The sequence below is a fragment of the Aythya marila genome (assembly GCF_965140915.1).
Source record: "Aythya marila genome assembly, chromosome: 3".
NCBI lineage: Eukaryota > Metazoa > Chordata > Aves > Anseriformes > Anatidae > Aythya > Aythya marila.
The window spans coordinates 88,301,004-88,422,899 of NC_139044.1; the positions used below are offsets into that span (position 1 = coordinate 88,301,004).

At 41.6% G+C, this 121,896-nt stretch overlaps 2 protein-coding genes across 7 annotated transcripts; one reads left to right on the forward strand and one right to left on the reverse strand.

Moving 5' to 3' along the window:
• Window positions 1-16,445: 16,445 nt before the first annotated feature.
• B3GAT2 (beta-1,3-glucuronyltransferase 2) lies at window positions 16,446-38,074 on the forward strand. 3 transcript variants are annotated; one of them, XM_082756371.1, is made up of 4 exons: window positions 16,449-17,096; window positions 29,096-29,331; window positions 37,253-37,401; window positions 37,477-38,074. In XM_082756371.1, the coding sequence occupies exons 1-4, from the start codon at window positions 16,566-16,568 to the stop codon at window positions 37,518-37,520; spliced, it is 960 nt and encodes a 319-aa protein (XP_082612497.1). In that variant the 5' UTR covers window positions 16,449-16,565; the 3' UTR covers window positions 37,521-38,074. The 3 variants fall into 3 exon arrangements, with proteins under 3 accessions (XP_082612496.1, XP_082612497.1, XP_082612498.1); XM_082756372.1 differs by having other exon boundaries at window positions 16,459-17,096; window positions 29,096-29,240; XM_082756370.1 differs by lacking the exons at window positions 37,253-37,401; window positions 37,477-38,074 and adding an exon at window positions 36,499-37,239 and having other exon boundaries at window positions 16,446-17,096.
• Window positions 38,075-38,213: 139 nt separating this feature from the next.
• On the reverse strand, window positions 38,214-121,448 carry SMAP1 (small ArfGAP 1). 4 transcript variants are annotated; one of them, XM_082756366.1, is made up of 12 exons: window positions 121,087-121,448; window positions 104,184-104,317; window positions 103,398-103,483; window positions 100,012-100,087; window positions 85,757-85,831; window positions 81,791-81,871; window positions 60,058-60,142; window positions 51,848-51,975; window positions 43,509-43,583; window positions 42,383-42,551; window positions 41,449-41,777; window positions 38,214-39,066 (listed from the first exon to the last, which is right to left on the reverse strand). In XM_082756366.1, the coding sequence occupies exons 1-12, from the start codon at window positions 121,202-121,204 to the stop codon at window positions 38,932-38,934; spliced, it is 1,491 nt and encodes a 496-aa protein (XP_082612492.1). In that variant the 5' UTR covers window positions 121,205-121,448; the 3' UTR covers window positions 38,214-38,931. The 4 variants fall into 4 exon arrangements, with proteins under 4 accessions (XP_082612492.1, XP_082612493.1, XP_082612494.1 ...); XM_082756367.1 differs by lacking the exon at window positions 85,757-85,831 and having other exon boundaries at window positions 121,087-121,445; XM_082756368.1 differs by lacking the exon at window positions 43,509-43,583 and having other exon boundaries at window positions 121,087-121,444.
• Window positions 121,449-121,896: the final 448 nt, after the last annotated feature.

A 121,896-nucleotide genomic window follows, 5' to 3' on the forward strand; every position in this document is an offset into this window, starting at 1 on the left:
TTTGGTGCCTCGCTGTGCCCTGGGGGAGCCTTGGAGAGCTGCTTCATTTTCCGCTGCCTTTCTTCCTGCCGCGGTCTATTTTCCCGAAAATTTTTTTCTCTACTGCTGCTATGGGTTTTTGCGCTCTGAGCTTTCTTTCTAAGTCTTTCAAGGCTGCAATGGTTGAGTTTGTGTCAACCAAACCTAGACAAGAGAGAGTGACCAACACTTAGAGTCATCAATCTCCAGTTCATAACATTGTTGGTGGTAAAAAGAGGCTTTAAATCGACAGATCGTCAGAGCACTTGGCAGTGGGCTTTGGCTGGGTCCCCAGAGCGTGCTTGGGTGCCATCAAGCTGCACAGGCCAACATGGGCCATGGGAGCCCTGGTGCCTTGTGGTCACCTACTGTACACCCAGCCAGGCTGTCCCCTCAAAAGGCTGAATGCCTGTGGGCAAGGATGTGGTGGGGCACAGTGCAAGAGGATGCTGCCTTCCAGACAGGATGGGGACATGCAGGTCATCTCCCAAGGGAAGCACTGGAACTGCTGCTTGGTAAACTGAGAGAAAAGGTGAAAGTGGCTGGAGAAAGCTGAGCCCATCTTTTGGTTAATATCCTCGAGATTAGGGAACACTTCACATAAGAAGTGAGAAATGCAGGGTTAGAGCAGTACCAGCTGCCTTCTGAGGTGGGAGCATCAGGCTACACAAAATCCCTTTTTTCCCCTTTTCTAGCCCTGTGATTCCTGCTTTCTCTGCCATCCAGTGGCAGTGCTCCAGCCAGCATCTAGAAACCACACTTTCCTTCTCCTTTTTGTCTCCTGCATGACTTACACGTATCCTCGATGAGAGGACGCTCTTCTTGACGGTGACAAATGTGGGTTTCAGCCCTTCCAGCTGGGCTTGGGCTGGAGGTAATTGCTGAGCTACTCGGTCAAGGAGAAGCCAGGGCAAACGGAGCCTGGCAAACCTCGCAGTCAGCAGACGGGGAAGTTTCCCAAATTCAGATGTTTGCAGAGTCGTGCTGCAGCTGAGGGGGATGGTGTGGGGATGGCATCAAGTTATTAGAAAAGTTGGGCTTGGGAAAATCAAACCTCTCGTAAGCTCTGATATGCACAGTGGATGGTAAGAGGGGAAGAACCACTGGTGTGCTTTTCATCTGAATGTATGGCTGTCAAGCCACAGTATATAATTCTCCTTCGGTTAAGTCTAAGCTTGAGGAAATACACTTGAAAAAAATGTAAACAAGAAGTGGCAGAATTGAGACCTTAAACACCTACTCTGATAGCCTAAGAAAAAGCTTTTAATAGCAGGAAAAATAATCCTCTGACAGAAAATGAACTGTAGGGAAAAAAAAAAAAAAAAAGACAGAAGCTGATTATTTGCTGTGATTTGGGGGAAGCAGCAGAGGGTTTACCCTTAGGACCAGAATGGGATCCAGAAATCATAACTGAAAGCAATAAAGCAATAACCCTCAAACCTCCTCCCAAAATTGCACAGGTATTTTGCAGTCACTGAAGGCCTCTGGCATCCCCCTCTGGCCATGGGTGGCTGGGTGGCCTTCTTAACTACCAAATTTAAACTACTTAACTATAAATTGCTTTACAAACAGCGTCTGGCACCTTGTGTTTCAGTCAAAGTCACCAGTAATGTGTCCAGGTTTCCTGGAAATGCATTCAGAAAGACTCATATTGATTTAGACCTTCACACAGCTCCATTATTCCCTGCAAAAATCTCCAGGGGGTGAGGTTTGTTTTTTTCAGATGACAATCGTGCCAAGCAACCCCCCGGTACCAATCAGACAGGGCGCTTGACAAAACCAGTTTGGGGAAGACAGAGACTTTTCATTTGATGGGGGAAATAATGTAGGAGAATCCTATTACCCTGGGTGTTTAATTTGGTTTTCATCCTCCCAGTTTCACCTCCTCTCTCAGCGTTGCTGTGGTAGAGGCTGATACGAGTAACTGAGCCTGATACCATGCGTAGTAGAGCTGTGAATTATGTTGATCCCAGCCTTACATAAGCCCTGCACAGGTGTAGGAGTCTGTCTGCACCATTGGATCAGGGTGTTGTTAATGAATCCCTCATCACAAGCCCCTGCACAAGCTCCTGCAGGGCGCCTGGTGGTTACCTGCAAGAATGCCTGGGTGCTGAGCAGGGCTGGGAGCAGCTTCAGGGCAGGAGCCCTGCAGAGGAGAGGGCTCTTTGCCAGCCTCTGCTGGAGTCTGTCGATTAAAAAAGGGGGCTTGCCCAGGAGGGGGTTGCTTTTTATTTCTAAGACTGGTAGAAGTGATTCTGGTAAGGCGCAGCTACGCTGTAAATTTGGGGATAATAAAATTCTACTGTTCTTTTATGCTGTGCATTAAGCAGGAGCCTGAACAGTTTAATAATGAAACCTCGGGCAAACAGTGCTGGGGTATCACAAAGGGAAAAGGTTCCCCTGTGGCAGGTGTCCCTTTGGCAGGCATCACCAGCAGGCAGAGGCGAGAAGTGGGCACGCCAGCGCTCAGGCTGCAGACACTGTAGATCCAGAACAGAGTGAGCGTGTGATGAGCCAGGAGGCTGGAGCTAGATGTCATGCTAAACTCTGAGCTGAGAGAAGCAGGGGTGTGAGACTGTCACTGGTGGGCAAGGGAAAACACCAACAGGGCAGAGAAGAGCCATCCCTAATGACCATCTCTTTTTCTTGTTGACTGTTTCTTTTCTACTTCTGCCTCCAACAAGCCCCTCTTCAGCCCCCTGCAAAACTCTCTTTACATTGTTTTTCTCTGAATATTTTTTTCTTTTTCTGTGTCTGGGGAAGAGTTGCTCATCGAGGGGATGCAGATAAGGCAGATGAGTTCCCCAGGTTTCCAGACTGGACCTCACTGCTTACGTTGTAAGGGGGCAAAGGCTTAGGTAATCTTAATTCAGAGTAAACTTCTGCAAACAGCTCCTGTCAGAAAAGTAATATCATCCCCCCTATAATCACTGTTCCTGATGTGTTGTTTTTGGTTTTGTTTTGTTTTAATCTAGGAAACTGGACAACCATGGTCTTGTTGTTTGATCTTATTTAATATTTAACATGGTCTTTATATCCCTTCAGTGTCTGCTTCATGTTGTTGTTGTTGTTGTTGTTGTTTTCTCCCTGTTGCAATGTTAAGAAATCAGGCAAGCAAATTTTATTTCCAGAAAGCTATAAGCAGTTGAAGAAAAGGTTTTAATAATGAAAATGCCTGTTTTATTGCATTGCTGTCTATAGCAGCAATATCAAGAAGGTATAAAAAGCACACGGCTCCCTGTAGAGGAGAAAAGGTCTGTTTATCACCAAAAAAAGCCTGTTTAGCATTGAAGGAAGTATTTTAGTTTTCTGTAAGAGCTTGAAAACCCCTTGTGCTTCCTTTATTTTTCTACCTCAGTGCTATAGCCACTTATTGTCTCTGTTTGAAATTAGATTATGAATTCTTTGTGGCTGCAGCTACTCTGTAGTGCAACCAGTGCTACGAGCCCTTCATCCCTCTGCCTTCTGTGTGATTACCCATTCCCTGCGAAGAGGCAGTGCTCAAATAAGGACAAATGCATTTTATTTATGCTGTAGTCATATGAATTACACAAAATGAGTGTCTTACTGAAAGCTCTGGACAAACAGCGGCTGATGCTCTGACCCTGTTGAAGTCAGCGTTGAAGCTACCACCGGCTGCCAAACAGCAGAAATTTCATTTAGAAATTCTAACACCTCTCAATATCTAACCTGACACTGTAAACATGTGAATCTGCATCCACGAAGACAGACTGTGTAAAAGGAGCACATCCAGGATTTCAGGTGATGATTTGCACCTATCACAGAAAAACACTCCGACATAAGAAAGAGGAGCTGTATTAAATTAATAATAATAACAACAATAATAGTCTTGCATTAAAAAAAAAAAAAGTCTAGGCATAAATTCACGTCAGTCACAGAAGGCTGGAAGAACAAGAGGAAAGTGAAAAAAATAAGGGTGAGCATTGCAAAGTGGTGCATCGAAATAAAGATATTAACTAGCTTTCAGATGTATTTTTATCTTACGTTCTGCCTGCACAAGTTTCATTCATGCATGCTATAAATACTGTAGAGGTGAAGATGATGAGTTATGAGAGAGAGTAAGGACTAGAAAACCCAGCTCTTAAAATGATACATAATTTGACACTTACACCTTCAAAAGATTCTGAGAAAGAGAAATGATTCAGACTTTACAATAAACAGTAAGCTGTGAAGAACTGATCTTTTCATAGAACGACTTTGGTGGCTGTGACTCCGTCTCTACATTTTAATCTAGCTAGCAACTGCTAAAATAACCAATTTAATACTTATGTGGATCTCAGGGTGGAATTTGAAAACCCTGTGCTGTTTGATCTGTGAGGGTTTGTATATAGCACTACAGGTGAGGTTTTCTGAAAAGTCTACACAAATATACATAACATTTTAAGTAATTTAACAATATTTTAATTAAAAATATATATTTTTTCTATTTTAAAACATTTTAAATATTTTTTAAGTCTTTAAATGTACATATATATGACTGAGCTTCCATCAAGTTCCTTTTTTCTTTTATTCATCAAAAAATAAGTTAGTTTTGACTAGATAATTAATTTCAATATGAGTACAGGAGCAGAGGACAGATTATTTAAACAGGCGAGCTGTAATCATGTCAGCTGGCTTTGAATAAGTTTATTTAAGAGCATTTTAGGACTTAGCTTGAGCAATTTCTGAACGGTTAATGATCATTTCTGAAAAGTGTAAGTGGATGGGGAGTCCCAAAGGGCTGGAAAAATGCAAACAAAATCTATCTTAAGAGCAATACTAGGAAGAAATCTGTGGTACATACAAGATGGATGAGTTCGGCTTCAGTATTTGGAAATACTCTTACTAAAAAGCTACTTCATAAACAACAAACAATATTCTGTTTTGTTGAGAGCAGCTCACTTGATACCATTATAACAAAATTCTTTATCATGGTTAGAAACCAAGCACAAATGAGAGGAATGATAGAATTTATCCTGACCAAGCCACTACTTTTGAGCTTACATGAGCTGAAGGAAAATGATACAGAAAAAATGGTGAGGTGGATGTCCAACCAATAGGTACCTACTGATTGAGTTTATCCTTCAGTGGGCCCCTCCATTGAGATAATGCAAGAGGTGGGGCCCTGTAGAAGCTTGTCCTATTGTGCTTGCTTTTATTCTGCTGCAGAAAAGGATCCAGAAGATCACAGCGGAGCACGACTTAGAGTGGAAAACACAGCACTTTGCAAAACATTCAGATGCCCTTCTGGGATGCATCAACAGCTATAAAATATAGGAGGCATTTCTTTTACTCAGCTTGGCACTACTGACCTCAGCTAGAATATTGTGCCCAATTTTGGACTGGGTATTTTTAGAAGAATTTAACTCTCTGAATCATGCGGCTCAGAGGTGAGCAACACACCTGGTAAGAAATGTGGCTTCTTAGGAACAGCTGAAACAATCAAGCCTGTTTTTTTTTTTTCTAGGGAGAAAAGAGGGATGATAGTGTGAGTCTTCACAGGCACAGAATATGTACTATTCCTCAACAATCAGTAGGAAAATAAGTAAAATTGTTTGTTGAGAAGAAAGATAATTTAGATTAGATATAAGGGAAGAACTGAAAGGACAACTGAGCATAGGTTACCACAAGGGCTGCTGGCATTGTTCTCTACACTGAGCATTTTTAAGAGCAGCTGAGAATGGTATAAATCTACTTGATTTTGTCTCAAGAAAAAGAATAGACTAAATCAGGGCTGCTTGTTCAGCCAACCATCAGTAGATTGCTTGGACAATTTACCAAGCCAGAAGCCAGCTGTGACCTGGGTGAGCCATTTGGGGGTGGCAGCCTCTGCCCAGCTCACAGTTTCACAGAAGGCCCTCTCATATGGTGCATGCATCTTGGCTTCTCGGACTGGAGAAGGACCAGAGCCATTTGGGGAGGATGGTGGTTGGGAACAGGCTGCTGCCAGTGCAGTTTGTCTGCTCAGAGCTCATTCCCTGCTCAGGTCTGAGGATTACCTGGAAAAAAGGAGAGCCAAGAACACTTGGTGTGAAATACAAGGGTATCAGCAGCATACACCTGAGTCTGCAGCAGGAGGAGGTGACTGAGACGCTGTTCCTGGACTCAATATTTCCATGCTGAGACACCTGGCCACCCATAAGCTTTGGGTTTGGTGGTCCATAACTGGCCTACAGGATCATCCTACAGCTATTTCCCTTTAAAGATTCACCAATAAAGCTAGAAGTAGTTTGGGAAATATGCTGAACCTTGGCACTGATCCACCGTTTCAAAATGTGTGGAAATCATTAGATGAAATGACCTCTTGAGGTCATTTTCAGCCTCACACTGCAGAGGTATCTGTGAAATAGTGGAATAATTTCAGTCACCTTTGGAATATCAGCAGGACTAAAAATGGAAGAGCAAATAATAGTTAAAAAATGGTGTCAATTTGGTATCCATTACTGACATAGCAAGTTCATGAGGCTTTTCTATTTGTGCTACACCTAATAGAAAGTTAATGCAGGTTTGAAAGAGATGGTGTTAATTATGCCATTTGAGAATTATACAACCCCTCATCTGTAGTGAAAACTTCTGGCAAATAGCTAAACTATGTAAAATTGTATTATTTGAGAATTACACACAGAGTAATTTGGGAGGAAGGTTGTGACAGGTACAACTACCTGCCTTGTCTCCTCACAAAGGATGAGACACCTAATTCTTCTCAAATGCCAGAACTGGTCAAGGATTTCTGAAAGAATAATATTCCCTAAAACATTATTATAAATCTGAATCCCTAAAGTTCCTCCTGCCAGGGAAGAAAAGAAATGAAAGTTTCTGCATATGATATCTCACTGACATGTACTGAATTTCAAGCTGCAGGGCAAGCAATCTTCTGTGGAAAGGCCCAATTTTAATGCTTCAGGACTTCACAGCTGTGAAAGGCACATCCTTACACTAACATATAGGGCTGGTTTAAGGCACATTTTTGCTTGGGACCTGGTACTTGTGTTTATCAGAGAAATCCTCTGGAATAGCAATGCCTGGCACAGCCTCATCCACTGAAGGAGGGCACTGAGCTGGTTGAGACCCCACCACAAGCACTATCTGAAGTTGAATTCCTACCTTCAAGCCTCAGCAGAGCATGGCGGGGGTGGGGGGGAGCACCCCTGGTGCAGGGTGGTGCTTTCATCCAGCCCTAATTATTAAATTGCAGAATATGCTGCCACGTTTATTTATCCAGCCCTCACCCTTACAACGATAAGAAATCAAAGTGTTTGAACATGGTGAGTAGGAATGTAAGCTGTTTACATAATCACTGTTTGCATTCTGTTAGAGGTGACAAAATCGTCAAGAAAAAAAAATTGTCAGTGTTGATAAAGAGCATATCAGTAAACAGCAGATTAAGGAGGACACAGAGAGCCTTACAGCCCAATTATACATAATTTGCCATGGACATGGTTTGAGAAAGAAATGCACACAACGACTTAGAGAAAATTGCTTAGCTTGGCCACATCCTTATTAACAAAACAACAGTGCCTGAGGGCAAATTGCCCTTGAAAAATAACTCCTGGGAATAATAGCGTGTCCTCACCCATTGCCTTGCAATGAAGAAGAGACCTTTCCTCCCACTACGCACCCCCTCTAAGGCATGCCACAGCCTGAGCTTCTTCAAAATTTACCTGACCCCCATGCTTGCCCACAGCTGCTTAGACATGTCCCCAGTCCCTTGGAGAGACAGGGTCTGCTCCGATCTATTATGGGATTCCAACAGTTCATTTTGGGGGATCTATGCGGTGATTTACTTCTGCCTTACCACCAGGGTGCGGTGGATTTGGGTGGCTGCAATACCTCTCCCAACCCTGGTCTGCTCTTTAACCCAGTAAGCTTTCTTGTATCCTCCCCAAAGTCTCATTCCCACCCTGTCCTGCACTCATGCATTGGCTGCAAGCATGGAGGCAAATCAAATTGTCAGAAAAGTGGATGTATGAGCCTACCAGCAGCCTCAGCAAAATGTTTCTATGGCTGTATTTTATCCCATCATTCATGGAAAAGGTTCATTTTGTTCCACCACACCTTCAGCAATGGCCCCATAGGGCATTTTGTTGATCATATTTCAGAGTGACAGTCAGCTTACAGCAAGTTTTCAAAATCAGAGCGTATCGAGGAGGATAAGGATGGTGACTTGTTGTGCATTGTTCTCTTGTAATGAGAAAGGGATTTTAGAAAGCTTTTAAACTTCATTAAACTAACATGAATATTAAGAACAGACCGCCATAAAATATATCCTAAGACTGAAAGGTGCAATGTCTCTTCTTGTGGATTATCCCTTCCTAGAAAAATGAACTATGATCCATTGCCTAACAAATCTTAAACTTAATAGCAAGTAACAGTAACACAGAAAAGGACCTGTGATGAATAATGAACTGAACTCAACTGTTCAAAGTGTCATATGGAAGACATGGGTGGTAAATACAATCCTTCACGTGGCATTGTTAGAACCTTCGGCAGAGTAATAATTCTGGTATCAGACTCCACATTTTATTAAATAGATGAGTGTAATAAGACTTTGACTTATTTTTACACATCAGGTGGATGGAATATCGTCACTGGACATTTAGACAAATGTCTCCTGGCCTGAGATCAGTGTCTGGACTGCATGACCTTTTGTGCCCGGCATTTCCACAGCTTGATTCTTCCCAGCACGTACCTTGATTTTTAAGGCAATTCTCTTTGTACCGCATTCAAATTCCAGCTGCAAGCTCTTTGTTTTGTTGGCCATATGCTTTCAAGCACAGAGCAGTCTACTGTTCTTGACAAGCTGGAAGGCTCCAGGGACACCCTGCTGGAGCAACGCAAAGAAGAAATACTGGGAAGGTGAGAGAAGAGGGAGGGAGGGAGGGATGTGACATGACAGCTCTCTGGCTTGGTGGAAGTGTTACAAATACCACCAAAGTAGAGCCAGATCCTCAGTGTCTTTGAGCTCTGCTAATGATGGGTGAAGTTTGCAAACTCAGCACAAAGGTACTATGTAATGTATATTTACGGTATCATGGCCATAGCTAGGGTTTAATGAGAATTTCAGTGTGGGAGGAGATACCATGAACAGATGGAAAGGCAGCAGCAAGCCACAAGACATATTGGTGAGGCGTGCGGGCCAACTGGGCGCTGACCAAGCCCAGCTGTCCCTCTCTCTGGTCTAGTCTGTTCGGGAGAAAAAGAGGCAGAGCTTCAAGTAACACTCCCGGTGCATGAATTTCTGGTTAGTGTTGATGTAGTGCGACCCTTTTTCCAGTGCCTGTCTTGCCCGTGACAAAGATGCCATCTCCTTCTCACTAGTTCCACCATTCGCAGCCTGCACCAGGAGGCAGCCAACTCCTTTTTCCTTTCCTTGTCAGATCAGCATGGGCAAGCCCATCTCAAGGAGAAAAAAAAGTGAAGCTAGGGAGGAGACGCTAAAAGGTGCCTGCTGTCCCCTAGCCATGATGACTTCTCAGCTGTTCTGGGACTGTAAGGTTATCAGACAGAGGTCACACCTTTGTACGTGCTTTTTCCTGTTGCCAGCCTGATGTCTCATACAATTGTTACACAATTGTTGTATACAACACATAGAGGAGCATACGGTAGGGAGTTGTCTCCAGCTTGGCCAGTCAGCTCTACAATGTCCCTGGAGATCTGGGGAGGCAGGTATATGCTCTAGGACTTTGAAGGGATCTACCAGTCTCTAAACTGATAGACCCTACAGCACAGTAAAACACTCAACATCTCAGAGATGCACAATTTTTTGTTTATTTATTTATTTTTATCTCTACATAAAACAGAGCCAGGTTCAGCCAGTCACCTCCATATGACAACTAGTAAATATTATATCATGGAACCAAGTCCTCTGCCAAGACCAAGAAACTTTGCTGTCTGCTGGTTCACAACACAAGGTATCCCTCAGCTGCCTTGCAAGACAGCTTGCAAGCCTTGTCAGACAATACCCATTTTCTGTGGTGATTGCCAGCTGTCTCCGTGTGTGGTGTCAGATCAGATGTGGGTTTTTGGCCAGGGAGATAGAGGACAATAGATTCACACAAGGATGAATTGGTCTTCAGGTAGGGCTAAGTAACTTTCCTTTATTAATTAGTCAAATGATACAGCTTCATGAGTACCACTTCTGTCACTGGTATTAATTTCAGAGTGGCTTGGTTTGGTTTACCCTAAGCCTTTTCCTGATCAAATCATGCCGGACAGAAAACCACCACATTAACACTAAATTGAGTGCACTTGGAAAGAAGTTTGCTTGTATTTAGCTGTGCTGGTCTAAGTTAATGTCTGGTTGATTAAAATGATCTACTGTCAAAACCATAAAATTAAGATTCTTACCAAAATCTCACAAGATGTTGAAATTTTTTTCTTTATGAGCAATGACTGGTAGTAGCCTGGAGGTATCCTCTTTTGAGAGCATTTTAGAAAGCTGCCGTTTCCAACCCTACGAAAAGCTAGTATGCCAAAACTTTTGTTTGCTTGGTTTTTGTTTCATTTTGTGTTTTACCATATCATGGAGTCTATGAAGAGGTACAGCTTCTCCTTACAAGCGTGCCTCTTGTATGCTAGGACACTGGAGCTACAACAACATTACCTCATTAGTATAACATTACACTACAAACACAGAACAAAACTCTCAACGCTGCTAGTATCGGGACTAATGGTCGAGCAGCCTTTTCAACCATGCAGCTTTTAACTTGCTCTTTTTTTTTTGTTTGTTTGTTTCTACCTGGGGCCTGCTCAAAATAAAACAAACTGACCATGTACCAGGACTTAGGAGTAAGCTCGGTAACTTCTGAGTTAAGTTATGTAGATACAGGGGAGGGGCACCCAAATGGTGTAAGGATGATCCTTTTTCTATCTGAAAATGTAGATTTAAGAGAAGCAGGAAAGTGCAAAGGCTGAATCATAAGGCGAGAGCTCAAAGACACCAACATAAGAGACAGTTTTAATTCTGGCTTTTCCACTCTTTGAATTCTTAAATTTGCATTTCTGAAAATATTCTTGTAACGTGGTATTCTTCGCATGCAGTTGCCTAGGCTGAGAAGCAAGTAAGAGCTTTGCCTTCTGTGCAACCATATTACCCTGCAGGTTATTTCCAGGGATGGTGTTTTTGGCTTGACTTCACTGACCTCTGCCCCTTGAGCAGATGCCGTAGTTGTGAGGCATCATCTAGATGTGGCTCAGCACCAGCGATGTTTCAGAGGTGTTTTCAGAGGTGTCTGCTGGCAGATGTTTGGTGAGAGCATTGATTTCCATCCATACCTGCATCTGGAAGACCTCCCCTGAGCAGGCTATTTGCACGTCCATTTCTCACCTCTTCCAGCCTTCATCCCAAAGCCTTAGCACAAATAATTGATCCTTCTCACAGCTGAGGATTCAGCTTTGTTTCAACCTCATCCTTCCTAAAGCACTTATTTCCAAGTAAAACACTGCTCATTTTTGGGATGGCCTCCATCATGCCGTACAAAGCCACGTTCCCTCCGATGTCCCCTCACACCACATGGTACCTGCCTCACCCTGCTCTGTCCTCCTGGTGCACGTCAGCCCCCAAGGAGGCAGGCACGGCACCTTGCCTGTGCAGACTGCCTGTGACCACAGAGGTCCAAATGGGCATTTGCAGCTCTTCTTTCCAGGAATTTGGAGCCGGTTGCTATAGTGATAAACAAGTTGGCTTATTAGGGAGAGGAACAAAGCACTAGAGAAAATGATTTCAAAATGGCCTACGTGCATACATAAACATGCAATCTCATCCTTCATTATCAGCTCAGGCAGCTGGTTTCTCATTTTGGGAACAGCGCAGACCCCCTATGTGTTATTTTAGCAAGTCCAGCCTGGTCTCCACTGCCCGTCCCTTCTGACACACTCAAATCTCGTGTGTGAGTGTGGGGTCCTTTACTTCTAAGTTGGAGAACAAAATTTCTTGGTGGACAGTGTAGGGAAATGCGGTCTCTTAAAGAAAGTGTGAGGTGATCTAATAAGGCTGGAATAACTCTAAAGGACCAGATGAGGACAGAAGAAATGTCTTTGCTGCATCCTCTTCTGCTAACTTCTTTTTTTTTTTTTCGCCTCTTGCTGATGTCAAGATCCCTCTAAGCAGACAGGGAGAGGTGATCTGTGCCTGTCAGACAGCAAAACTTTACATTATCTGTAGGAAGTCTGGCTTAAGCTCTGGTCTTCCGGGCCTTTGCTGAAGTATAATAAACCTGATCTCATTTACATGCCCAGATAGTGCCAAGATCAGGCTCGCGCCCTTGAACGTACCGTAGACAGCGTACATTCATCTCCTGCGAGATGCGGCCCCAGTGCTCTTTTTTGGCTAATCGCACATTTTGATTGACTGAGTGGTGCCAAAAGGTGCAAGAAACCACACTGCGCATATTTAATTTAGATAGGCAGGCTGGCCTTACTGCCTGCTGTGATTTGAGTCAGCTCGTATCTGGCTTTGCCTATCACAGAAACTAAGCTGAGGAGCCACCTTTGCATGCCAGCGCTGATTACCCATTTTCAGTTATCACCAGTTGGTGCTGCTGAAAGGAAAACCTTAAAACATTCTGAAGAAATGAACTGTCCTTGGGCTTGATCTTTTCAATTACAAACATATGAAATAGGAACTCTTTCTCTACAGTGTTTTATCCACGAGTTAAAAATAATTGCACATTTTGATATGTTTATCCAACTGGTTTTGCTTCTGTTCCTGAAGGACCGTAATAGTTCCATCAGCCACAGAACCTACAAAACAATCAATTTTAATAGCTTTTTTTTTTTTTTTTCAAATGCTATCTATAACTCTGACTGTCTTTCCAATATCTGAAGAACAGTCTGTAATGCTGTAGTTAGCTTGAACAAATCCCAGCATTCAAAAACCACGGGGAAATTCAAATGTTTTGAGCAAGGAGAGGGTCTGAGCACATCCAGCTGGGAGGCTGGGGGGTCCTAGCAGAAGCTGTGGCTGAGCTGCCCAGTGGGAGGGTGACTCAGGGTGGTAAGAGAGAGTAAAACAAAAAGAAATGAATTGTTTTAGAGCCAGTAGAGCCGTACATGGAGATAGAAACTCTCATGTCATGCCTGTCTTTTTCTACGGATGTTGGAAAGACTCAAACCAATGAAAAAGAAAATAAACAGGGGCACACAATCACAGGCTAGCAATGCAATCAATCCCTTATGACTGTGTCCACCCTGCACAAGACAGAAGAATCTGAAATGTGCTCTAATTTGAAAGAAAGGAAGAAAAAACAGCTTCTGTGTGTTCCTGTAGAATAAAAATTCTTGTGTATGACCAGGTATATGGATACTTACACATACACGCTGCTTTCTAGCACTGTCAAGCATTCCTCTGCCAGAGCCAGGCACCCTCCGCTGGTAAGAACCATGCACAAAACTGGAGTTTTTGTTTTGTTTTGGTTTATTTGATTGTTTTTTGAAGACAAATGAAAAATTGTGTGACAAATCCTGACACATCTCTGACAAAAATCTTTGGAGAACGGGGGCAGCAATCAGCAATCTCATAATAGATGAGCCAAGCAATAAAGTACTGCAAACAAACAGCGCTGGACTAGATCCTAAAGAGAAACACCTGCCCACACACCATCATACAACCCGGAATATGCACTGTACTGCATACCGTGTGTGAAGCCATAGGAACAACCCGAGTCACACGGTGATTGGTACCATCCATCACAAGTTAGAAACTTGTCCTTTGTTTCCGAGTTGCACCTGAGGCCCCAAATCAAATGTGACAATTTTTATAATAGCCGGAGCTAAGGTGTTTTGCAGAAAAAAACTATGTTTGTGGATGTTTGTCCACACAAATGGAGTGGTTATTTGATTGGGTTCCTCCAGTGTCCAAAGGAAGAACATTTTTCTTTGCTCATCAAAAAGCAGCAGTTTAATAAATAGCAGTTGGCTTGTACACAGTGTCTTATTATCATTTACCTCCCCATCTAATGCAATCTACACCTAAAGCCAGCAGAGAATGATGTTGCTTTATTTGATATCACACCTGACGCGCTCGAATCGTGACCTCCGAGTCTGTTCTGTGGCACATGGAAACACCTTGCAGCAGCTCCGGAGTGAAAATACAGCTGTAGTAATTTGTTACCCAACAGCCGAGTATCTGGAATCATTATGCTACAGATCCCGTGCGCAGTTAGGAGCAGTAAATGCTATGTTAGCAAGCACACACAAACATGTAGTTACCAGCTTCCAGGGACGCAATTAAAGAGGCGGGATAACGCCACACAGTTCACCAGGGTATCTCCCTGGTGCTGGGTTAGTTTGTGCTCCTTCCTAAACCGCCGCAATTACACACAGCTATTCTTATTGCTACCTTTATCAAGGTTTTATAGCCACAAACTATTAGCCATCCTCTCCAGGCTAAGCTCTGAATACGGACTCAAAGTCCACCAAAGACTATTTTTGGCCGAAAAAAGGCTGCAGGCTCTGCGAAGAGCGCTAATTAAACACCTTCATTTGTAACCCTTAGTTTCCACGTTCTGCCCCAGCAGTTTTTTAGGGTGCTGATGCAGTAACACAGTGGCTGGAAGTTACGAGCCTTGAATTCCCTTTTCCAACAGACTCCCCGCTTCCAAAGGAGCACAAACAGCAGCTCGCTGGTATGTGGCTTTCACACATATGTTGCATTACTTGAATGAATCTCTCTGTAAGCAGGACCGTACTATAAATGAGAAAACAAGGGTATGTTCATTCACTGGGGAGAGATGTTATTTAGATTATTGTCCTCTAGATAAACTGCATCAGCACAAAATGGGCAACTGTAATTTCATGTCTGAGATGCGTTTGGTTGGGATATATCGAACTATTTGTGGCTGCTGCATTGTTCCATGTTATTTCATTAATCACATAACAAGCCTTCCACTTCCCGACTGAACATGCTAACTCCAATTACCTCTCAGCTACACAGATGTTTCCTCATTTAGATATTCAGTGCGTGGCCGTGTGTCACCCTCACTTTCCCGAGCATTTCAGCTTGTATTACATCACTTCGACGTCCTTCCTGTGGGCGAGCCCTCTGGGTTAATATGTCCTTTTGGGTAACAAATTGATCGCTACAGAGATATGAGTGATAGATGGACGCAGCATCTACATTATCTGCGCTGGTAATACACATGCAAATGTGAAGGATGCATATAAGGCAGAAATGAAAGGAGCAGTTTGAGACAAGGAGGCTGATGTGAAGACACTATCAATTTCTCTAGCCCACACCGTTCCCACTGATAAGTCAGTGCTTCGGCGATGAATCACCCTGCTTCTGATCTCAAATCGCCCAGAAGTTGGTGAGCCCACAGTTTGGTCTATAAAGGGGTAAATGTTTTAGTCAGGGAATCGAGGAGGGTTCCCCCGTTTGTAAATACTTGCTCTGTGCCCCCGTGTTTTTGTGCAAGACGAAGGCTGAAGCGTTCAGCTCCAGTTGCAAGCAGGTCTTCAAGCTGCGACAGCAGCGAGTGCTGCAAAATGCACGGGGAACTTCCTCGCTGAGGGATTATTCCCGGGGGCTTTAGATCATGCATTTCAGGCGTGCTACGGCACTCGGTGAATGCCTTTTATTCAAGCTAAGTGCAGAAAGGTGGGCTCTTAGCAAATTCCCGTACACGAGCGATTTACAGAGGGGCTCTCACGTCATTCCGAGCTCTTCGGAGATGAGGCAAAGGAAAAGACGGGGGAGAAAGGAGCGAAACGGGATTCAGAAAGGTGCCGGCAGCAGGTGCTGCCCCCTGCTCCCGGTACCCCCTCTCCGAGCGGCAAGGGCCCGGGGGTGCCGCCGAGAGGGCTCCGGGCCACGGCCGTCGGGGGGACCCGAGGGGGATCTGGAGCAGGAACCGGCGCCTTATGCACAACTCGGGGCTCCTGCCGAGCTCCGACCCGCTCTGCCCCTGGAAGGAGAAGGAGAAGGAGAAAGAGAGGGAGAAATAAAATGAATTAGGCGGGCCCAGCCCGCTGGAGGGGGAAACGCCGCCGGCGGGGGGCTCGGGGCCGTCGGGGGGCGGCGGCAGAAGTTGGCGGGGGGCTGCGAGGGGTCCGGGGGGAGCCGCAGCCCCCCGGGGGGAGCCCGGTGCCCCGCCTCGGAGCCCGGGGGGCGGCCGGCGGAGCGGAGCGGGGCGGAGCGGGGCGGGAGCCCCCCCGGAGCCGCCCGCGGGGACCCTCCCTCCGCTGCCTCCCCGCCGCCTCCCCGCCCCGTCAGAGCCGCCCGGGGAAGCGGCGGAGGAGCAGCCTCGCTCCCCGGAGCCCCCCGGAGCCGCGGCGATGCTGAGGGAGGAGGAGGAGGAGGAGGAAGGGCGCTGGTAGAGGGGCGGCGGCGGCGGGGCCGCGCTCCTGCCCCCGTCGGGGGGCACCGGGGGTCTTCGAGGGGCAGCGGGGGGAGACCGGGGGGCACCGGGGGAGCGCAGAGGGGGGACACCGGCGACCCCCCGAGCCCCTCGGGGCGCCGAGCGGTGGGTTTTGGGGGCGGCCATGCGCTGAGCGCCCCCGCTGCCGTCCATGGGGCGGCGCTGAGTGGGGGGCGGGGGGGGGGCTGCAGCATGAAGTCCCTGCTCTTCGGCCGCTTCCTCCTGCTGCTGCCCTGGGTGCTCGTGGTCATCATCGTGCTGGACATCGACAGCAGCCGCCCGCCGCTGCCCCCGCGGGCCGGAGCCGGGGCTGATGGCGGGGTGGGGGGGTCCGGTGTGGGTGTGCGCGGCCCCGAGGCGGCGCTGCCCACCATCTACGCCATCACGCCCACCTACAGCCGCCCGGTGCAGAAGGCCGAGCTGACCCGGCTGGCCAACACCCTCCGGCAGGTGTCGCGGCTCCACTGGATCCTGGTGGAGGACGCGGCGGCCCGCAGCGAGCTGGTGAGCCGCTTCGTGGCGGCGGCCGGGCTGCCTTGCACCCACCTGCACGTCCCCACGCCCCGGCGCTACAAGAGGCCGGGGCTGCCCCGGGCCACCGAGCAGCGCAACGCCGGCCTGGCCTGGCTGCGGCAGCGCCACCAGCACCTGCCCCCCCCGCAGCCCGGGGTGCTCTTCTTCGCCGACGACGACAACACCTACAGCCTGGAGCTCTTCCACGAGGTGCGTAGGGCTCCCCTCGGGCAGCGTCCCCCCCCTAAAAATCTCCTCCCTCCTTCCCCCAGCCCTCTGCCCCAACCCCGACGCCCCGCGCCGCCGCGGTTTTGGGGCACCCCGCCAACTTGCGGAGGGGTTTTCTGCTCCTCCCGGCAAGTTTCGGGTCCCCCAGGCTGTGCTCTCGCTGCCCGGAGCCAAAAAACTGCTCCAGGGCCAGGCACCGAGCTGCCCCGTCCATCCTCCGGGGCCGTCCCCTGCCGCCCCGACTTCCCTGAGCCCCCCGACCCTAAAAGCAGCCCCTACGAGCAGCAGCAGGCTGTCCCCGTAAGGACTAACCAGCCCTTCGGCAGGCTCTTTCATAAAGAGATGTGCTTTCAGCCCCCCGGTGAAGGGCTTTGCTCCTTCTCGGTGGGAACTGGCGAGGATCTGGGGGAGGTGATCCGGCTTTCTGTCTCATTTCCCCTGGCAGGAAGGAGGGATGCTTAATAATAATTAATGGATGTAAAGCAGCAGCAGGATGAGCACTCGCATCTCCCGTGACATTTGGGGAGGGTAACCTTGGCAGGATGGCGTGGGAAGGGGACGGGACAGGAGGCTGGCAGGCAGGTGGGGAAGGTGAAGGGCTCGGGACGGATCCTGACCCCTGCCTCTCACCGGCAGGCGGTGCGGTGTAGAGCAGCGTGCAGCCCCGATCTGCACTTCACAGGCATCGTGCTCCCTCAGATGTTTTCCTCTTGGTAGGCTAAGAGGATCGTGGCGCACAGAAATGTGAAGCACGGGAAATTCCCCAGAGCGGATTATTTTAGAAATGCTTATGTTGGCTTGTGTTTAGATTTGTAGCGGATCCGCTTCCACTGTCTGCGTGTCGACAGGTACGAAGTCCCGTTGAGCAGAGATGCCCTAGTTCCTTTCCCAGTTTGGCATTCGGCATCGAAACTGCTAATTGGGGGACCTCTGCCTGGGGGCTAAGCCCCTGCTGTGCTTGATTTCCTTAAGATCTCACAGCTGTGCTTGGGGTGTTATGAGGTGGAGTAATCCCATATACTGATCTTCAGTGGGATGGGAGTGCCCATCTCTGCTCGGAGATGTGAAACTAACCTCATTCTTTCTAAGGGACTCTGTGAATTGATTCAGAAAATGCACTTTCACACCACAAGTAGTGTGAGAGAAAATACCTGGAGGTGAATCTCTACTTTTTTTGGAGTGCAAGTGTTTAAGGCAAACTAAAGGAACAGTATTGCATGTCACCTGAGTGGCCCACAGCTATTGGGGTCTGTGTCAGATTTATTCTTTTATTATTCCCTGTACTGTTGTTCTAATTGTTGTGGATGATGAAATGAAAAGGTACAAGTGATCTCTCGGTCACAGAATGCATGAAGGCAAAGGAATAAATGTCTGAAGGGCTAACCTTAGAAATTACCTGTGCTCCCTCCTGCTGGCAGGAGCAGTAACCTCACACCTGCAGCTGCGCAGCCCCACGGCCTCTCTTTGACCAGGGTTCAGCCGCTGTGCAGGAGGTGTTTGTTATGAATCCTGCGAATGAATGAGCTCTCCTTGTGAGAGGTAGCAGCTGGAAAGCTCCAGTGCAGGAGCAGAGGAAGAGCTCCTGCTCCAGCTATCACTGTCTCCTGGCAGTGCCGACAGGCGGTGTGTAGGGCAGGTCTCTGGGATGCCCCTGACAGTAACTCCAGGAATGAATGTCTTGTCAGCCTGGCCAAGTTAACCAAAGTCTTCTGGCAGCATTTGCTGGCTGGATGTGCCTTTCTGACAAGTGGGAGGTTACATTTGGAGGGAGCTAGTAGCCTTGTTTTCAGTCTAGGCACTGATTGAAATTTTATTTCTTGTCTTTAAAAAAAAAAAAAAAAAAAAAAAAAGGATAAAAACAACTTCTCTGTGGTTACGGATTCTGGCTTGACAGCTCTGTAGTAAATCCTGCTCTCTCCTTCAGGGATTGATTGATTTATGGGGGTAAACTGTGCTTCTCTTCTCCAAGCACAAAAAGAGCAACTTCAGAACGTGTTGCATGCAGAAGGACTCCAGCAGTAACTCCGTCGTGGAAGTGGTGTAAAGAAGCCTGGGAGGGAGGTGTTTTCTGCATGCTCTTGGTTACCTTACCAGGTGGATTCTCCAGATGGGCAGTTGCCTAATCCCGAGGTCTGATTAACTGTAGTCTGCTTACCTGGGAGAGCAGTGTAAACGTGGAGCAAGGAGAGAGGATCTCTGACTGTTGGTCCCACCTGTGTTGGCTGGGTGGCCTCCAGCTGGGTTGGTGTCAGGTGTGTGTTTCACTCACAGGTCTCCTCGTTTATATATGTAGTCAGAAAGGGGCAGGGGATGTGCCAGCTGGCTGCTGGTCGGTGTCACCATCTGCAGTAAATCTGGTGCTTTTATAATGGTTTATTTTGTAGGACGTACAATGGCGTGTGTGTGTGTAGCTTAGTGTTTGACTGGCAAAAGTACTTCCTTGCTGTCAGGCTGGAGGGGGGGCTGAACATGTTTAGTTGCAGCTGGTATCTTTCCACTGCTACTGTATTCCCTGCTGGCTCAGCTCGGGCTAATCCTCATGAAAAGGCTTTGGGGAAAGGAGCAATTGGCTCAGGGGTTGTAAAATTACTTGAAGAGCTAAGTGTGGCTACGGTTATGATCAAGAAATATTTCCAGGAGTGGAGGTGTGGCTTCTTTAAGTTATCCCCAGCTCTTTTCACCTGAGGGTGTAATGGTGCTCAGGTGAAAAACCTTTTACTTCAGTGCTGCTGGGTCTGGTGTATTGTTTTGTCATTTATTCTTTTGGGATCCAGGCCTCAAAACTGATTTATTTTTTTTCCTGGCTCAGATATGGTGTTTGCCTGGAGGTGTCCAACTGCATCTCTCCATCAGAAAAGCAGACCACTTTCTGAAAATGTCTTTTATCAATTGAACCTCAGCCTGGGTTCTTAAAGCTTCTGAGGGGCCTGAAATCCCAAATTCAGTATCTGATAGGCTATACAGATGTTCCTACATGAGTCATCATAACTTCTATTTTTTACTGTAGGCTGTGCTTTTTGGAGTGACTCTGTTATGGTTTGTTGTCTTTGTGCTTCATCTTATTCCTGAATGCAAGTTATTGTAATATTGTGACTGATGCCTAGCAACTGCAGTTCTGTATTTTTAGACTTCCAGAAAGAAAATCTTAGATAAGGCTGGCATTCCACCTTCATAGAGGATTTTTTTTTTAAACGAGATCAACCTGAGCACTGGAAACTGAAGGCAGACATTGCTGAAATTCCACTTCCCTTCCCTCTTCACATCCTTCATGTGTTTGTGGGTCTCAGTTGTTTTCTCTGCCCGCATTTTGAGTAGTTGGCCAAAGGCCACCACTTGCTTGGCCCACAGACGGTTGTACATGCAAGTGAGATGAAGTTGGAGATCCATTCTGCTGTTGATTGTGTGGACTCTCCCCTGAAACCTTTGAGGATGAGGGCCATGCTGCTTCAGGAGTACAAAGAGCAGGAACAAAGGTCTTTAACATGCTAGAAGGTGAGCTTGCGCTATTCAGAAATGCATTGACTTTCAGAGGGTCCTAAGTTTTATCTGTCACCTTTGCTTGTATTTTGATCAGACATGTAACTGTGAAATTCAAGTGCTTATATCTAAAACCATTATCTCCCTCACTGCCACCCCTAGCCCTTTGGTCACTGGTGTCTAAGGTTTCATAGCAAGGTTTGCTGGGTGTCTCAAGTGTGCAAGCACACACCACTGTCTTGTCTGAGTGTGAGCTGAGGATTCACAGACTGAATCTCCTTAGAGGAATTTGCACTGTAAGGTGTGTTCTGAATGCAGACCTGCAGAACACAGTGCAAAGCATTAATCATGATTTCTAAGGGGAAAATAATCCTTTTATTTAGTGGCTTAGTTAGTCTGGTTGCTCACTGAGTTGGGGACCAGAATTCAAATTGCCACAGCTGTTGACTAAATGAGAATGCCCTGTCGGGCTAGAAGGGAAGGAGGTGGAGGAGAGAGATCTCCATCTCCTTTGCTTGAATCTGAGGTAGTCTTTATAGATAATTCAAGATTTGTGGAACCACAAAAAAAAAGATATGAATCTGATCAGTGAAGAGGACAGTCATCTGGGTCACTCTTCAAAGGAATAATTTAAACAAAATCAAAACAAAAATTCTCTAGTATTTTGGAAGTATGCTAATGCTTAGGTGGTGGCCTAAATTGCCCAGGCAGGATCATCCTCAAATCACCCAGATGGGAATGAAGATTCATGAAGAACAGAGGAAAAATAGTAAAGATCATGCCTTCGCTAATAGACACTGGTAATTTCCATAGTGGCACTGTGGAGCAGAGGATGAGCTGTGAGAGTGATTCACACTGAAAACATTTTCTCATGCCCCTGCCCTTCCCTCTCCCAGAGGATTTGTACAAAGTAGCAGGTATCCTACGTGCTGGGTAGCAGTTTGTGGCTTAAAATACCCATGTTAGTAAAATCAGAACAGAAATACTTGCAGGCATTGTGTGTTGTGTAGGCATCGGATGGCCAGTGGATGTGTCTGTCAGCCATGCACAGTTCTCCTTCCTTTCCAGAGAGCCCTCTGTGATGGTGTGGGGCTTTCTGTGATGTGTGATGAGGGCAGGACAGCCTCCATCCTGTTATGGGACTGAACGCAGCATGGTGTTTCCATGCTGATGCTGTTCTCATCGCTGTGCTATGCACCCCTTGCAAGGAACTCATGAACTCACCTACCTGTTACACACTGACTTGTCAAATGCATGTGTGATGCAGGCGTTGGCCCTTATCAAAGTTAATTTTATACATGTTTCAGGGTATTGTGTTCTTTGTCAAGGGCTTGAATTGGTTTGGGTTTGTTTACATGTAGGAGGTGGCAGTTTTAATTTGCTACTTTATCCATGGACTTAAATTAGCACCAAAAGCAGACCAACCCATTCACATTCCAGGGACTTCTGATCTGATGCAGTGATCAGAGAAACCTAACGGGAGCTTTTCCCCCCATTTGAATATTTTCTGGATTAATTGAGAAGTGACATTGATATCTGCTTTGTCAAAAGAAAAAATCTCAGGAAAATATTATGAAAGTGAAGACAAAATTTCTGCATCTCTGACTGTTCATGACTGTTATTCTCTATTAGCATAAGAAGGGCAAAGGGTTTTAAGTATTTTCTTAAAAATCTTTTTTTTCCAGTCATTCTTCCCATCCCCCCAAGAAGGCTTCATATTAGATGGGGTTTTTCTGGGAAAGAACAGTGGGAAATTGAACTCAGGCTTCAGTTTTCCCATGATCTCCTTTGTAACATAGTTTGAAAGCAACTCAGAGAAGACGCACGAGAAGAATTGAGTATTTACTCAATTTACTCCAAATTTAACAAGGGAAGGGTTAGTGTTCTTTTGAAAGCTTAATAAAGTATATTCAAGTTATGACAATTATGTAAAAGTAGACTTCCATGTATCTTTTAATGGATATATTTATGCAAATGACTTTAAAGTAGTGTAAATTAATCTGTTTCTCTCTAAAAACATGGAGATCTTTTGTCGCATCTCTTGGAACTGGTTGGAAAATCAGATTTTTGCCATAGCATTAAAAATAACACTCAGTAGCCTAGACAGAATTAAATATTAGCTGGCTGTCATTAGTTATTTCCTTCGTAATAAAAAAGATCTAAATATGAGTTAGCAGCACACTAAGTATCTTCCTGGTATATAAATGGTTTAAGAATACGTGACAGATTTTAAATGCACACTGACAATTCCCCTTGCACGTAGATGTGTAATACCTATGCTAAAAAGGTTGGATGAGAAAAGGCTGGTAGAGAAACAATGAAATAGCTTTTTTTGTCACTGTTTCCTCTCATTTTAAGCTATTTGAAGCAGATTTATCTAAGTGAAGGACTCTGGATTACCTTGTGCTAAGTACTGTCTATTTCTGTATTTTGACAACAGTCTTTTCCTTTTTACCTGTGAAACTAATGCCATTACTATCAAATTAATTATGAATGGTTGGAGGCTCTTTCGGGGGGTGCCTTGCAAGATGCAGGAACACAGCTGAATGGAATGACAGAAAGTAGGATAAGAAAAAGAATTAGTAAGTAGAAGAGCCAAAAGAAACATGAACAACAAATTTTTTGGAACTCTTCCCAAGTTGGCTCCTAACTGCTGTAGTTTAGTACTGTTTTTTCCCCTAGGGAAGCAGTACTGACATTTGTACCCATGGATTTAGAAGCATTAATCATTGTATCCAATACATAAAATGTTGCTTGAGAGAAGGGAAAATTAATCTATCATCTTTCCTATGTGGTGTGGATTGGGTAAAAATCAGCAAAGGAAGCTTAAGGCAGATATTTGGAAAAAGTCTAACAGTAAGGATGATAAAGCACTGGATCAGATTAGCTGTGAGGGTTGTAGAGCTTCTGTTTTTTGTGGTCTTTAAGAAAAGATAAAACAAACATCAGAGGACCATAGAAAGGCTCTGGATAAGAGGGCTCTTAAAGATCACCCAGTTCCAACCCTCTTGCCATGTGCAGGGATGCCACCCACTGGATCAGGTTTCCATCCAACCTGGCCTTGAACACCTCCAGGGATGGGGCATCCACGGCTTCTCTGGGAAACCTGTGCCTCACCACCTCTGAGTGAAGAATTTCCTCCTAACATCCAATGTAAATTCCCCTCTTTTAGTTTAATACCATTCTGCCTTGTCCTGTCTTGCTGTAGCGAGGTGGGGGTTGGCCTGTTCTCCCACGTGCCTGGTGACAGGACGAGGGGGCATGGGCTTAAGTTGAGCCAGGGGAGTTTTAGGTTAGATGTTAGGAAGAACTTCTTCACTGAAAGGGTTGTGAGGCACTGGAACAGGCTGCCCAGGGAAGTGGTGGAGTCACCATCCCTGGAAGTCTTTAAAAGACGTTTAGATGTAGAGCTCAGGGATATGGTTTAGTGGAGGGCTGTTAGCGTTAGGTTGGAGGTTGGACTCGATGACCTTGAGGTCTCTTCCAACCTAGAAAATTCTGTGATTCTGTGATTCTGTCTTTATCTGTCTGAGCATAAAGTCACTCTCCATCTTTTTTATAAGTCCCCTTTAAGTATTGAAAAGTTGCAGTGAGGTCACCTCACAGCCTTCTCTTCTCTAGGCTGAACATCCCCAGCTCCCTGGGGATCTTTGATGATCTTTGTGGCCCTCCTCTGGACCCGTTCCAACAGCCCCAAATCTGTCTTGTGCTGGGGCCCCAGCCCTGGATGCAGCACTCCAGATGGGGCCTCATGAGGGCAGAGCAGAGGAGGACAATCCCCTCTCCGCCCTGCTGCCCACCCCTCTGCTGGTGCAGCCCACGATGCAGTTGCCCTTCTGGGCTGCAGGCACACGCTGCTGGCTCATGTCGAGCTTTTTGTCCACCAGAACCCCCAAGTCCTTCTCTGCAGGGCTGCTCTCAGTGAGTTCTTCTCCCATCCTGTCCTCATGTCTAGGATTGCCCTGGCCCAGGTGCAGCACTTTGCACTTGGGTTTGTTGTACCACATTTGGTTCACATGGGCCCAATGGCATCCCTTCCTTCCCTTGTATCAGCTGCACCACTCAGCTTGGTGTCATCTGCAAACTTGATGAGGGTGCACTTGATCCTACTGTCTTTGTCGCTGGTAAAGATATTAAAGAATACCAGTCCCAGGACAGACCCCTGAGGGACACCACTCGTCATGGGCCTCCACCTGGACATAGATCCTTCAGGTCTAGTTTAAATGCCATTTATCGAGCTGCGGGGCAGGGCAGGCTAGGTCAGTGACTGACACGTTCTTCAATTTGTAGACCCTTCCTACACATTTTGTGGTGGAGACATAGACCCCTGTTTACTGACAACAGACTTGCTTCTTAAAGTTACTGTCACCAAAGCCTCACTCGCAGTCCCTGAACCAGAAAACCACTGGCACAGATTTTCTGACACAGGACCTCCTCTGAAGTAAGGAGCTCCTCTTTATGTCTAAGGAAACGAACATGGCAATGTTGCTGCTGAGCTGTCCTAGCTTGTAGTGCAGTCAAGTAAGTTTTGTTGAAGTAGAAATTGACTTGATGTGACCTGAGAGTAACGCACAACACCTGGTTGAGAACTGATAAAGAACCTGGCTATGGTCATGCTTTAAAAGACTTGTACTGAAGGAGCTCTAGGCTCTGGATCACATTTTTGGTAGTAATAAATTGGAATTTTGCATACAGATTTGTTTGAAACTCACTGGGATGGAGTTTTATCCAGGTGAGCCTGGATGATAATCTGTAGGCTGACCAGTACAGATCACAAACTACACAGGGGCTGAAGTGACAGAGAACAGAACAAAGCTTACTGCATGTGGCAGCCAGGTTTGTTTTTGCTGTCAACACTGAATCCAAATAGAAACACATCAACATCAGCCTGCAAAAACACAGGAATTGTTGTTCCTGCCTTGAAGCCTTTTCACTGTAGGAAGTATATTTCCTTCTCTTTGTCATTTACCTTCATTCCCCTAGGGCTTTTTTATTTTCTTCCTGGCTTGGCATCTTACCTATCCATCAGCACATCCCATTAAGTAGCTTTTCTTGATTGACTGTGGTGCTATTTTTGGCAATGCTTTTAACGCTATCTCTTTTATTGCTCAGCTACGTTTTGTGCATTTTCACTTGTTATTCTTTAGTGGTTCCTATATTAGTACTATGTCTACTGCTGTATTCCCATCACCTCATTGGGATTTCTTTTGTCAGTTGTTACTGCTCTGTCCTGTCATTTCCTTGCCCACTCCTTCCTAATTCTCAATTGCTTCATTTTTGCTTGTTCTGCCATCTTGCAATGTCCTCCACATCTTTCCCCATCCAGTACATCACTCTCCTCCTGTGTCCTGTGTCCTGACCACCTTCAGATAATGAAAAAGTAAAGAGAGGAAAACAAAACATTTCCAGAGGGAGATTCATCCTATCTTAAGATTGCTGTCTAGGCTGGGCAGGATGAATCACATTGGCAGGTTCATCTCTGCTCATTAACTATCAAAGTTTAACTAGGATTGACTAGATGCCTACCCTTCAGAGAGTTATGTGTAAGAAAGATGAATCTTATTCGTGTAAACTAATAGGACTTAAAAGTGGTGAACATTAAGATAGCATGTGCTGCCACACATTAAAGTGACAGCTAGAAGAGTAATTTAGGAAGCTGTTTGTAATTTATAGGATTTTGGCGGTAGTTTAACTCACAGTAGCAAAGCCATTTAGAATTAACATGTTTTTCAATCACCTTTTTGTGTCCTAATGATTAGTAGTGTCAAATCTCAGTTGCAAGCTGACCTTTTAATCCAAATACAGCTTTCTTCCCATCGTACATAAATACAGCCATGACACGTGAGTACATTAAATGCAATAATGCAATTCTCAGAAGATTAAAAGAAATATTCCTACTTCCATCTGCCTAGCAAATCCTGAGGCTGTAAGGTATTTCAGAATTAGCATAAATACCGGTCTAGATGTGCTCTTTCAGTTTGTACTTAAAGGGATTGCTGTATTCTTGACACCTACTTATTTCGTTCTCCACAAATGTAACCTGTGAGAACAAAGAAAGTAACACGAGTGCAAAATGAAGAGCTCTGTAAATGTGTGCCTATTTTCCCCTGAGGCATGGTGGCATTACAAACTTAACTCACAGACATGGAGATGAGCACAAGACTGTAATAATTAAACCTTCCTGGGACATTTCATGCTACTTTCTGGAGGTCAGTGGGATGCTCTTGAGTAGCAAGGTTTCCCTACAGACTGTAAGCCGAAGTACTGATGAAAATTTGTCTAGCTGTGTTAGCATAAATGCTGCAGCTAGTATTTGCCTTGCCTAGAAGCTCTGTGTGGTCGGGCTCACTTTGCAACATAGCTGCCCAAAGGCTTCCTGTGGGAGAAGGCAGGGCTGTGGTGCAGCTGGGATCCTGCCCATACCTTGTGGCAGCTTGTGATCACCATGCAGAGCAGCATGGGTGCAGGCTGGCAGCTAGCACACAGCTGTCAAAGTGCTGTAAATCCAGATGCTGAGAAGTTGCTCCTGCAGCCATGCACTCCAGAAGGTATTAGTGCCAACAGAAAGTGGGCAGAGGACGCATGTCCTAACACCGGTGTGTGGGTGCGCGGCTTGATCGTGCCCCTGGAAACCTAAGGCACACTTGGCTGCGTAGACAGGCCCGAAAGGATCATGCCCTGTGTCCATATCCCATGTGCTTAGATGTTAATGCCAATAAGCTGTTAGAAAAACTTGCAAATGGGATGTATCATTAAAACCAGAGCTAGAAGAGCTTCACGAGAAGGTTTATCTGATTTCCATATCTGAATAGTTACTTGCTAATTCTGTTTTTTTCTGAATGGAGGAGTGGGAGAGAAAAGAAAAATACTGTTAAGCAGGCAGAACGGTTAAAGGCAAACACCTTTGACAGTAGCCTGTGGAGACATTCATTGCAGTCTCTTACCGACACTGAAATAGTCAATAGTTTTGACATGAAATGTGCACAAACAAGTGGAAGGAGAAGGAGGTGTACACCTCTCCTTTGTGTGCACATACATATCTGGATTTTTAAATATGTATTTTATGCATTTCCTATATTCTCTTAAGAAAACCTGCTAATGCGTCTAGCTTAGAAATGCCAACAAGAGTGAAGTGTTCTCTTTGTTTTTTCTAGTGGATCTCTTGGGAGTGTAGATGATACATATGATAAATCTTTCACCTTGACGGAAAGAGGGAAGTGTTTAATATTTAACCAAGGTTGTCTTTTACTTGAACATCTATCGATAGGGGAGTGCAGTTACAAATAAGTAAAATTTCATTTGCTTTTCTTGCTAAGATGAGTGCTTGGAAGGAGAAAGGGATAACCTTTCCCTAAGGAATAGGCCTCAACTGCACTAGAAGATGAGATTGTTTTAAAAATTGATCGAATTAAACCCATGCCACACTGGAATAGTTTCCTGCTTGCTTAAGTAAGACCATATTTGGCATGGTAGTTAAACCAGTGGCTTTTGAACTAGCACGTTAAAATGGTGTGAGTTGTGTCCCTGCTGTCAGTTCTGTGCTTGGCTTCTCAAGTCCTCAGGCAGACATTTTCCTGTGGGGAGCAGGGCCTGGGGCTCGTCTCCTGTGTTCTGTAGGTAGTGGTCTTCTAGCCTGTGAACAGAAGAATCCCAGTACAACATGCCTGTGGCTAAAGGAAGAGTGATCTTCCAGTACCTATAGTTTATTCTAGGATAGATGAAGACTGCATTTCCAGAATTACATTTGGTTACACTGGGGAAAAAACTCCCATTACTGACAACAAACTCGCAGCAGCACACTGCCCAACCTGCCTTCTGTCCTTCTCAGAAACATAACGGCTCTTTCTGAGAGGAAATGTAAATGTTAAAAGGGATAACCTCAACATTTATTTATTTGTGAGCCTTTAGTTGATCTAATCTGCATCTTTTGTCCAAACTTGGTATGTTGCGGGTAGGGGAAGGGTTGTGTGTCGCAGTATCTTGTACTCCGTGTATTTGTTAACAGTCTCTAATTATACATGTCTTAATGAAATGCGTATTTGTTAATCATTCCTATAAACTCTCTCACTGGGATCTCTCTCACAGTTGATAAGAGGTCTATAGAAATACACCTACTGATAGTATGCTGTAGTTTTTTGCCTGCAACAAAGATCTAATGCACCGTGAAAAACCCAAACAAACAAGTAAGCAAGTGATGTTTTTTTCAAGCAAGTAATGTTATTTTTTTTCATGGCTTTTAACATTTTTATTTTAAAAATAACTTGATTTAGATATTTCCTGTAGAAAGGAGGTGTCTACTAGCTAGGGAGCTGGAGATTTCACAGAAAATGAGTGGGCCTATGCAGCTTCCAAGTGTTTACTCTGTTGGGCTGACACCTATAAGCTAGAATTCCTCGTAAGTACCTAGTATTGATGATTAATGTGTAGGCTTTCCACCAACGCTTACAGAAAAGCTTACTAGGAAAAAAGCATGCCCAAAGTCACGCTGTGCCCGCCTCTTGCAGATGCGTACGACCCGCAAAGTGTCGGTGTGGCCCGTGGGACTCGTGGGAGGACGGCGGTACGAGCGCCCCGTGGTGGAAAACGGCAAAGTCGTTGGCTGGTATACGGGCTGGAGGGCTGACAGGCCGTTTGCTATTGACATGGCAGGTGAGCACCAAGCTTCATGGCGCATGAACGTGTTTCTTGTAACACCCAGACCTACGTTTTCTGTGAGTGGGACAGAAACAGATGTCTCGAGGTAAGCAGCTGTTAAAACTTCTGAAGTGTAGCCGCTGTACGTAGCCCTTTAGCGTTAAATATCCTGGAAGTCTTAGCTTGCACATCTCGTTTAATTAAGTTGCTTCTTAGTGATAGCTGAACTTACTTCTCACTTGCTTTTAATTTTATGTGGCAGCTTGGCAGTTATGTTGTATAAATTGTCTGAAACAATTACAAGTACAATTTACAAGTTAATTGTAAATTAAGCTGTTAATTTTTTTTTAAAATTAACGAGTTAATTTTGCAAGGAACGCCTCCCTTTCCTTGTGTCATCAATCTACTGCAGCCAGTATAAATGGAAACCCTTCTTAGACCCCATATTGTAAAATGCTACTTTATAATGAAATAATTCATTTTTTATTGGCTATTTGGAATGATGGTGATAACGGTAGATGGATATAGTATGAAATGGTGTGCTGAGGGGGGGGAAAAAATCACTGTCAGCTATAGCCTAATAGATGAAGGCAGAAAAGCTTCAAAATTGATCTACTCAATCTTCTGCTATGAAGTTAGCACACCACAGAGCTCTGTCTTGCTGTCAGTCCATGCTTAGACACTCTTTTTATATACTCACAACTGCCACATGAATCACCACGGTGCCAAATTCTGGTTGCTGATGTAGCAACAGCTGGTTTCCCAGAATGATACGGTATTTGCACTTAAGCATATTCTGTACTCAAGGGAGCAGAGGGAGGGGGAAAAGTAGGGATACAAGGGCAAGAATGGGATAGAAATAGCCAGCAATTTTCAATTTTCTTAAAACCTTTATGCTTCAGGAATGGGAAAGGGACATTGCTTTCTCCTCTCAACAGAATGTTTTTATATGGATTGAAGTGTTTGATGACAAATACGTGCAGTATTTATAGTACAGTTGGTTAAAAATAGCACTAGGAGAACTAAGTAGTAGCAGAAGTATCAACAGGTGAATTTTTCCGCACTGTAGAAACCTTACAGGTTACTAGTATCACCTAGCATGAAAAATTTTGAAGCCTCTAGGTAGGGGCATTCCTCAGGGGGATATCTAGGTATGTCAGTCCCAAAATGCTAGCAGCCTGGCTGCAGCTCCATGCTTTAAGAACAGTCTCTGCCTGTGGATATATAGATACGTACAGATACTATGTAGTAGAACTGGTTGCTCTTGGGCATTGTAAGGATGATAGCATGGTTCATAATTCATTAGCAGCAGGCAAAAAGCCATTACATGACATTAGCTGAGGGACTCTAACCCTGATACGAAGAGATACATGGAAAGTTCATGTCATCTTTGCTTACAGTTTGCAGTGGCTGGCTGAAACACTGGCATGAGGGAAAAGCAGCTCCATTAGGAGCATGACCTGCTCTGACATGACTACAGAAGTCATGGAAGAGAGAGTTACGGAAACAGATACAAGGGCTGAGAGTATAGGAAATTATTGCAGAATCACCAAAAAGGAGGTACTACTTTGTGAAAGTACTTGTATTTTTCTTCAAAAAAGAAAAATCAGGAAAAAAAAGTTTTTAATACCATTATTTCAGTAAAGAGGAAAATGGGTGTTATGTAGTTGGGTAAATATGTATTTTGAGTCTGCATCTTCATTCCCCTGAGGAACACAGCAGAAGGGCACAATCAGAACAGAAGCTGTGAATTCAGAATGAAAAAGGTGTCTGAAGAGGTGTAGTGTACAGGATGTGCGTGAGCACTGCTTTCCAGCCTTGTCACCCCTACCACACCTCTATACCTTCAGGGACTTAGAGGACTTGCTAGTAAACTGAAGTGCATGCTTGTTGCATCACTGGAATTCCTCCTCCTACTGGCACCAACTATGTAAGCAACTAAGGTTATTTCATATATTGCACCTAGGGAAGATCAGGAATAAAAAATAAACAGTGTGTAAGTTAAGCTGTCCAGCTGTCTATAGCTGTTTCTAATTAATGTTCTGGTTCCCAAGGTAATGCTAAGGGGCCTCTGTTCTTTTACAGAACCGTATTTTCTTAGTGATTTTCACAAGGATTTGATCAGGAGGCTTGGTATGAAAAGGATGGCTGTTCAAAAGGTCCCCGATTTAATTTGTGGCTGTTCAGCTGAAGTGCATCCTTGTGTTTAACTACACAAACTTCTTATTCTCGACTTTAAGATACAGGGCCAAATTCAAATCTACCACAAGTGGAGACAGGTACTGCTGATTTCGTCGGGATCAGCTGAAGACCCTAGCTGGCCAACTTCTAGTTTCTTCTTTGAAACGTCCTCACATGTGGCAGTCACATTTTATCTGTTCAGTGAACATTGATTTCTTTCGAGAAGTTTGTGGTTGACACTGTTATTCCCTGGTGCTAAATTGCATTCAGAAAGCAGAGGAGCTGTTTCCTGTGTTCCTTATTGTCTGGCAACCAACAGAGCATACAAATTAGTTCTAGTGTTTTTAAAGTACTGCCTCAGTTTTAACAGTAGGTGTTTTCTAGAGGTTGACAGACTTCCTTATCATAAGGGAAGAAAAGGGAAGGAGAATTGGGTGTTGTAAGCAAAATGTGACAGTGAGTCCGAGCTAGCAGGAAGAAGGGGTAAGAAATGACTGCAAACACATGGGAGAGCATTTGGCTGTTAGAGAAAAGGGATGTGAGAAAAGAATATGAGTTCAAGGAAAATAAGCAGGAAAAGCACAGGTTACCTGGAAGATAGATAAGTGTGCATTCAGAAAAAGGCTGGGGCAGGGGAAGAGTATATGTCTTTTTTTCCCCTTTTTGCTCTGTCCAGCAGAAGCAGGGGAGAGCAGGGCTGAGGAGGGAAAAGAAAGGAGCTGCTCTTTGCTCTCTTGCCTCCCGAGAGCCCCTGGACTCGTCCGCAGGGCTCAGTGATACAATAAGCACCCCTCTTTTTCCACAGTTAGAAGTGGTCTTCTTGCTAAAACCTGTGTGCCAGGGCTCTATCTCCATGTTTGCAGAACTGGCTTTGGAACAGATTTAAGTGGGGAAAGCAGTGTGGCAGAACAAGCCAAAATTAATTTTCAACTTCTAAGGTAAATTTTACCTATTTGGTTTCATGAGAATGGTAAAAGGTATTTACCATTGGCTGAAATTCAATCTGTGCTTATTACTTTAGAAACGTGCATTACCTAGAGCTGTTGAAGAGTTGGCTTTGTAGTTCTCAGTGAAAACGGTACTTTACTGGATTCTGCAATAAATATTGTTTGTACTTTTACCTAGACTATGATGATATTTTATTAAATGAAGCTAAGCAAAATTCTATATCCACAACATGAAAGGTACAGAAGTTGGGCTCTTGTATTACACGAAGAATGAAATTAAGAAAATCTTCCTCCAGATACAGACAAACATTGCCCGGAGGGTAGGAAAGGAAACATACTGTCTTTTCAAACACACAGTCCTAAGGTTTTAAAAGTGTTATTAAAATCTAGGTTAAACACAAACTGAGGAAAACTAGGTTAAAAAAAAAAAAGTTATACCATCATGTTAGGAACTAGAAGTATGGAAATGCGTTGTCACTCAAGGCAGGTTTCATCTTAATCTAAGCAAAATTTACTGCAAGACAGACACCTTTTTCATTAGTATTTCTGTCACAGGCTGAACAGGATTTGACTGTGAAAGCTGCGAAGCATCTTTGCTCCTGGTGACTCTAGCTGAGGCACTCTTTTTGTAATAGGTTGGCAGAAAAATGATGTGACAGAGCCATCTCACTCCCTTTTTCAGGGGAGTCCCGTAGTGAAGGAGGTGACACTCCAGTAGTTGGTTGCCTTGATGCAAAACTGCCTGAGAAGGCCTCGAACACCGTTCCTTATTTCACCAACTTGCCTCCTGTCATGGCTTTTATCCCTGAAGGACGCACTCCCATTGAGTATGGCATCGGTTTTTTTACATCTTTTTAGGCAGTTTGGTCTGAATGGATGGGAAAATAATAACTTGAAGCAATAGCTGCTTTTGGTTTGGTTAGAACACTATTCCTGTGTACTGCCAGATAATTTCTGTTAAAGATTTGGTCTACCTGTGCTTGTCCTAACATCAGGCTGCACAAATACTTAGGCTGTCTACAAGGACATACTGGAATTTCTCTGGACCTAGAGAGCCTGATGCAAATAACAACCCCAGTACGTCATATCTATCATTTTAGATATCGTTGATATCTAAAAGAACGCGGGCTGCAACAAGAACACTTTGAGGCTTTGGGGGAGTTTAAAAAATCCCTCTCTGTGCCTTCCCTGAAAAAAACAAATCACCACAAACTATTTTCAGGTAACAGAATCACAGAATTTCTAGGTTGGAAGAGACCTCAAGATCATTGAGTCCAACCTCTGACCTAACACTAACAGTCCCCACTAAACCATATCCCTAAGCTCTACATCTAAACGTCTTTTAAAGACCTCCAGGGATGGTGACTCCACCACTTCCCTGGGCAGCCCGTTCCAATGCCTCACAACCCTTTCGGTAAAGGAGTTAACCGTAGAAGTTATCCATAGCCACCTGGGCAGCTGAAGCGAGTGCACTGTATTGTTTATTATAGACCTGATTCTAAATCTTCTGTAAGTGACACTGTTATCGATTTACTTACAGCTTGTTTCCAGTGCAGGAGTTTTTCACCACCCATGAGAACAAGTTAGATCATGAATCTCGCAATGTCAAGCCTGGTCAAGGAAAACAGATGCATGCTTCACATTAGCATTGCAGCAGCTGCTTTGGGCATACAGATTAATCTATACCTGAGATTCACTGGGCAGGCAGATTTTGAGTCATTCGTTGTGCTCCGAGTCCCTCTGGTAGGGCCTGAGCAACCACCTGCTTCCTGGATGCTGTGGCGATGAGATCTTTAATACATCTCATCCTTCTCACGGTTCTCCTGAGAAAAAAGCCAGTCTATTAAAGACACTGCAAAGCATGGCACATTGCATAGAGCTGCTGCTGCAAGATGAAGTACAAACAAAAAAGAAAATATTGAGTGGCTACAGCAGACAATCTCAGAGCCCCCACCCCCCCCCCCCCCCAACAAGTATGTAACAACTATCTTACAGGTTGCCCAGTTTATAATGGAGACCCTCTTTCAGGTGAATGAATTGTTAGAATGTTTCTCTGTCCTGAACAATATATATAACAAACAATATATATTTTTAAAAATTGAACCCAAATTTTCCATCACAGGGAGAAGGAGGAAGCAGATCCCAGGTCAGGACGTGTTTAACACATCAAAGTTGGTACTACCTCAAACTGTGTGGAAACCAGTGTATCTGTGTCAATACCAGCACCGAGCTAAATGGGCTAAAATGCTAAACATTTATCCCATTATCACTCTGGAAGTGATAAAGATGCTCAGTTTCTAGCTTGCCTTCAGCTAGTATCCTGTCTAGAGCCTTCAGGAGGCAGAGGCATTTATTGTGGCAACTCAGTCCTCAAAGGCTGTCTAACTGGGTGAAGAAAAATGTTTATCAGCGAACAGAAACTGTTGATCCAAGACAAGCCAAGGTGTGAATTAACAGATTGGTTCCACAGAAAGAAGCACAGATGCAGGTTTTGCCACATCTTCCAGAGGTCTCATCCTCCAAAAACTCATTCGTATCCAGGTGGAGATTCAGCCTGTTAGATTTTGGTCACAGCCTTGCACTTAACAAACAAAATGCCCCTTTACACTTTGTCTATGAAATTGTCCTGTGGTATTTCAAGTGATTAAGCTCAGTGTGACCTTGCAGGAATAATGAAGTAAGAGTTGTCTGAGCGTGGTGCTGCTCAGTTACGCTACACTGGAGACATTAATTCCACGTAATTCCTTGGTGGGGAGAGAATTCAGACACAACGGTGGCTCTTCACCTACTGTCCTGGGATCGTGAGCTACCAAGGGGAGTAACTAGTGCCAGCATGGCCAAAACCTCAGCCATCTATCTCTTCTTGATGCCAAAATGATCTGTGATAAAGCCAACCGAAAGCTGGCACTAGAAAATGTTTTCCAAGTCCGCTGGAAGTCTTATCTACAGAAATATGTCATGTGAAAGTAAAGCAGTTATACAGCAGAGCTGAAGAACTGCAAAGCTGGGAGATAAGTCTCCCTGAATTATTTTCAAGTTGCTGCTTACTCAGTCTCTTAAGATACCCAGAGAATGCGTGACCACTGCTCGCGAAACCAAGCCTCAGGCCAGTCAGTGCACAGCAGTCTACATCCTTATTGTGTACAACAGTTTAATAATTTGGCTTAATTTCATGTCTGAAAACATGGGGGGATTTTTGACAGCACTCTAGGAGGGTGGTTTGCAGTAACACGGTACCGAGGCTACAGCATTGTTGAAGATATAAGCATAGGACAAATTCATCCTTAGACCTGACTCCATTTCTCAATGCAGGAACAGGTTTGAACCAAGAGACCCTAGAAGGAATTCTTGTATTGATGAGTATGGACTATGGGGAATCAGAGGCCAAGTTAGGTGAAACATGCAAAGAAATGCTAGGAAATGTGTTTCTGTTCTACCGCGGATGCTTTCACCACTCTTTAAATCTAGGCCATGGTACTAATTTTGGTGTTTACTTGGTTTTCTTCTTCACGGATGACAAGCTTAAATCTTAGAGCGTTTTAAAAGCAAACAGCAGCTCCTGCAGCTGATCAGGGCTCCAGCAAAGACTGACTTACCTTGCTGAGCAAATTATGTGGTTTTGTGCCCAAACTGTCAACCAGCATGAAGTCTGGTTACACCAAAGACTGTAATTGCTTGTTCTAATTTAGAAGAAAACCTAACCAAAAATACTGAACTGAACCAGGGCAATTCTTTACTTTTAAAGAAAAAAATCACTTTCTGGAGTCTTACTGTATTGTAAGGTAAACGTGGTTTCAACACACTTTCTTTGCATGTGATGTATTAACTGCTTCCTTTTATTTTCCTCTTTAAAAGACTCCCATAAAAGACCCAGGTAGTTTCAAGGAAAATACAGCAGCAAGACAGTTCCGGTAAAAAAGGAGACAGACTTATATTCCATTAGAGAAAATCATACTCCTTTTTAATGAGAAAAATCTTAACATTGTCTTTAGAACTTAACATGCTCACAGTTTTCCAAAGCAGATGTCGAAATTGTAGTAAAGGGACAGCAGCTTCTCTTACAAAACTGACTAAAAAGCATTTATTTATGTGGTAGTCTTGGCTATTAGACATAAGGCATTGCAAACGTATTTTTTCTCCACAAGTGTATCAGAACTGTTTTGGGTCATACCTGAAGTACGCATACGACTGAACCTTACTGAATGAACACATACATTTCTGTAAGTAACAGCAAATGGGAAGACTAACCTTTCTGCTTCAGAAAGGGTGAGTTTGTTCAAGCTCCTGATTTCTTGGTTTGTTATCTCCCTTTGGGGGGCCTAGTGTATGTTATCAGGGGGAATGCATTGCCAACAGAGCTATGCCCACAGATAAAATCCTTTGCATAGTGCAATGCACAGATCAGCTACGGACTGTCGTGCAGGTGACTGCTTATAAATGACCTGTCTCATCAACAAGGTAAAAAAATCTCTGAAGACAACAGTCATCAGTTATGAAACTTTTTTTTTGACTCTCACCTTTAAACCTAGAAGTGTTTGTTCAGTGTCAATGTCATACATTTTATTTTAGTAAAAATTTAGTTTTATTTTCTGAACTAGGAGTAGAAAGGGAAAATAGTCCAACATCTTAGCAATAGCTGACTTCTCAGGCAAAAAACATTCTCTTCATTACAGGAAACTGATTAAACATGTTGAAAATACAGTGCAATAAAAAAAAATGAGTGCATGTCCAGGGCAAAACAAAACAACGTGGGATGTACAGAACTACTAAATATTGTCTACCCATATAATCAAATTCACATGTTTTTAAAAGGAACATGGAGATTTCTAGGCTTAAGTGTAATCTGCACAAAATGTAAAACCTTAAGCATTTTCTTAACCATTTTTTTTTTTCTTCAAGGGTTCGCTGTGAGTCTTCAAGTGATTCTGTCGCATCCAAAAGCTGTATTCAAGCGTCGTGGTTCTCAGCCAGGAATGCAAGAATCGGATTTTCTGAAACAGATAACTACAGTGGAGGAACTGGAACCAAAAGCAAACAACTGCACAAAGGTACTAATTTCCTTCCTAAGGAGCTCTTGTGTTTTCTTTGGAGAAGGCTGTACTAACACAGATGCTGTTTTATAGGTCCTTGTATGGCACACACGAACAGAAAAAGTCAATCTAGCTAATGAGCCAAAATACCATCTGGACACAGTCAATATCGAGGTATGAACTGGAGACAAAGTTGTACAGGAGGTGCAGTACAACGGGCGTGTCAGAAGGTGTTCGCAATCAGCCAGTTACAACAGTCTACACGTGTGAGATCTCTAAACAGTCACCTGACGGACTTCTGTGGAAACAAAAAGAAAGTTGTCAGATACTCTAATAAGCAAATCAAATGGGTGTGCTTCGTTCTAACTTGTTTGCATGCATTTCTGAGCTCGTCTTAATAAACTGACACTTACCTTTATTTTAAGGCTGTTTCCACATAGTAAAAACAAGCAAGAGAAACATGACTGCAATGGAATATTTTCAAAATCATCATGTATGTACATAGTTTTTTGTATTTATCCAGCTTAATGGTGTAATTATAAACTGATTTTAAATCATGAACAGTTGATCTCAATATTTGCATAAATAGCTGCTCCAAATTGAACATGTTTTCCTTCATTAAAAGCAGACTTCTGGAAGAAATAGCTGTCCAGTTGATCGTACAATGATGAAATAAAAACCCACAATCATTTATGGATTTATCCTTTTAATATAGGGAAATAACATTTTATCATTACGAGGCACCATAAAATGTAAACACAATCACTGTCATAAACCTGGATCACTGCGAGGAAAAAATATATCTGTTCACACTGAGTTACCTTGTATACATGTTGTGCCACTAGTTCTCAGCATTAATACTGTGTACATGCCTCGTGAGCCAGATTGGGTACTTCATCACAGGAAACTCAAATGGATCAAATGCTCATTTTTTAAAAGAATAAACTATTAATTTGTAGAACTACAGTAACATCCAGGTTTATCTTTCTTTCAATAACCATATTCCCTGTTATGCACACCATAATAACATCACAGTGAAATGTATGATGAAACAAAATTTCTTTGATACACTAGAAAACATTGCTCAGTGATACATTTACATTCTATTTATATATGATTAAACATTTGTTCATACAGTACCTTCTACAGGATTACTGGGTAATTTTTTTTGGGGGGGTGGGGTCAGGGTTTATATTTTTGGATATTACTAACATGATAGCTACATCCCTTATATGCAAACATTTGATCTAGAATTTTGAGGGAAAAAAATCAGTATGTGGTTAAGCAGCTTCTTAAATACATGGTCTATGAAATCATATGCATTGTATGAAAACGCTGCCAATGATATATAAATGTATTCTTGATCTGCTTTTCACTACATCAAATTTAAATCAATATAGACCACAACACGGTCAGTCAGTTATATTCTTAATCTGAACAGCTTGGGAAAAAGAAAAAGAGTATGTACATGGAGAGAACAGCAAAAGTAAATGAATTTGAACAAGGAATGTTAGGTGGCTGTTCTGGAGGAAACTTCTATTGCAACTTTCATTTCCACAGTTGTGTGCTCAGAGTCTGACCAGAGGAGCTTCCAGTCCATCCTGCCACTGTGCTGGGGGGCTGGCCAAAGCCCATCACATTGCTGGAACTACTGAGATTCATCCCGGCCATTTGCTGATTCATCTGTGAAGCATACACAAGTCTTGTTAGTACTGGTGCTGAGAAACAACACACTATTAGCCAAAAAGCAGTAATGCCTCCTAAATTAGCAACCCAGTTAAATTATATTTTCCTAACTTTAATATTTCTTATTAAATATTGACTCAAGATAAGCTTCTGAACATTTTTCAAGGGACCAGCTTGTCGGGAACCAGTTTCTGCTCAAGTGATCATCATTATACATAGGTTGGCTGGCTGTAGCACTTGGTGTCCATGACAAGCCTACAAACATTCTGCTGGTGAATTCACAGAGCATGTGACAACGAAATCTGATGTGTTGCAGTTGGTAACAGCCTGAAGTTTCAAAGCTAACCAACAAAATGTTGGCAACTGCAATAAGGAAACACCAAAGCAGGTAGCATAGCCTTATCTACATTTGCAACTCCACATGGTTTTTGTTTCAGCAGTATTTCTTTGGAGACCTCAAAATCTTGACTACGCTTTTTTATATAAATTGTCCATTTAGCTGGCCAAAAAAGATACAGATTTATTAACTTGAGTGTTGTCTAAATCTAAGCGTTTTTGCTAAAGAAGCAACTCAAGATACCCTAACTACTTTAAAACAAATGGTTCACCTGAAATTAAGAAAGGTAACTACAGGTGGGAAACAGTTCAAAATCAAGCACATTCATCTTAAGGACAGTGCAAAAAATACTTCTACTTTCTAAAACTATTAGCTATTTGGTGTAATTTTCAGCACCCAATATAAAAACCTTTAAAAACCTCTTACCTTCTAAAAAACACTTATTGACAAGCTCAAAACTTAACCATATAGACAGAGTAAAGATGTCCCCTCTTAATAGTTTGAGAGCAAGACAGCAAATAATAATCAGAAGCAACGAACAGGGATGTTGGCTAAGCAGCATCAGATTAAAGTAAGAGACTGCATTAGGTAAAATTTCAGAGTTCATGTAAACAAAACCATGCAACACCAGTATACAAAAGGAAATTGTGAAAAACTGGTGAAAGAAGTTGTTAAATGAACTGCAAGCTAGTATTTCAGGGTAAAATTCAGTACTGTGTGCTTTCACACTTTTATCCACAAAAATGACTGACCAATCACTGAACATGGAAATTAAAAAATGCTGATGAGAACATCTCACCTAATTGTTAATCTCTTCTTGAGCAGAATTCTTAAGAAGCAAACTATATAAAGCAAGCTATTCTGGTAAGTAAAGCAAGCTCTTCCCCTTTTAACTGAAACACAGTTCCCCTACAAATTGCTGAATATGAGCATACTGATATTATTATCTGGTGTGCAAGTAGTGCAGAAATAGGTAGGAGCTTGTCCTGTGAGCCAACTTTTAATATATATTTGATAAAAAGCATGATTTTTATGTCAAAGCTGATATGGGGCTTTTTTAAAGTCAGGTATCTTAAAAAAAAAGATACAGTTGTTAACAGTAAGACCATAGAGGATTTTTTCATTTGAAATTCTGGAATTCTCACATTTTAAAAAGTAATTTTTGAAGCCGAATGACAGCCTCTATTTTTAAATAAGGCCTATTTTATTCCTGTAAGAAATACTGCTTACCTTCATAACTGTTCATACTGCAGGACTTTATATACATAAATCTACATAAGTCATTAAGGTTCATTCCATGAATCACTAGAGTAAGCAGCATGTAAATATTGTATTGTTCTTCTCATTAAAAACATATGAAAAAAAAAAGAGTTACTATCATCCATATTGATCTCTTAGGGAATCGTTTATTTAAAAAAAAAAGCTTTCAACTACATGATTTTAAGATGTTTAATTGGACACTGTATAAATATAGTACTAAGTGTATACTGACACTTAGAGAACCCTTTGAACATGTTTAAGAAATAAAAAACAGCATGGAAATACTACAGATAAGTAACATGGATCTAAGCAAATTATGTACAGTAGAATATCGCAGTGTAAAGCCGTGCACATTCCACTGCAATTTATCCTGAAGTCTGTAAATTAAAGTATTAACTGTTAATAGCCATCCTCAAGCAATTAAATTCTGCTTTTAGCTATACTGCTGTGTTTACACTTCAGTATGGCATGATTACAGTGAAGCTAGTAGGTTATTATTTTATTTAACCTAATTCAGACAATGGGCTGAGACTAGCTACAGTAGCAGAAAGCTGAGTTTGGTCTCCCTTGGCAAAGTTTATTCTGTGCTTATTTATTAGTTATCTTTAATTTATTTCATTGTGGATTTTTTTTCCCTGTGTGTCTGAGCAACTCATAGTCCAGCAATCTGTAACTCAGCTCCACTGCAGCTGTCTTCCTACAGCTCAACAGTTTGTATCAGAAAAGCAGCATCTTTTTTTTTTTTTTTAAATCATCCTTATTTGGGAACAGGGAGCGTTTACCTGAGTGAGGTTCCATTGAGCTTGTTGATTTTGTTGCAATCCATACTTATTTTGTGGAGTAACCATTTGTCCCACCATTCCACCTTGAGGTCCAACGACATTCTGAGGAAGTCCCATCACACCAGTTTGTGCAGTACCAGTAAATCCATTGGGCATTCCCATTCCTACCATCACACCCGTGCTCTGTCCCATGACTGGCACCGATTGTCCCATCATGCTTCCCATCATTCCAGTTGCTGCAGGCACAGGAACTCCCATGGCTGGAAAACCTTGAAAGTGAGTTGATGGTTGTGTGGTAAATGGCATAGAGGACGAGCCCATGAACATACCTGTATCAGAGAAGGGAAGATTTCAGAAAAAGTGTTTTGTGATTTTCAACCCACGTGCCCCAAAGTTGGAAACACATCAAAATAATTTTCAAGGATAACTTTATCCAGTTGTATGTCAGCGCTGTTAATTTACTTTCTTTAAAAGTAGGAAGTTGCTTAAAATCTGTCAAAGGAAAGGGACTCACCACCACAAAATAACTGCCCAAAAGAGTTTGGCAAATGCCTGTGATCAGTGAGAATCTTTCAATTGCTGTACTAGAAGTCTTTGGTTTCACACAAATATAGCCAAAATCAAAACATGACAGCTCTGCACTCATCCTGGCAGAATTAGATGGCAGAAGCTGAATTCACAAATCTTTCAGTCAAATGCATACTTGGTAATTTCAACAGCTATAAATACATTACAATCACACTATTGTGTTCTGCAGCTTCAATATTCATGTTTCAGTAATTTTCCCATTGCTTGTAAATGGTAAAAACAGAATTCCTCATTTGAAGAGAGGCAGCAGAATACCCCACCTTGGTTGTACACTCGTAGGAGATTATTGCATTCCAAGTAAAGCTTAAAATAGGATTGCATTAGAAACGGTCACAACATGATTTACCTGGTGCATTCTGCTGCTGCATGGTTCCTGTGCCATACAGCGATAAGATGGAGTCTTTGGAGAGCTGTTTCTTTGCTGACTCTTCTGATTTTGTTGTTTGCTCAGTGAACAGATCAAGATCCCCAGATGCTGCAGACAAGGTGGCAGCTGCTGGTTTAGTGGAAGCGCTCTGGGAAATAAAGGTCAAGACAGACTACTGAAGGAAAGCAGCAGAAGTTGTTACATTAAATATTTACTGCACACCCTCATCCCTTAACAACATGAAAACCAGTTCATTTGTAGAGATTAAATTAAATGAGGCTTTGAAAAGCAAGACAGCAGTACATGCGGTATGGCAAGAACACCACCCAGACAGGTTATGAAACAAGACTAAAACCCAGACCAACACCAGGGATTACACATACAGGTTATTCACTCTTGGTGCTCCTACATTATTATTATTTTTTATCAGCGAGCAGCATAAATCACAAGCTCTAGCTAGATTATGAAAAATAATTAGGAAATCAATAAGGAGATTACAATTCACATCTCATTAATCCTCTCATAGAATAAATTAGAGAGGAGCTAACAAAAGATTCAGTGTTTTAGAATATACTCCAGCTAAGAGGATCGTATTTTTTGGAGAAAAGGCAGAAATAAAATTTCAGTTGATAAACTAATACAAGTTCTAAAATACAACGTAATTAGCTTTTAGTTCTTTAAGCACATTTGAGTTATTGAGAAAGCTTAATTATCTGAAGCTTACTGTAGCCCAGGACTGAAAACCTAAACCACACTCAGGCTGTCAGGCTTTTTATTGCTCTTGCACCAAGTGTTTTATAAACAAATTTCCTCCAAGTGTCTGTCAGTTATGTTACTTTGCTGTTAACACACACACTTCCATACCAGAGTTTGCTTAGGTAACAAGGCAATACGCTGCATTCCCATTAAATTTCTTAAACCAACTCATTCTGTTAGCAGTGGGAACTGTACAAATCAACTGTATGCACACTGCAAGAAAGCCAGGATCACAGCACGTATTTAAGTTATGGTCCAGCCAAACAACGCCACCCAGTTAGCATACATCTGCCTGATGCCAGAACCTATGCGATTTTTCAACCCTTTTCTACAAAACACAAAAACCTACTTGCAGTACCATAACAAATGGACTGGATTTGCAGTCAGGTCCATCTCCTTCTTCACCATCATCCCACATCAATGCCTGTAGGACAAGATGCCACCCCAAAACAAGCAGCTGCTGTAAGACATCTGTATTCTCCCTTGGAGCAACAACCTCGATGCTTTCCTGGCTTTGCTGGCAGGCCCTGAAAACTCCCCTACACATACTGACACTGGATTTGTACCAACACTGCAATATGAGCATTGGGTACACAGCCTCAAAAAGCGTATCTGACTGCTGCAGTGTTAAAAAGCTATAGGATAAGGCAGTGTTATAAATTAGGGGAAAAAAAAAAGTGATACCAACTAAATTGGTCAGAAACCATAGGGAGAAAAAGTGTGGATTCGGATGATTGATGGGCAGTATCTCCAAGACTACTGTAGGAAGGGCAGAGAGTAAGTAATGGGAACTCTTTGGCAACTGAAAACCCTGCATTTATACAATAGTCAATTTGGGCAAAAGTCAAACTGAGACCCCATGGAAGCCATCCTACAAAGAGTAGGATGATGGCACTACAAAGGGGAAAGAAGACAGAAAAAGACCGGGAACTGTTTAACTCCCATGAAATCATCTCTCTGGCCGACACGTACTTAAATTATCAACTTCCTTCAGCACATATTAATAAAGCTGGTGCCTCCTGCTTGTAACTGACAACAAATTGTGATTGCAAAGCCAAAATAAGAGTTTTGTAATGGGCAGTAGGAAGTCCTCTCAATCTGAGAGCATTATTTGTCAGGCTGGTGTGACCCTCTTTGAAAATACCAGAGATGAATTTAAATGATGTATTCAGGTAAAAGTCCACCCTAAATAGTTGCACCTGTTTCCCATGCATCCACGCAGGAAGTCCCATTACCGAATTATTGTATGTTCTCCCGTTACCAAATTATTAGATGTTCTCCTCTTATTGCATACGATAGCCCCTGTACAACAGCCATGCTCAGCATACTGGAGAAAGATATTTTAATAGCAGAGGTGAGTTAACAGAGGCATCTTCTTCTCTGCCACTCATGCTGCAGTAAGGAAAAGGTTTGCTTTTTTCTAGGAGGGAGAACAGTAGTATCTGTGTTTTTTCTGGTTTTTGTTTGTTTTCATGTGCATTTTAGTTTGGTTTTAAATAAACAATAGCATCAGAGATAAACTGTTCTCATCTGGGATGACCTCAGGTTAAAATCGTCTCCAGATACATGAAATATTGCTACCTGGAGATGCTTTAGTGAAATAAAGCAAATCATACATGTGTGCACAAAAGAGAAGAGACAGCTAAAGACCATGGGGACTGATCAGCTGCTACATTTGAAATGAATGTTCAATGAACGTCTGTTCCTTCAGTTTGTTTGGGGAAGATTGTAAGAGGAGCCAAAGGCACTGAACAACCACTGCCCTAAGTGTTCAACAGCTAAATAGATGGAAGATAATGCAAAATACATGGCAAGAAAACAGCAGGTGGCATTCAAGTTAAAAAAACATTGAGATCATTTTCACATACCTAACATTCTCATGCTCTCCAAGGCCTCTAGATAAGCATGTCTTGAATACATATAGTATCAGGCCTTCAAGACAGGCTACGTGCAGTACTCTCAGTCGCTGTATCAAAACTAAACACTTGTCAGGTGGTTAAGAAATAACACTGCTGAGCTGTTTAATACAGCACAATTTATCTGAACTACTAGCAGTTATCTCAAATGTGCGTCACGTTCAAATGTAAGTTGGTTTAGTTATTGACAGCTTATTTATTACCTGTAAAGGTAACACCTAAGCAAGGGAAATTTTCACCATAAAGTATCTGTCAAATGTGTCAGGACCACAAATCTGGTAGCTGAATCCATCCATCGCTTTACCATCTGGCTACACAAATTGCACGTGGCTATTTTCACAGAATCTTGCACATCTACATTATTTCTCCCTTAGACTGTAAGCTTCTTAGCACTGTTACCTCCACTCCGAACTGTACAGCATGCATACTAATAAGACAGCTTTCAAAAGCACGCCAAGATACAGACTTATATAAGGAGTTCCTTAGTTCCTTCTCTTCCCCCAGGCGCAGAGTGATGCAGATCCTGTTACTGTAATAACATCCATCACATCTAAATTCCAGCTCTTCTTCAACAATTCATTAGTCTGGTATAGCTTCTGCACTGAATTATGTACATTTTTACTCATCACGGCCCAGAATGTAAAGTTACTGAAGAGAAAGTAAAAAAGTAGTAGTAGTATACTGCGAAGTATAGGCTGGAGACGCTTCATAACGCCTACAAATTTTCAGCATGCAGAGAGGTCCAAGAACAAGCACCTTCTACTCTTCATTCCCTGTCAAGCCTCTTCAGCTGGGCCATGTCTTCAGGAAACAGAGGGGAACCTGGGTCACGATTCTGGTTTGTCTATCACAGACGAGGAAGAAAGTGTAATTCAACTAAAACCACAAAGATTGCAACATTACAAGCATCCACTGTTCTGCCAGTTCCCCAGGAAGAAGAGATGTCACCCTACTGCAGACTTCACGGTCTTCTCTGAAGCACTGCATTCTTTAAACATAAAACTAAAGAAGCACAAGAGTAGTTAAAACAGGAGAAAGGTAAACTAAGGAATTTCTGTATGTAGCTTGAAGCAATCTTTTTCATCAAGAATATAATAAAAGAGGGCACGTTCTTGCTACTCAACACAAGAACAATTGAGACTTGTATCAGAAGTTTCAAGAGTTTAAAACTGAAAAAGGCCAACACCGAAGAACAGAAATACAACACTTGGGAGAACATGAGACGGCAGTGTGCCCAGGTGGCCAAGAAAACCAACGGCATCCTGGCTTGTATCAGAAATAGTGTGGCCAGCAGGACCAGGGAGGTGACTGTCCCCCTGTACTCTGCTCTGGTGAGGCCGCACCTTGAGTCCTGTGTTCAGTTTTAGGCCCCTCACTACAAGAAAGACATGGAGGCCCTGGAGCGTGTCCAGAGCAGGGCTATGAAGCTGGTGAAGGGCCTGGAGCACAAGTCCTGTGAGAAGCAGCTGAGGGAAATGGGGTTGTTCAGCCTGGAGAAAAGGGGGCTCAGGGGAGACCTTATCGCTCTCTGCAACTACTTGAAAGGAAGCTGTGGGGAGCTGGGGGTCGGCCTCTTCTCATAGAGAACTAGTGATAGGACAAGAGGGAATGGCCTCAAGTTGCTCCAGGGGAGGTTTAGGTTGAAAATGAGGAGACATTTCTGCTCAGAAAGAGCAGTCAGGCACTGGGACGGGTTGCCCAGGGAGGTGGTGGAGTCACCGTCCCTGGGGGTGTTCAAGGAAAGGTTGGACATGGTGCTTAGGGACATTGGTAGTAGGGTGATGGTTGGGCCAGATGATCTTGGAGGTCTTTTCCAACCTCAATGCTTCTACGATTCCATGACCTCAAAATGATTCAAATCTTGTGCATCAATGCTTCCAGCAATATTTGAATTACCACAACATGAACACACATATAAAAAAAATGAACTTAGGACCAGCGCTAACCAATGTTAGTTTATACTAAACTGTGCAGAAATCCTCTTAAGCTTCTTTGTGAGATAAACAAACAGCTATTGGCACCAAAACAGATAATTCAATAATTTAAAGATCATTTGACCACTTCTATGTTCCGTAATCTGATCACTGACACTGCATCTAAACAATTTGCTGAAGAAGGGCCAGGAGCAGCACGGTGCTGAAGAATTCCCAGTGACCAACTTCCCAAACACAGACTAGAGATCCGAATAGCTTCAATTTGTGGATACAGACAATAATTACGCAGGATTTCAGCTCTGCCTACCATATGTAAACACACAGCGACTGCCTGAGTAAGAAGCTTCAGTGTGAACCCCAAGTCCAGCCTGCCACTGAACACTGCCAGTCATCACCAGACACCACAGATTGTATCAACGATGATAAACTGGTCAAGTACAGCAGACTAGTGATTAGGAAAGGAAATAAGACAACTTTCTACAGTTAGAGACAGAATTTGGTAAGTTTGGTAGTAATTAATTATAGTCACAGTGAAGAGTCACTCCACGTCCCCCACGTTCAGATGAAGCAATAAACTTATCTTTCAGATTACCTCAAAATCTAGAGGGATAAAATAAACATGAGCAGAAGCCACAAGCAGTCCAGCAGATCATAATATAACAGAACTAAATAGCTCCCCAGTAAGGCCTCACACAAAGAACATTCACCTTAAAGCAAGTTTCTGAGTAAGTCATTTTCTGTCCAGAAAAAAACAAGGACTACGACACATCATCATTACCACAACTTTTGTTAAAAAGTTAAAGCTTGTGGGCTGATTGATAGCAGCCACAGTATGTGCATACATCTGGTCTCAGGGAAAAACGAGTATTTGAGAATGCGTAGTTATCTAAACCACATCACTAGTTTAAAGTTTGCCTTCAAACACTCATGAAGAACACATAGCATCTCTACAAAAACAATTTTTGATAGCCCTTGCTCCAATTCTCAGTTCCCAATATGATCCAAAACAGGCACACAAAAATCCAAAGTGTAATTTCAGTGGATTTTAGTATTTTGCTCAATTAAAGATGCATGTGAAGTGTTTCAGTGAATTAATACTTTTTAACTTACTACCTACAGTTCTCCACATCTCCCCCATGCTACAAGTTTCTGCAAAGACTGAGGATCACATTTTTGCTGGAGGATATTCCCATACAAAATCTGAAATTACAATCTGGCTAAAACAATTTAGGAAATTGCTTAATTACAACTAAGAGTGATAGATCGTTGTTCAATTCCCATCCAATGTTTGGCAACAAAAAACCTTGTACTAATAATTATAATTCAGCTATGCTCACTTCACATTACAAAGTGTCACTAACCGTACAAAATGTCATTTTTTCTTTTTCTGTCCACGAATACTGCATAATTGGTAAATTTTATAGCAAATGCCTTTTATCTAGCTTTATAGTTGGAGCTGGTTAAGCTAACTGAAACCCTCTTGAATTTGCTAGTCAGCAAATTTCTAGAAAAAAAGTTACCCATTCCCATATTGTGCATTTCACAAAATCACCTGTTGTTTGTGTTTTGTTTTTTTTAATATCCAGCTACATAGAGAAGTAGGAAGAAATATTTTTAGTTTTTATGGAAACTATAATAAAGACGCATCTGAAAGGAGAGTAAAAGTCTATAAAACACTGTATACTGAAGTAATGGTTGAGAACAAAAAATAAATAAATGCTTTTGTTTTCATTTAAAATCATGTCTTGGCCATGTCGACTGTCACAACAAATCCTAAGTTCTTCAGACATCACACTGTTCTGTTCTCATAATAAAACACTCAAACAGTACACTTCTGGGCTCTGCAGTGCCATAAAAATACTCATTGAATACTAAGTCCTATCTTAAAGGTTAGATTGGAAAAGAAAAGCAATCCTGTGAATAATGAACGAGCGTATGTTGCTCCTGCAAATCAGTCTGAGGAACAGAAGTTATATTTCCTTCTCTTTTGATGCCCACAAACCCTGCTGTGCTATCTCAGAAACACCTGTGCAGAACACCACAACAAATCTGGGTGAGAATGTAAGCCACATTATTTTGCATTTGATCCCTTCTTCTACCTTCAGTTTTTGAAGTCAGTTCATTCTATTATTAGATATTCAAACAAGTGCTACTCATCCCAACTTCAGAATTGGCCACAGATTTCTACTCTGAATTTTCCAATTCCAAATGTAGGAACTGCACAGTAGGGTTACTCAGCTACTGGACTCCATGTCCACCTTCCCATTTGCAGTCTCATACAAAATAATTACAGAACATAATCACACCACCTCTTTGCTTCAGTACATTAAACAGAGAGAATCCTTAAAATCTCATAACAAAGCATAGTTTCCAGCCTCCAGTATTTTCCTGACACTTCCTTGAATCCCATCCAACTTTTAGGGTCCCTGAATCCCATCCAACTTTTATCCATGTTGCAAAATACCCATCCTGCTGCCAAATGAGAGGCACCCTCAAGTCCTTTCCAGAATCAGTGCCCAAACTAGATACCACCATCCAAACATCCAAGACCTGCAAGGCCTTTTTAGACCTAAAGGAAAATGGAATATTCACTTTACCAAGCAAGCCATTTAATCAGCACCAGAAACCCATCCTCTGCTACCTACCATTTCCCTGTCTCTAATCTAGGGAAATTATCTGTTTATATCACATTTTCTTTGAGACTACTGATTAAAAATGGAAGACAACCAAGAATTAAATCTTGCAAGATGCCATAAGGGCCATTTATTTGATAAAAGTTCTATTTGCTGCTCCTGATTATGGCTCTCAGAAAAAAGCAAATTATCACTAAAAATCTGGACTGGTTTGTTAACTGCAAGTAAATATAGCCACGCTTCCCAGGATACAAACAAGTTGATACTTAGCAGATATTGAGAATATTTTCCTTTTTACTACTTTGTAATCTATTTAATAAGTGCTATCCTTGGTCTACAAACTAGCACAATCACAGATAAACTATAAATATCAGAACAATCTTTATCACAGAAATGCACTTTCTTACCTTTAACTGCTAATACGTTTTATTCAATATGCTGTAGCAGCCACCCCATTATTTAACGCTTCAGAAATCATCACCATCCAGATAATCACCCTTCACTTAACTTTTTCTCATTCTTAAGCATTTAGCCTTCTTTTTGGCTTCCTGAACTCCGCAGCTACATCACTTGTTTAACCAGCGGATCTCACCGCTTGCTCACGGAATGGAATCAAGAGAAAGCTGCAATTCTGAAAGCTCCCTGAAAAGACTGATTGGGCAATGTTAATTGTACCCCAAAAATCTTTTCTCCTGTGCAGACAATAACTACATATAGGGGAAATCATTTCCAGCATCAGAAAGGCAGGAAAAGGGGAAAAACACAAGTCAGCCCTTCCTATTACACGTGCTACTATTGCTGGTCTGTTTATTATGGGGTTGAGTGGAAACTGCATGATTCTAGATTTCAATTTACCCAATCTACACCAAAATTGGATACATTAAACAGCTCAGTGAAGCTGGAAATGGGCTCCTGCTTTTCCCATCTAGCTCTACAGGTAGGTTTATCTAGATCAATTTTGACATAAGGCGGTAGAATAGCAGACAGCGTGCACTTAGATATCGTCCTTTCTGGTACTTTGAACACAGACATCCACAAGAGCCAAGAAAATCCATACCAACAATTTCCTTTGCAGTCTGAGCTAACACATCCAAACCACTCATCTCTCACCATTTACAGCTGGCTGAAGGCATGCTGGGAAGCCTGCCTTATCTGTAGTTTTTATGCTGAAAAAGAAGCGTGATTTCAGGCTCTAAAACCCTACCCAGCATTTTTCAGAAAGCCAGCCCTCAGCAACAACTAGATGAGGGGAGAGCAAAATATATAGAATAACAATTACAATCAAACCTTGTGACAACAGCAATTGCTCCTCAAGGCTTTGAGGTGACCACAGTGATAAACGGATCATTTGGGAACAAAATTACGATAGGCCAGTCCACTCACAATTACTTTCCATCACCATTCCTTCCAGTTTATATATGATCAGAACTACTGGGGAAGGAAAAGTAAGTACGGATCATAGGTCCCAAAGCATAAATTCAAGAATACATACAGACGGCCTTCCTGCTTCAGCTGAGTCAGGCAGAAAGCCTTCTGCAAGCAGAAGCCTCCAAATAACCTTAAAAGGTCTCCATAGATGGGGCAAAACCTCCCTGTCAGAAGCCACTTTGGGTAAGGAAGTCATCCCGTGTGCATTCTCATCTGTACCTGCCACGTTCAGCACCAGCACTTTGTTCTCTGAGGCTGAAAGCTACTTTGATGGAGCTGCAGCATGAAGTGCTTTCTTTGGGCATCCCAAAGCTGCCTTTCCCAGCTACGGCAGGCAAGGCAATGGGGTCTCTTTCAAACTGTCATGGTGCTATGACAGGGAGGAGGCCAGGTGTAGGGGTTTCATGCCACCCCTTCCTTGAGGAAGGAGGGACACACAAGTTCCAAGATGAGAAAAAGACAGATCAGTCCAGGAAGCAGTATTAGTTTTTCTTGGTATCCATTCTTGATTTTGGGTATGATGCTTGAGACCCCAATTTGTCAGCAGCTTTAAGACAGAAGCATCTGCTGTAGCGTTTCCTAAATATCCCTCTTAGTTCTATATCCAAGCGCAGGGAAGCCTGAAGAAGTGTGAAAAATGTAGTCACTATGGCTAGAGTCTCCAGCTGCAAACAGACACATTCCTTCTCTCTGAATCTCCATGAGAACAACTCCTGGAAAGAAACTATGCGCACCAACACACAAATTGAGGCACACATATGGCCAAATAAATTTTACCTGAGCAGGAGATACAGCAGCTGCTGGTAAAGGATTAGAGATCATCGGACCGAAGATATCCAGGTCATCGTTCAATGCTGCGGCAGTAGCAGTGCCTCCATTTGTAACAGATGCTTCAGCTGGACCATCTTAAAAAGACAATGGAATTGCATTTGAAGTGAAAATTGTTAATATTTTAATGGGTAATAAATAATTAAAAAATAATTAAAGCTGCCCATCCTCCCCACTGCCATCAAATATGTATTCAATTCCTAAGATAAGACTGTTCTCATTATTCAGAGTAAGTTTCTGTAAAGCAAATTTTAATTTACGTAGAGTTCTAATTAAAGGATTTTTTTTTGAAGTCATACAATTACACACAGGTAGCTAACTTCAAATATATCTACCAGAAACTTCTGAAACACTTACAGACTCTCAGTAATATATTCCAAATTTAAAACACAGACTACAGATCACCATTTTTAAACTTAAAAAACTTCAAGAACCTTCAAAAACAGTTAATATTTATTTAAGAAAAAACAGTCACTTGCTCCTTTTTACTACAATGTATGGCCTTTTTTTCCAATATCCTACAACCATGAAAATTATCAAGCACAGTGAAAAGATCTATTTCCAGAGCAGAGGTCTATCATTGGAATATCAGCATTAGCAATCTCGTGATAACACACAAAGCATATGCCTTGCTACCACAGAGAAATACGTAAGGCAGAAGGGAGATGTGAGGTTTTGGTATATTAAAATTTCTACAACTCTAATAAAAGCACAGAAGCAGTCTGATTAGTGAAGAGCATGGTTGAAATGCAATGTTTAATTAAAAGCAAATCATAAGAGGCTTCCAACACTTATTTAAAATAATACAAGTCCATCTCTTAAATAACTGCAGCATTCTTTCCCATCTGGAAAACAATCACAAATGAATTGGCATTTTGTTTTATTAAAGACAGAATAGAATAAAAGAGTAAGTTTAGTAGTTAGAAATAAGATCTCCTTTTGCTCCTCTATTTTTTTTTTAGAAACACGAATAACTGGCTGAATATAGTAAAATCTGTCACCTTGCATGAAGAATATTCTCATTTTTCATTATTTTGTTCAGTCACATGAAAACTTGCTGCAGTGCCAGCAGCTGGAGACTACTGCTCCCAGTAGCCCAGGATGCTGACAAGTTAGAAGAAGCCTGAAGGCATCACCAGACACTTCATCAGTTTCCTCACTCAAGTGGTTTCTAGGCTATCACAGAAGAGCTGACAAGATTTTTAGCTGTTAACTCGTATTAGAAGTCAATGCATCGGAAACAGTCCGTCCGAAATATCCCCACAAGATGTCTTCATGTTTCAATGATGCCTGCCTTCAAACTCCGATGGCCCACCGTCCATCCATGACACCCCCACCCCTTTGGCCACGCTGCTCGTAAATATTTATTTTAAAAGCACAGCCTGGTACTGCTGTGTGTTTGAAAAGCTGACACTGAAGTCACAAATGTTAAAATCTGGCAATGTGGAATGTGTCTGAAGTTACCGCCACCCACCCATATCCATCTTTTGCCTTACTTTAGAGATGCTAACCTTTGTGTCTTTGTAAGTACAGAAAATGTGGCGTGGCTACAGCTGCTATAGAAACTGCAACAGAACAGGCTGTGGTATATGTAAAACCCCCAGCATATTTTAAAGCACTTACTGCACCTTTTTCATGCAGGGAATTAGGAAACAACCAAGTGGAAGGGTGCTGGGTTGCAATTCTTTGAAAGCTGTATGCTTGCTTTTGTGACTCCTTCAGACACAACGTGATTTTATGCCTTGATTCAGTATCAAGCAGGAACATTAATAGTTCCTAATTCCTGTTTGCTAATTCTCAAATCCACTTCCTATCAATAGGAAATTCAGACCAAATTGTGCACGCCAGCAAAGGCACGCAGACCCAGTAATAAGACCAAAATACCTACAAGGCAGGGATACAGGAGGGATGCAAGTGAGCAGCATTCTCCAGAAACTGAACCTCAGCATGTGTGTTTATTGCCCTAAGCTCCCCAAAGTCTGTGAGGATAACTATGATATCTGCAAGGACTAAGAGACCCAAGAACTCCACAGAGGCAAAACGGCCATGGGAATGGCTTGGCCATATTAGATCTTCTCTACTAAATAAGTTAGTGACTTGAACAATGACGACAGGACTGCAGTAGCCACATCACAGTTAATTCCTGTGTCATGATTTGACTTTGCTGGGAGGATTACCACTTCAACAATTCTGAAAACCAAAGTTACACAAAGTCATCTATGATCATGGCAAACCTGCTTACATCTTAGCTATGAAGATCTCCTTTCCTTATTTCTGTTCTGATGACTGGAAGCCAGCAGACACCGTACAAATAATCTGGTCCACCATTCATCCACACCCATGCTTTAAGATATGTGCAGATAAACGTATTTGCACACAAGGAACAAGCTTCTGGCAGTGCCAAGTGTTCTATTCATTTAAGGTCATTCTGCAGACAGGCAGTTCCAAAAACATCTCCCCAAAAGTTGACTGTTTCAGATAAATTTAGGAATGAACAGTGCATAATTTTCACGCAAAAGGATTTGTCTAGAATTAATAATTTAACGTTCTCATTTTCTCAGTGAGACACGTGTATTAAAGAGAAAATCTTACATTCCAAAGTGGTGCAGTTTCCCTGAATGTAAAAATGTTTAACGTAAGACTTTAAATTTTAAATTTAAACATAGTCATTTAGTAAAACAAACATTTCATATGTTTGAGCATTCATTGGAAGAACACATTTGCAAGAGCACATTTTCTTTCAAGTATTTAATAACCTGCTTATAAGTTAGTACTATGAAAACTTAGGTTTTCATCAGATCAATCTAAAGCTGTTTTAACAGCTATACGTATTCACAAAGACTTTTATTTGATAATGTACATACTTTCGACCTCTTACTGAATTTTACATTAAAAATGAGCATTTCCTTGTCTGTATCAGTGCAGAAGCCAGCCACTCTGAATTACTGTTTACAACATAGTTCAACTCTGGAATAACATGAGATCCTGTATTACCAATTTTTCAAAACCACAATGGTTGGAATGCTTGTATCTATTAAAAAGTGATTTGTAAAGCATTTTTTCCACAATGAAACTAGAAGATTCCAGAATGTGATAAATTTCAGAATGTAAAAAAAAAAAACAACTAAGTGTTTTCAATCATGTTTACCATTTGTAGCAATATGAGTGTCTTCATTTAAATATATGCATGCAGGCATACACAAACTTGTGTTTCAGTGCAATAGTTCACATGTTGGGTATTCTCAACCGCAGTGCACCAGACCATTGATTTGAAAGCACTTTCTCATTTCTCTCCTCACTTTAAATTTCGAGAAATTTCTAGCTTTAACCAACAGAAGTCTTATGGAGACGATCACAAAGTTGCTTGGAAAGCACTTTTAATCAAAAGTACTCCCATCTCTTCATCCTTACCAGTAGCTGCAGGTGAAGCACAAGATGTGGCACAACCCCACCGCAGTAGATGCTGGTTTTCATTGCTGTTCCTATCTGTGGTCCCAAACTTGCTCTTTCTACATCTATGACAATGTGACAGGTAATATCCAACTGCTGTCTGCCATGCTACACAACAGCAGATGCTGCTTCTGCTTTCAGATTAGGAAGTCTTATTTAAATTGGCTAGTAGAAACAAAAGCCATTTACCAGGATATATTCAGTAAGCAAAGGATTTACCATTATAGTGCTTTTCTGTATACATTTTGCTGGTTTCTGAAACTTTCCAAGTCATGCTGCCTTTTGTTATGAAAGCTTTAATACACAGCATTAATGTGTGGTATAATTTGCTTTGCCAACAGTGGAAATGACCAACAGAAGAGATTCAAGGGCACAGCAAGAAGATTTATTCTTAAACTTCGCATTATGTTTCTGAAGCTGATTTTCTATGGGGCAAGCTATTTACAAGACCTTTGCTACTAAGCTGCCATGTGTTTTAATACATCTCTATATATTTATGACAGCCATACTAAAACTTGCAAGGAAAGGAGAGAGGACTTTGAGTATGCATATGATTATTTATTGCACCAAATTATTAAAAAGGCAGAGCTGAGAAAAATAGTCGAACGCTTGAAACAAAATCTGGGACAGAAATATTGTTTATATCCCAAATTGTTGTGGAGTTATATACTGCATTATTAAACTGATGTTTACTGCTAAAACCTTTGCAGAAGTGAAAAATCACTCATAGGAAGGTTGTTTCTAAATAATACTTCTCAAAATGAAATGTGGAAAGCCAGAAAGCTAACAATGCCACATGCCCCGAGTGGTTGTAAACATTTTCGTTTTGAGTGGAGACCTCCTAAACATGATCTTAACATAGCAGCAATACCATAAATATTAGCATGTATTTATGTATGCAAATGATATTTATGTACTTATAAATGTCTTTTTTTAATTTCATAAATGCAGCTTTCCAATTTATGACCAACGATGCTGCTTTGGTACTCGCCAGACAGCACTGACACAAGCGCATCTCTCTCATATGCAACACCGTTCATGCTATTTCATGCTATGATGAGGCTCTCAAAACTTCACAGAAATCCTTCACAGAATGTTTCCCCCTCACAAGCAGACAGATATGCAGCTTTTGGCATATCCTACTTTACCTCCAAGCACATCAGATGAGTGCCCCACACATCTCATTCAATTAATGACAGCTTCCTTCTATGATGATACCACTTCCTTTCATAATGCTACCTTCCTTCCATTCAATTAATGATGCTGTATTCTGGTTCATTGTATTAGAGCTTCTTTCCAGCAGCACAATAATTATGGTATATTTAGGAGTATCTTAAATAAGCATGAATATTAAAAAAAAAAAAAAAACGACAAACCATGCAACATAATAAAACTCAATTTCTCCTGATTATTTGTAACAGCTTACTACACTGATTAATCAAGGATGTGCAATTAACTGGTTTATAAAAGGCATGTCTAAACACAGTAAATGGTGCAGAATACGTAAAATGAACTTTCCTTTTTTCTCATTATTCTGTAAGATAGCATAGTTTAAAAATATTAACTTCTCACTTTTTTCTGTATTCATGTAATACTGAAATAATTTAAGAGGCATACGCTGATAGTATTCAGGAAAAAAAAACACCTCACTATCTTAAATAGCTATCATACAACTTTTTTACAAATATTTCTTTAAATTGTCTTATTTCTATTGATCTGACATAAATGGAGAGAATTCTTGTAAGAAGAACCCCCAAGGCACCAAGCAGCACAGAATGCAAGATTAACGCCGCTGCGATGGAGAGAGCAGTGACAGTGACTTCAATGCTGAGCAACTCTGGTTTACATGCTGTGACTTTCAAACTGAAAAAATGTTTCCTATAATTCCCCTATTAAAAATTAATGTTACAAAATCCCATGCTACCGATTTTGGCATTAACTTCCAAGTCCTAACATTCTCAATAGGGCACTCGTTCAGTGTGGGCAAGATCCAGCTAATTGTACAGATCAATAACAAAAAGCGGCAGCAGATTTAGCCTGCAGAAACAGGCTGTGATTCCTCATAGCTTGGGAAGTAAGGGAAAGAATTTGAGGTAGCACAGCATGAACGTTAACTATCGCTATTGCTTGTGAAGAATGTAAGAACATTGTAGAGCTTAGGGATATGTTTTAGTGGGGACTGTTAGTGTTAGGTCAGAGGTTGGACTCGATGATCTTGAGGTCTCTTCCAACCTAGAAATTCTGTGACTCTGTGATTCTGTGATTTAGCTTGTACACGTCTGTTTCCCACCTTTCTATGTCTGTGGATGACTGAATTAAAATCTACATTGAAACAAAAGGCCAAAAGGCACAAATGTTTATCTAGCTGGATCATCAAAAATTGAATTTTGAAACACTATCTCAGTTAATAGCCTCCTGAACAGGACAAACTCAAGGAAACCACATGAATCTATTTTAAAAGCTCAGAAGAAATCCTTGGTGACTGTACTGTTTTTCTGCATCATGCTTCTGCTGCTGTTACAAGTTTTAAAGATGCAATTTGCCCAAGCATATTACCTTGAGAATTTTGCATTTTGTAAAGAAAAATAATAATAAAAAAATGTTTCCAGAAAATTATATTGTCTAGCTATAACTGCCGCTCGTTTTCTCAGGGTAAGTCCGACTTCACAGGATGAGGTTTACCTTCTGATGAGGTGATGAGGTCACTATTAAAAAAAAACTACTGGAGACAAAAAAAAAAAAAAAAAAGCAATCACCCAGAGGTTAACTTCATACCCAAAGCTGCTCTTTACTCAAGAAAATACTCCCCAAGAGGCCAGGCTGTTTTGAAAGCCAGAATTCTTCTAGCATGAATTGTGATCCATTAAAATTACTTAATCTGCTATTACAAGTGATTCTGATCCATCTCGTGAAAACTTCTATCGTTCTCCATTTGCAGAAATAAAATCCCAAGGGAATGAATCACTGTTATTAGAAATGCGTCCACTCAGTAAGAAAAATGAGCTATACAATCGTGTCCACTCTATTCTTGTTTGATATGGCATATAGATTGTTTTGAAGTGATCGCTCTTTTAATACCAACAAATTAACAACAAGTAGTCCACTGCAGGAATTAATTAGGAGACAACTCTCCAAATGAAACACGCAGGTCTGCTCTCATTAATCCACCTCATTTGTAGCTCAGCGGACTCTAAGTGATACTGGCTTATTACACTGCCTTTCAATTTGTTACTGCAGAAGTCTTTAACACCCCCTCCTCTAAAATCATTTTATTCTACAATACAAATTATAAACCCTGCCCTTTGTGTATCTCGCTGTGCTTCCTTACAATGAAGAACCACAGCTGCTGAACACAATTCCAATTCTCTTTCTATTGCATATTGCATCTCGATGTGATCCGAGTTCATTACCACATCATGAAGCGGCATTACCAAGATGCTTTTCAAACAATAACTAAAAGGATACAGAAGTCTGACAGCCTCAGAACCACATATTGATTAAATTTTAATTCTTAATTAGGTCTGGTAAAGGAAAAGAAAGGAGGACCAGTTTTCCGTGACATCTGAATTACTTTTGTTTTTAACAAGTTCATTCTATATCCATAATCTAACTTCTACTGTGTTAATTAAGATTTGCTTGCCTATAGTAGCAGATTACTTGGGATGAGATACGGACCACAACACACATGCATAACCAGTACAAAAACAGTATTTTGCAGCTACTCTGCATACAGAGGGAAAATAAATTGCATTCTGAATGCCAGTGTAAATTCGAAAATAGGGAAGATGCTTTTTGCTTTGTTGCAACATTATTACCTTAAACCCCAAAGTGTGTTTTTTTTTTTTTAAAAGGCAACAAAACATTTTCCAACAAATTCCAGATTGTACTACAGACTAGAAAAATAATTCCATTTTAAAAACTTATCTGCCTCATTTAACACCCTGTAAACACTATGTAGAAATCTAGAATAGTTTAAATTGAAAATACTAATATCCACTCCCAATTCATAAACAATATTCAAATTAATAAACAAATAATTCAGACAATAAAAGGGATTTAAAGTAATTACTGTAATTGTTTTTCTAGGTTTTGTTTCTATCCAATGGGCAAACACATATATTATACAAATATGGCCTTCAACAAGCAGAGGAAACACATAAAAATTACGGAGTCTGAAACAGTTTATTTACAAGACAAATGGATGGTTACCTGCCAGTCAAGAAAACAAAAGCCATATCACATAAAACTGAATGACTGTCACAGTCAGTACACAGCAAAGCAGTGCCCAGTGTATTAAATTTTACAAGATACTGGTCAGTTGCAGTGAGACACTTTATTATTCTTTTAACAAAGACAGGAGTTTTATGATATAAGGCATTTTAGAGAAATACAATTCAGATTACCTCAGCATTTCAATTAAAAAGTATGCTTGTACCATAAACTCTGAAATACCACCATCCGCAAGCCCTTTGAAGATCACTTTGATAACTTCCCCTTCCCACAGGAGCTCATTACTCTCCTTAGCAAAACACAAGTATTGATATACACACGTCCCCATGGCATTTTCCTTTATAGTTTCAAATTCATAGACTCAATCTTACGATTTTCAAATTCAGCTAACAGTATCAGTAAGCAGAGAGAATATTTATTGAAACATAAAATGATGTATCCGTATTTGATAGAAAAACAGGTAATTATCTATTGCTTACCAAGTCCTAAAAGGTCAATAGTGGGTTCTGATGACTTTTTGGGACTTGCTTTAACTTCTAATTGCTGATCCTCCTTCTTCTGTGGCTTTAGAAAGGAAAAAAAAAATCACAAGTAAATTTTCTGATAAGTATAAAGTGCTTAAAAAATCCTATTACAGTGTCAGAAATAAAAACTCTTTTCTCTATTTGTTTATTGTAATGAATTTGATTTATAAGGAGATAAATTACAGTTTTGGTATAAAGGACAAGGTGTACTACTCTAAAACATTATCCTTATTCCTTCACTGATGTGTAATCAATTTTTAAATAAAACTTCCAGGATAAATTAAAAATAAATTGAAATCTTAAACTGAGCCACTGCTTATCATGCACCAGCCAGAAATCTCTCTATGCTCTTATTTATTGACTTACTTCAGCATCCAAACTACGCCGTTCTGCATCATTAAAGAGAAAAGAGTTCTATTTTTCAAAAGCTTGTAGTAAAAATTCAGAAGCAGACTAGAGACAGCCACTATTTACCCTTCTTGAAAACAGTATCTGCAGAATGTGCAGAATTCATAGTTGCTAAGTGCAAATCTGCTTCCACACAGATGTGTTTTCACAGTCCTTCTTTGTAAACCTGAAGGCAAGTGACACCATTTGTCTCCTTTGGAGAAGGAAACTTCTCATCTTTTCTTGCCAAGAGACTTCTAAGAGAATGTAAGATGGTATTGACATGAAATTTGACTATGAAAATGACTTCATAGATCTATTTATAGTTTGTCTCATACTAATATCAATTGACCATCCTAATCCATCTAAACATCACTTTTTAAAATGAACATAAACTGGTTTACAGTAGTGACATGGAAAACGTATCCTCTTCTATGTATCTAATATGCCTTTACTCCATACTTAATCACAAAAAAGCACACCTGAAGTGAACTGGTCAATCTTTTGCACAGCTTTTAACAAGAATGGATTCCTGATGGATAGCAGTAGAATTATCAAGCTGGGCACTGGGCTGAGATCAAGAAGATGTGCTTCGCTCCCACCTTTATCATCCCTATAGCTGCCTTTGACAGAGCCACTGAGTCTGCTGAGGTCGCTAAAGTCCTTAAATCTTAGCATTTAGTATTAGGAGAATTTCACAGTTCTGTAACATATATCACTGCATGGGTACGGAGTTATCTTTGTTTACATCATCCTTTCCTTTCCTCTCCTGCAAACTGGGAATAAAGAGTAAATGAGGCTGGTGTCTGTGAAGAGCAGTGAAGGAACTCAAGACTACCCCAAACCCAACATACCACTGATGCTCCTCTGAAACGAGCATTGAAAACCTCTAGGAAATATCTGCAGCGATGGGAAACAGGAACCTGCACACCCAAACTCATCCCTGCTCATCTTTCAGAGAAATACTGATTTGCTCTAGCAAAAAAATCCCTGCACGCAGTGTGCACAGAAGCGTGCAATGGGCTAAAGAACTGCATAACAAGGCAGTGAAATTGCTTTAACTTAGTGTTTCATTTAGTGACCTGCTTGAATTTTGTAGCAGTGTCATAAACCGTGACAAAAGGCTGCTTGGGACTTGTGCTGCACTCAGATTCATCTCAGTCTATTACTATAACTAGTCTGCTAGAATATCACAGCAATTATTGTTAATTATCAACACCACTAATAGATTAATTATTCTTTGCAGTATCTTTTGGAAAAAGGCTGCAGAAAAATAGGAGACAAAGCAGCATCAAATAAATAAAAAATGGCATAAAAACCTGCTATAATGGAGTCTGTATGAAGGGACAGTAGGCAGTATTTCTGTATTTACTTTCAAGTGAAGTCTTCACAATTACTGGGGCTACCATTTTAACCATATTCCAGGCTGGCATAGCAGCATGTGTGGTTTCGTAAGTCAAGTACACAGTTTCAGTGATTTCTACATACATTTACTTCAGATCATACATAAACACCTTCGGATTGAAAAATTAAATCTTTATGATACTAGTCTATACCCCTGAAACACTGTCCTTGCAAACAGCAGAGCAAAGGTCTTCTATACACATGCCTTAAACTTCCATTTTTCACAGTTGTCACAAATGGGCACTACACTTTACGGTTATTCTCATTTTCAAGCTTCTACTGAAACCAAGCAATGTGGTGAGCTTTAAATTATTCCGAGATAACTGAAAGCGGATCATTTGCAAGTATCATGGAGAAACACCTGAGGCCACAACAAGCTTCTTGGAAGTCAATTATTTTGCATCCCCTGTGCTATCAGCCTGGTATCCAACATGACTTGGAATTTTCTACCTTAAGAAAAACTGAGCCCCTGTTTGGAAGAGGGCAACAACAATCCATTGAAGTTATCGCTTGTTCAGCAGGTATTGCGTACTTCAGCTCTTTATATAGCTCCTCAGATTGGCAAGTCTTGCAATTTTCATCCATAAAGCAAATCTCTTCAGCAGAGAAGCGGGGCAACAATCATTATTGAGATCTGGTATTGGCATCATGATTCTGCAATTGCACAGATAATATCTAGCTGAGATACAGTAATCCTCCCCAACCCCCCCAATCCCAATTATATCCTTTTAACCTTTTACTTAAGCACATTCTTCTATCCCAGCTATCTTCAAGAAGGGCAAGGAGGATGACCAGGCCAGTCAGCCTCACCTTGACCCCTGGGAAGATGACAGACCTGCTGGTCCTGGAAACCATTTCTAGGCACACGAAGGACAAAAGGTGGCTAGGAGCCAGCACAGATTCAAGCAAGGAGAAGTCATGCTAGACACATCTAATAAGCTTCTGTGATGGAATGACTAGCGTGGTAGAAAGGGGAGAGCACTGCATACTGTCTGCCCAGACTTCAGTAAGGTCTTTGATGCCATCTCCTGTAAGGTCCTCATAGAGAAGCTAATGAACTATGAGCTGGATGAGCAGTGAAGTGGCCTGAAAATTGTCTGAGTGGCTGGGTCAAGAAAGTGGTGATCAGTGGCATGAAGTCTCCTTGGAGGTCAGTAACTAGTGGTGTACCGCAGGAACCCAAATTGTGTCCAGTCGGGTTCACCATCTTCGCTAAGTGTTTGGGTGATGGGGCAGTGGATGGTGCACTCCTCAGCACGGTTGGAGATGACAAAATTGGGAGGAGTGTCTGGTACACAAGACAAAAACTGGCTGGTACACCAGAGGGTTGTGCTGCCAACCAGACGGACCTCAGCAGGCTGACAGGAACCTCATGAAGCAAAGTCCTGCATCCAGGAAGCAACAATCCCAGGCACCAGGACAAGTTGAGGGCCAACAAGCAGGAAAGCAGTTTGGCTTTACTTCTTTACTTCAGCAATAATGTAGGCAAAGTGTTGCCAACAGGTCCAGTGAGGTGATCCTTCTGCTCTGCTCCAAGTGAGGCCACGCTTGGAGTGCTGGGCCCCTCAGTTCAAAAGAAACATGAACTGACTGGAGAGAGTCCAGCGACAGGCCAGTATGTGGATTTAAGGCACTTCTCCTATAGGGAAAGGCTGAGAGAGCTAGGACCGCTCAGTATGAAGAAGAGGAGGCTCAGGGGCGATCTCATCAAACTCTATAAACACCTGCAGGGAAGGAGCCAGGCTTTTTTTCGGTGGTGCCAAGTGCCTGGACAAGGCTGAAGGCTTTCCACAGTTTCAGGCACCCTAACAGTGTTTTAAGTTCTCAACAGAAGGGGGTAAAGCAGTCTTCTGTAGAAGACTATGGGCAAGTAATTCTTAGTATCAAACACTGATTTCTAAGCCACTCATCGATCTTGGCTGGTGTGATGCTGAATGCACAGACACCACTGTTTTAGGATTGGTTTTACACCAGTGAGTTCTCTCATTTATAAGCAATCGGTCCTTTGTATTGGATTTTGTTTCATCTACTAGAGCCTATTCCTGAAGCTCTCTCTGAGAGATCGTTTTTAGTAACACCTCTGAAGATTGCTTCAGCAATGAAAAAGTATCTACTGCATAAATATTATGTGACATTCATTTTCCATACTTAATAAAACTGGGAAAAACGATCAAGTTCAACTGCAGCAGAGGTTGCAGTTGCTATGAGCATCCCAAGAGGCATGCCAGGATGTAGGGGAAAGGTGAGTACTGAACAGGACTTGAGTAAGAATAGACAGAGGTCAAGAATAGCTTTTTCTTATGTTGTCTGGTCAGAATTTCCCTTTATTATTCTCTGACAAGAACACGTGATACAAGAGACTAATGCAAGTGCTACTCCTTCACAGAATACCTGAATGTTGGTTTATTATTTAGGAGGTAAACTAATTGTCAGAACCTCAGATAATCACAATACCTGTGGTGGCTGCATTTTAATAAGACAAACATACATAGCTGTGTGCTTAAAACTGATCAAGTTGCTCTCACTGAATCAGCTCCCACTTCAAGTTTTTGCTTCCACTCCATTCTCTATTTACTATCCAGTGATGAGTGACTTCCAATTTTGTTCCCAAATTAATCTCCATCTACAATACAATAAAAACATACCATGACAACATAGCACTAAAACTTTATTCATAAGTAGTCCTTAGGTAACAAGATAAATAATCTTTTAAAAAAAGATTCTTTCTTTTAAAATTAGTTGGGAACTTCCCATAACTTTACTTCTAACAAACAAAATCAACAGTTGAGAAAATAGCTTCTACAGATAATAAGAAACATCTCTTCCTTGTTTATGTAAAATGGAAATACAGAAATGACTATATGGATCTTAACAATTACCTCACATCTTCACTCGAAGTTAATTGGCTTGAAATTAGCAGACAGAACATTATGTGCTGGCAATCTGCATATACCTCCACTTTGCAACTTGGTCAACTTTAATATTATGTGCTCAGAAGCTATCACAAACAGAATTCTTGTCCTAATGGCTGTAAAAAGCAGTCAACTGTGGATAAAATCAGGCCATCTGTAATTTATTACAATTTTTAAGCAAGCACTTAAGCCTGCCTGAATAATTTTATGTAATGTAATTTTTCCTAAGATTCACACCGGTCTGCTTCTAATCCATAGCCATACTAGGTATTATATAATCAAAATCACTTATCCATCTAGCTCCTTTCCTAGCATTTTATGGCTAAGATTATTTTAAAATATTTGTACTGAAATCAAAGTTTTGAGTTGTGTTTTGCTCAAAATCAAAAGAACATCATTCTAGAGAACTGCACTATTTTCATAGGATGAGAAAGTTTTCCATTCCATTGTGAAAAAATAACTCATAATTTAGCAACCTACATTTAATGATGCACTGCTGTTTTCTCCTCTGCTATTCTTTCTATTCTCATTCTGTGCAGTAATAAAGGTTTAATTTGAAAAACAGGTTTTGTAAGCATACTAGTTTAGACCAGCAAAAAATAAATCATTTTATTTGTCCCTACCAGGTCTCAATTCAAAAAGCAAAGCTTTTATATAAACCAATATTACATTTTATTGAACTCTCACAATGCACTGCTCTCAATATAATACCAATAACACCATTCTAGTTCAATCTAATTTATGTGAAACACTTTTTTTGAATTAGTTTAAACCAAATAAATCAGCAAGTAACAATGTTAATTACTCTATCACACATCAAGGTCTAGGGTAGATTTTAGAGATTTGTTTCTCTCTTATATGTTCCTCTAAGGCAAATCTTCCAGTAAATATAAACATTTCTTTGACAAGGACAAGAGAACTGAAATCTGATTTACACCATCTATTTTGCAAACAAATTGCCTGTATGGGTCTGGCTGGGGTGGAGTTAACTTTTTTCAGAGAGGCTACTGTGGTGCTGTGCTTTGACTTTCTGACTAGAACACTGTAGGTAGCACAGAAGTGTTTTTGACTATTGCTGAGCACCACTTGCACAGCCTCAAGAAAGTGCAAACCACAAATCACAGTAAGTTCCCAGTCTGTTTTCCCACTGAAGCTTAGCATATACAAGTCTCAAAGCTCTGAATCTGAGCTTAACAGTTTCTCACTAGCCTCATCCAAAGGCGAGCTCCCACTCCACTGAACAGCAGCCATGTGTTGTCCCAGAGACTCAGCAGCTCTGCAGAAGATGGGGTTGTGAAGAACCCCACAAGTAGCACTGAAGCCTAAGTTGCATACTGTTGAAAGTCTGCTGTCTCAGTCAGGCACTTCATCAGATTTTGTTCAGCCAGCTATTTTTGAAGATAACCATTAAATGAATAATTCATTCTGTCTCATCAGAGAAAAGAGAAAAAATGAAAGCATTGCCAAGTCAATCTTCCTCCTTTGCACAAAGATTACAGTTCAGCATGTACGATGTTGTCTACAAGGATATGGTTATCTCATGGGCAAGACAAGAAGGAAGGTCAGTACCTGACCCTGACCAACAGGCACACACCTATTACATTCACAAAAGGAGGATGCTACAAGGTTTATTGCTGGAACCCAAGTTCCCTTTCTGAAAGTGCCCACATGGATGTTTGACTATGAGGTGTACAAGAAGGGTAGGGGAATGGGAAACAGAAAGCTTCATCCCAGCTGGCTTGGTGGACAATGTGAGGTCTTCCTACATGAGTTAAACCCTGAAGAAGAAAAACTAAGAATACTCAGACCCAACAACTCCATTGCTTGTCAGTTACTCCCACATTTTTTTTAATCATTATTGTAACAAAATAGGAAATCAATCCAAGTTTGTGAAATGATTTAAGGACACACTACCCATACACTGCAGTCCTTTCAGAACATTTTCAGACGTGACTACACGTTGCAGAGCCTACAGGTCAGTCTGAACTCTGCCTTTAAGAGCTACTTGTCTGCATGTTCCTGTTCACCAGATTGCTCTCCTCTGACAGAGGCAGCTGAGGACATTTTGCATAAAACTCACAATGGTGAAACAAACTTGTTTGGGAAGGGTAGGTTCGAAAGAGCCAGCACACAGAGAACATATCGTGGTTATTTTTCATCGTAAATGACTGGCTTTGGGATAAAAGAATAATGCTGGGTAATTCGAGTGTCCATTTTCTGCTTCTGTAACTTCATGACAATTACTTTGTATGTACAATTTTTAAGGGTTCAACAGCTCTAGAAAGGAAGTGACACCCAACAGAAATGTAAAACTGAAAAAACACTTCAAAAAACAAATGGAAGTTTTGCTGAATTCACTACCACAAGATATTCATGCAAATAATTTAGTTTCAACAGCAGCATTTAGGATTAAAAGTTACCTTACTCTCATTTACTTTAGCTAAGAAGTATTGCGAGGGGTAGCATACATGGTAAGACATAAGCCACGTGACTAGTAGCTCTGAAGTAGAAAAAGTTTAAAGTACAAGCAGTCAGAAGTTACTACTGTAAATCCCTCTTCTCCTCCTTTGAAGCAAGGAATCAATCACTGTCAAAGATTGATCCATCAGCTGTCCAGTCCAGTTATCTGCTCCTATTTTCATACTTAAACATTATACACACAAGAAACCTCTCTGAACATTTTCCTCAATTTCATGCTTCAATGAAAAATTCACATGAATCTAGAATTTAGTTTGTTTCATATACATCAGACCCACTCAGGCATTTATTCCTGTACTCTACCTTAGCTACATGAGGGTTTATGAAAGTCGAAGATCCATCAAATAATTTAGTGAAAATCACTCCTAACCTACTTAAAAGCAATTTCCAGTTTACTCACTAGAGCTTATAGATGCCTCTATGCTTACTGAACAAAAGTCCTCCTTTGCTCTTTATTAGGTAGGAACTTCATGCCTTGTGCATAAAGTAATTGGATTCCTTCCTTCTTCATTACCTGCTTGCAATAAAACTTTTGAAGACAGCATAAACATTTGAGAATTTCGATATGAGAAAATAATGTTAGTCATTTACTATAAGCTTTCAGCAGGTGGGATTTTTCTGACAGCTTATATACTTTCACTATACAAGTTAGTTTGGCCAGTATCTATTTAAAGCATCACTCACAGAAGTCCCAGAATTTTTAAAGGACATTTTACAGCTTTTGTACTTTTTGTACAAGGAAATAAGTAAAAACTAAATTCCTCCATAATACTAAATTTAAATCAAGTCAAAAATGAAAGGTGTTGTTCTGTTTACCTTCCTGTAAGTTATCAGGATTTTTCTCAGACTTGTAACTATATAAGATGAAATTCAACGAGAATGACAGATCAAAAACTTAGGATACCTTTAATAAATGAACTTCCATTTTGACTAAATTGAAAAAAAAAAAATAATAATAAAAAAAGAGCCAGAAAACAAGTATACTGCATTGAAGCACAAGAGACACTACAATGGTATCACTCTGAAGTTGTACAGATTGCAATGTCTCAGCATGTAAACTCTGACGCGTTTCTAATCAAGAGAAAAACCACTGCATGTCAACCAAACAAAAAGCTGCAACTCTTCTTTAAAGAAGAACTGCCTCAAACTAACAGTTACTCCAAGGAGAAGTCCTGATTTTATTATTTATGAGTCTATTGCGATTATTCTAATGAATCACTCTTGGACACTGAACTACTCATGCTGATGTAGGTAATTTAATTTAGAGTGTTTGTATCAAGGAAACCAACAAAACTGAAACACTTTTTTTTTTTTTTTTAGTTGGAATCTGCACACTTGTAGGCCATTCAGTCTGAAGGAAAACTTTTTTAAGTTGTCCTTGATCTAAGTTTCCATTTTGTAAACCCGAGTATTTTGTTAATTTTTCACAGTTTAGGGCAAGTACTTGCCCAGCTTTTGGCTGGGAAAGAATTATTTTTCTTCCTAGTAGCTGGTACGGTGCTGTGTTTTGGATTTTTGGTTAAAATAATTTGATAACACATGGGTATTTTAGTTGTTGCAGAGCAGTGCTTGCACAGAGCCAAGAAGGGACACGGTCAGGGCAGCTGGCCCAGGCTGGCCAAAGGGATATCCCACACCAGATGGTGTCATGCTCAGCAATAACAGCTGGGGGAAGAGAGGAGGAAGAGGGGGGACGTTCAGAATGATGGCATTCGTCTTCCCAAGGAACCACTACCCGTGATGAACCCTGCTGTCCTGGCAGCAGCTGCACCCCTGCCTGCTGATGGGAAAAAGTGAATGAATTCGTTGTTTTGCTCTGCTTGTGAGCACAGCTTTTTCTTTAAGCCATCTTTATCTCAATCCACAAGTTTTCTCACTTTTACCTTTCCGATTCTCTCCCCCATCCCACTGTGGGGGGAGCGAGCGAGCGGCTGCGTGGTGCTGAGCTGCCTGCTGGAGTCAAACCAGGACAGCCCTAGCAGAAGATAACGTACAATGTGTCGTATCTTCAGTCACCTGAATGAAAAACTTCATGGCTGAGCTATCAGACAGCTGCACCTTAATCTTGCTCCATTAATATAGGTTTATCAAGGCTAAGAGGTTATTAATATCTATGAAGTGGATTAGACTATTCTTTTGTTATCACTTCTTGACCACCCGGTGCTGCCATTTTAACAGAACATAAAACATTAGCTCAGGTCTCATTTACTTCAGTCGATGTATTCCAAGAAAGCTTAAAACCTTTCATGTCTCATACTGAGCTCCTTTCTAGTACCTGCATCAGACGCTCCGAGAGGCCCTTTTAGCCTTGTTCAAAGTAACACAAGCAATGTAGAAGCATCATTTCTTAAAATGAAGATGTCTGGTTTTTATACTTATTGCTGAGACTACATCAGGCAAAACATCTAAGATTGAACACAAGAATTTGAAGGGCAAGTACAAGATTTACTTATTAAAAAGACCTAAACCGCATTTGGTGCACTAATTGTATACATTCGTTTTCGAGGTGACAAGTCCACAATAGGGTCTGAGACAAGGGGACAAGTTCTTTCTCCCAAGAGTTTGAAGAAATGCATCAAAAGACTGCATGTTCACTAGGTTACAGTCACAAGGAGTAGGAACCTGAAGAGGGAGGGATGGCAAGACTGCTGAGAAGGAGACCCACAGCCTGCATGCAGAGGTAGCAGTTTTACAGGGATTCTGGGGGTAAGGAAACAGTTTTATAGGGATTCTGGGGTTCAGGATGTGAGCAGAGTTTGCTGCAGCTCACAATCTTTGAAATGACTGCATTTGAACCTAGAATTGAGGACCCACTTACAAGGATGTGTAAAGCACTAGGAAAAGCTGTTTATCAACCCTTTTCCTGTTTTTTCTTAATCTGGTCATGAAAATTAGTTAGATAAAGCTAAAGCATTCTACTTTTAATCCAATAAAACCTGTTCTTAAATCTTTGATAAGTCATTTTAAAGCAGAAAATCTGGACAGATCCGTCATAAAGCTGGGGTTGATCCAGTGTCCCATTACAGCATCTATAAATCAGATTAGAGTGGGAGTGTTTTAATGCACCTCAGTTTGCAAGCTGTGAAATGCAATACACGTGCCTTGCATTTCTATAAGCTGTTTTAAATATGCCTTCAGCTTTAGAACCACATTCTGGTTACACGAACTCTGTTAAAAAGTATTTCGACTCTGTTTATACAGAGCCTGTATAATTAGCCTGGACAATATTACGGTAATACAGCTGTATGAGCTCCAGTTCCTCAGCTCATTCATAACCATGTGGCACTGTACTGAGTTTTGTAAATGTATCCTAGAAAGGATTCAACTGTTTTTCCATTCCTTTTTTTTAATAACTTTCCTTCTAAAAATCTTTAGCCATACATGATATAACATCAGTGTATCTGAATAGATAGATAGATAGATAGATAGATAGATAGATAGATAGATAGATAGATAGATGTGTAATTCCTTGTTTACAGACCTCCAGACAAGAGTAAGCTGTTGTGGGCATGGCACTTGACTGAACTCATAATTAAAAAGCAATCTAATAGGAACCTTGCTTTCTATCCCTATCTGTAGTTTGCATTCTTTTCCTTGACCACAACAGAAGTGTTCTTCTGCTGAAAAAATGCTTTTTGCATGGAACTGAAGTTCATCTGGCATCAGGACCCTACACCTGCAGCCAGTCCTCAGCTCAGGCCTTGGGTCTTTCCAGATGCTGTTTTCCTGCTCACTGGCTAACTCAGCTTGAGGTTTGCTAGCTCTTACACACCTGCCTGTGTGAGCATGCCGAGTGTCTCCAGTTGCTGACCTTAAGGTCCTCTGACCTGAAGCCTTTCTTGTGTCCAACACTAACCTCTTATCCTACTTGTCTGGTAGTCCAACTTGAGGTGTGCTAGTGTTCACACAGGTATGGAAGAAGGAATGTCATGGTTGCAAACAGAAGTTGATACAAACACAGGGTAGCCTGCAGTGATCCTCAATCCTGCTTGTCTGCTCTGATGAGCACAGCGCCCAACAACCTGCATCGAACCTGCATGCATGTGAGTAGCCCGTTATATCCCTTTCTCCCTGCGTATCCTCATGCTTGATCCACCCTCACCCACCTTGATGCCTTCATTTCTCTGCTTTTGGTCTGTCACCTAATTGCATAATTAACCTGTCACCTAATTGCATGTTAATTGCATAATTAACTTTACACAATCCCAATCCCCTCTGCCCAATCCCCACATTCTTTTCTCTCTGCATCCCATAAGAACTGTTTAATAAATATTTAAGCATCATTAACTTTTCATGTCTATGACAATGTACTAGTTTTTCCTGCATTTTTTTTCCTTCAGTTTTGCTCTCATTTCAAATTTAACCACTTCGAAACAATTATTTTAGAAGCTAATTTTAACCTATCACAATCAATACCAAAATGGATTTCGCTCTACTTGAGTAAACTCTATTTTCTTTCTCTTCGCCCTTCATATAACTGTAATTTTTTTAACACCTGCTAAACTGCAATCGAGTCTCGCAGTCTACATCTGCACTGCAAACGGATCAAACTTCTTTCTGCTTTTATTCCTCCAGCTTAAATAATATGAACCTGTATGAGATTTGTGTGTTCTGAAAATAAATGTTTTAAAGCATCCCTACTAAATGTCAGGATCACTGAAACTTTAGATTCATAGCTTCAAGGGATTCTGAGCTTTTACAACTGACCCTTCAAAGCGATGTTACAAGACTCCGATTTGCTTATTTGTGCAGCCATTTCAATATTTATGCTCAGATGCAACCAAATCAATTTCTTCTACACCACTGGGTTAGTCTGTTTCTAAATGAAGGCAAAGGATATTTGGTATGTACGGACTGTGTAAACTGAGGATTTAAGTACGTAAGACAAAATCCATAGGTTATCTTGAGCAGAAGTTACCCACGCTACTCCACAGTATAAAATGCACTATTTGCCTAGCAGCCAAGTCTGCAGGATGAACTACAATATCCTCAAGCTGGGAGATAGCTTGGATTAGAAGATCCTGCTCTCTACCTTGTCTTGCTTATATCTCTATCACAGCTAGAGCAGTATCTTCCAAATACCTTTGAGGAAAGAGTGTGAAGACATAATTAGGTAACAGGATTAATGCCAGAGCCATAAAGATTTTTATGCAATTGTTCTAGTGTCACAAGCAACTACCAAAACATAGTAAATTCAGTGTGAATAGCCTTCTTGCCTTTTAATAAAAAGCTGCACAATCAATACCTACGTCAACTGTTAACCTAAACTGAAAGGCTCTGAAAATTTCACGACAATGTCTGTTAACTTCTTATTGAAAACTTACAACACACTATTTAAAAAAAGAAAATACTAAAAGCTAAAGGTTACATTGGAGCTGTTAACATTGCCAGTGGCATCTAAAATTATTTTTATAAAAAATGGGTTACCATCTTTACTCTTAAGAAAGATTTACACATCTGACAGCTCTTCCTGCTACCCAGTTGTCCCATCTCAAGGCCCTGTCTATGCCTTACACTGTAGTATGGATCCTCCCAAGGATTTTAAGCACGTTCTTCTAGCCTAAGCACAGTAAAATGAAAACGAACATAAAGGCACTTTGCTGCTTTGCTCATGATCCAATATTTGTATTATATTAGAAAAACAAAGGAAGCTTATTATACAAAACAAGGTAAGGTTATTATTTTGAGCAACATTCTTTAAATTCAATTTATTTTCCCTGTTCTCAACTTCCTATCTCATCCCATCCTTACTCTTCCTTATATTCAATTTTGCGTGTCAGTACCACTTCTGTAAAAGCATCATACTTGTTTTTGCATGTGATTGATTGTACACAATTTAACTAGTACTGTAATTTTTATAATATACTTTACATGAGATTGCATATTTGCACTTTCAATCATGCATGCTGCTACGGTTCAAATGCCTCAAAATGTGTAAGACTTGGTCATACAGATGTTTTTAATCTAAAGATAATGTCCATCTGCAAATAAGGCTGATTTAGTTCAAGCTAATTTAAGTGCACATTTTCTTTTTGTTAAATATATGTAAGTATATGTAAATTTGTAAGTAAAATCATGTCAACAGACTAAAAGTAGAACTAATGTACCTCAGCACTTATTCCAATTTAAAAATCAATGCATGAAAGTGAAAGTTGCAGTCTAACATATTGCAGCAATTCTGTGTGAGTTGCCTTCCTAACTGTCTCAAGGTCGTACAGAAAAAAGATGAAGCTTATCACAAGCAAGCAGGAGAAACCTGAAAATGCCATCTGTTAATATGTACTGTCAACCCAAAACCCAGGCCTGTTTTAGGTTTTGACTCCATATGCAGGAAAAACAACTGAGGATCAACTAAAACGAAGCATACTTAAGAATACCTTTTGGTTAAAAATAGTTTAAGAAATTAAACAAAGGCAAATTTAACCAAAGTGGCCCAAACCCAAGCTCGTTTTCATAGCTTTAAGATTCCATTTATTTAGAAATAATAACGTGAAAACACTGTTATGCCACGGAGCAGAGTTGAGAGAATCAAGCAGATGCAGAGAAAGCACGCTGCACTGAAGAGAAAACATGTGATACCCTTCCTGTGGCTCTTTTTCTAGAACTAAAAAAAACAAATGTCCTTCCTCTCCCATCCCCTATATGACAAAACAAGGCTCTCTTTCAATTGCTTCAACCTACAATATTTATTTCTTAATATCTTTGTCTACAACTCTAATAAATAATAATACCCATGACAGATTACTTCTGTGAAATAAAGACTATTTTTCAAAGCAGTCCTTAAACACGAGTAATCCTTTGTTCCCTGCACAAAAAATGAATTGCACAGCTTTGGGAAGAAGAATCATGTTGTAAACCATTCAACAGAAGCAACAGAACAACTCAAAAATAATCCGTTCTCTTCCAAAACACTGGAAAGGTATGATTAGAAATATAAAACCAGTCTGCATAGTCCATAAAATGCAGAGCAAGCATAGAAAACAGAACAAGCCTGAAAACTCTTCACCCTCTGTGGAAGTAGGAGGAAGGGAAACAGGTTGTCCTATGTCTTACCACTTACTCCTGACTCCTGAGCTTTAAATCAAATCGACTTTGTTTGAATTTTGAGACAAGCACTATGTATATAAAATAGACTAGACAGTCATAGTGCAAAACCTGTTTATTTCTCTGTTCCTCTGATAAACACTCAATTGCTTACATACTAACATTTTATGTACGATTACAAAGAAAAAAACCTTAAAAATCATTCGGGAAGGCAAAATTGTGGTTATAGGGCTAGGAGAACATGAATCAAGTTCAAGTGATTTAGCAGATCTCATCAATCATATAATCAAGAAAACATTTACAATATCAATGATTTAATTCTGTAGTTACATTTTATTGTTCGTGTCAATATCCATCAAGTCAAAGATACTCCTACAGCTTAAAAGTAAACACCTAAGTACACCACCTCCATCAAACTGGTGTTTAAGTGGAGACAAAAATTTTAACAAGTTTTCCTTCTTCCAGCCTATGGGGACTAATACTCCTCTTGCCTCACTTGCCTGGATGGATTGGTTTTTGTGGGAGTTTTACCTGTCTTTGGAGGGTGAGGGGACAACACAAACAACAACAATATGTTCTTCCTCTTCAGTGAAAGAATATTTGACACCGTTTGTGCCATATGAAGTGGAAAAGCTGCTAATATATGCCCCCAATTCTACTTCAGGGGTTTGCAAGAACTTTTAAAGTGCAAATAAACTTGTCAGTACCACCGTAACACTGGCCATTTGGTGCAAGTTGGTCCTACCTGGACAGAGGCAGCAGCTTACTCTTACTGTTGAGATTAAACTGGCAATTTAGTCCTCAGCTTGGGGAGGAAAAAATAGAATTTGATTGACTGCCACTAAAAGACAGCCTCTAACTTACCCATTCCTGTCACTTATCTCAACTCTATACACAAGAGCCAATTTCAAACTCAAAATGCGCTATAATAAAGCAAATTACACTCAGTGTCAAACAGTACTTCAATTAATCAAGTTAACTGCTGCAGTCCTTTAGAAACATTCATCCTGATATGTTCATGAGAATGAAAAACTTAACTGTGAATATCATTATTAGTTTGCAAAAGCACAAGTAGTTGGTGAACACAAAAATAGATTACAACCCTTAATATGCAGTATTTTACAGAGAAATCATCACAATGTTATCATGAAAGCCTTCGACTGATGCAAAGTCTTTAAAATAAACACCATAAAGAGCTATACTGTGCTGAATCCAAGCACTTAGAAATCACTCAGTGCCATGGGCTTCACTGAACTTTGTAATTTTGGGGATGGTTTTCCAGATCACTACTGGCTAAGTTCTGGATTGCTAGCACACAAATACATCAGATTTCCTTCATTTAATTTAAAAATTAAATCTCTAAAAAAGTTGAAACCTACAAAAATCTGAACATTCTAGTTACATGGACTCTCTCTTCCTTACTTTGGAAGCGCTTGAACTTGAAAGCATCATGCCTGGTTATGCTTATTTTTGTCTGAATTTGTACTGCAGGTGGATATATAATGTATGTTTTGGAACAAAAAAATAGAATGGTCTTAGTCACTGCGATATTCAGGAAGTCTCATTCATAAAACTCAATCCAAGTTCTGTTCTAAATGAAGCATTGTGCAACACAAGTACCTTTACTAAACGAAGTATTGTATCCTTAATAGGCCTCACTTATTAGAAGTCCTGCCAAATGACGAAGAGTTTCCTGTCGATTCTGCAGAGATCAGATTCCATTTGATTATCCCCAAACACCAACTTCCTGGCTCCATTCTGTGCAGCCTTAATGACCAGGTTGCACTGTACCCCATCCCTCCTTTCAGTGGAACAGGTACGAGATGGATGGGGTGCACACTGCTTGAAGCAGCAGCATGAACTTACCTCAAGTGCTCCTTTGGGCTACAAGTGGAGGCTCTACACAAAAGGAACACACAGTTTAAGTTTTACTTCCAAAAACTACTATTGAGGCTTTGGTAGCTCCCTTACACAGTAGTCGAATACTTAGGCTAGGTATTCTTCTCAAAGTTACCAAATGACTAAAATGAACACATTCAATTTCCTGAGGATGAAGAAGTCCTCAGTAGAAATGCTAGAAATAAAAAGGAGTTCAGTGTTTTGCTCCCCAACTAAGAACTAGTTCAATCAGCTTTGGCATAAAAGGAAAACTAAAAGTGGTGGCTCATTTAGGAAAGTTCACCTACTTTGACTGTGCAATGGACTAATTAATAAGAAAGGAAAGCTACTCAGCAGCTGATGAAAGGGTGGGCAGGATGATGAAGCTTGAAAGATGACTACTGAAAGCTTAGCTGGTTTTTCTCAAAGAAATTAAAAATTTTCCTGTGTTACCATCAGTGGAATACATAGGACTAGTGGCAGACTACAGACTTTCTTCCCTCTCCCTTCACAAACTGGCTCTTAATACATCAGATTTTTTTCAGCTAATTCAAAATCTTAGTAATAATTGCGTTTACAAAACATCTAAAAATTTCCTTCCGTGCATGACAGTCTCTCTTGTGCTATTACTCTTGCTGTTGGCCCTTAAGAAACATTAGGAAACACATGAGTAGCCCCATTTATTTTTTCTTGCAATTCAAGACATTTTATATTGCTATTTATATTGGCATTTCTGTTGCTCGCAAACAAGCTGGGCTTTGGCTGGACACCTCAGCTCCACGTGCTCAGTCCCCGGTTTTCACGTCAAGGAGAACTGCATAGTGATTGTTCCAGCAGTTTTCTTACAATCTTTTCTCAAAGCAGCTGTAAAGGTAAGGTTATTTAAAGCATGAGGAAAAAAAGGCAACTTGAAGTCTGTAACTGTGGAAATGGCACAAGGAGAGGGGGAAGAAGAACCCTGGGTTTCTGAGAGACAAGGGCATTCACTGAAAGAGTGGTGTCGGAGTGCTGGAGATGGCAGAATTTGGTCCCTGCCGGCTTCAGAAAAGACATTAATGGAAGACTTTAAGCTGAAAATTGATGAATGCCTGAAGACCTTGCTGGGAGACACTACAAATGTGAGTTCCTGAATACTGAGCGAGTAACGTGACAAGTAGTTCTGCTTTTATCCTTAAAGCATCATCTTGCTTATTCTGAGCAGAATCAGCTGGCAGTGAATGAAAGGAAAAGAGGATACGAGATATCCCCAGAGAGTCCAGGCCTCATTAGGTCAACCGCTCCCAGAATAAGCTGCCAGATTTCTGAAGAGTATTCGTTCAGTAGTCCCTTACTCCTGAAATATGTCCCTTTATACTTACTAGGTGGTTATTTATCGTGTTCAAGGAAGTTTGCAATTTCACACAAAACGAGAGATTTTATTTCCCGTTCCTTATTAAAGTTAGAAATTCAAGAGCTTCATTCCTCATGCTCCAGTTCTCTGCCCACCCTTATACAGAGATATTACTTCCCTTTACTTTTGGAACTGCTTTATTTAAAATCCGGATATGAATTTGTGAAAGGAGTGTGCTGGCAAAGTAGCACCCGTCTCCTCTGACTGCCAATACGATCTGCCAATAGTTAGAGCCCATGAGGCCTTCAAGTCACTTAACTTCCCATTTAAAACTGCATGCCAGTCTTCTGTGTTACGAGAAGCTCTAGCTCAAACCATGGAAATAATATTTCATTGAAAATTAGCATGATTTGTTCTTGGAAAGCACCCTCTTAAAGCCAAAGAGAAGTCTAAAAGGACTAACATTCACCCAGACTTTACTTTCATCTTCCCGAGGTGTGCCAATAATTGGATTTTAACTGTCCAAGTAGCAACGCCCCAAAAAATTGTTTTTCAAACCTTTGCAGAGATGATCTAACAAAGGCAATTAACCCCTCAGAGTACAATTTTGACATCCCAGAAACAGTCATTTTACTGATTAACTTACTGTAATTTAAAACACAAATTGGAATCCAGACAGATTACCATACCAGCCCTAATTGAAATATTTGGCCCATATTAGAAATTCTGAAAGCAAAGATAAAATTCTAATTTCCTGACATGATAGGTTAGTGTATAACCTCATGTATGCTGATCGTCTAGTATTCCATTTATTATTCAGTTTTCCTGGAGAAACTGAAGAGTGTTGACACTGAACACTGTAGTTTGTATTGATAGGTTAGTTATATTTTAGCAAGTCTTAAACATCATCTTTAGAAAGACACAAACTACTGCTGAATCAATGAAGCTTTCAGTATAAACTTTGATATCTACTGGTTACAAGAAGTTTTTTATATAGGAATAAGAACAGTTTTATCAACTGAGACCCATGACCAACAAGCATGCAGTACTAGAGGATCAAACGAGCACGTCGGAGGAAAGCTAACTCCCTGTCTTTTCTGACTGCTATCAGCCTATTACCAACACGAAAAACCTTCAGACCACTAGACCAGGCTTTATGAAGCACCAGAAGCTATAATTAATAACAGCAAGGCTGACAACATTACTATTCCATAGTAAGATTTCATGAGGTAGATCTCAATTAGACTGAAAATAAATCATTACAACTGCCAGTAGCTTGGCAACATCACCAGTTTTTAGAAACTGCAGGATCTGATGTGGAACACCACAGTGTTGGCTATTCCCAATAAACCACTAACCACTGGGCTAGACTCATTCTGCAGCTGACATAACAAGAGCCTGTTAAAATAGAAATTACCCAGCCGTTTTGTCACAGAAAATGGAACGGCCCAGAAAAATCGAGTCAGAACCAAGTATCCTTGCTACTCACTGTTCTGCAGAAGATCTCGTTTGGACCTTGAAGAAATTGCTAATTACCTGACACAGTAATACAATACTGAAATAATGCTGTTTACTAAACCCATGTTATAAGCATTCAGCAGTATGTGAAAATGCAAGAGAAACAGGGCTGGATACTCAGCTTGTGAAAGACTAAAGATCCGTTAGTCACCAGTGAAAAGCTCTTATATGCAACCACAGGAGCAGATCAGTTGGTTCCTTGACGCAGAGACCAGAACATAAGCACTGAATGTCAACATTTTGCTTTTTTTTCATTTGTTTTAAAACTCATTTCCAAAGCTAACAAATTTGAATTCAGTATAAGATACAAAAATGACACTAGGAACTTAAGGCTCATAGAGGTACATCACTTTTGGAAAGCTATCTGAAGTTTTCTTAATAGTTTCATTTCCAACTTTTTGCTAGCTTAAAGCCTCCTCCTCCCCCCCAGTCTTCATTGATTCTTCTGTAGGATGGCTAAAACACTGCTTGAATCATCTTAATCAACAAAATTCCTGTAAAACTGACAATTGCTTGGTTGCATGCTTTTACTTTATTGACTTTTCAAGCCTGGAATGTCTACACTTGGTATACAATGCCTGATGAAGGTGACCAGTGACTGCACATAGGAAGTGTCCAAAGAATTCTTAAGTTGTTTCCTCTTCAGAAAGCTCGGAACTGGGATAAATTGCCATCTGCTGCTTGTGGTGGTTGCTGGGAATACACTGTGGTCAAGACTCCACCCTCCTCCTACTGATTCAACACGCAACATTTAAGATACCCTGCAGTCAGTCTTAACTGGACACAAAGTCCATCATTATTAGTCAAACTAAGAAGAATATTATTGTTTATGATCTCCTGAAGCTGAATCATGAAAAAAACCAGCGATGTATGACTCTATACACATAAATAAAAACCTTCTGATCCTCTATCTCACCACACCACTTTCCAATGGAAACACAAACATTCAATATAGGTCTCTTTCCCTTGGATTCTAGAAACTGACTGCAATTTTAAAGTAACATTTACAGGTGGTATCTAAAAATAGTGTATTTTGAGTGATTCTTAAAAGCCTTGAAAAGCCCCAGCTTAAAGAATCTTTTAAATCAAACAGACACATAGATGAGTTTCATTTGAGCAACCAGTGCTGTTGCATTAATAATGAAATAAAATGCACTGCATGCTCAAACACTTTGCAGCTGCTACAACAGCACTATTACCTAATGCAGATGTATTTACAAAATGCCACGTTTTGTAGCACAAGCATTTAAAATCAAAATACGTCTTTTTCTTGCTTAATCATTAAACTGGTAACCTAATGACAGTAGACATTAATGACATTGGGACGTGATCATGGATATCTAATCATGTTAATATAAATCTTGTCAGTAGCATTTGATTTGGGCTTTATGTCAAGTGTAAGGGAAGCCCCTCTGCTCTAACTGTGCACTGCTGTTCTTTCTTCTCACTTAAATCTTGCCATGTGATTACCCATGGTTAAGGGTCCCTTGCAAAAGCAACTTCTCCCTCCCCACAACCAACACTAGACCTCTAGACTTCAAAAAGTTAACACTTAGAAACCACAGCAATATTTTTAGCCCATACAACTGAACAACGTTGTTCTAATCACGAGAATAAAACACTTAATTTGGCTGGATGCAAAAAGCCTGTACTTCTACAAAATTTCAAAAAATAATAATTTTAATATTTGTATTACCACCCTTAAACATGCTTTGACCTCCTAACATATGTGTAAGGACATCCTTTCCCACTAGCTCACTGAAGACTCATGCTGTCATAACAAACTTGCTTTGTTGTTCCAAAACTGCTTTCCAATTCCAGAAAAAAAGATATTTAAATTGGGGAGGGTTTTTTCCTCATCCACAGATGCATATATTTTTGTACTTATTTTTGGTTATGCAAAATAAATATAAAATATGTAGAAAATTAATAAACAAAATAAAAACTGAACTAGAAATATACCCATGATTATAATTTATGAATACGCATTTTTCATAGTTGTAACACAGCACTACTAGCAAATTAACTGACAAATGGGAGTCCCCACTGTGTTCTGTGGACTATGCAGCAGATACGAACATACTAATGGAGTCACCTAATTGGTGAGAGGACATTTGTCTCAGAAGAAACTGTTCTATCTAATACTTAAATTATCCCTTCCATTTCTGTTAATATTAACTCTACAAGCAGTGTACATCAGTGCACATGAAATTTTAAATGTACCTATGTTGCTAAAACTGCTTGTTACGCTTTAATATAGTTGCTGAAAAAAGCAGCTTAAGCTGGTTTGTCTGTCACATTTTGTCGAATGCTTTCAAGTTACCTAGATTGAAGTTAGTAATTCAATTTTATAATTATACACCTGTTCAAAATGATTCATTTAAGAAAGACAGCATTAAATGATCACACTGTGCTCAATAAAGCTGCAAATTTTCTATATAAGAATGTTAATGGCACATGTTGAAAACCTGAATCATCTGAGCTTAAATCTTAACAAATCCTAACTCACTTCCCTGCTCCACCAAACACATTCCTCATCAAATGGTCAACCAATGTCTGTATGCAAGCAGAAGTACAAACATTAAGTACACCATTCATGTGGTTATCGAGGTAACTATTCATGTGTGCGCATGTGTATATACATTATTTCCTCTGCAACTAAAAATTTCATTTTTTCAAGTCCTCACACATCTAACACTACGTGTAATTTTTAAGAAACTGGGAAAAATATTCTTACCTTTTCAATTGCTACTTGTTTTGATGTTTTTTCTGATTCTTTCTCTCTCTTTTTCTCTTCTTTCTTCTTTTCTTTTTCCTTCTGAAAAATGAATAAAAGCATTTTGCTAGTACTCAATAACAATACATTCGCAAACATACTGAATACAGAAAAATCTTCAGCTAGTCCCTTTCAAATACAGAGGCTATGCTTTTATCTGTTCTGCTTCCAGAAGTATCTTTTGTTCAAATAGTACTACCAAAAAATCCGTGTTTTTTTTTTTTTTTTCCAAATTTAAGAAAATACTATATTGCCTTCTTATTTGCATTTCTTCTTGTGTATAAGCAGAAAGTAAAAGTATCAGTGTTGCTTTTTCCTGAGCCAAGGAGATCTAAAAAGAAAAAACATTTCTAGCTGCCCACAGAAAACCATTCAGGAAAGGCCACATAGTCACAAAAACAAACAAAACTTACTAAAGCTTGCTTCTTCCTTTTTACCTGATTTAGCCACCCTACATAACCTAGTAAAGAAGTCTTTCCACAATAACTTTGTTTTTGCAACTACCCCTTACTACTCACTAATAGTGATGTCCCGTGCAAAGAAGAGAAAGAACCAGGTGTGCCATCCTTGACTAGTACCAACGATTCTTAGCATCAGAGGAATTACTTTCCTTGCATCATCCATAATTTCATAAATCAGAATCTGCCTTGAATTTCTGCTTCAGAAATATTGAAAAAAAAATATCAAAAGGTACAAGTAAGTAGGTTTTTATAAATCTTGCAATCTTGGTTCAAAACAGCAGGACATCGTCACTTCTAATGGTGGTGGCAGCAGTCGCCGTGTGCTGACCACCCAGCTCTGGGGCTGTGGGGAGGGCCTGGCGCTGCTCCCTGAGGTGGAGGGTGAGGGCACACAAGAGGTGTGCTTGGGCAGATGGATTGCCCTGCCTGGTGGCCAAGATTCAGGAAGAGCTGGGGAGACGGGGAAGCACCTGGGAATCTGAAAAGGTGATAGATGAATGGAGCCATGCTCTGCTTTCTCAGGTATGCACGTGCCAACCTGGCATCTGATCTGCATCAGGAGCAAGGCAGCACCTTGAGGGACATGAAAGAGTGGAAGCAAGTTACCACATGGAGCTGGAAGAGGAGCTGTCTGCCTGCTCAGTTTCCACTACCGAAGAGGTGCAAGGTTCTGGGAGTGGCAGAGGAGGAATGTGCAAAGAAGGAAGAAGAGACATCCATGCAAACTCTCCCTCCATGGTCAGATCAGCCAAGGCCTCACAGCAAGCACAGCACCAAGACCGGCACCGTGAAGAAATGACAGAGGGTTGTAGCTGTAGACGACTCCATCCTCAAGGGACTGGAGGCTCCCATCTGCAGGCCAGACCCTCTCCACGGAGCAGTTTGCTGCCTCCCCAGGGCTCAGATCAAGGATGTTACCAGGAAACTTTCAAGTGTAATGCAGCCTTCAAACTACTGCGTCAAGCTATACATTCACTGCAGTGAATGGAGCTCCATATGGGTGGCATTCACCAATGGTGTTCCCTATAAACAGCTCTGATACCAGAATTTTTGTTTTAAGGAACTCCAAGAACACTCTTTCTTCACAGCTTCAAGTAATGCTTCAAAAATGCTTTCAAAAGCTTCACTGTGTTTACCAGATGGATTGAGGTTATTCAACAGAGGTTTCTCAAGACCCAAGTAACCCCCGTGTATTATTTAATCTTGTATTAACTTAATCTCTGACCCTGAAAAGCGAGACTACCACATAAACCAACTTGAAGCACAGGCAGCTGTCAGTCAAGCAACATGAACTGTTAGGAACACAAAATGCAGTCCAAACCAGGGGACCAGCCAACACTGCACCTCACCTGTGGCAGTGTCAGGTACAAGAGAAAGCTTACCGGGACAAGTATTGAGAGCGGGGTTTTATGTTGAAGCCATCATAATAACCTGAAATTTGCAGGTTTATTGAAGTAAGATTGCAAATGCACAGCCAGGCCTTTCAAACAAAGCTTAATCTTCCCATCATAGCTGCATTACTGATTCCAGCACCAACTTGCATTCGAAACACTCCCCAAATCCTGTGACTGCAATAATGTATAGGGCACAAATACACCATTGGAGCAACAGAGATTTCTTTTTCCAAAAGTCTTTTATCCCTTTCCTCGCTGCTTTCTCAAGTTGAATAATTTAAGTACACTTAATCTCCTCCCTTATGGAAGCTCTTTTATGTCTTAGACGCTATTTGTTTCTTCTCCTCTTGGAAAAGGTTATTGGAAGTATCATAGCAGTACTTACTTTTCAAATAGAGTATTTTAAGTTTACTACAATATGTCAAGTGAAAGAAGAGAATTTTTTTTTATATACGATCTTCTTCAAGATGTCCTGATTTCCAGTTTGACTTTAATATTTTTTAAAATATATTTTGTTAGAGAAATTTCACTTTCAGAGGGAGAAGTATCAGAAAATTTTAATTTTTCAGACTTCAGGAAAGAAGAGAGCTTGCATTAAGCTTCATGTGGCAAACACTCCATAAAGGTGACCAAATATAAATAAGAAATGCCTCTCAAGGCCTTTATAAAACTCCTGCGTTCTTCATAGTGAAGATGTGAAGACAAACTGTACACTCGTGTTTCCACCTCCACACCTCACAAAGCCCACAGGACTTCTCTCAGTTCCCAGAGGCTTTATTTTTGCTAAACACATTTTCACTGAGGACTTAAAAACCCATAACTTCATCTTCACACTTCACAAGTCCAATATGCAAGCTTTCTGCTTCAGCTCCGTTAGATAAAAATGAATTCAGACTAAATAAAAGCATTTCTCAGAGGCTGTATTCATGCCAGAACTTCAAGTCAAGTGTTTCATTACTTGCAAAATTAGTCAAAAGACACTATCAAGATCATAATGTGAAATTGTCTTTATACTGGTCCTAAATTCTAAGCAAAAATCATTCATTTTTCCCCAAGATTCATTTCCAACAACACGGTATACGAGTTACATAGCGGAACTTTTAAATTGGAATACAAGAGAGGAGGTTAATAAATGAAAGGTGAGTTTAGTTACAGAATGGCAGCTGAGATTCCTGCTACAACGTTAAGAGCATGTCACATTCCCCAAGGCTTGTGGTCTTGTCCATGACACTAACTTAAATTTTAATTAATGTCAAATATAGCTGAACTGAAATCATTTATAACATCTGGTCACATTTTCTTTGTCTAGAAGAAAAAAGCATGATATACATTTAGATCATAACTTTTTTCATATACTGTATACAGTCTCAATTTAGAGTGAAATACACAAAAGAACCCAGCAATCTCATTTAAAAATATGCATTTCATTATTGTTATGAATCGTAACATTTACCAAACTTTCAGGCAAATGATATCTCATCCCCTACCTGGGTATGTATGAAAATTCAAAGGTCCTTCTACACAGTAAATATAACTTTAATACATGCGCACATACCCCAAGTAGAAGGGATATTAAAACCACGTAAGTTAACAGAAATACAGAATTAATTCCATGACCCTCATCTCCAAGGAGACTGAAGTCACTGGCTGGAATAGCACTGATCATTTAGGTTCTGAAACAATTAATATTAAGAAGTTATCAAGAACTATTCCTGAGGAGAAAGGGCAAAGTCACTCAAGCCCATTAGCTTGGAATGAAAAAGTTTTTCCACACAGCTCTGAGACACTAAACCAGAGCAAAATCTGAATTTTGACACGTAAAATCTGAATTGTGACACGTAAACGTTAGCACATATCACTCATGCATATGTTTTGTCCCACTCTATCAGTTCTTTTAATTTATCAAGCCCTGGAAGCGAGGGGGGAGAGAAGTACTTTAAATGCCTTAAGTATTACTAACAATACAAATTACCTGGTTAGCTCGCTGAAATTACTCTATAGCAATGCAAACATTTGTGCAAAGGAGCAGATTAGATAACTTGACAAGAGTTACAGCAGAAAACCCAATATACCTCTGCTTTGCTCTTCTCAGCAGCAGCTTGCAGAGGAGAGGATGTCAAAGGTTGAGCAGTATCAGAAGAGGATATCTGTACAAAATAGAGGAAAGAAATGAGAAGGAAAATAAGCAAGAATAGGTGGGAAATGGGTGGATGGGGAACAGAGGCAGCTAAGACATGATTTTCATTCTCTTTTAATAGTTTTGAGAGTATAGAAAAAAGAAACATACAACACAGAAAAAGCAAAAGTAAGAAACAAAGTATTTCCACTTAACTTCATAAATTTTCTCAGTACAATTTCTAAAGGAGATCTGTCAAGTAGGAACGAGTGACTCCTAATGAGGTTCACTAGAACAGCATGTAAGCAAATGAACCTGGATATGATCGTATCACAGGCCTACGAGAAATAATTAGGTTTCATCCATTTTTCAATTTTTTCTAACGTGACTCCTGAAATATTAATGTCCTGAAGCATGAAGGCATACTGTCCCCAGAGGAGGGGGGGGAGAAAGAGTGCCTTTGTTCTTGTTCACTGCCTCAGTAATTTTATTAAAAACAACGCAAAATAACTCTGGAAGTTATTCAGTAATTAAAGTTGTAATTAACTGTCCTCTAAGAGCACTCCAGAGGAGTAAACAGCTTAATGCAAGGCAGCATCCTAGGGGTAGGATGCCTGTTAGGTAGACCTGCCAGTTAATGCTTCTTTCCTAGGACCCAGTACATAAATTTGCTATAAGTACTGCTAGACTTGCAGAGTGGTCCAAAAGGTTTAAGTTTGATATGCAGCCGATGCAGTTTGCTCAAGAAAATGGGATTTCTCTAAATGCATTTCCATACATCTTCCTATTCTGTTTCTTTATGCATAGTTGATCACTTTAATGGAAACATTATCTTTCCGTTACACTTACTACAAAAATGCAACGGAATTACCTTTACCAAACAGGTAGTAGATCCTGAGAGCTATAAAGGTGACACTTCTGCTATGTCTTGGATCATCTCTACTATCTACAGGGAAAACTTAGAAGTAAATGAAGCTATTGCAGAGCAGGCCATTATGCTGGATCAAAACAACCAATTTACATGACAGTGTTTTTTTCCTGTAGCTTTCAGTTTCCTTTTAGTGCCTTTTTTGTTGTTGTTAAATAAAAGTATCTTATATCTACATACTTCATATTTGCTACAAACAATCCTGCCAGTGCCATAGCCCATATATCTGGATATTCATAGAGTATATATAAACATTTTTTTCACAAACTCAAACTATACTTAACCTGGAAGGTGGTGTAGTTTCAGCAAAGCTTTTTAAAGCGTTCAGTTTTAAACCAGATTTAACCTACAGAGACATGGAACAGAGTCCTCTGTTTTGAATTTACTGTTTTAAAATCCTCAGGTTATCAAAGGAGTTAGGGATACATCTGCTGCAAGAAAGCAGTCCTACACCGTAGCATTCAGTTGCTATAGGAACACAGGGATCCTGGTTATTCCAATTACACCACGATGCAGCCAAATAAAGGTGTCAGAAAAATAGGTAGGTACATACCCTAAACAATGAGCTCTAATAACATGCTCTTCATCAACATTTCACTTAAATGCAAGTGTGTGAAACCGTGATACCATCTTATGTATGGTTTCTATAGATAAAGTACAATTTTTGCTTTCAAAAAATTGTTTGGAATTCTTCAGCTTTTAGAGAATTTGACAGCTGCTCTCACAGGTGAACAGCAGGTAGCAGTTACTCACCCCATAGAACCAGATGAGCAGAAGTGCATTTGGGTGTTGGGGGATATCAGCACTATAGATGCTTGTGTCACATTTCTGTTTCTATAATAGTTCTTCTCGATCTGTATTTCATCTTCAAAAATTAAAGGATCATCTAACCTGGGATGTGATAATCCTACAAAGGCCTGAAATTATTGTAGCTTTGCCAATCAAGTAATGGAGAAGTGGCATGCAAGTTGTAAGCAGCTAGACAGGGACGAGCAGTGGCAGTCTGTCCTGTGATAGGATCAGGACGTACAAGCTGAGAAATGCCCAGAGGAAGCATTTATAGACACACAGCTCTGCATTCACTTCAGGCTAAACACCAGCTCTTCAAAGCACACTTGACATATGCGAACACTTGACTGAGCAGGAATACAAAAGGTGTATGAGTGAATATAATCTTTAAAAGAAAACGCTTTACAATGTATAGAACTGATTAAATTTATATAGTGGAAGTAATGGTATGAGTTCAGGCTGCCTAACAGTTTCTATCATCACTGCATCATGTTACATTGTTATCTACCATGCTGCACCAGATAAGGAAATCTGAATTAAAAAAAACATCGAGTCAGACTGGGTGGCTGGATAAAGCTAAACATGAAACAGGATTGAAAGACAGACGGATGCAGTCCGCTGTAGAGTTGTCAGGGTACCAGAGAAGCCTGGAGGATTACTTGCCACTGGTACAAATGGATGCTTGAGGGACCAGCAGCATCCCGTTACCATTCCCAGCTCGCTCTGAACAAGCCCCTCCTGAGCTAAGAGCAGCCCAGCGTGGCACTGACTGCAGAGGAGCCTTAATGAGAGCTGGAGCAAAGCAGCCAGCATCAGCCCCGGCAGAGCCAGCTATTTTGCCCCTAGCTGATGCTCAGGTGTTCCCCTGCGTCACGTCCATATACCAGAAGGAGCACCAAACACAGCTAAGAACTGTAATAATGCTGCAATGTACGGGCATTTTGTTATCTTGGGATTCTGAATTTTGACTAGTATCAAAGTCATTATAAAAGCTGATCTACTCTTCCAACACAGATGATTCTGTGATACTGTCTTCAAGCATAAAGAGACAAGACTCAATCATCAAGAACTTGTTTTCCAGTTTGCAAAAATTTTAAGTCAAACTCAGCCACATGTACTGTTTTTGCAAATCACTAAAGTTGCCTGATGCTCTGAGATCTCAATAAAACCTTGTACTGTCCCCGGACTATTACTTTGCAAGGTCGTGGTGTGCTCCTGTTCTCAAACCGCAGCACACTCCACAGATGTGCATGTTATAATGTACAGCAAAAACCTCATCAAATAATCCTTCTCGTTCGCATAAATCATCCTTAAACAACTTCAACACTATTCCGATGATTTTATTGCAAAAATGCATGTTTGAGCACTCTCAAAGTTAGCATTGAGAGCTTCTAGACCCTGCCTGCACTGCTGGCACACCACTAGTGAAGTTCATAAAGTCACTGAACAACTGAAACGCTGACGAGGAACAGTGGCTGACAAGTTGTGTGTTGCTGCCTTACAGTTCCAGCAAATCTTTGTTTTTAAAACCACTACAGTGCTAAAGCAGCTCATGAAGCTGTCCCAGTTTGTTGGCAAGCTAACGAAGCTCATTTGACTAACAAATGGCAACTGAAAAAGCATCTGCTCGGTGACCTACTTCCACGGTTGTGCTGATAGCGCCGGCTGGCCAGCAGCGTGAGTGCTGAGGTTCAGAGCAGCTCCTGGATCAAACCCGTCGCTCACCCAGCTCCGCAGTGCTGCAGGCTGTGCTGCTCACACTGCCCCTAATTAGTGGAAAGCCCCAAACGCACCTTGAATATTTATAGCTGATCACCGTGCAGGATGGCCAACCACGGTTTTTAATAATGATTTTAAAACCTTTTTAGTAGACTGAGATCATTGCAAAGCAGCACTATGTGATCCCATCTCATAGTAATACATGGTTTCTGTTTGGCATTTACCAGCCTTTCTTAATAATGTTCTGTGGGGGTGATCAGAAACATCGCTAGGGAAGATCAGCTCTCCAACTGAGAGCAAGTTCCAGTCCCTAAAATACTGTTGTTTACAAGCAGACATCCCCCTCTGTAGAGTGCCAAAAAAACCACGGTTTGCAAAACCACCACTCCACAGCAATAATCCTGTTACCACTTCCCTGATTTGTCAGTTTTAATTCACTTCTTACACTCCACTGGAAGCAAAAAGAAAGTTTCTAGAAAAACAGGCCAGTGCTGATACCAATTACGAAGTCTGAAGAGCAGACAGCAGGACAATGGAAAATATCTTTGTATTTAATTCAGATGCAACAGAAAGGCATTTGAGAAAGTAGGTGGTAGGAGTGAGGTTTGTCACCAAAGCCATTAAAGATAAATGACCGAAGCCTTTTGGCCACAAGTATAAAACATTAAATTCATCTGAATTTCTGTATCAAAACCCAAAAAGCTGTTTCCAGCCATTTTCCTGAATCCAAGTAAAGCAGCACACGCTGATCCACTCCAACAGCATATGCTAGCATTCTGCTCTGGAAAGCTGTCAGCAACAGTTGATTGTTGGCACTTGAAACCACCAGACAAAACCAGTGGCAACCCCTACAACCAACCGTACATGCTGCTGGGAAGAGGATAAAACTGACATGCCTGTATGCATTAAAAATGTATTACAAACTGACAACCAGCATCTGAATATTTCATTTTAGTTTTTAACCTAAGGATAGTGGGGCCTTGTGATTGAGAAGTGAATTCAGAAGTGCCTAAAAGAGACAGTGAAGTATGGAGCTCTTTATTAAGGCTCTGCATTTATATACTTAAGATCATAAAATTTTAATTGAGTTTGAGACTTAAGGACTTGCAACCATTTCATTTTAGCAATTCTTGAATCTCTTTCCAGTGTTTGTTTTGGGAGTACTTTTAAGAAAGCTGGTATTGGCCAAAACAACCCTTTTGTGCAATGAAACTCATCAGTGTCTTTTAAAACACCAAGAATATTCAGTGCAGAACAAGAAAATACGTACACGTGTAATGGTACCATAAGACTTCATTTCCAACTATGCTCTCTAAGAGGCTCTTTGGTTCAGAAAGAAAGAACAGAAAAGCACGGACCTACAAGTTTAAAATATTAATCCAGTTCCTTGTCCTTCTTACACAGAAAGGGGTTACCAGTTTCCTATTTTCTCCATTAAAAGCTTCTATAGGATTTCTTAGTAGTAGCACTATCCGAACACACACCGTGGTAGTAGCTCAATGGGAAGGCACCAATACAAGCAGTCTTTGGCCCTACAGCTTTGCTACAGCCTACACACCAGAAACTATTTCAAGTGAAAAGTAAGGTTAAAAGAAATGAAGCTATCAGAGAACATGCACAAAATCTAAGAATGATTTTACTTAAGCTTTTACTAAGATATTTCTGGTGATAGGCAGCAGTCATACAAACACTTACGAACATTAATGTCAAAAGTTTTCATCAACTTTTAGTTTCAGTTTTTCCAAAATCTTTCTCTTGAAGTACTGCATTTGACTATTTAACTTTTTATTAGAGAGTTCAAGTTAAATCTTTAGAAACCTGTAACAAGCTCCCATTACACCTGACATTTATGGTGCTATCATTCAGAAGATTCAAGATATTAAAAAATGAGTCAATTACCAAACCAGGTCAATACATTCAGGAAGTTAGCAGCTGAACCAAATGCAAAGGTGCCCTCGAGTGGCCGTTTTAAATGCACACAATACACAGGGAAATAACTTAAATCAGGGGGACTACTCCATACTCTTTTGGCAGGTTTCAAGTCTGGCTACTAGGTGTGTTTCTCATTGTCTTTATTACTGCACATCTCCAACACACATTGAAAAAACAATTTCAAAGCAGTAGCAATCACTGAGTCCTAGCAGATGTGCACACACAACTGCTTACCACTTTTTAGTATTTCAAGAGTAGATCTCTTTAAAAGAAGTATAAGAATGTTAACATACTATTATTAACGCTTATCTCTGAGTCCTTGCAGAAGTTCCTCAGGCTAACTGCGATGGCTTTTTGCCAGTAAAACATTTCTGCCATTCACAGCTGTAGCTGCTGGATGCTATGGAGAACAGACGCAATGCCCCACGTTTCACAAAACACAGCAGTCGGTGGCTTTTCAAAGAACCCAGTACTGCTGTGCAGCCACTATTTTGAACAGGTTTGTCTCTCCTCCATTCCTTTAGAGTGCTTGCATCTCATTTCAGGAATACAGCAAAGCTTGTGCAAAACCTGCCTGTAGTTCTTTTAGTATGTGTGCAGAAATACAGACACTCCGAACATTTACATCACATAGAGACTCAATGATCTGGAAGTTTGTTTTGCTAGTATTTGACTTCAGTGCAAAATACATATTTTTTCCCAACCTCACGAGCATCCATACCTATGGCTGCCCATGTTTCTTTAGGTTACTTAGCTTCTCTTTAGGTATCTATCCTCTTGGGATGTTACAGAGTCAACATGTCTTGATTAAAGGCTGACACTGGATGAACAGAACAGATGCTTTTAATCTCTTACTGGAGCACTCTCCATTTCCCCTGTCCAACCCAACAGATGTTTCTGCATTTGTTCCGGGGAAAAGAGCTCTCTTCGGTGAGAGCTTCCCAACACTTCACAACAAAACCTTTTTTCCTCCGGAGTGGCAATGCCTGCTCCGCTGCACACCAGGATCGTTTACATTTTCATGACTGACGTTGAACTGGCAACTCAATCACTACCGATTTCGGCTTTGGCAGAGTTTTTGTCCACATGGACATAGGAAGTTGTAGCTAGGCAATTCACCTGTGTTAACTACTCCTCAAATGAAAGTACTTTATTCCTTATGGAAAAGGGGAAAACAAGACACCACACGTGACTACTGCTGGGAATTCAGCTGCACACAGAAAATTCACACCTTGGCCTCTCCAAACTATTTGCTTAACCACTGTTGGGTGATGTCCAGCTCAAGGCCAGGTACTAGTTTTATGCCCAGGTGTTGACGCTGGGGTCAGTATCACTGAACTTTTTCATCGATGACCTACACAGTGGGACAAGTCCATCACCAGCAGCTCTGCAGAAGAGGACCTGGAGGTCCTGGTGAACAAGCTGGGCAGGTGTCAGCAACGCGTCCAGTTCTGGGCTCCCCAGCATAAGACAGACATGGGCTGACAGGAGCAAGTCAAGAGCTGCTAAGGTGATTAAAGGACTGGAGCATCTTTCAGGCAAAGAAAGGCTTAGCAAGTTGGGACTGTTCAGTCTGGAGGACAGAAAGCTAATGAGGAGGAAGAAATATAAGCAATGTGTACAAATACCCAGTGGCGGAGAACAAAGATGACTGAGGCAAACAGCTGCTCTGCAATTCTGTAGTTTAACTCATTCTAACAGCACGATCTTGCAAAATAGTTTTATCCCTGCCCTCAAGTCATTATCATATGGTGTTTCTGTGCTTCCTCATGTTTAGCATATTTCAAAGATGCTTTGTATCACTTGATTCACACATTTTCCATTTTGGAAAAACATTAAAAACAGCAGGGAGGTGGTGAAGTCACTGTCCCTGGGGGTGTTTAAGGAAAGGTTGGATGTGGTGCTTAGGGACATGGTTTAGTGGGTGACACAGGGGTGGTTGGACCAGGTGATCTTGGAGGGCTTTTCCAGCTGTAATGATTCTGTGATTATGGTTCTTGTAATATTGGGAGCGGAGCTGTTTTGATTTTTAAGCCACCAGTAACCTCTCCCCAAGCCAATGACTCTGAATGCTGCTCATTGCTCATTACTATAAAGCAATTGTTCACCCATTCTATCATACCCCAATTTCTCCATCTTAAATTGCCCATGCGGTATATTTTAAATCCATAATAAATTTACAACACTAATCTCCTTTAAGATAACTTTCTGGAAAATGTGTTACCACATTCTTTAAATTCACATCACATTTTATCCAGTTGCCTGATTTCAAATCTCTTAAATTATACACAGCATCTTAAAGCATGGAAAATGTAGGCCCATTATTCTTTTCTTCCCATGAACTTAAGAGTTACGTAGAACTTCTGCTGCATACATAATTCACACCCTTTCTAAAATGTAGAAACTTTGTTTATTATTCTGAGTATCATCAGTACATGATAATATATTCACACTACACGTAGTGTGAATAAGTTGTACCAGTTCATTATTTCCCCGAGGCTGAAAGTATCTGGAGGGAGCTTAAGCTGATTTACCATCCACCCTTACAGGGCAGTTTCCATAGGCATTCTGAGAAGTCGTGCTGTTTCTTCTTATATACTGTTATTAAAAACTGCAGAGATACTTGTGTTAATAGCTACACCACTCATCTTTATACACAACCAACACAGTGACCTCACTGCTTCTTTTCCTCGTTACTCATATGGCATAAGGGTCTCTGCATTTGATATAAACAAACGTTTAAACAAGCTTGTCTTTTCATAGTTTTTATTTTATATCAAAGAGAGGTGCTATTTTTGTTGTTGTTGTTGTTAGGAAATAGGATGGCTTCAAACTTGATCTCCCAAACCTCTGTGCAACTTGAATAATTTCTCCTGGCCACTGCATCTAAGAACCTGGCCTCATTATCAGCTTTCCTGCCACCTTACCAGGTGTATAGCTTTGATTACAAGTATTTGGAGCTCAATACAGAGATCATCAGTTGAGATGAATGCTCTGTTCAGAAAAAGCTTTCAAAAAGATTTTGCAGATGCAGAACGCCTTTTGCCTCTTTCCAGAGTGAACAAGTAACTTCTGCTGAAGACGAGACAAGCTACCCTTTGAGCACTTCACATTGTTGGGTATAATCACAGCACTGAATCATTCCACTTGTGACCAAAAATCAGGCAGCAACTCATGCCCGAGCACAGACACCAATCAACGCTCTTTCAGGAGCTCTGTTCAGACCTTTAGCAAGCCCAGGGCTCTGACTTTTCACAACACCTTCCCTTCAACGAGAGCAAATTCCACCCACTACTGCCACCTCAGACATCATTCCACATACTGGCGACAAACCTACTAAAGGCTAAGCAGAAATTATATATAAATATTAAGTACAGCAGCAGCTTTGGTATCAGATAAATTGTTTAGCAATGATAGAAACACAACACGCATTCATATTCCTATACAACTAGGAACCACCTACCTATTATTCGAGCAGATAATGCATATCTATTTCTTAGGATAACAGTATGGAGGGGAAGCAATCGAGTCTTAGTTTTCACGTTTAGTTATTACAGTTACTAATATTGTAAGTCTAATCTCTGAACTTCTTCCAGGCTAGAAATTGATCTCTAAAAGCACTCTCCCCATTTCCACTTCTGTTTTCAAGTAATTTGTCTTTGGTTGGTTAGAGAATTAAGGGAAAGAAACAAGGCCAAAAAGTGCACTTGACAAATAAGGGCTTTGTCTTGATAGTCACAAAAATGAGTTAATACTTGGAAATGTGCTCTACTTCACTGAGAAAACTGGCCTAACATTTGTTGTGATGTTCTGAAGAGATTCCTGAGAACACTCCTCAGCCTGCATTCAAACTAAGCTGCTCCAGTTGCAAACCAATCTGCTTTCAGCGCCATACAAGTGTTTCAAAAGAATCAAAAATTATGATAGTTCAACTAAAAATACCATTAGCTGTAAATACACTGTTTTCTTTTTTTCAGCCTCTATCCTAAGTTTTATTGATGAACTGCATACAACCCATTTTCAACTCATTGAACATCTTACATCATCAGGCGGCGTTACAAAGCCTACGGCAAATGTTGTTTCTGCAATACAGAGAACAAATTTCATACGAGCTGGGAAAAAGAACCCGACCTCAAAGTCGAGAATAGCTGTATCTGCCACAGCTTCAACAATGAAAATATCACCAGAAGAAATTTATAATAATAATAATAATCGCCTTGCACAATCACATAGGCTGGACAACTACAGGCTGCATCTGGAAGTCTTAACAACCAAAGTTTCTTTTTCTGGCTCTTCATCACTGCCTGCATCCACGGCTTTCTTGGAAGTAGCAGGAATTGGTATGAGGAAGTAAGAGAATATTAAATAATCCAGAAAGATATCAATATGTACCAGAAAAAAAATAAGAATAATAAAAGAGTATAGTCAAAAATACAGAAACAGAAGAATTATCTGCACTTGTACTAAAGTCTGGTGGGAGGAATACAGTAGAAAAGCCCAACCAGAAAAAAAAAAAAAAAAAAGACTGAAAATCAAGGGAATTAAAACAGTCAGCTGCCTTCTCTGTACGGTATTTTTCCCATTTAGGAACCCCCTTTCATACCCAACTTTAGAGCTAAGTATGCTCTGCTGTAACAGGGAACAGCCCTCAAAAATAGTAAGGCAGTTTATTCTCCTAAAAATAATGACAGTTTTATACTACGTTCTCTTGGAATACGTTGTGTCTCTGACTAGGCTTACATCTGCTCCACTTCTATTTACTGCAACAAGTCTGGCGAAGTCCTCCAAGTCATTAATTTAAGCAGACAAGTTCAGATTTTTGTGGAAAGGTGTTTGTGTAACTGTAAGCTGTGCTCGTCTAAGAACGCTCCAGGAAAAAATAAAAGAGCATAAAGAGTTTAATGAGAGCCTACAGCAAACAACAGATTTACTAAGCAACAGTCTTTACAACTGAAGGAGAAACTACTCTGCATGCTTTACCCTTCATATCTCAGATTGTTCTGTACAGCAAAACCACAGTATGAGTACAGAAGGATTTGCCTTTGCTTTGTAGTGAAACTCAGGTGCAAGTCTAAAGTGGAATGATATTCTTGAACAGCTTCATATCAGCACCCACCTAAGGAAGAGCTTTAACATGCAAAATTACCTCACACCACCTGACCTCTGGTAAGTATCTGTAGTTAATTACAGAAGCCATGCAAGCCCTCAGTTGCTGTGTACAAGCTTTTGGGGTAAATCAAGTCGAATACCACAGCACAGTGCACAGCAAGTTGTTCACATGACTGTCTTAGATGCATCACATTCATAAAGACCCCGATCCTTTGGCTATGTGAAGTTTGTTTTAACAGATTCCACATTGCACGTGGCATCCTTTACAGCTTACGTATTGCTCAAAAACTTGGGGGCTTGGCAGAAAAGACTTAGGTGGACAGTATTATGTTGGAAGTATTTTAAATTAGTCAAATTGTTAACAATTACTGCTGCTCTCAAAGTGATTATTCAATAAGCAAAAAAAGTTCCTACTGTCAAATCCGACAGTATTCATACAAAGATAACATATTCCTAAGTAACATAATCAGCTTCACTTGTTTCTATCTGTATTATTCCTCAAGTTTTAGAATTCAAACATGAAGTCCTGCATGTTTCAAATTTCCATCACAACAAAGCAAACCAGGAAGGCAGCCGGTCAGATGGACGCTCGGCTTCCTTAAGCAACTGGCCTTTCAAAATCTTGACAAACCAAGGTCTCACCACAGTAGGGCTATGAAGTACTTCCTGAGAAAGGAAGTGGTAATCTTTTATACCAGCGTGACTAATTAATGTTGAAAGAGAAATATGATGGGCACCGGCCTGAGAAATCCTACTTCTGTCACAGGCTATGCTGCTTACATGGAATATGCTTTGATAATAAGGATACATTTTTCTGAATACAATAAATACCATACAGCTGTCTTGACAATTTAGTCTCAGTCAGAATCCTACAACTGTATCTAGACATTTACAGATCATTACAACAGTAACGATTCCTCAAAGAGCTGACACACATTAAGTTACTCTGAAATTCCCAGTCTTTGGGCTGGCTCAATGATAATTGCTTTTGCAAATGAAAACCACCTGCCTTAAAGGATTCCTGAGGATTACGTCTCCCTAAACTACACCTTAACTTCAAAAAAAGATGCTCTTGCTTATAAAGCTTGAATTGAATTTGGCTGTGTGGAGCTTACAGAAGTTACTGCCTCCTTCCATGCTTGTTGGTCATACCTTGCCCTCTGAGCAGATGCTTGAAAAAGCAGGAAAGGAAAAAAGGAAAAAAAAAAAACCTCAGTTGTGCAAACTCAGCACCATGTCATATGCACCCAGTCTATCTGAGGATGCTTCCATGGGGCACAAAAAATAAAACAGTTTGCCTCATAGCAGGCTTATTTATTCATAGTTTTGTTGTTCTTGTTTTCCACCGATCAGAATAAAACAAAGTCAAATAGTGCAACATTAGCAGAAGCTAAACAGAAAAAAAATATATACATATATGAGAAGAGTCATTAAATTTTTCATATTTGCTTATTTTTGGCCTGCGTGTTTGATGGCAGTACAAGTCTGGCCACTAGAGAAATTTTTTATTATAGTCAGGGTCTCTCAAAACTCAATTTAGTACTACACCAGTCTTCTTGTCAGAAAAAACACCTCATGTAATTAACATTTTGATACAAGAATCCTGATAACCACAGCAGCAAGAAGGGAGCCCTGACACTTAGACTCCTGACTCCACCAGACAGAATACATTAACACAGACACTGTGCTGTTAACAAACTTGAAAAGCTTCTGATCTTGCCAAAACTTATCTTTGAAAAATTGTGTATGGTTTTGAACAGATTCTCTTAAAATGTACAATTTTTACGCTGCTTGAAGCTTTTATCACAAGCACCTTTAACGGTGAATCAAATCCAGGGAAGTCCCTTGAAGTTTTAAACACCACTTCAGCAAAATCACTTGATTAAGGAAAGCAGCCCTGAAGGTCTAGCTAACCGATTTTTGCACTTGTTTTACCTGCTCAAACCCAGAAGAGGCTCCTTGTACCAGATGACAATACACATATGCATCTCCAAATTAAACTGTTCACAACCAACAGCTCCTGAGAGTGATACTGATAAAAGGCTCTCCAGGAGGAGAAAAGAAGTGCATCAGACATGCAGAATATGAAGGCCCACCTTCAGTTCACCTTTTCTTCCTCTTCCCTGTCAGTCCAAAAGCCCACAAAGAGGTGATCACAGAATACCAGGCACACAAACACAAGCGTGCACAAGCTGGACTGGGATCAGAGCCAAGCAGAGCAACTGAAAACAAGCAGCCGACCAGGATGGCAGGCACTGCACTAGTTCAGGGAATCTGTGTGCTTTTAGGACTTTGCTACTACAGTAGCAAAAAATTGCCTACCTCAAACCCAATGTCTGATGGCCCTGAAGAAAAGCAGGTAGATACGAGTGTGCAGGATTTGTCTGTTTGTTAAAGTATTTCATAATCAGATTTTGGTCCTAATCAGAAAAATTACGCAATTTATACTAGTCAAGGAAAGAAAAGTCCAGGTAGGAAGAAATAAAATGCTGTTCCCTACTCAGCAGTAACGTGAATCTCTCCAGCTTACCTGGGTTCTATTCTCAATGCTATGTTAAAAACGGTTTATATTAGTTTGCAGTATTACAAGCAAAATCTGATTACTCATTCAAATCTACTAAAGCAGCAGTAGACTACTATACCAGACACATAGGCTTTGTGCTTAAAAGTACGTTGCGAGTCTTTTGAGCTTTTTATACTAGTTTCAACTGATTGTTGCTATTTTCTACTTTGTAATTAAAATAACAGAGGTAGCTAACAGTAATTCAAGAGGTAAAATATAAATTGTGGTTTAAGTGAAGCGACTTTTCCCCTACTGCAATAATGCTTGATGAAATTCACTTCTCTGACTTCCACATTTTTCTAAATTTTCTAAAATAAGAACATCTTTTGAAGACCCATTTTTTCAAACAGCAAAGGCAGCATAAATTCGCAGTCTACTCCCATCCTTAGGCTCATTTTGACAAAGTTCACTGCCTAGTCAGATGGACTAGTAAGTTTTTTTTGTGTTAGGCCATACTTAAATAATGTAGATATACGGGAGTTTAAGTATACATATACCTATACAAAAAATGAGATGTATAAACTAGATTGTACACCCCATGAACTGCTTTATCAAGAAAACAAATGAATTCTGAATTTCAGTAAGGACTGATATTCTCAAAACTGCTTTGCAAGGAAATCTCTCACCAGCTTACTCTGGTGAATGTATGACTATTTCATTTTTTATTGGCTTATTACTCATTTGCTATTACAGTGCACCTCACTGGAAGCAAGGTTCTAACATTTTGGCAGAGCAACAAAACCCTCATAAAAGGGACCCAAAACACCTTAGGACCTCTCATCGAGATATTACAGAGAAAGAGGAAAACCAAGGTATGCAGGAACAGTAATTCTGTTTTATTTCTATGACAGAAAAAGATACTCAGAAAGGACTCAAAAGTATACTGTTAAAGAACTATCCATCACTGAAAGAACAAAACACCACAATATAAAAGGCTTGAAGAAAGTTATTACAATCCACCAGTTTGCTGTTAAAAATGCAATAGACAATGCATGTTGTACTTACAAAATCTAGGAATAGATTTCAACAGATAAAAGAAAGCATTTAGCTCTGTATCAAAAAGTTTTCTACTGTGAAAGACATTTTAACGTGTGTAATGTTTTCTACATTTCTCTCATATAGCTCTCAAGTAAGAAAAGTGACACAATTATTGGTGAAACTGTTTACTTACATTGAAGGTGTTTACTGCATTTTTATCATAATACTTCTTCTTTTCATACTTGTCCCTGATGAAGAATTCCACGGCTCTGGAAACAGCTAGATTAAGGAAAATACGCATTCCGATAAATAGCAACAGTAAGTTAAATGGCTGACAGGTTATTCAAATTAAAGAACTGCAGATTTTGTTCCAAACCATTTTGTCATTTTAAAACAATTGAACAGAAACTACTCTGCACAGATCAATTGCTATTGTATTGTCCAAAAAGAGCTGCTTTTTACTGCAGAAAAGTAGTCATTTTCACCTCTTAATGAAGTATCAGAAAGATATACTAGAAGTAACCCAGCGTTCCACAGTTACGATATTTGCACTTTGTATTTATAAGCTGCAGAACTGTAGCACTGCAAATACTTGCAAAGGTACTTGCAGTAAATACAGTAAATAATTAAAGGATCATTTATCATCGTAACTTGGAAAAAACGCTCTCTGTTCAGAAAAAAAGGTGAGATGTATGTACCTGTTTCTTGATTTGCACAAATTCTAGCATACATCGAAAGCTGATCATAAAAAGTCCTCTGGGATCAGCAAGTCCTCTATAAGAATATTCCACTACAACAAACATCTCTGTGGAAGGGAAAGAAAACTAAAGCAGTGATAAAAAGGTATTGAACCACAGGTGGAAATAACAGCAAGCATCCTAACAAGGAAGACCAGAACAGACAACTTGCTAGCTCGAACACAGGAAGGACAATAGTTATTTTCTTCAAGTATTATCTCAGCTTAATAAAGCAGCTCATCCAAAGCAGAGTAAATACTTGAATTTTAGTAAAGCTGACTCTCTGGTATCTATAGAATAAATTTTAAATTTTTACTTATCTATTTGGCAATATGATTATCCATTCAGAAATCAAGATTTCAGCTGTGAAAGCTGAGGTTCATTGCATCTTTAATTCCCGTACCATTTTTTCGTCAATCAAGGGAAAGGTACCTTAGTTCCCAGTACTCTTTTGTATCTCTTAAGATTAGCACTGAGCTCAGAGCACTCAGTTACTTCCTTTCACACATCAAGTTTTATATTCAACAATAATACTTAGTTTCAAAGGCAGGCAAGTGTCACCTAAACACTTGCCTCATAAAAAAGCTGCAAAAAGAAAACATTACTTTCTTTCTCTTTTCAAATGTATCTACATTCTAAAGGGTATCTCGAGCTCTTTAAAATATGAGTTCCAAGCTATACATATGTTGTTCTTTATACATAGAATCATAGAATATCCTGAGTTGGAAGGGACCCTTAAGGATCATCAAGTCCAACTCTTGACACCGCACAGGTCTACCCAAAAGTTCAGACCATACATACCAAACACTGTGAAGTTTTTAGATTTCAGAAGGTTTACTTTTTCAGGATGCTATTACACTGGGGTATGAACTGGTGCATTTTGAAAGATACCACTTTATTCAAGATAACCCACGTTAATGTATGCCAAGTTTTGAATGATGTCTCCCCTTACGTCAGGAACCCACCGTGTCCTTGTTAGCACAGTAATTTAATGCAGCCTCAACAGATGCCAAAACTGTTTTAAGAGACAAGTAAAACAAAGGGGGGAAATTAATTTACTCTTAGAACAAAACTGCTTTCAAACAGTAAACTAATGTTCACATCAAGAAGATCCTCAAAGCCAGCTTCCAGGCCAGAGGACCCCTGTCAGGTACAAGAGAAAATGAAAATGCTCAGAAAGGTCAGTCTTGTGATCGGGTCTTGTGATTGGGGGACCTTTATCAGGAGACTTTGGGCAGATTCCAACCCTGCAAGCTTCTCCATTTCTCCATTCATCTACCCAGAAAGTAGAAGAATGTACATTATAGTGCTACAAGAAATTAAACGCTAAGATAAAATAATATATAAAAAAACGATCACTGTAAGGCAAAGGGTTTTCACAGCTCATCCAAAAGCTGCTTCAGAATATTAAGAATATTCACAACCAGAATACTTTCGAGACCATAATGATTTTGTACTGATACAAAAGGTCAAAAAGATGGCAAAAAAGTTCATATCACAGCAGTTATTACCAATGTTGAGCAGCTAAGAAGCTGCCAAAATTGAGGGAGAAGAGAATTAAAACAGAAAACAGTCATCATTTTTCCTAGCACCGTATTTTTAATGAGAGGACATATGCAATTAAATAAATTCAGTTTACCAACTCAACCAGTTAGAAACTGACAAAAGACTATATAATTATCTCGAGGTATACACTGACTTTTGATTAAGTTTTAACCTAAGTATTACAGCTGGGACACTACAGTACTATGTGGTTCCAGTTGTGTTTTTTTTTTTTTTCCCTTAAACTTATGTACATATAATGCAAAACCTACTGGAATGTCAAGAAACACATTTTTTTTTCCCCAAGTGCTCATTAAAATGAAGAGTGTTACCCTTCAAAAAAATCTTCAGCACATTACATATCAAGCATAGTATCTAATAAACAGAAGAACCAAGATCACTTTGGGATATAGAAAAAGAAAATTCAGTTCCAATTACAGCTAAGTCAGTTTATCAGCCTCTATAGCCTGTGTCAGGTTGAGAGAGCTGGGAAAAGATTCAGCTCACTTAACAGTAAGTGTTTAGTATCTCATTACAGTTAAGAGTTCCAGTAAGATCAGGTGAAGCAAATCCTACCTGCAGAGTGCCATCAGTAAATCAGAGGCTAATACAAACCTAGGTTAATGCTACTATAAATTATCCAAAGGATTCAGTACATTCCAGAAAGCTAATTTTTGAGTAAAGCCATCCCATCAGTGGCAGACAATTTTTCCTCCAACCCTCCCCTTCCAGGTACCTGGTGACAAACAGGCACCAACACAAATGGCAGCTCTCAGAGATGTTTGGTTTATTCAGATATTCCCATACTTATCATCTATGCTCACGTCATAGTCATAGACTGCACACACTCGAACTTCAGAAAACTGAACTATACTTAATCTAGAGGAAGAAATCTGTACTTCACTTTCCATAGGATCCAATGACTTATTTTTCTCTACTGTTCAGCTCATTATTTCCTGTTCAAATGCTTCTAACTTCAGCTGGCAGTTATTCAAGATAGGGACAGAATCAAGAGCTCTTTGGTATCACTCTTAACTTCTTACATACATGGACTTTATGAAGTCACTTCTTTTGACAGTAAAAATAAATGGGGCTTGCCAAATCTCATTACAAAGTAGATTTGCTATAACCGAAGTAATTTAAACCTTTTCTGAACCGTACCCAACTTCCACTGCTACTTCTTACACAACAGTATCAACAAAATAACGAGATGCCAAAAGCAGATTTTTGTTGAAATAGTACTAATTTCTATATAGCATTTAAAGTCATTTCAATGTGAAAACTAAAGCAAAAAGGATACTGATCTGTTTGAGGTCTTCTGAAGTTCTCTGGGAGGTTAGCTTCATAGAGTAGTCTTGCTTTAGTATTTCCCATTTCCTGCATGCACTAAGGAAAAGTGATAGAAAACAGTTAGTTCTTGACCATTTATACTTCAAATCATGATGGTCAGAATGCTAAGGGTGTGCTTAAATGATGCTGTAGGTTTTGAAGAACTCAGATGTCCCAAATTTATAGCACTTAACAAGCTTCAGCTTCTCAAACTCATTCAGCATAATAAAGATTCATGTGAACATGAGTATTTCTGATCCCTTGCTCTAGTAATTCAAGTTGTGTACCAAGATTATATATAAAAAAAAAGGTTTAAATAATACATTAGGTATTTGTGAATAGATTGTAGCTGACTACAATCTGTTCAATCCTATGGAATGAAACCTAAAAAATTGCTTGCAATATCTATAAAGGACACAGTCTCTTTACAATGAATCAGAAGAGCTAGAGAGTACATTCAATATTTTATTTATATAGAAACACATTTGAAAGATTCGAGGATAAAGGAAAGTAGAATAAATACTCTTAAGTACACCTCCTCAAAACTGGAGGCATCTTTCTTTGATTCTGTAGCTTTTCTGTGCACATAGGGATATTAAGTTACCTTGCCAGACAGTTAAAGTTGCCCTTAAACATTTGAAAATCACAGTAGCTCTCCTGTCTCTGTACTTTGACTGTAAAACATTCATGATAAACTCAATCATTCAAAAAGGATTCCTTGAATTCCTTCCAATTTGAAAACATTCTAATATTTTACCTGTATTTGTTCTGGTGTCCACTGGTCCAGGTTGACAGATTTGACCCTTGATATATGGACCCCAAGATTTCGATGTATTCCAGCACATCTGATGCAAATGAAAACACCAGTGTTCCAGGAAGCCCATCTTGGACCTAAAGGAAATAGGGAAATACATGAGTTATTCTCAAAATTCCATATACTGTGACAATCTTCTTTGGCATGACTCTGTTCTCTCCAATTAAAAGCCACCTAAGACACGCACCTGTACCAAACTTGAAATAAAATGCAGAGCAATCATATATGAATGCACCAAATCCTTTGATACCTCACATATGCAACAGTAGCGTACAAGCTTTTGGGGAATGATTATACAGAGATTTACACAGCCAAATGATCAAAATACCCAAGACAAAGTACAGTAGAAAATGAAATATGTTCAGTCCCCTTGATGCCTGAACTACTTAACGAGGTGCCATTCACAGCCCGATGAATTTTCCTATAGAATCAAGATGATTTATGAACTTTATCACTGTTAATGCAGCTGAGAAACATGTTGACACAGACCTAATATACACTGACCTGAAATCTCACAGACACTTGGGATATTTGGGACTGCAGTAACTTCGAGTCAAATGCCCTTTAATGTTCTCTCTAACGTTTTTATAAATGATCTGGATGCAGGACTCAAACCCATACTAAGTAGGTTCACAGATGATACTGAACTGGGAGGAACTGTTGACTTTCTTGAGGGTGGAGATGCCTTGCAGAGAGATCTTGAGACAAATTAGAGGGCTGGGCAATCATCAAGCACCTGAAGTTGAATGAGAGCAAGTCCAAGTGTCCAATTCTGCACCTGGATGAGAGAGCAGCCCTGCAGAAAGGGATCTGGGGGGTTCTGGTCAACAGCAAACTGAATGCGGGTCAGCAGCGTGCCCTGGTAGCCAAAAGGGCCAACCATGTCCTGGGGTAATTCCGTGTCTCTCACTTTCGTTGTTTTACTCCAACTCTGAACACCGCCAGTATTAAAGGCAGTGTTTTAAACTCCATCTAGTTCTGAACTCTACACAATTAAAGCGATCAAATAATTAACACCCAGAAGCAAAGAAGACACACACTGAAGAGCTGGAGCTTGTTTGGAGCAATCACTTTCCCTTCTGTAGGACAGATGGGCACCCAGCCCATTACCATAACTGCAGCAGTTTGCATTACAACACTAACACACTGTTAACATACACCGGGCCCTGGCTTTACTGCGAGAGGTGTTCCTCTTACTAGCTACAGCAGGAGTAGCCACTCTGCTTTTAATTTGTCTTGCTCATGACCTTAACAAGTCAGACCCCTGATGTCCAGCGCTTGACCTTTAAGACCAAAGTGATTAAGGTGACTGGCAGTTTTACAAAGAAGTGCTACGATGATAAAATTAGATTTCAGGGGTCAGGAGAGCTAACCATTACTCACTGAAACTAATGCTGCACAAACTACACTTCTACAGAAGTACTCACCAGGTACGAACTAACAGTCAAACTATTTGTGATATACATCTGAAAAGAGCTCAAAACCTAGCAGCCTCCTGACCTGCCGTTCTCCCCATAAAATACTCCATACACAAAGCACCCTATTCAGTCAGTCCATATAGTGCATAGGGTGTGCAGGCTGCTGGCATCCAGAAACCAAGTTTCAGCTGAAATTATGCACCATATGCACCAGATGAAACATATTACAAATACTCCATTGTGGTTAACGTACCTTAGCTTGTGCAGCTGCTGAATGTAGCCAAGATGGTTTAAAACAACTACAGCAAGGTCTTGTGCACCCAACAGCTTGTCCAGTTTTAGGTCACCTATCTAGTTTATTCCTCAGATTTCTCTCAGTTATAGTCCCCATATACATCAACAGGGCAAGACTGGGATGAGGTTTCAACATGACCAAAATCTATTTTAACAAACGAGGAGGGAGACTGCTAACTTGGTAGTTTAATAGCTTAGCTTAGAATTGCTAACAAACAGTAAGATCATAATACGTAACAGCTATTCTTCTCCTGGAGAGGAATGGTTTTGTTTTTTTCCCAGAAGCTCAAAGTTCATTAATTTTTACTTATTTCTGAATAACTCAGGGAAATAAAACTTCACTGAGCAACAGAGTAACAAACTGAGCAGTGGCATAAAACTAATAAACCTGAGGCCAGACCAAAATGCATATATGTAATCCCTGAATTTATTTCAGACTAATGACAATGTGCAGTATTAAATATTTCAAATAAGAAGTAATTAATGCAAATCAATTGTGTCACAGTAAACAGTAGAAAAGAGAAGTTTTAAAATAATTTGTCTGTATGGGCACCAAAACACTTGCTGTACGTGCAGTAGGGCAGTCTGAACAAAAAGAACCACTCCGACTGTGTGCTTTATGCCACTGAGCTTTGCTCAACTTTGCCAGAAAGTTGGCAGCCTGCAAACCTTTCCGTGTCAGAGACATTCAAGGTTAAATTGTACTGATTCAATAAACAATTTACAAATTTAGAAAAGTAAGCTAGTTTATCTGCTGTACATATTCTGCTACTGACATAAGAAAACAGGCGTTTGGCTTCAGCAATGGAGACTGAACATTAGGAAAGTCGATGACTGCTAATTGATGTTATCTAAAACACCTCCACATGGCAGTAACAAAGATACCTCACCTCTCAAGAACTGCAACTCCAGCTGGCCAACATTAGTAGGAAATGTTGTCTGGTACGAGTTTTAACACAATAGTTAATTTTACTCTTTTGAAAGCCATTTAATACAAGCTTCTTACTGGAACGGCTGGGCTGAACTTCACCAACTTTCTATGCTGCTGCTATCGGGGTACCATTTCTGATACCAAATCCACTTCAAATACCTTCTGCCGTTTAAGATACAGTTAACTACTTAAAAATATCTTCCGCCTCTTTCATCACGGCTAAAGACAAGACAGGTAGAAAAGCCACAAGATTTTTAGTGCAACGTGCTTATGGTGGCCTCTTCCAGCAGTCCATGAAGCCTCTCAAACACTATCTGGGTACACCCAGGAAAACACTTCACTAATCCAAAGGCAGACTGCTGCTTCAAAGATGAGAACTATTTGTTTCATTTAAACTTTTCCTCTTCTATGTTGTCTCCTGATTAGACTTAAGTTTACCTTTCAGTTCTTACTAGGTAGTTAGGTAAGGCCAGCTGCTACCTGCTATTTTCTAAGACAAGGTTTTGAATGCACTAGGTTATTCTTGTGAACATTTGGCAGTCTTTGTTAGGACAGTCTGACATTAGCAATTAACCATTACAATAACCAGTACCAAATACAACCACACGTGGTTTATCGTGCAGATTTAGTTGTGTTTGTAGCTGCCATTCAGTTACCTTCTGAAGAAGCAGAACGGGGACAAAATTTCAATTTGAAATTTAAGCTTCACAAACTTCATAAAACCCAGACAGAAACTTGTATTTGCGATGTTACACATTCACATAAATTAATTTGGATTCCTGGATGCTAACTGGAGAAAAGCAAGCAACGTTTCCCCGGGGCTGGCTGTGGCTGGGCCAGCCAGCTTTCTCTGGGCCACATCCTGCACTGTGCCACTGCACCCAGCAGGAAAAGCCCCAGGAGAGGAGGAGGAAGAGGGGACAGATGTGGTTACGGGGCCCTGCCTTCCAGGAAGCAGCCAAACTGCTGCCTGCCGATGGGAAGCACTGAATGAACTCCTCGGTTTCCCTTGTGCACAGGGCTTTTTCCTTTCCTTATTCAGCTGCCAGTGTCTCAACCCTCAAGTCTGTTCGCCCTCCTGTTTTCTCCCCATTTCACAGGAGAGGGGAGTGAGAGCTCGGGTGCACATTTGGCTGGTCACCGGGGTCAGCCACAGCCAGATTCACTGGCATCCAGGAATGGGGTCGGGTTGGGATCAGAAACTAGAATTTAACCAGATGCACAGAAACACCACTGACTGCGACGTACTTAAAGTATTTAAGTAGTCTTTTATTAGAGACCATTTGGACTTTTAGAATGAAATTAGTACAGCCACAGGGCTCCACATTGCCCAACACGTCTCAAGTGTTCTTGCTAGAAATTGCCAAGTAACTTGGGAATTTCAGAAACAAACTGGGGAGCCTTTCCCCCCCCCCTTTTCCAGTAAACACCCATGCCCCTACAGTTACTGCACAAAACTTCTCCCTACTTGCAAAAACATCCACAGCTCCCAAAAGATGAGAATATTTCAACATCAGAATTCAGCTGCTTTAAACCTAAGCAATAAAGCGCCTGAAAGCCACCGACAATTTTAAACACAAATCTTCACATAAGTTGATTTTCGTCCAATTTTTAAGCTGCTGAAGTGATCTGTCTTCACACAACGCATATTCTAAGATGATTTCAAAGTATGAATTTTGTGAAAAATAGCCATCATTTTCATGTGTTTTTCTGTTGAACCAGATGCTTTCCCCGAACAGCTTTCAAAGATCTTCCCACTTTTCCCTTTCCAGGGCATGATTTCTGATGGTATGTTTCTCCTCCGTGTTATTTAAACTGGACGAGTTCCAGCGCATCACAAGAGGTACCGTGGGCCGAGGTCCATCAGCTCCTGCAGGTCCAAAGTCGAAGTACAGCTACACGCTTAGCCAAGGCTAGGGCAGGAGCACTTCCCACACAGATATATTAAAAAATAAAATAAAATCTAGAAGGAAAGAAGGCAAATATTACAGGTAACAGAGCACTAACTCCTGTGCATCTCAAAATAGTCCACAGCAAACTTCTCCAGGCCAGCATCATCCATGTCTTCTGCCAGACTCCAGCTCCGTGGCTCTTCCCTTTGCTCCAATGTCACCGACTACGAGTACGCTGCTCTGCCTCCAGAGCACAGCTGGCTGACAGACTGCATTTGTCAAATAACTGGCTCCATCTTGTGGAATAGAGAATTAACTGCAAGGAGATTTACACAGCTGATGGTCACCAGCCAGTTCCTGAAGAGTCACTTCTTCTGCCAAAGCTTCACCAAAGGCTGGGTGGCTGCACCACGTCAGCGTGCTCGTGCAGTGCTCTCTCCGTGACTTCCCCACACAATTTGGGCCGTGTAAGTGCTCTGCTACTCCAGACTTCAATGAAGTTATCCATGAACATTTTCCAGAAGCATTATGTATCAGATATACCAAAACAGAAAAATATGTAAGCAGCAGTTGTGTTTTGTGTGGTTCAACAAGCAGCACCACTAACACTAGAGTCCTGCCTCCACTGGCCACACGGGGAAGAAGAAAAATACGAGGCAGAACCACAGAGACTCCTATCAGTTCCTCCCCTCAAGGCAACGCACTCGAGACAGGGATTAAATCAAGATGAGACTAAAATGCTCAAAAGCAGCACTAGTACTGTCACACACGTTCAGTATTTCCCTGCTCTTTCAGAGACTCTCTTACCAGCCTCACTGGAAGCTGCTCAGATCCCCTGAAAGAAGAACCCCATCCACCACCTCCTACCACGTACGGTTCAGGCTCTCACACACACAACACAAAACACGCACACAAAAAGCACCCCAGAACCAAAAAATAATGCAACTACAATCTTAATCATGCCTATTCAATCAGTTAAGTGTTCAAGTCAGGAAGAAGAAGCCGTGAAGAAATACATCGGATTTTGTGAATTAAGGACCGGATCTCAGAAAGAGCAAAAATCTTGAGGATCTTACACAAAGGCCTTTACGCAAGGGAAATTGTGCAAGAACCACAACACATGAATCTTTACTCTTGAATAAAGACTTCTTCGAGGACCTTGAACCTTTAGTCCTTACAAACTGAAGATATAGGACTATTTACCTACCACCTGCTGCACTGGGTTAGTTCCTGATTAAAAGGAACAAACAGCCTGAAGCAATCTTGTGTCACAGTACGCTCATTCTTCTGCCTTTCCCCACAGTAAGCTCTTTCTTCTCCAGTGCAGCAGAGGCTTCCCTGCTTTACCTTTATACTCAAAGGCTAAGAAAATCATGTGAGTGCACTCTTCTTGTTCTTTTCAGATGTGAAGGCATCCAGCAAAAAGCTCTTTTATATCGAAAAAAAAAAAAAGGTGACAGAAGTCTGTAGCTTAAACAGATCTGCAGAACCACAGAACGGGTTGTTCCAAGTCGTTATGAGAAATCTCTCGTAGCTGGCTTAGTAATAAGCCTGTACTTTGACAGTTGTGTCAAACATGACACTTGGGACGTTCAGTGACCAAGTAGGAAAGAGGACCAAAGGCAGATTTACAACAGGTTTCACTGAAGCTCAGTCCTGATCACGAGACTCTTCCTCTATCAGGAAAAGGAGAGGTCACGTCACCATTTCCAGCAGGCTACATACAATTACCAGCAAACTATGTAAACATCTCGTGGTGTTATCACACCAGTTACCTTCTCTCATCCACGTGCAAGGCAGAGCTGCTTCTGCCACGGGACAGGTTCAGGTCTGAGGGTGGATCCAGTCCTTAGTTTATGCCTCCCTTAGACCTTGCTATTCTCAAAGCAGGATTTGGGGTGATTTTGACACAGTCAAGGCCAGAACCTGAGAACAAACTTAAAGTTTGCTACTGCTAGCCAGAATCTGGTAAGTGGCGTAGAGCTTCAAGGACAGGATTCCCCCAAGTTTCTCTCTCCCATCTGGATAACCATTTTTCACTGAAGTCATCCACAACAACGCCCCTAAGCTTGGTTTTATTCCCAGCTCTGAAGCAGCCACGCAGCCACACAGGAAAAGTCAGTTTGTTCTTGCAATGAACAGCATTTTACTCACACCAAATTGCTACTAGATAAGAAATTTTGTAAGAGATGGAATCCAAGTATTTTGGCCTTACTGACAGCCAGTTACTAAAGGTCTGAGTTTGACTGGCTAAGACCATGAGATGTCTGCTTTTCCAAAATAAATAACAATAATAATGTCACCACAAATTAGGGAATGATTTGATGCAAACGCTAAGTTGTTTACCAAATGAAAACGCGGTATTTCCAAGTTCAGTGTGAAGTTATACACATCCATCCATCCCATACGTGGCTGGCCAGTCTTCGTGGGATATTAACAGAAAAGAGAGATCAATAATGGCTTTTGGGTTGTTTGTTCCCAAAGTATCACCAAGACTTCCTACTCATCTTATTTCTAAGATGATGATATTTAAATAAAACATGTTCCTTATTGAAACACTGTCCACAGGACACTGCCCCAGCGTTCCTCTCAGCCTCACAGGCTAGGAGCACGCCGCAGCATCCCCGTTGGAAAGGCAAAAAGGAAACCCTTTGGCATGGGAATTGTCAGCGGTGCCAACCCGGCCACGTGCAGTAAGCCAGCAATTCCAGAAATCAAATTCCAGTTTGGTTAAGGAGCAGTGCTCTGACTTCACTCGGCCTGTTTGCTTGCAAAGAGAAAAAGCACTGCTCGTGTCAGAGTTCAAGCCGCGAGAAAGAAGCGTGCGAGCTGTCATTTCCTCTGAACAGCACCTGGGGTTTTCTAAGCGGACACGGCCATGGAGCACATTGCACACTGGTAAGAGGCTTCTGGAGGTGGTCTTGACTGCAATTTTTCCCTTGTCAGCAAGGAAATACTGAAAGGCTTAATTGTTTTTAAAGTGAACAATTTATATTCCTTCTGTAATTCAAAAATAAAAGATAATTTAGGGGATAGTAAGGTCTTACAAAAGTTTTTAGAAATTGATAGCTAAGCACTGAGAGCATCGCTGATACAGCACTGATAGCACGTGGGTGTTTTAGTGGCTGCAGGGCAGTGCTTGCACAGAGCCAAGGACTCTCCTGCTCCTGGTGCTGCCCTGCCCACAAGGACACCGGGGGTGCCCCAGGAGCTGGGAGGGGACACAGGCAGGACAGGGGGCCCAGGCTGCCCAAAGAGGTGGCCCAACAGCGTTGTGCTCCTCACACAGGCTCTAACTAGATTTGTATTTCACAAGGAGAAAAAAAAAAAAAAAAAGCTCATTTTTTTTTGAAGCTTTTTCACCCCAAACATGGTTACTACTTCCTCGAGTAGTAAGACACAGAGTTGTGGCTGGAAAATACTTGTTGCAAAACATCCGTTTCTTCAGAAGCCAGGAAGAGAAACTGAATAATCCACCAAAGTAATCAGTTGCCTTTATTTTCACATACACGATTTAAATAAGTGTTTAGAGTGGCATCAAGGGTGCTCGAGAAGTATCAGCTCTCAAAATGTATTCCCAAAACTTGAAAGGATCCTCCAGCATGTAATCTGGAGCCTGGATTTCTTCTGTTGTATTCTTAAGTCTTGAAGACCAAACACACGACAATCTTTTTGCTAATAAAGCACATTTTTTGAGTAACTTTTCTTAAAGAGCAGCAACTCCATGGAAATTACAGCGAGCCAGACAAGGGGCGTTCAGCACCACTCTCAGAGGCCCTTTGCTGTGTGAGCAGAGCACCCAGGCAGATTGCTTAATAAAGGAGTGTGAAGCCTGGAGCTTAGGAAGGGATTGTGATTTTCAGAAAGGATTGTGATTTTCTGAAACACCGAAGCAGCCCTCAGCAGCTCAGTGAGCCACTAGAAAGAGCCACGTAGGTGTCGCTTGGTAATCAGACCAAAGTCTGCCTGGTGGGGGTGTCTGCGGCTTAACCAGCCCCTAGGAAGGGAGCTGAGATGCACACAGACATTTCTGCTGAAGGTCTGAAGAGTGAATGTTAAGTATGGCATTTGTTATGTTTGAAGGAACGGCTGTTTTTGCCCTTATCTAGAGGTAACAGGCAACAGAACCAATGTCCCACAGGTATTTACCCTGTTAGAGAAGTCAGATGCTACACAGAGAAGCACTGGGTTTTATTCACACCCTGGCTGTTTCTAGAAATTGTCATGGATGACAAACCCAGCTGACTTGAGCACACGGCACAAAGTTTATTTGAAATTTATTACTTGAACCCAGCTGGACTCACTGCCACACTCTGACTCCACCTGCAAGCTCTGCTGCGTTCAGGTTACGGGCAATAAATCACTTCCACCTCCTTCTGCAGGAATTCCTACAGTACTACAGCCTTTAATCCTCCTGAGGAATCCTATCAATACATCAATAGCATACAAGAGAAGCACAGCAACCAGCCACCAAACCCAGACACCAAATTCCTTTCCCCAGCCACGCCAGGAGCACGGCTCCTCCCCAACGTAGCCATTTTCTGCCAGAGAAATCAGAGCCAGGCACAGCTTCAAGGAACAGAGCCACTTTTTTCCCCAAATTACAGCTCAAAGTTAGTTGCTTGGCAACCCTGCTCCGACAAGCCTGAGCGGTGCTGCTGCTGCTCCTGCTGCTCTGGCCACGTGCAGGGTGTCAGCGCCTCCCTCGGGGCAGGCAGAGCTGCTGAAGGGCCAGGTTAAGGGAGACGCTGGGCGAGCTGACCTGGGCACTTTCTCACCTTCCTCACAGAAGTCATCTCCGCTTTTGTCAGCTGCAGGATGAGAGCTCTCCGTGCCTGGTACAGGCTCGGAGCACTGGGATGCTCTCCACGCTGCCAAGCTCTTCCTCTGCCTCAGACGGTGGCCCCACAGCACAGCAGCACCCGGCTGCTCTGGGGAGGGGACACGGAGCAGCTTGGGGTGCTTGGGGTAAGGTGGGAGCAGAGCAGGAGCTCAGCACCCGCTGCAAGCACCCTTACACCAAGCAGGAACGCCTCGACACCCGCATACATGCTTATTGCCTGCTGAAAGCAGTGAGGGATTGATGCAGGAGTGGAGGGTAAGCAAGGGTTTGCTCCATACCCTACAATCAACCACTGTAAAGAAAGATAAACATAAAATAGATAGCGAGCTTCGATCTGAATGGGTAACTTTCCACAAAGAGGGTGAAGCAGCTTTAAGTTGAGTGAAGTTGTTGAGGCAGAGCAGAGGGTATCCCTTTTAGTCACAACCCAGAGAACCAACCAGGAGTTTTAAGATCCAGGGAGATTTCTGACACCTAAAGAATTCCTTGAAGGCAATTCAACAAGTAAAGACCAGGGTGAAGAAGGCAACGGATGCCTCAGCCTTTATCTCATCACCAGGTCCCCTGCCCCATCCAACAGCAGGGCCACATTTTCTCCAGCCCTCTCTTTCCTGCTGATGTGGTTTGAGTCCCCCACGAGCACCATGGCTCATGAATGTCAGCCCTCAAGCTGCCTGAGGAAGGTATTCATTTCTCATTCCTGCTTTTGCCTGACCAGGTGGCCAGGAACAGACACCAGCACCCCTGCTGGGCTACCCTCTAGCCCTGACCCGTAAGCCCCTAAGCTCATCAGGCCCGTGCTCTGACAGAAAAGGACTTCTGGTAGCCCAGGGCTACTGTGCCTGAATTCCAGCTGTTGCAGACCCAACAGGGATACTCCAAGAACCTCAACGTGAGACTAAGATCTCACCAAACACTACCTGCTGGCAAGGCAAACTCATTAAGTCTCAGGGAATTTACTTGAGGCCGCCAGAGAGAACAAAACAAAGCACCTCGGTCAGTACTGTAGGGCTGAATCATGCTCAAATGAACCTGCGTGAGCCAGTGAGGGAAGATGCAACACCTGAGCTAAATTAACCTCTGACTACCCCAGAGTAATAGCTGCTAATTGACTCTATGAAATCCCCTCGGGAAATCCAGATTAAGGAGGGAGCCACCCCTCCAAGAAAGGTCCCTCCCTGCAAGCCTACTTGTCACATAACATGTCTAAGTGCTTCCTCTGTGTTTCTGACAAGGACTGCTTCAGGCTGCATCAACGCTGCTCTGCTGTTCATCGGGACCAAGGAGGGAAGATCTCACAGCTTCACAGCACGGGAACAGCCTCAGCTCCACGAGAGGAGATCTGGGAACAGAGCAAAGATCAACATCTGGCCTCAGCAGCGTCCTGCAGCGGCCCCTTTCTCGTGTCACCGAGGAGTGACAGGGCCACAGGTGAGGTGTGGTTAGGGGGGAGACACCGGTAGCTCCTGGCCAAGAGCTCTGGGACCTCCTGCACTGAAAGGCCAGGAGATGGGCCCACCAACACCACTGCTCCAGAAACTGCCCCACTTTTATGGTCGGCACAAAGGCAACAGCTCAGATCGCAGAGGCCCATGTTCCTGCATGTAGGGCTGCAAACCACGGTAAGGACGGCTGCAGCTGTGCAAGAGCATCAGCTACACAAGCCCTGCACTTATTTTTAAAAGTCAAAGAGAGATTTAAGCTGCGAGGGATCTGCAAAGGTCAGCTCGCCCAGCCTCCCGTCAAAACAAGGCCAACTTCAAAGCTGCACCACGCCACTTGGGGTCTCACCCCATCGAGCTCTGCCAAGCGCCGAAGAATGGGGCTTCTACAGAAACACCGCTGTGGGCTCGGGTAAAACGCCTTCAGGCAGCACGCAGAACTTCAAAAGCAGGAATAGGCATTTGCAAACAAGCCTTGTTCTATTCCAAGTTAAACAGATTTCCTGGGGCTCGTGTCAGGATATTTTTCTTTACTGAGAGTCAGGAGATAGAAACAAACCCAAACCAAGGGTAAAGAGACCACCAGTGGAGTCACCCAGCATTACAACAACCCCACTGCCCCGTTCCACCTGCTTATGGGTTATGAGCCAGTGCCACCACGCTCTCCCAGCTGGGAAGAGAAGCGTCTCCTCCAGAGCTCGTATCTCACCCCAGGCAGTTAACTTCCCAGCTCTCACTCTTAAAGTTTCAGCCTCATGCAAGCATGAGACAAGCAAAAGGTCAGAGAGCACAGAACAGAAATCAAGGGCTGGCACAGCTTGTAGCAGCAGAGGACCAGGAAAAAGAAAAACCCTACAGACACAGTGGCAAGAGAGCACAGAGCTTCTGGTCCCTTAAGGTCTTCGATGGTGTGATGTCCTGCGAAGAGGTGAGAAAAAATAGTAATGTAACCAGATGAACTGCGGGATTTCTTGCGGCACAGCTCCTTCCTGTTGTTAGAGGTCAAAGCCCACCCTGGAAGGACAGGGGCTGTAGAAGCCCTCAGCTAGGACAAGGTACCACAGTGCAACCACGAGCTGCTTGGTTTCTGCTCCGTGCCTGACCTTCAGTATCAGGCTAAAGGCCCAACCTGAGCTGTCAGTTGTGGACTTCAACTCCCACCTAAGCAAACTCTGCTCCACTTGCCCTCATATCCTGCTTCAGCAGTTTCTCCACCTTTGGAGGCAGGAGAAAGCCTTGACCCCAGGAGGCAGAGCAGCCAGCACCTCATGCTACATCAAGCTAATAGCGCTGATGAGCTGACCCAAAAGTGTGCTGACACTGGCAGCCAGAGGCAAAAGCTCCAGCGCTGCTGCAGTGGGCTGAGAGTTAGCCATAAGCTTCAGGGTACTGCCTAAGGAGAAGCAGTCAATTAAAGTATAGAAGCAAGATTAAGATGCTGAGACCCCTGGTCACCAAAACAAGCAAAGAGCAGAAGTAGCTTCAAAGACATTGAGGCTTAGCTGCATTTAAGTTGGTCTCCTGGACACAGAAGATAAACCCAAGAATCGTTTGTCTGCAAAAAAAAAAAAAAAAAAAAAAAAAAAAAGTCTGAACAGCTAAGCCCAGCAGGAGCTTGGTTTGACTGCTGGTTTGTCCATTTCAATTTCTTTTTTTTTGTTTGTTTTTCGAAAGGCAGGTGATTAGGCAAATTAAAGTTAGGTTTACTTAAAGCCAAGTTTGTAGAAATTGGCTTTGACTGCACAAATTTCAGCACCGCGATTTTTCGTGTTTGGTCTCTCCCCACATTCCCTAAAAGCCCATACTTGTTTTTCTTCAGACAAAAAAGACCAAGTCGTCACTCATAGACAAATATCTAAGAATTGTACAGTACAACTAGAATGTACTGAAAAACACTTAATACTGTGATTGTATCTGGTTTAAGAAGCAGTGTCAATGTGTCCTTTTCTGCCAGAGCTCAGGTAAGGGATCGTTTATCCAGGCTTCGTACCTCATCGCACTAGACGCAAACATTAAGAAAAAATGATAAAACAGCTGACACAAGTTTATTCACCTCTTCTGATGGTCCAAAGCATCTCAAATTGTCTATACAAGATCTGCAAGCTTCCAACTACTTCACTGTAACTGCTCCAGCTTAAAAAAAAAAAATCGAATGGGGCTGCCAAGCCAGGTAATTGTCTTCTTGACAGACAGACACATGAATTCCCCAGCAGAGCTCACAAGTCCACACCTTTGGGTTAAAGCCAACACCCAAATGCAAGGCATGAGAAAGACAAGATGCTGGAGTAGGCTCACACTGCCTTCAAACACGTCCCACACCTGCACGCTGTCAGGAACAGCCAGCAGAGCCTCCCCAGCACGAGCCTCCCCAGCACGAGGTCTCCTGCCTTCAGCTTACTGGGCAGGCCTTCTTGCTCACGTGGCTGTTCCTTTGATAGCGGTGAGCACCTCGACCCTTTCTAACAAAGGGCATCTCCCCGGGGGCTCTGTCACGCTCTTCAGATCCCCAGTACTCGAGGCGCTGCTGTTCAATGGCAGTGCCCAAGCCATACCTGCTGCCAAGCAGGTCCACGAGCCTGGCAGACTTCTGGCACGCTACAACGAGGCACTAAATAAACGGAAAGAGCAAACCCTGATAGCCAAAGGGGGGACAGAAGGTGATGCTTTCTGACTGTGCTTCCATTTGAGAGATCCGTAAGGGCTGGTTTTGCTTGGGAGACTCAAACATCAGCACAAATAGCAACAATGCATTTAGGCTCGCTATACAGTGGGGAAAAAACAACACAAAACACAGGTGCTTCAGGGTGGCTTTCGGCAAAGCCTGCCTCACACATCTGTAGCTATTTCTCTCTCCCAGAGCCTTCCAGTTCCTGCCAGCTTTACCCACCCACACACAGAAAAGGACTGCGAAGAGCTGCACCACGCAGTGATGCACTAGAGGGAATTTCAGTTGCTCGTCTCTTTCAGAAACTCAGGATCACTGAAGTTACTGCCTACATGCCTTAGCATTTCCTCCAAATACTAGGAGTAGGTAGTACAATATTAGGAAGACATTTACAGCCTACAGCTGCTCACACAGGGACACCAAGACCAGTCAGCACGCAGACAAGAACTGTCACAAGTCAGCCCGCTCTCCTCACTCTTTCACAAACCTCAGTGGCTGCAGAGACAGCTCCAGAGCATTTCATTTGGAGGTTTCTTCCCCACAGAGGTGGCATCGAGCCTTCCTGTGCAGTGGGGAGTGTGACAGTGACTGCAGCCCGGCCCTACAGCAGGTAGCTCCCAACACGTGCCAGCAGTGGCAGTCAGGTTCCCAGCAGCTCTTCCAACAGTTCAAACAAATACAGAATAAGAAACGCTTCCACAAGCTGTACCCAGAGTCAGCAGTCCTAATTATTGCTTCGTGCCTACTCTGGCAGATGCATCCTCAGCTGTATCTCCACCTTCTGAAGGATTTGCAGAACAAAGCAGCAAGGAGGTATAATCCCTAACTCATCCACGTACCTCACGCATTAAGAAGTAGGCCAGAAAGCCATGGATGGGTTTCTTCTTGATACACAATCACTATTAATAATGGCATTATCATTTTGAGAAAGACACGTTTTTTCTTAAAAAGAAGAAAGATCCTCTTACACAGAGCAAGCAGGCAGTAATATGGGAAAGGTGCACGCTCAACACTTCCTCATGAGCAGTGCAGAAGGTCCTCAGAGAGCAAGGAGCCAACTCAGGGATTTGGGAGTGGATCAGGACAAGTTCCAAAGATCCCCTTTCAGATGCGAGATGTAAAAGCCAGCAGAGAAGCCTTAGTGGTAGCTGTGGTCAAAGCAAAGTGTGATAAAAATGCAAGTGGGACCACGTTAAGGTGGTTAGGGGCTAGAGGATACTCACAAGGCTTCAGACGGTATCTAGCTGCTGGAGAACTCCCAGGGCCTCAGAGAACAGCAGTTAATAGAGATACACAGGCACAGGGTGAGGTTACAACATCCCCTGGATGCAACTACTTGAACAGAAGCCCAGGGTAAATAGAGCACCTGAGGCTTCAGATCCAGGGGAAGACTGCAACATCTCCGGCGAGAGGAAGGAATCTGCGATGACAGGCACTGCGCCTCAGCTCGGAGCGCGCTGAATCTGGGCTGATGCTAGGCAGCTGCAAGGCCCTACCAGGCAGAAAGGTTTTGAATATCGGCAGAGGAAGAACCAAGGTGCAAGTGCAACTCATGGAAGCGTGAATAAACTGAACTCGGGGAATCCTAGCCAACAGAAAGGAGGATGCCAGACAAGGAAGCAAAGCTTGCATGAAGAGGAAAGTAACCTAAGCCGAAGCAGACAATAGCTCCATGAAAACAGAATCAGTAACACCACCAAAAGGAAACAGAAGGTCTGAACTGGAGCTCACGCCAGAGAAGTCCTCAATATTTCATCATGAACAATTTCACAGGTCAGTTTCCAGAAGGTAGGACTAAGGGAAGTCAGTTCCTCTAGTGCAACTGGCAGCGGGGAACTCCAGCCTGTAATTACACCTTTGGTGATGACAGGGATGCTGCTAGCCATGCAGTGGAGCAGGCCACTGCCAGAGCCTGGGGAGAGCTCACAGACCTGGTTTCCTCGCAGAGCCGTTCTAAAAACTGCTGCCTCAGACATCCGGGTGCGCCATGACTAACAAAACCATACCTCTGCCAGCCACCAGCACGTATCGAAACCACGGGTCAAGTGTGAAACATCAGGAGAAAGAAAAAGCTGGCTGTATCTGCAAGCAGCAGCCTCCACTTCTTTTCCTCAAGAAGTTTCAACAAGGGAATGGTATGATGAAGGAGTTCAACAGTGTCATTACATTTTGATGGCGGGGAAGGCTTGATTTTCAGCTGGCAAACCAATTTTGCTTTTTCTTCTGAACTATGTCTTCTGGAAAGATGCAAATCTCCAGACTCCAGGGTATAGCGGAGGCACCTCAACACTGCTCACACAACTCTGCTGCCTGGAAGGAAACTTCTTCAACATAAGAAAGGAAACCTACACGGCATCTCCACGTATAACCACCTCCTGTCAGGAGCTCCCAGGACAGCTGAGGCTCAGCTAAGTTCACCACTCCACCTTTAGCACGCAGAAAGACAGCATGGGAGGAAGAGGTTTTGTTGAAATGGAAAACAGAAGACTTTAGAAATGCAGTCAAATTTTGACTTACTTGGCTACCTTATCTAACTTACTAGAAAGATGGAAGACAAGTGGCAGGTACGGGCAGAAGGCATCTGGTTAAGGGACTGGTAGGTGCTCCAGAACCTGGACAGAAGGCACGGACTGAAGTAAGAGCTTTCTGCCAGTTCCTTTGCCTTGGGACAGGTGAGAAGCTTGGAAGCATCAAAGAAAGAACAGTGCAGAGAAAATGCTTGATAACACAGGTAGGGGGAGGAGAAGGCTGGAAGCATCAGCGTTGCTGGACTGAAGTGGCAAAAGATACCAGGCAAGGACTACAGAGACTCATGAACAGCTTGACCAGGTGGTGGCTGGAAAGAGCAAACATCAGCCAAGACAAGCACAGCTGGAGAGCTGGAGGCACGACTGGAGGAGCACCCAAGCTCCGAGGCCTGTGCCGGGGAGCAGCACCCGCGCCGAGCTGCCAGCAAGGACCGAGCAGCGCCCAGGACTGCATTCCCAAGTGCCAGAAATGCACAAAACACACGATTTTTCCAGAAAAGCACAGCCTGGGGGGCCCGAACAAGCTGTGCCAGCAAACGGGTCCGGAGGGCTACCTGCGAAATACCACAGGCCTGGCACCTCTGGCAGGCAGCGCCCTCGCCGTCCCCGTCCCCGTCCCCTCACCGCGGCCCCTGCAGCCCGGGGGCCGCCTCCCGAGCCCGCAGCGCCGCCACACGCCCGAGCCCGGCCGGGCAGGGCCGGGCCGGGGCCGGGGCCGCCGCTGCAGACGTGGAGCGGGGCGGGGCGGCGCTGGGTGCCCGCACCCCGCCGCCTGCGGCTCCCTCCTCGCCCCCCGGTTGTCCCCCACCTTCTCCCGCTGCCCCCCGCCGTACCCTTGGCCTCGCAGTCGGCGCAGTACTTGTTGTCCTCCTCCCGCAGCAGCTTGGCCAGGATGGCCTGGTGCTGCTCGTTCTGCTTCTGCGCCTTCTCCCGGCACGAGCGGGTGGCCATGGCGGCGGCGGCGGCGGGGCCGGGCCGGGGGAACGGGGGAAGGCGCCGGGGGGAGAGGCGCCGCCGCTGCCCAGCCGCGGCCCCCGGCAGCCGCCAGCGCCGACTTCCGCGACCGGCGCTACTTCGCGGCGGGCGGAGGGATTCGCTCCTCCTCCTCTTCCTCCTCCTCTTCTTCCTCCCCCCCCGCCTCCGATCAGAGCCGCAAAATAGTCCGCGGGGTGCTGCCGCCGCCTCCCGGGAGCCCTGGGCGGTTTTGGGTTCCTCGCGGCCCGCCCCGTGGAAAGGGCGGGGTGGGCGCTGGGACCGGGCGAGGAGGAGGAGGAGGAGGAGGAGGAGGAAGGCTCCGTCCCTTCCCGCCTTCAGCACCGCGTGGCAGTGCCGCCTGCCCGCCGCCATTTTGTGTGGGGTCCCCTCGCCTCGCTCTGTGCCGGCTGCCCCTCAGTAATGGCCCTTTGTCAGCCCCTATCAAGCTTTTTTTTTTTTTTTTTTTTTTTTCTTTCTCCTTTTTTTTTTTTTTTTTTTTTTTTTATTCCTAATCCATCTCTTCTGGAAAGAGCTGGAGCCTAAATATATAGCCTATAAAATACTTAAGTGAGGCACATGGGAATTCAGGTCTCTTCTCCCTCAGACGTTAAACTCCTGAATCACACTCTGTATCTTTCTTATACTCAACTCCAATGGTTAATTAATTA

Bases quoted from the DNA above. Each gene is read 5' to 3' on its own strand.
- B3GAT2 (XM_082756371.1), top strand. From the start codon at position 16,566: ATGAAGTCCCTGCTCTTCGGCCGCTTCCTCCTGCTGCTGCCCTGGGTG. The intron at 29,332-37,252 runs GTAAGCAGCTGT...TTTTTCTTCAAG, and splicing joins ACAGAAACAGATGTCTCGAG to GGTTCGCTGTGAGTCTTCAA. The intron at 37,402-37,476 runs GTACTAATTTCC...GCTGTTTTATAG, and splicing joins AAGCAAACAACTGCACAAAG to GTCCTTGTATGGCACACACG.
- SMAP1 (XM_082756366.1), bottom strand. From the start codon at position 121,204: ATGGCCACCCGCTCGTGCCGGGAGAAGGCGCAGAAGCAGAACGAGCAG. The intron at 41,778-42,382 runs GTAAATCATGTT...TCTCTGATACAG, and splicing joins GCAGCAGCAGAATGCACCAG to GTATGTTCATGGGCTCGTCC. The intron at 39,067-41,448 runs GTAAACGCTCCC...TATGCTTCACAG, and splicing joins CTCAATGGAACCTCACTCAG to ATGAATCAGCAAATGGCCGG.